This window comes from Puccinia triticina, chromosome 17A, assembly GCF_026914185.1.
Source record: "Puccinia triticina chromosome 17A, complete sequence".
NCBI lineage: Eukaryota > Fungi > Basidiomycota > Pucciniomycetes > Pucciniales > Pucciniaceae > Puccinia > Puccinia triticina.
Window position 1 is genome coordinate 2,388,260 of NC_070574.1, and position 143,478 is coordinate 2,531,737.

Genomic DNA, 143,478 nt, shown 5'->3' on the forward strand with positions numbered 1-143,478 from the left:
GGAAGCAATGATAAGTAGTTACATTACAGATAACAGTAACATAACGTTTTTTAGCCGTTATTGTTAAATTTACCTCTAACAGCAGTGCATTACGTTACTGCCGCAATGTCACAGAAAATTAGTGACATTCTTTAAGTTATCGGCGCCCGCAGAGCGCCATATAACTGATACATTTTGGGCTAGAAAGAGCCTATTTTGGCCCGTTAGCGCGTTATCCAGTGGATAACGCACCGTAACGACCTCAAAAAGAGAGGCAGATACGTTACGCGCGAGGCCAGAAAAGATTCCTTTACAATAACATAACGGGGTGCTGCAGGTAACAAGGTTAGTTACAAAACCCAAATTGCGCGGATAACACAACATAACATAACTACCCATTGTTGTTAGAAGTGACTGCCTCCTTAAGATTGATCAGATCAAGAAGGTTGATAACTCATTGCTTCCAATCAGTATAGTTTTACATAGAAAGGAGTGGGATTACCTCAATCAATGATTTGATCATGGCATCCTTTAATTTATCCATTACTGTCTAGTTTAGGTTGAACCAAAGAGTTGTCTTGCTCAAAATCAGGCATATGGAGGTAACATTTGTTTGAATTTTAATTTTAAAGAACCTAGGATTTATTGATTGCGAACTAAGACCAGAAAACTAAAGGACAGCATGAATCAGAAGAGTGAAGAAAATAACAAACACAATAAAAGTAGCATACCCAATGAGATGTTGGTTTAAGACTGACAGACAACTACATAAAGAAAGAGGACAGAACAAAAATAAAAATCACAGGACTGAAATAGACACATTAGCATAATGAAGAACAAAAGAGAGATGAATTCCAAGAGGAGTGACAAGGTTCACTTCTCACCAAGTTGAGAGTAGGACTCAACATCCACAGCAGATTAGAGATTGCCAAGTGGACCCAGGTACCCGCTGCGTGTCCGGGTACCCGCAGTGTTTTTTGTGATATTCAGACACCCGTAAAAGTACATGGCACCCGCAGGCAGGTAACAGCGGTACTTTTTGCGGGCACTGCGAGTACTTGTGCTTTTTTTTATCCAACACCCCCACTTGATGACAGCTACAGACTGCTCATTGGGAGTGATGGTTCCTCTTGATGACTGGGGTATGTCCCAGTCATTGGGAGGGTTTCTTCATCTCAATGACCAGGACAGATCCTGGTCATTGGGAGGAATCAACCCTCTCAATGACCGGGATAGACCCCGTTCATCAAGAGGCTTTTTTCCTCTTGATTACCGGGGTCTGTCCCAGTCATTGAGAGGAAACAACCATCTCAATGAGCGGGGACTATCCCAGTCATTGAGAGGAAACAACCATCTTAATGAGCGGGGACTATCCCAGTCATTGAGAGGGTTGTTTCTGAAATAATGCAAAAGACTAGGATGTTTATTGAACATGTTAGGCTTTGCTTGTAGCTCTACAATATTTTGTAATTAGATCAAAAAGTAGAGAAACTGTTAAGCAGCTACTTACCTAGGAGCAGAATTTTGACCACTCTCTACTTGAATGGTAATAAGATGAAAATATTTGAACAAAATTGAGACCGCGTAAGTCTTCCAGCTGATTCAATCTGCTTTGAGGATTCTAGAGATCCATGCATGTGATCCTTCCTGTCTTGCTTTGGACAAACGGCAAAGGAGGATTGTGATGTTATCTATGACAATGATGCAACTCCTCTTTAGCCTCTCGTTGTTCTTGAGCTTAGCTTGGTGGTACTACCATCTCAGCTCACCAATTTTCTTTCCTTCTTTATTAGAGGAATTGGCTTGTTTGGTCTTTTCTACTTTGACTTTGTCTAGAGAAATGAGAACGGCTTTTTTGGATTAACGATTTGGACCCGTTGCTAGGTACCCGGCACCGCAGGCACCCGCCGCGCACCCACTGGGCGGTGCCGGGTGCCTGTTTTTTTGTGAAAAGTGGGGGGGTACCCCGGTACCGCTTGAGGTACCCGCTCAAGTGCTTCCCAATGCAGCAGGGGCTGGAGCCCGTGCCTAATACATCGCACCCGGCGAGCCGGACTTTGACCATCTCGCCAAGAGAAATTCACACCTCTCCGCGAGATGGATTTGTACCAGCTCGCCGAGAGGAATGCATCCCTCACGGCAAGCTGGACTTTGACCAGCTCGCCAAGAGAAATCTACACCTCTCGGCGACAAATCCATCTTGCCAAGGGGTTTGTCTCTTGGCGAGCTGGTCAAAGTCCAGCTCGCCGAGAGGAATCACCTCCTGGCAAGCTGAATTTTTACACCAGCTCGCCGAGGGTGTTCTTCCCGGTGAGCTAGTCAAAGCCCAGTCCGCCGAGAGGTGTGCATTCATCTGGGTGAGCTGGACTTTGGGGAATTGGTGTCCCCAGTCCCGTACGCCAAGCAGGGCATAGCACAGTGGTATTTGACACGTTTTTTGGGCCCCTCAAATACTAATTTGTCAAATATTTGAGTATTCAGAGAGATTTGATGGAAAAACTTCCAAAATACATTAAAAACACCAGAAAATTGCATTTTTTGTGTTTTTGACTTATTCTGGCCCATTTATGGGCATATAACTTTGAGGGGGTCATCCATCAAAATTATCATGGTGCCAAAGGCGCTTATAATATTGCCGGAGGCATATCTCATAATGGCGGACGCACTTTTGATAGTGCCAAACGCACTTTTCATAGTGGCAGACACACTTTTCATAGTGGCAGACGCACTTTTGATAGTGCCGGACGCACTTTTGATAGTTCTGGACGCACTTTTGATAGTGCCAGACGCATATTTGATAGTGCTGGAGGCACTCTTCATAGTGGCAGACGCACTTTTCATAGTGACAGACGCACTTTTGATAGTGGCAAACTCACTATTCAGAGTGCTGGACACACTTTTGATAGTGGCGGACTCACTTTTCATAGTGGCAGACGCACTTTTCATAGTGGCAGACGCACTTTTTGTAGTGGCGGACGCCCTTTTCAAAGTGCCAGACGCAGATTTTTTTTATATTGCACCAAAAGGGCTGGTATAGGGCCTGTGCAAACTCATCTGGGGCCTTTTTGTCCCAGAGAAGCTTGCATTGGCCCTCTACGCGCCCCTTTGAGCCATTATTCAAAAAATTGTGAATATTTGAGCTTAAATTTGCCCAGGCATTATTTGACTCAAATCAAATTTGAATACAAATACTTGAATCAATTCAATTCAATGTGCTATTCCCTGACGCAAAGTATGTAAAAAAAAAGGCACAAAGTACCACTGGTACCCGCCCCAAGTACCGCTGGTACCTGCCAGGCGGTGCTGGGTGCGGTACTTGGTCCCTGCTTGGGGAAAAAAATGTACCCGGTACCTGGGTCCAAATCCTTATTCTCTACCACACGTCTAGTTATTCCACGGAGAAAGAAAGAAAAAGCTGCTCACCTTTGGTGCTGGCTGTGATTTGATCCCTAAGCGACTGGGGACTGGGATTTACCACTGATCTGAGCTTGCGTATTGCGGAGGAAGTGTCTGCATTCATCATAACAATTCAGTCAGTATTTTTCTTCCTTGCAGCGCAGCTTGGACTGCAGAACAGGATTTCTTTGCTCACCTGTTGCTCCAGCTGTTTTAGCTCCCAGCACCTTTCCCAATTTATGAGAAAGGTACTGTTCACCTAGGCATGAATTCTCACAGTTTCATCACAATGACTGGATTCTGTCCTGGTCATCAAGAGGGTTGTTTCCTCTTGATGACCAGGTTCTGTCCTGGTCATCGAGAGGGTTGTTTCCTCTTGATGACCAGGTTCTTTCCTGGTCATTGAGAGGGTTGTTTCCTCTTGATTACCAGGTTCTGTCCTGGTCATGGAGAGGGTTGTTTCCTCTTTATGACCAGGTTCCATCCCAGTCATTGAGAGGGCTGATTCCCCTTGATGACCTGGATCCGTCCCGGTCATCAAGAGGGCTGATTCCCCTTGCTGACTGGGATCTGTCCTGGTCACCTAGAGAGTTGAATTCCTCTGAATGACTGGGGTCTTTCCCAGTCATCAAGAGGGCTGATTCCCCTTGATTACCGGGATCCGTCCCGGTCATTGGGAGGGTTGATTGCTCCTGATGACCAGGATCTGTCCCGGTCATCAAGAGGTCATCAATAGGGCTGATTCCCCTTGATGATGACCAGGATCTGTCCAGGTCATCTCAAGGAATCAAACCCCTTGGTTACCGGCGTAACAGCAGGTACCTGGGTACCTGGAAGACCTGCCGCAGGTATTTTTGGCTGGTATCCAGGTACCTGGTGCTTTTTTGCCCAAAATCCTGCAACCAGACCCGTACACAGCAACCGCTGTGGTAAGCCAATCCTGATCTATCCAGAAAACCAGCAACCATCAATCACAAGGCTGTCACACCTCAAGACCAAATCCCATACCTCTGGCCCCCTTGTCAGCAAAGCCCAAGCCCCTCAACATCCCCACTCAATGGTCATACCCTGTATAATAGTATTCCCACTTCCCACACTCCCCTCTCTTGGATAAACCCTCTCCCTAGTCTCAAACATCTACCCAGATCACATGTTACCCCCTTCTTCAAGTGTTTCCTTAGAACCATGTGCTCAAAGATGTGTAAGCACCCTTGAAACCCTTCACCCTCCAAACCCAACATGATACACATTATACTAGACACAGCCCTAAACCCCACCTAGATTATTTCTTCCTGAAACACTTCATGAAACACGTACCTCCTCCTATCTTAGATCATAGAATATTCTACCCCTGTTATGTCTCACATATCCCCTCCTCCAACTAGGAAGATTGCACCATAGCCCCCAGAAGATGGCATCATCCCCACCCACTATTACACCATCATGTGACTCCTTGACCCACTACTCTGACCACATGGCTGTTTCATCCTATAGAAGTAGAATGTTCTATGCTTCCCTGCAGGTTATCCTTGTTTCCTCATGGCTCCTCTTTCTTGTGTATATAAACTGGGTTGTTTTCCTCTTCATTGGTTCCCTATCAGAAATTACAGAAATTACTGGTCAGCCTTCATTAGCCTAGTTTATGCCAATAAATCAGATTGGACAAACTTGTGACCTGTGAATTAAAGTCATTAGATTAGAGAAAATTCCCCCAGACATACCTCAAGAAATCTCCATTGCCACCCCTTTCCATAAGAGTCCACACTCTTATATCTTTTTCTTGTTCCCCTGAGAGGCAGCCCTTCAAGCACCAATTCCCTCTCAAGCTCTATTCATCCCAAGAGTAGTTCTACACCGCGCTCTGGTACCCGCCTGGGGGTCCACTTGGCAATCTCTACAGTAGATGAGCTAGTTTGATTGATGAGTTCAATCAATGAGTTGAAGAAGTCAAACAGAGTAGATTGGTTTGATATAGTTGAGAGGGAGTTGAATAAGAAGGGAATGTGTTGAGAAAGAATTTAATAGGAAGGGGAGTGTGACTTTTTGGCGGAAAAAGGAAGGAGTTGGAGATTCTTGGGCAAGGGCAACTGAGGATCTTGCAATTGGATTTGCACTGATTCTTCTGTTGAATGAACTAGTTTTGATTTGATGATGCCGGTACTTGTTCCACAGATTGAGATTTCACAGAAGATACACATATACAAGATACAAGGGATGCTGAGTTTCAACAACTTGGTCACGCAAGAGTTGGGTATGTGCCCAGAAAATCTTAATGCAACACCATACACTAAAACAAGTGGTTTGAGCAGCCCATACACGCCAAAACAAGTCATCAAGAGCTGGAAAAAAAGGCCTTTTTTCCGCTAAAAATGCTTTAGCACAGCGTAGCGTAGCTTAGCGACTGTAGCGGCGCGCTAACGCTAACAAAGAATTTGCGCGCTGTTAGCGCCGCTGAAAATTAGCGCATCGTAGCGGCGCTAACAGCGCGCTAACACTATTCAAAATTGGCGGGCACTTTTTGCCGCTACGGTAACGCGCAGCGCTTAAATAGTGTAGTTTAGCATAGCGGCCCATCGTTGCTTCTTAGTACAGCTAAAAAACAGAAAGGCCCAAAAAATTAAAAGATTAGGCCCCATTTGGCACCAATATAATTATAGGTGATATATAAATCACTGATTAATTCAATAAAAAATACAAATTTCAACATAAAGCTTCTGTTTTTTTTTAGGCAAACCACCGTGCTAGTTTCTTCAATTTTGAAATCAGATTCAACTGATTCAGCCATCTTCAGCACCATAATACCATTATATCACTTTGGACCAATATGAAGCAATATGATGGTATTATGGTGCTGAAGATGGCTGGATAAGTTGATTCTGAATTCACAGTTGAAGGAACCAGCACTGTAGGTTGCCTAAAAAAGAAATTGAAGGCTTTGTGTGGAATTTTGTATTTTTTATTGAATTAACCGGTGATTATATCACCTATATTTATATTGGTTCCAAATGATTCAAAGAAACACACAGTACTGCAAATACCACCAAATTCAAAAATAAACAAATTCAAGACCTCTAGATTGGTGATCCACACTCTGCTGGGTTTCAATGATCTAGAAAAGGTCTCAGCTAGGAACATAACAACAAAGATGAAATTGGCTCTAGCATCTGTTAACACAACACTGGGTCGCTACGCTAACCATAGCGGTTAGCGTAGCGTAGCGCAGCGCAAATGCGCTATTTTTTAGCGTAGCGTTAGCGCAATTGCACGCATATGCGCTAACGCTACGCGCACGCGGTGCGCAGCTATTTTAGCTGATAGCGTAGCGTTAGCGCAGATGCGCGCAATTGCGCTAACGCTACACATGCAGGGCGCAAAAGAGCGCGCGCTACAGCGCCTTTAGCGGGAAAAAAGGGCTTTTTTTCCGCTAAAAGCGCTGTAGCGCAGCGCAGCGTAGCGTAGCGACTGTAGCGGCGCGCTAACGCTAACAAAGAATTGGCGCGCTGTTAGCGCCGCTGAAAATTAGCGCAGCGTAGCGGCGCTAACAGCGCGCTAACGCTATGCAAAATAGATGGGCGCTTTTTGCCGCTACGCTAACGCGTAGCGCTGAAATAGCGTAGCGTAGCGTAGCGACCCAGTGTTGGTTAACAGCAACATTGACTCTGTTCCAGTTGATGTGACAGGTATTTTGGTCCTGTCATCAAAAGACTTGAAAATATACACATCCAACCAATCCAGAAAAACTGCCTTTGCCCCAGCCCCAGCACTTTCCCAAATAGATATCCTGTGCTCTTACATTCCATCCCAGTGCTTGGTCAGTCCCTCCCTGCCCCCTCTGTACTGGCAGAGGGTAGTGGCCTACAACTTCAGGCAGTAGCAAGGAAGGTAAAAAACTTGCTCTGGTTCAGAATATGAACTCAGTTTTTCCTTCAACCTGCTCCCAGACCATCTGCTGAGTGATGGTGGCTCTGGGTAATGGTGGCCACTAAACAGCCCTTGTGTGATTGTGTACTGCCTTTTGGCTTTGGCATCTGCAGCCATATATAGTGTTAGCGGTGTGGTGGCCCCTCTCGTGACCAGCTAGTCAGGAAATTACCGCCGCCAGGATCATCAAGACTCTGCCATCAAGATCTCATCATCAAAGCATCAAGAAACCAAACCTCAAGATCCCTCCTCATCACCTTCCTACCTCCAACTGGCTCCCCCTTCAAGATCTCCCCCCCTCCTTTTCCTTCTTTCCATCTTTCCATATTCCCTCCTTCTCAGTCCCCCAGCCCTCTTCAGCTTTCTTGGTCCTAACAGTACAGCACCTGCTGTGGGTTTATTCCCTGTTTTGTTTCTGATTTCTTTCTCTTCTGTTTGTTTTGCCTGTCTTGAGTGTTTTCTGTCTCTTCTTTCCTTTCTTCCTTTCTTCTCTCTGGCTCTTTCCTGTCTGTCTCATCACACTGTGCTTTCCTTTATTTTTTTTTTCCTTGAGTTGTTTTCTTTTCTCCTGCTTCTCTTGTTTGTTGTGAGTCTGCACGCGTGTAGTGCGCGGGGGATGTAATGAAATCTATGTGAAATGTGGCCTCCCGGAGTCCAAGTTTGCCAAACTTGGATGATGGGAGAGGCATGGCATTCTGATCCCCAGAATACGGTCCATCCAGAGTTTATAGATCAATCATCAGAGTTCCAACCTTTGAGCTCAGCTTGCCGATCACCTTCATCTAAAGTTTTCAGATCCTTCCTTTCCTTTTCCTTAAGATCACATCTCTCCAACTTTCTCAAAAACAAAACAACCACTGCCGAGGATCCAAAACCCTGGCAAACATTTCAAAACCACCAACACCACAAAGCTATCCCAGATCCCTTTTTCTGTGATCATCCTCACGTCTGTGATCATCCTCACGGACCTTCCAACCCCAAGGGCAGCTTGACCAGCACCCATCCCCTCACACAACTGCCACCGCCTAGTACGGACAGGAGTCCCTCAGCGGACTGTTAGCAGTGCTCCACTAACACAACACTGTATGTTATGCTGCTTTTAGCAGGAAACCCCACTAAAAAATTAGATAATGCAGCATAGCAGGCTTAGTTTTGGTGGTTAGCGCTAGCTTAACTCTGCTAACAGCTAAGGGGGAACCCCGTTAGTTTTAGCGGAATTAAGCTATGCTACACTGCAATATTGCTAATGATAGCATAGCTTATACGCAGTGCTGCTTGGGGATTAGTTTTGGGCTTGAGCCTCATTGCCTCTCTTACCTAATCACCCAGTGAGAAATGGTGCTGCTACAACAAGTTGAAATCACCATTTTGAAATCCTCTCAGGCCATCATGGGGTTGACTAAGCACCAAAAAAGTCCCTTTTTCGGAGGGCCCCTGCGGGACGGCGTCCCCCCTCCACATGGAGAGGGACTCGGGTCAACAAAACCAGAAATTTTGGCAAATCATCCAACCTTTCTTCAAAGACAAGACATAGAAGCTTAGGAAACAGATACACTTGTGGGTTGATTATCTCTATCAATTGTCCCTCCCTATCCCCCGCTCGCCGCCCACTAGCTTCTAAGGGTGCAGATAAAGTTATGTACATACAGAGACGCCGAATAAAAAAGGAACCAAGAGATGTTTATCACAGTCTGGCCTAGACAAAGAACCCGAAAAAAGCAGCAATTATTGGATATATATATATGTATGTATAAGCATTCGGGGATCCGTCTTGGCCATGCTGGTGCGGGTGCGTATCTGAAGTACATTCGCACCAGCCGCGTACCCTCACAAACCAATCCAAAGAAAATCGAGACCAAGTCTGAAGATATGTAAATCTGCATGTATTGACAAAACACACACAACAAAGAAAACAAAAGAGAAGAAAAAGCGGGGGAAGAAGCAAAAGAGGAGAGACTCCGTAAGATCCAGTGTGATTGAGTATATATATATATGTATGTATGATATATATATATGTGTGTGTGTACATATATAATTAAGCCAAGGAGATCGAGAAAGAGGCAAAGAAGAAGAATAGAAATATATATGTATTTGATTATGGATACTTTTTAGAGGCTTAGTGGAGATAGGGGAGGGGGCGATAGATGACGAGACAGAAGATAGAGAGGACGACGGAAAGGGGAGAAGAGGAGGAGGGAGATGGAGATGGAGGAGACGGTCAACAAGAGTCGAGGGGCATGACGTCGGTAAGCCATTCGTCGCCGACGCGAGACTTCATAGCTCTGAGGAAGAGTTCCTTATCGGTGCCCGCGGCATGATGGACCCAATTATCGAAAACGGAGGAGTCCTGGAATGGGAGATTAGTGGTCGCGGGGTGATGAAGGTTGAGAGGCGGGTTGGCAGGGAAGTCGTCCTGCCGCTGCTGCTGCTCCATCGTCGTTTCCGGGTCCTCGTCGGGATGCGTCTTGGGCTTGGTGACCAGGAAGCCGCCCGCGCCGTCAGTGGCGCCCCACACGGCGGCCCAATTAGCCGCCTCGATGAGCCCGGCCTCCTGGTCCTCCTCGGTCAATTCCTTGAGGCCCGGGCCACCACTCGTTGCCGTCGCACCCGGCGCGCCACTGCTCGTCGTCGCGCCCTGCTCGCCCGCCATGTCCTCCTCCGTGCCACTCGAGCCCTGCTCGTGTTCCGCCCGTAAGGGCAGCGCGGCCGAGATGAGTTCGGGCGAGATCCCCGTGCTGAACTGGCTCGTGAACTTGCTCGGGATCATCCCGTTCGGGTTGAGCGAGGACGGGAGCAGGCCTTGCTTGATCATCTCGTTGTGGCCCTCCTTCAGCACCGCACTCAGCTGCTCATCCGTTAGGCTTGCCAGATAGGTCTGATGGTCGATCGGGGACGAGCCCGGTTCAAATCCATCGCCGGTCGTCGTCCGCAGCGCTCGGAACCGTTCCATGTCCATCTCGCCGCCGAATTCCCCATGCACTGCCCCTCCTTCCATGATCGGCGGCGGAGTCGGATTCAGGTTCCCTGAACACATTCCCAGGTGATCACTCATCGGCATCGGTTGTGGGTATCGGTCAGATCCAAATAGCGGGCATTTTTCAGTGTGGGGGACTAAGGGATTATCCAGTGCTTCTATTGAAGACTGCAGGTGCTCCATGGTACATGTGCATCCAGCTTTGAAATAAGGCGAAAATAGACAATGTAAGCATGATGTGTGATTGTCGGTTATTGACAAACTATCTCTCTCACCTGAGTTGCCGTTTAGTTTCGATGAGGACTGGAAACCATTTGGACTCGTTGGATCTGGATAGTTTGGTCGAGAGATATCCATCCTGATAAACAAAACGAAAATGTAAGAAACCCGGCCTTTGTCGAACAGAGTCAAAAGAAGCTCGATGTGACTCACTTATCCAGATCGTCGAGTTGGCTGGCGTCGATCGATCCGTATAATGGGTTGGTTTGATTGATGGAAGAGGGCACGGGATTGGGATGAGATATCGAAGGCTGGTCAGCTGGGAGGTTGGGGTCAGAGCCGGAGCGGCCCTTCTGCTCCTGGGCAAGGCGTTGCATGAACTCGGTCGTCGGCGGCTTGCGGGCCTGGACCATCGCGCCGTTCTTGATCCACACGACTGGGGCCTTGTGGCCGCGGGGCTTGCGAAAACTGGAGTGCTCGGCCTTGAGCGAGCGGGAGAGATTCGTCCGCCAGCTTTTGGTCAGTAGAGGGAGTGTGTTCCGTGTGTTCGAAGAGAGGGGTAACTGGAATGATTCGGGACCCAAGACGAGACGCGCTCGGGCGCCAGAGCGGAAGGAGGATACCGAGGAGAGCGACTGCGCGTCGCTGTCCGTCTCATCATTGCTGTCACTATCGCTACAACTGCTATCACTGTCGGTATCGCTTGCCTGTGAGTCTAGTCGAGCGCCTTCGATGAGTTCCAGTCGTTTTCTTTTCTTCTTCCGTCGCTTGGGTAACGGAGGGAAAACAGGAAGGGGAGCCCAATGTTCAAGGCGTCCATGTTCGTCGTCATCATAGGCACCACGAATCGAAGCAACTTCCCTGCGGAATGCGGTTGAGGGTGCTTTCTTCTCGCTCGGCGGACGGGCTTCCTTCTTCTGCCGGGCTGCTTCTTGCTTCTCTTTCTTCCTCAATAGCGCCTGTTCTCGTTCCTCGGGCGTCAAGCCGTAGAAACCTTTCAGAGCACTACCTAGACCCCTGCGACATTGCTCCTTTTCACCTCGACGTCTTCGACAGGAAGCACAAGGACAGATATCTCGACATTTCACACACAACATCGTCCCACCCGGTACGAACTGAAATATTGGAGGTCGAAGTTCGGGCATATCGGCGTATACCGTCCGGACCATGAGACAGGTGTGGCAAACTCGGACAACGCAGTTGGGGTCTTGTGATTGGTCACAGATCATCTTTGGGCGGGTGGTCTTGACACGACATTGATGACAGGTTGAGGATTCGTATTGGCCGTATTCGTCGGGTTCAGTGGCTGGCAAAAGGGCTGCTATACGTCGCTTGACTTCAACCTTACAGCTTCCATCGGCTGGTGCTGCTGGGGTATCGGGTGCAGTTGGGGGATCGATGGGTGAAGGAGGTTTGGGACGCTTAACACGGGATGAGTTGGGATCTGACTTGGTTTTAGACTTTTTCACTGGCTTAATGTCAGGCGGACTCTCGTGGGAAGGTACACCGGGTTGTTCATCCTCGGGTTCACCGTGAGTTGAACTACTGGATCCACACAAGTTAGTCGGAGAAGCTGGGTCGCTGGGAGAGGGGCGACGCGCGGGAGGCAATCGGGGAGATGCGATAATTGCCGTCGAAGAGCTCGGGATGGGCTCGGATGGTTGCTCGCCACCGGACCACACTAGGCCGCTGGCACCGGTGTTCAGTAGTGCTCGCCTTGCCTGTCAAGCCAAAATAGAGAGAAGATTGTTAGCTTTCAACTCCAGATCGAATCATAAGCACATAAAAATCTAACCAGGTGATCACTTACGGTGGCCGCCCGCCCATTGCCGTTGGTGAGTAGCTTTGACTTGGGCTGAGGGAAAAGAAAGTATGGCCAGTCAGTACGTTGCTGTAGTGCTGTATGGAGAAGATAAAACTCATGACTCACAGCAACTGCCATCTCCACATCTTCGTCGTCATCTGATGGCTGCTTGAGAAGGTTACGTGAAGTGGATGCGGAAGGTTGAGTTGATCGAGTGTTGCTCCGGGATGGTTTGGGGGATTGGGCAAAAGTGACTGCTTGAGGTATGTTTGAAGAGATGGTTGGGTCGGAGATAGAGGATTGGCTGGCTGAGCAAGGCTTGGGGTTCTTCTGCCGATTGGATTTGTCGCCCTTGCGTCGGGGCCGTTTGAGGCTCGGAGCATCTTGCATCTCCATGTCAGAATCGTAGACGAACGAGCGGAGGACTTCATCTCCCGGACTATCGGGTTGGTTAGCGCCCGGGGTGGTAAATTTGGATTCGCAATGCTTGGGCTTGGAGCCACTGGCCTTCATTGCACGTGAGGCAGGTTGGGTTGCTGAGAGGACAATCACTTCAGCGTTGGGATGGTTCCGGAATCTATTTGAGGATAGATCGGAAGAGAGCATGGAAGAAGGGATGTTGATTGGTGAGTCTAATGGGACAATAGAATCTTCATCCGTGTCTGGCTCTTTAGATCCGAAGGGCTTGAACGGAGGTGAGAAACGCCTGGTCAGGCTACGGATAATGGTAGGGTGATGGATGCTAGGGGGATGAGATGAAGGGGGGTGAGCGGATCGAGAGTTAGGTTTAGATTGATGGGAAGGTGTCGATGAGGTTTCTGGGTTTACTGATTGGGCGCCTGGGAGCATAGATTTCGGTAAGGATTGAAAGGCAGTGGTGACGGCAGATGGACTGCCCGAGTTGTTCTGTTGTTTGTTTGTCGATGGGTCTACATTCCACATGATAAGGGGGTAACCTATTAAACGTGTATATAGTCAAAGCAAGTCAGAGAGCAAGTCCGGTTAGGTAGATCCAGTTTTGACGCCAGACTGACGCGATTACAGGGACGAAAGGCAAGAAAAGAGACTACTGACCTAGCAAAGATCTGTCAACGCATGAATAGGGCTGGTTGTTTGGGTTGATGGAGTTACAGACAGGTTGCAGGATTGATTTGTGAGGAATGGTGACTGGGTGGGGCGGGTTGGCTGAGTGGATGAGAGCTGATTGCAAGAGATGCGGTGGGGGATCAGGTAGTAGTCCTGGTGGTGTGTGCGAAGAGAGCGGTGGAGTGTGCTTGATCTGATTAGTTGTTTGGACAATGGGCATCCTGGAGGCGTCAAGGATCAAGCAGAAAGAAGAAAGGAGACCAAAAGGCACGGTAAGAAGGTGCGGGGAGAAGGGTGACGAAAGGTGCATATATGAGAGGAGAGGAAAACTGACCAGTGTGTCAAGATTCAAGCCTAGGCTGATCCAACGGGAAAAGATACGGATAGAGGGATACTGAGGGGGTCAGATGAGATGGGCTGAGGCTGAATCTGGACAACCATCCGATGGGTTTGATTCGATCTTTTGGTGTTGTTGATGATGTAGTTTCTCAGGCAGGGTCTGCAGTCTCGTGGGCTTTAATATCAATCAACAGAATCAGACGGTCAGCTGGAAGGATAAGTGGTTGTGTTTTGAAGAAGAATGAGGTCGAAGATAGGAGAGATAAGCTATCCACGATGCTGGTTGTGGCAGCCAATTGACAGACAGCTGAGTGGGTGAGTCCTTACCTCGAGAGACCGGTGGGTGCTGTTGGTGTTGGTTGCTCAGCCTGAGTTTCTGCTGATGAGTCTGGTGATGCTGTTTTCGTTGTTTCCGTTGTTGTTGTTGAGCTGATGGTGATGGTGGATGGTGGGGTGGTGGTGGGATGGATGTTGCAGGCTGGAGGAGAAGAAGAAGCCAGAGAAAAAACGGTAAAGTACGTCGAGTCCGAAACCAGTTTAGGCCGCGTCCAATACCCCCCAGTAAGCTATAGCCTCAGTCCGCCGGCGAGAAAAAAAGGAAAATCGTAACAATAACCGGCCACAGCTGTGTAACGGATTACGTAAACATCCGGCCCATATCCACCCAGCCTGGAACACTCCTTGATCAGCTTCAAGGCTTAATCCCGGAAAGCACAACATCCAAGATATATCATCACTTCAACACCCACCCTACGCCGGACCAACAGTCGCCGCTTCGCCAACCACATCGGTGCAATCCCTTCACCAGCTCTGACCAATCAAAACCCATATCCCACTGCGCCAGCTGAAATATCGTCCAAGCACAAGCACAAGCACAAAACCACAACATAAAATATCGTGTCATACTTGCCTGTGAGACTCACCAGAACAAATATTCACGGGCAAGCCGATGGATGAAGCCCAGAAGACGACCCAAAGACTGTTTGGATCTCTGACAAATGTCCAGGCCCCACTGGAAAAAAAAAGACATCTTGTGTACATCCATGGATGGCCTGCACCATTGAGAGCCATCGCGTCCTCCACTCCCATCCCAATTGGCCAGGCTTTTTTCCAAAGCCAAAACACAAAACCTTTCCCATATTGCAGCACAAATATGTATGTACAGCGGCTAGACAGAAGTTTCCACCACACTGTCTTGGACTCTACAAACTCAACCTGTGTCAATTTTTTGAGATGGTTCCAAATAGGCTCCAATAAAGATACAGACCTACTTGGTGTACTGTGAAAAACGCTTTGTGCACTGTGCAGTGCGCGCAGCTCCAAACACTTCACGTACTGCGGGTCAAAGAAGCAAATTTTTCAAGCTTTTTTTTTGATGGCTAATCAATACACAGGCATTTTACTGGCCTGTGTGAAATTTTTAGGAGTTTTTTGAAGCTTCCTTATGTGTTAAAAAACCCGTTAAGAAACAAGAACTGTGATTTGGGGGCCAGAGATTCATGTTCCCGCATGCCAAAAACTCCCGATCATTGGTTCTTTTCCAAGCCTTATTCTTGCCCAAAGTCACAGGAAAGTTCTGAGACAGTTGGATATAGATGTATTGTGATGACCTAAATTTATTGGAGTTGGTGGCACGCGAGAACATGAAACCAAGGTCCCCAAATCACTGTACTTGTTTTGCTTCTTGGGAAGTTTGTTTAGCATCCAAGAAAACTTCAAAAAAATTCGCCAAGGACAACAGAAAGCCCGCCATTTTTGTCTGCTTGCTTCACCCGCAGTGTGCCAAGTGGGTGGACCTGCACACACAGCACCGCGGGCAACGAGTGTATTGCAGTGTGCAACGTACGTCTGCCAAAATCCACAATAGACAGAAGATAAGTGAGGAACATGGGAAGAAATGGAATCCAAGAAAAGGCAAGCTTGGAGGGAGGAAAATGGGGCCCAAATCAGACGATTGCTGGGGCAGAAAGCCATGCTGATGAAGGCCTCCCTTCACGCATTTGTGGAACCACAAATAAGTATTTATGGAGCCCTTTTCCCAACATTGTCACGTCGGCCGTGTCTGGCGGTGTCATGTTCACAACACACGTCGCTTGCATCCTGTAGGTCACATTTCTTAGGATAACCTTTGGGGAGGAAGCAGTGACAAAGTTTGCCCGTCTGCTTGCCAATGATCAGGCCAAAAAAAGATGCTGTTTGTCCCGACGTAGAGGGACATGCAACGGTTATTTATCAACCATCACGCTGCCAAACACGGGTTCGCGCTCATTCCAGACCACATCATACCATGCCTGATCGTCCATCTTGCTTCCGCATGAAGAGCATACTTCAGGACGGCAGCCCCAGTGTGGCGGAGACCGGGCAGCCAGCTCGCCGCCGCACAGCCCCAAGCCCCTGCGAGTCCCAGCCATCCAGCCCGTCTCACATGCGCGGCGCCAACAAGGGCTCCGAGCAGAGGCGGCCCACCAGACGCCCTCTGCACAGAGCTGGAGATACGCCGACGGCGCTCACGCACAAGCAGCAAAGCGCACGACGCGCGGATAAATTACTAGACAAGGGCGCCCGGCGGGGGACAAGGGGGGAGAAAACGAAACGACAAGGAGGGTATGCGAACGGTACAACAGTGCGGATGGGGAGGCTGGAAGGGGAGGGGGGTTAGAGGGGCGCGGGGCGGGCGAGCAGCAGCGGGTGGGGCGCGCCGGCGGAGCGGTGGTACGACAGGCTGACGAGGCTGGCGCGGACGCGGACGTTGCGGGGCGGCGCGCCGGGTGGGCGGGCTGTTGCGGAGGAGCAGGAGGAGGGGACGGGGCGGTAGGCGAGGTGGGCGGGGACGGAGGCGCGGGTGCGGGCGACGGAGGCGGGCGGGGCGGGGGCGGCTTCCTCGGCGATCGGGGCGTGGAGGAGGGGGAAGGACAGGTGGCGGTCTTTGCGGGAGACGAGCATGAGCGGCTTGAGTCTGTAGGAGGCGCGGGGACGGTCGAGATGGTCGGACAGCTGGTCGGGGACGGCTTCGGAGGCCCCGTCGTCCTCGTCCCAAGCGCTGTGGACGGGGCCGGAGGAGGAGGACGGCTTAAAGGAGGGCCCGGGCAGGGAGGCAGAGCGGGGCTGGGCCGGCGCGTCGCGGGGCGCGAAGGCGCGCTGGAGCCAGAGACGACGGTCTGTGGCGCCTGGGAGGAGGGGCGAGGGGGGCGGATGGATGTGGAAGCCGAGGCCGAGGCAGGTCTTGGGGAGGGCGTCGGGGGGGAAGACGAGGGTGTCGGCGGGGGAGGAGAAGCGGGTCTGGTAGGAGGAGTGGGAGCTGGAGGGCGTGGTGGTGAAGGAGCCGAGGGTGCCGGCGGAGCCGACGGACGAGCGGCGCCACTCGGGCCCGCCTCGCCATGGCTCCTCGCCGTCGTGCTTCGTCGCCCGGTGGTCGTGGTCGAGCTTCAGGTCGAACTCCTCCTCGTCCGACGAGCTCGCCTCGGCGATCACCACCCGGTTCGTCCGGCTGCGCGACGGGGCCCGGTGGGCGGCCTGGGAGCGACACAGTCAGCACGCCTCTCAATGCAAGGGGGGGGGGGGGGGGGGGGAAGGACTCACGCGGAGCGAGCTGAGGGAGCGCACCTGGAAGAGGCCCTGCTGGCGGCTGGGCCCGCGCGAGAAGGGCACGGGCGCGGCGTCCAAGAGCGCGTCGTCGTCGTCAAGCTCCTCGGCGCGGCGCAGCGGCCGGCGGCCGGCGTCGTCCGAGTCCGAGTCCGAGCCGTCGGCGAGGTGGAGCTGGTAGCCGAGCCGGACGGCCATCATGTCCAGGGGCTCGTCGAGGTCGATCTCGCTGGCCGTCTCCTCCTCGCCCTCGGAGGCGGAGTCCAGCAGGGGCTGGATCTTGCTCAGCGACTGCCCCTGCTGGTCCCGGACAATGAGCGTCTCCTCGTCGTCCTTGGCGAGCTCTTCGCCGGGGCTGCTGAGGTGGTCCGGGCTGCTTGTCCGGCTGGGCAGGTCGACGTCCAGGAGGTTCGAGGACTCCATGGCCTTGAGGTCCAGCGCTTGCTTTGGGCCGTCGACGGCCGTGCTGGACGTGGGCCGGTCGGTGCGCTTGAACGAGTCTGGCGAGGTGTGCGTGTCGTAGAGATCGAGGAGGTCGTCGAGGTTGTAGGAGGTGCTGGAGATGTCGGGGGATTCGAAGGGGTTTGGGGAGGGAGCGGGCATGGCTTCAGTGGGCGGTTGGGTGGGGGTTTTGTCGGGAAAGGCGAGCGGGAACCAGCTGTGGAGCAGGCTCGGGGGCCGGAAGCCTCGGGTGGCGGGCAGGGGGGGCAGGGGTATCTGGGGCGGGAGGGAGGGGCTGTAGTCGAGTCTGCGGGGGAGGCCGGAGAGGAGGTCGACAGGCTCTGAATGGGGGCCGTGGGAGAGCAGGTCGAACGAGGGCGGCAGGAAGGCGTCGCGGGAGGGCGGCAGCGGGAAGTCGGAGAGCAGGTCCGCCGGTCTCCCCGCGGGCGAGGGCCGGAGGGCGGCGGTGGGGGTGGAGGGCAGCTGGATGGAGACGAGGTCGGAGAAGCGGAACTCGTCGTCGGAGCCGGTCGTGCAGGTCGAGGCGAGGGTCATCGTCGAGCTGCGACTGGCCAGCCGTGCCGGGCTGAACTGGGTGGTGGCAAAGGGGGATGTGGGCGAGGCGGCGGCGCGGGAAAAGGGGTGGAGAGAGGAGCCTCGGGGCCCGGGCTTGAGCACAGGGGCCGCAGGGGGATCGCGCACAGGGGCTGGGGCGGGGTCTGGCCTGAGGGCAGGGTTGTACTGGATGCCCAGACTCAGGAGGTTCATGGCTGGCCCGGGGCGGGGATGATGGCTGGGCAGGGTTTTGAGGGTGGTGGCTGGGCTTGGAGGGGCGTGTTTTTTCGGAGAAGGACTGAGGAGCTTTCTCTTGGGGCTCAGCAGCGTCCTGGGGGGCGAGTGGGCTTTTGGGCTGGATGGGGTATGGCTGGGGTCTTTGCCGCCGACGGGCGGGCTGTTGCTGGGCTTGCTGGCAGCATGGAGGGGCGGCGTGGGCCGCTGGGGCTCATGGTGGGCCGAGTTGCGGTTCTTGGGCGGCTTCTCCGGCTGCTCGCTGGTGAGCTTGGACTTGAGGAGACTGGCGCTGGACAGGCGCCGGGCGAACAGGCTGGAGGGCGTTCGCTTGCGGATGGAGTTGCGCAGCGGCTTGAGCGACTGCTTGGCGGCGGGCGGGGAAGGGATGGCGGCGTCGAGCAGCTCGACGGGGCTGCCGGTGCTGGGATGCGGCTGGGGCGGGGAGGGGCTGGTGCTCGGGAAGAGTGCCCTGGCTGGGGCGGGTCCGGCGAGTGAGGGGCTGGGCGGGGCGGGGTCGAACCAGTGCTTGATGGCGGCGAGCGAGCTGATGGGCGGCAGGCTGTAGGCGGCGGGCTCGGCGTCGGCCTGGGGGGAGAGGGGCGGCTGCTTGAGGGTGTGGGTGGAGGGCTTGAAGCGGGGCAGGCCGGAGGAGCGCGAAGACTTCCGGTCGAGCAGCATTCTCAGCAGCAGGCGGGGTCCTTGGGGGGCAGAGGCAGGCGGAGTGAGCGAGGAAGATGAGACGATGGCGACAGGGGGAGGGTGTGCACACACACTGGTATCTCATGGGTTCTTAACCAGGGGAAGCGGACTGGACCACGCTCGATCAACTGTGTCAGTCCGTTCAGCTTCCGGGCTGGGTCCAAGAGGAGGACAGTGGGGCGGCAGGGGCCGGCTGAGCCTGAGGGTATTGAGCGGGCGGAGGGAGCGGTCTCAAGGAGTATTATGTATATCAAGTAACAATCAGTCAATCAAGTATGTAAGGATTAAGGAAGGAGGGAAGGAGGGGGGAGCTGCAGGGAAAAGCGGTGCTGGGGGTGTGACTAAAGAGAGGGCGAGTATCACGCCAGGAGCAGTGCTCTAGAGTGGGAGAGCCATTGGGGAATAGCCGCGGGGAGGGGGCGCCTGGCTCGGCAGATGGCTGGGATGGCCTGGGAGGTGGCCTGGGATGGCCCGGCTTGGACGGGTCTTGCAAGAAAGGCAGCGTGCGAAGGCCACTGGATGAGAGCAAGCGGAAGCGAAAGCGAGCTAGAGAAGCGCCCGGGTCTTATAAAAAGCACAAGCTTGGTAAGGATGCCAGGATCGCCGGCTGAGGCTCAGAAGGGAAGAGGACGGCCCCTGGGAACTCCCACCGAACCTTAATGCAGATGCGGCGCACAATACATACATACATCTTCAGGGTTGGACTGGGCAAGTCATCATTCCATGCATCAGGGTGTACAAAAACAGTTCAATACACTAAATAATACACATCGCCCCGTAAAGCTCCTCAAGTTCTAGCGGCGCATTAGACCGCCAATAGACCACACAGACAGCTGCTGATTCGCGCACGAATCGAGCACATATTCCAAGTACAACGTCTGAATGGAGTGCTTGTATACACACAATCAACAGCTGTTGTCATATGCACGGTGGATGGCTTCAACCCAAAACCAGACGCACGCTGGCTGCGTGGAGCGCTGCCGGGAGAGAATGAAAGGCGAAGCAGCGCATGGCCCGGGTCTCTGGGAGAGAGTGGACATCTGGCCGATGACTGCCGTCCACACTCCTGCGATCGGCACACACACACACCCTGTCTTGCCGGGTGCTCGACACTCAGAGCTCTCCAGCCTCTTGGCACGCGCCAGGAAGCTGGGAACAGAAACGCGCCAGCTTTAATACCTCGTCTTGGGGCGACCGTCCACGGCCTTCCGGGTATCGACATTGTGGACAACCTTATTCGGCAAGGAAGCTTCCACACGAGAGCCGAGTGGAGCTTAAGCCATGTGAAAGACCACGAGGGCACAATAAACCCCAAGTCGCCTGTGCGTCTTCGTCCGTCTTCAGCTCTCCTCGACCTCGCCGCTCACCGACCACACCCCCCCATCTTCCAGGCGCTTCTGATCAACAGGCCTTCTCTGGTTGAGGGGGGTCTTGCGGGCCGACAAGGGTGTCCAGACACCATCACACACACCATCCGTCCGTCATCATGGACACTCGGGCTCGGGGAACACGGCGATGATGTGGCGGTCCTGATGGCGAGGCACAACGGGCCTGCAGCAGAGAGCCGCACCCAAGTGATCTATGCCCATCGCGGATGAACAGCTTGCCCAGCCCCTCATACACCACCCCCTTTGCGCGCCAGTGGCTGGTGCCAAGAGGCCGCAGCCTCGGGCAACCTGGGCGTCTGCGCCGGGCTATCCGCCGCCCGTTTCGGTCGCGAGGGCGGCGTGGCTTGGGCCCAGCCCACACACACGCGAGCGTGTCCTGGCTTCTGTCTCTGCACTACAGCATTGTCTGTTCGCATCGTCAGATTGCCCGTGATGCTGGGCAAGGATCGCATACAAGCATTCTTGAGCATCACCTCGCGCCCGTGTTTCCCATTGACGGAGCGCCAAAATGCTCACCTTGGATCCTTGCAGCGTGTCCGAGTTCTACAAAATTAAGGATATTGTTCGTCTGGAGCATGTGCACCTCTGAAAAGTCAATGAGGTCGATTTTGGCCATGCGAGCTCTGCGGCCAAATAAGAGTGGATTCGATCTGCGCGCAAGAATGCCCGATAAGTTATCAGTCCGGCCTCCTGCAAAGCCGCTGGCAAGGAGAGACTGGCTCCGCTCGATGTAGACTCCCAGAGAGGTCGATGAGGACAAGTCATGGAGCGGCATGAACTGAGCGGGCTAACAATCATTTCGAGACTTCCGAAGTTGTGGTTGTACATATTGTGTTTTGTAGAATGCTTGGACGGATGGTCCTGTTGCTGTGCACAAATCATGGCATTGTGTAATTCCATTTTTTTTGTTTTTGCCTCGCATCGTGAAATAAAGATCATCATGATCATTTTCACTTCGGTACAGGCGGGCTCCGTATGGCAGAATGATGGAGATTAAACTGGGGCTGTGCCAGACAACCCCATAACTATAGCACTCAACTTCACTCTTGAAGTCCAACCATTAAGCAAAACACAATATGTAGGTTCTGGTGAAGACAGAAATTCAAAGTTTGACAGACACATTTTATTTACAGGAAGAAAAACACCTTGAATCAAGCGCACAGAAACGCTTTCAAGGACTTCTGGAGTTCAGAATAACCTCTTGAATTGGTATCGAGCCATCACCTTGCCTCCCTACGGAAGCCCTAGAGGGACACACATCCGGCCACTGTTTTGAAAAATCAAAAAATGTGATTTTACAAAATACAGATGCATGAAACGTGTACCACATGTATCCACCTTCCAACTTCGGGATTCCATGAAACCAGAAGTTGGATTCTTGAATCAATGGCCGGTGGAGATTGGTCATTGATAGGAGTCCACACCTCCGTTGATGCCCGGCCCGTACCGGCCGTCAATATTCACTCGCCACATTCTTGATGACCGGTTTGTTCCGGTCATCGAGAAGAAGATGTACTTCTCGAGATGACCGGTTTGTTCCGGTCATCGAGAGGAGTTATGTACTTCCCAAAATCCGGAACGAACCGGTCATCAAGAGAAAGATGTACTTCCCAAAACAACCGGAATGAACCGGTCATCAAGAGAGTGATGTACTCCTCACAACGACCGGAACAAACCGGTCATCTTGAGGAGTAGATTGATGACTGGTTTGTTCCAATCATCAAGGGAGTATGCACTCCTCCCGTCCCAATGACCGGTTCATTCCGGCCATCTAGAGGAGTACATACTCCTCCCAATGACCGGTTTGTTCCGGTCATCCTGAGGAGTACATACTCCTCTCGATGACCGGTTTGTTCCAGTCATCCTGAGGAGTACATACTCCTCTTGATGACCGGTTCGTTCCGGTCATCTACAGGAGCGTATACTCATCTCGATGACCAAGAGGACAGCCCATTGAGGAGAGCCCTCAATGACCAAACGGACCTGCCATCAAGGGGAATATGTTCCTAATGGCCGGTGTGTACCGCTCTGGCTGACCAGTCAGTACCAGTGACCAAGGAGTTGTTGATGAATCCGCGGTCCGATGGTACGCCTTCTCAAGCTCTCACATGAAAACATGAGCTTTAAGATTCATGGAATCCCAAATTTGGAAGGTTTATACATGTGGTACATGTTTCATGCATCTGTATTTTGTGAAATAGCATTTTTTTGATTTTTCCAAACGGTGGCCGGATGCGTGTCCCTCTAGGGCTTCCGTACCTCCCCAAGTCTGGCATCATAGTGATCAAGGCAGAGAACATGGTGGTATTGAAAGGGTGGTGATGTGATTGATCTCAACGCCCGGGTTCTTGGCAATTCACATCTCCCAATCGGTTGCTGTAGGCAGTCAACTACATACAAAAGGATGCACATCAATGATCAACCGTTGCAGGACAGGCTCAGGCAGCAGATTTGAAAACATATTGTGTTTTGAAAAAAGCTTGGACACTTTTCCAAAATCAGTTCTGCACCGGAAAGTTTAAAAGCCACACTTTTGGGGTCTGGGAGGCACTGGTAGCTGGATATGAGTAGAATCTGTGAGTGAACCCCATTTTTGGTGTACATCAAGTGAAGTTGGTGTTTTTGTGATGGAGGGGGGGATTACCCATTAAATGTCCAAGAATTATTCAAAACACAATACATATTTGAGCTTGGGGTCTACTTTGTTTTCACAACACCATCTTGCTGTAATCGGCAGGCCTTGACTCGGAACGCCATTGCAGCCCCCCTCTGGAGGAGGGCACCGCAGGGCCTCTGGCTCACACCCTGCGGCCAGATGATGTCCATAGCAATGCTCCTCTGGAGGGGCCCGCAGGGTCTCTTCTAAGAGGAGAGATTGCCAGGGTTGGCCACCAAAAGGGTAAAAATTTTGTTTTACCCAGCCGGGCGACTTGGCCGGACAGGCGTCACTCTGAGGGTCATACAAGACAGGGGCGGGAAAGACACAGCGGCGCCGCCATGAGATGCATCGGGTCGCGATTACATATCTCATAGCGCCAGTATGTGCATTATGGTGACCGGGGCTGGGCTGTTGGCTAGCGCGCCAGACGGACACACCCGTGTTGGGTGCCACCACGACGGACTCTGGCCGGCATGGTGGTCGGGGCAACCGCAAATACTGCCCCACTGTCGCATCCCTCATGATGGCAACAAGGAATGCCGATGGGCCCGGCTGCGTCCCGTGGTCGACTCCATGCCTGCTACGGCGTTTATAAATCTGAGGTACCTTGAATTTTACCTTGGTTTTAGATTTCACAACTGGTTGCAGCAATCTACATTGGGTTAAATTGGTTGAGCGCAAAAAATTGATTCTTGTTGTGTCAAGTTTCTTAGGAGCGCAATTTGAAGGGTCCTTCCTCTGATTCTCACCTCATACATGCAGCCAAAGACTGGAGGACTTCCTGTCAGCCTTAGAGTCAACACAGTTGACCTAAAACTGCCTTTTATCTCCATTTTATACCTAAATGTGCTCATATCTTTTTGAACTGAATACATAAGGTTGTTTTGACTTCAGATTCTGATTTCCCATGCAATTTTGACCCTAGTGTTCACTGATCACTTTCCAATATCTCTACTCCTTTCTAGGGTTTGTGGTTTGTGACACACATGCGCAGCAGGGCCGTGTAGTCGCGCCCTGAGTGTGATTATGTCATCCAACTTTGAAATTTTTTGAATTCAGGATCACCCATGCAGCTGGAGGATCCACAGACTCCAGCACACTAGAACCACACCCCAGATAGCCCCAGGATCACCACCAAAGAGATTACCACGCTCCCAGTATACCTACCATCACAGGTGCCTAGGATATTGACAGTAAGTAACCTCTTTCACTGAACCTTGTTTATCTCAGAGGTACAACTCTGTGTCTGTTTGATCTGCTCTTCTTTGCTGGCCTTTGCCTTATCCTTGATCACAGGGCTGCCCCTGCTTAACATCATTCTTTTTCTGTGGTTTTTGTAAGAAAAAACCCACATAGGTTTCCCTTTAAAGTGTGAGATTACATGCCAAGGCAAACAACATTGACCTCATAAATTGAGGAAGATGCTGGGAGCTCAAACAGCTGCGGAGAAAGGTGAGCAAAGCAAACCATTTCCCCGCAGTCAAAGCCACACAGCGGGAGAAGTGCAGATACTGATGACAGCTCAATGCTGATTACAGTTTTGATATCCGCGAGCAGCAAGAACCAACACGTGGAACCATGCTGCCAAACGCCGTTAGAAAAAAGAATCACAGCAACAACCAAAGGTAAGTAGCATGATTCAGAACTAACGGTCAAAGGAGAAAGAACTAAAAAGCTATCTCTGAATCTGTTAGACATTGTCAAACAGGATCAAAAACAGACCAATAAAGCCGCAGTAGCTACTCAAAGAGAAGATACTAAAAGCAGTGAGTGATTGTGTCCAAAGCTTAGAAAAGAGAATACGGAAGCTGAAGTTGATCATTGATGTTCTCTGAAACAGACAACGTCAAGAGACTTTTGTGCCAATTCTCCGAAGCAAAGAAAACTGGACAATAAGAGCCAAAGGCCCTCGTTCAGTAAGAAACAAATGTTTCTCTCAGCAGTTCTGCAAAAGCCTAAACTGACTAATAACTTGTCAACAGCTGCAGTGAACTGGAGGAATAATTCCCAAGTTAAACTCAAAGCAGACTTGGTAGAGCAACCGAGCTCCTCGTCTTAAAAGATAGAGCGGCTAGTTGCTTGCTCTTAGGTACTATACCAGCTTCTCTATTTTTAATCTATAAATTGTATATAGATTATAAATAGAGTCTAACTAAGAAATAAACTCTTAGCTCTTTGAAATCTTTCATAAAGAAACTTGACTATCCAGAAGGAAGCTAAAAAATTGTGGCTGGATTAAACTTGTCTAATCCAGAAGCCCTCCACGTTTCTTTGGTGAGAGGAGGATGTTGCACTCTCTAGCACAGCTTGGCAGCATTCTTCTAAAGAGGTAGCATTGCCAGTGGATGTGCATTCCCACCAGAATAACCTTGAATATCTGCTTAATCTTGAATCTGCTCAGCCTCTTTCTCTCTCTTTCTCTCTCTCTCTCTCTTATATTTGTATTTTCTTTATTCAAAGAAATACAAATCTTGCCCCCCATTTTCTTGTGTCCTGTTGTCACTATAGAGACTCAGGCTCACACTTCCCATTGGCTAAAATGCTTAGCTTAGAGGGACAGGCTCCTTGGCTGGTGAAAAATTGGCCCGTGCAATCTGGGTCCCCCACAGATGTTGGTTTAGACCCAAAAAGTCTAGATTTTTGCAGGGAAATCTAGATTTTTGGGCTCTAGATCACTTCTGGGAGGGCCGCGGCTCTCAAAGGGAAGTCATCTACTCCTTGCCAATCTGCAGCCCCCTGCAGAACCAGATCTGCAGCCAAAAGGCCTCAATGGAGGACTTCCCGTTGCCCAAATGGCTTGATTTAGGGGGTTCTGTAAACCTTTTTTGCTGGTGAAAACTCAAGCTCAATCAACTTTCACCAGCCAGTAAAGTTTAGCCTGTCCCTCTAGATTAAGGGCCTGTACCGTAGCGGCTCAAAAAGCTGTTTTTTGGCCGCAAAACAACTTTCCTCATGGAAAACTGTTTCCCCTCAAAAACGTGTACCACAGCATCTGTTTTTGGGGGAAACCAGAACTTGTTTTTTGTTCAAAACAATCAATTTCCAGAAACAGGTCTGACCCTGTTTCTCATATATGGTTCCTTCTGCTGAGCCCCCTCCAACCACACCGGGGCCTCTCTACTTGGCCAATGCAACATGTGTATTGGTCTCTCTCTCATCTCGGACCAATGCAACATATGTACACGAAGGGAGCAATCAAGGACAATCCAGCCCGTCCAGCCAACGGGCGGGCTGGATTGACGCCAAAATAACCCCAGATGACGGCAAATTGCCTGATCAGGGCCCTGCATACAACACGCTGCCCCATCTCTGACGGCCAGGACGTGAGGTTGGACACAACCCCGGCAAAACCATGTCCGCTTTGCTAGAGACCAGCATCATGACCAAATATTATTGTTCATGATTCCAGACCTGTTGGGAGCTGCTCAACTTGGTCAGTTTCCCAGGCAGATGGCAGTTTGTCCTGTGCACAAGTCCTTGGGGCAACTTTGAACAGCAGGGGTGATGTCACCTGCTTCAGAAATTTGTGACTTTGAGAGCCTCACTGCTCCTGTCTTCTTGAGTCTCAAGTCCCCCATCTGCCTCCCTTCCTTGTTCTTCCCTCCATCACTCCTCCATCCAGCTCCCTTCCTTGCTCCTTCCTTGCTCCTTCCCTCACTCTTCCATCCTCCCTCCCTCCCTCCCTTGCTCCTTCCCCCTCCCTCTCCTGCTCCTTCCTTGTCTCTTGCTCCCTATTTTTTTTTCTTCTTGTTTGCCTTTTGGCCCGTTTATTGCGGATACTCAGCTCAAATCATTGTAATAGTAGTCTATGTGACATGTTTGTAGTTGTATCAGCTTGGCGTACATATATCTTGTTGCTTGTTTGATTCTTGTAACAAAACCATTCTGCTAATTTAAATATTGTTACTGTCTATCAATAATATTGCAAATTGGGCTGGCAGCCCGCCCGGATCTGAACGCCAGCATTCTGCCGCCTCAATGGCCAACCTGGTTGGGTCAGTGTACAAAGTTATGGCGTGGTGGGCTGGTTGCAATGCCACACATGTTGTTGTCTTCAACACAGCCCAGGTTGGATGGACAATCTGCTTGCTGTCATTGGCATTGCTATTAAACTGGCCATCTGACCAGTGTGCCTGCTGGCTCTTTGGCAGACATTGTGCACCCCCCCCCCCCCATGATGTTGTCAACCACTGGTGGGTCAAACAGAGTCCCAAGTACGGGAAATCTCTGTCCTCTTGACGGCAAGACGCGCCTGCCTTGTATTGGTCCATCCAACGGTGGGCCAGCTATGCTAACCGTAGCGTTAGCGTGGCGTAGCGTAGCGGAATTCCGCTAAATTTTAGCGTAGCGTTAGCGGAATTGCGCCTTTCTGCGCTAACGCTACACGCAAAGGGTGCACAGCTAATTTAGCTGTTAGCGTAGCGTTAGCGCAGATGCGCGCAATTGCGCTAACGCTACACACGCAGGGCGCAAAAGAGCGCGCGCTACAGTGCGCCACAGTGCTTTTAGCTGAAAAAAGGCCTTTTTTTCCGCTAAAAGCGCTTTAGCGCAGCGTAGCGTAGTGACTGTAGCGGCGCGCTAACACTAACAAACAATTGGCGCGCTGTTAGCGCCGCTGAAACGTAGCGCAGCGTAGCGGCGCTAACAGCGCGCTAACGCTACTCAAAATGGGCGGGCGCTTTTTGCCGCTACGCTAACGCTAAGTGGCCCTGTAGCGTAGTGTAGCGTAGTGGCCCACTGTTGGTCCATCTCTCACCTCAGACCAACCCAACATGTTGGTCCATCTATCCTCCCAGACTGATATTATCAGTCTGAGAGGAATTATCTCCTTCCTCTCCAACCAATACAACTAGCACTACAAACATTTATTATTTTGCCCAAAAATAAAATAAAAGTCAACATGAAAAAAATAAAACCAAAATTCCACTCAGGGGAACAAACTGAGCATGCTGAGCCAAAAAAATAAAATGTCCCAAACTGAGCAAAAAACATTGGACAATGTTTTGGGATGGTTTTTTTTTCACGGGCCTGGCGGGCCTGGAGCGGACTTGAGCAGGCCTGGAGTGGGCTTGAGCGGGCCTTGAGCGGGCCTGAGATGGGCCTGCCCCAAAAGCACATTGGCTCAGTATTAAAGAAGTTTTGCCTTGCCCTGGGAGCTTCTTGGGCTTTTGATGGGCCCAAATCTCAACATGGGCTTTTGGTGGTCTAGAAGTATCAACCCGGGCTACTGAATAGCCCATGGGCCTTTGAATTCCCAGAAAGCCCACCATGAGCCCCCACATAGCTAATGGACTCTTGGTGGCCCATGAAGATCCCTATGGGCCAACAGATACTTCCAATGGAAAAGTTCCATCATGGGATCCCATGGGCTTTTTGCTTCCTTTCTGGGCCACAAAAAGCCCATGGGGAGCTTTTTGGACCACCAAAAGCTCATGAGGATATCTGTTGGCCCATGGAGATCTTCATGGGCCACCAAAAGCCCATGAGGGTATCTGTTGGCCCATGGAGATCTTCATGGGCTACCAACAACCCATTAGCTATGTGGGGGCTCATGGTGGGCTTTCTGGGAATTCAAAGGCCCATGGGCTATTCATTGGCCTGGGTTGATACTTCTAGACCACCAAAAGCCCATGTTGAGATTTTGGGCCCATCAAAAGCCCAAGAAGCTCCCAGGGCAAGGCAAAACTTCTTCAATACTGAGCCAATGTGCTTTTGGGGCAGGCCCGTCTCAGGCCCACTCAAGGCCCGCTCAAGCCCGCTCCAGGCCCGCCAGGCCCGTGAAAAAAAACCATCCCAAAACATTGTCCAATGTTTTTTGCTCAGTTTGGGACATTTTATTTTTTTGGCTCAGCATGCTCAGTTTGTTCCCCTGAGTGAAATTTTGGTTTTATTTTTTTCATGTTGACTTTTATTTTATTTTTGGGCAAAATAATAAATGTTTGTAGTGTAGATTGGTTGGAGAGGAAGAGAGAGGGTTCTGCCATTGATGTTACGTATCAGTCTGAGAGTAGCTCTCTCCCCCTTCCTCTTGGACCACTCTATTGGATCGGCCCAAGAGGAATCCTCCCCTTCTTCCTCTCTGCCTGATATACAATTGGTCCAAGAGGAAGAAGGGGAGTGTTCCCCTCATATCAATACATTGTATTGGTCTGATGGGATCTGTCTCCCCTTTGCCCTTGGATGGACAGGTCTATTGCATTGGTTGGAGAAAATTTCCCTCATTCTTCCTCTCCAACCAATACAATTACTAGGGGGTTTCAAAGTTGGTCAGTTGCAACTTGCATGCACTTTTGCAAGTTGGTGTTCAAGTTCTTTCTTGAACACCAAGTTGCAAAAGTGCATGCAAGCCACACTGTACTACACCCTCTAAGCCTGCTTGAATGTTTTTTTGAAATTTGGTGTTCAATAAAAGCCTTGAACACCAACTTGCAAAAGTGCATGCAAGTCATGCATGGCTGACTTTGAATCCCCCTAGTAGACATAGATTGGTCAGAGAGGAAAGGAGAGGTTTGGGCCCACCTCCTCTCATCTTGGACCAATACACAATGAATGTATTGGTCTAGTGTTGAGGACCTTCCATCCCCCCCACCCCGGACCCATGTGTTATGTATTCATGTATGTACATACACATTTTGGTCCAGGAGAGCAGTGCAGGAAGCCTGCAGTTGTGGTACACAATTATGGGAGGCTGTTTCTGTCTCTTGATAAACTGAATATTGAAAAAAGAAAGCCGTTTTCCCTGCGCGGGAAAAACAGATTTTGTATGGTACAGGCCAAGCATTTCACATAGCCAACGGGAAGTCCTCCAATTTTTGAGGGTAAATGGAGGACTTCCCGTCAATCTGCAGCCCCCTGCTGAACCAGATCTGCAGCCAGAAAACCTTAATTTTTGTGGGGAAATGCTGTCCCAGGGGCTGTAGATCTGGTTCTGCAGGGTCTGTAGATCTCAACGGGAAGTCCTCCACAGATCTGGTTCTGCAGCGTCTGTAGATATCAACAGGAACTGCTTGTCATCCAATTGATGGATATCAAGTTTTCACCAGCAAACAAGGTTGAGTGGCCTCCTCTAAAACAACCCCTATGCGCTCTATTTAGGCAACAGGAAGTCGTCCAACTGGGCGCTTCATGCCCAGGAGGGGCTTAGTGGAGGACTTCCCATCAAGATCTACAGACCCTGCAGAACCAGATCTGGAGCCCCTGGGACAGCATTTCCCCTCAAAAATTAAGATTTTCTGGCTGCAGATCTGGTTCTGCAGGGGGCTGCAGATTGACGGGAAGTCCTCTGAAGTCCTCCAGTGGAGCTTCAGTTGACTTTGTGCAAGCCCCATGTGCTTATTTCAAATCATGAAAGGAACGGCGTGAGAGGGCAAAAGCCTTTCCAAATTCAAACTGAGCAAGCTCAGGGAGAGATCCAGCATTTTTTATGCCCGTCACGATGCTGCTCACCTGAGCCGGAAACATAAGCGGCCACCGAACCAAGCCGTTCTTGGGCGCTAGAGCCTTTCAAGTCCCTGCTTCCCCAAGCTCATCCCACTCATCCTCATCCCTTCAAGTACAATCTGAAGTCGATTAGACTTAAAAATCCTCAAGACGCGCGAAGGATCCACCGTTCAATCAGATTTGGCTGTCGGTGTGCCATCCTTTCTCCCTCTCAGTCTCGCATCAATGGGCGATGAAGTCCTCAGACAGTTTATCTTAGATTCCGATCAGGAGGTGCAAGATTCTCCGAACGCCCGGAGGTCCCAAGGAACCTTTGAAAGGTCAATCTGTAGAGACGCTGATTTCATCGACATCGCAAATGTAAGCCTTCTTTTTAGTCTTACCCTCAATCCTAGCAAAGCCACTGGAGCGGGGAATCCGGCGGACCCCGTGCGTAGCGCTCTCATTCGCCGCCAGAAATAAGCAAGCGATGAGTTGTATCATTGACAAAACATTCATTCAGTCCCAGCCAAAGGTTTTGAATAACAACAACCGAACTTGCAACAGGCAAGCGGCCACCGTGAGTAGTGCTCGGGGTACACAAACAGAGACATGGATGGAAGGCTGACGCCCTTCTTTTCTCGACGTTTGCCCGCTCTTCTCGAATTCACAGGCCAAGCGAGCAATGCTCAACAAAAGTCATCCCATTCCCAGTGTTTCCGCCGCTGGCGGTGTCCGCGGCCGAATGAATGTGCAATCGCACAAGAATCTGCAGACTGCGGAATCTTCACGAACCACTTCCGGCCCAAAATCATCCATTCCAAAGCACTGTCCTCAACCCCCGACATTCACAACCGTACCAGGTATCGCAGCCCCTCCGCCTCATGCTAAGAAAACTCAAGTCAAGCGACGTCCCCCGTTGCCGGCCACCGAACCTGATACAAGGGGCCATTACGAAGCCTCATCCTGTCACCAATGTCGTACCAAGACTACTCGACCGAAAATGATCTGCGATCAATCATTCAACCCAAACTGTGTTGTTCGAATATGTCGCCCCTGTTTAATGGATCGGCCTGCTTACGACGGCATGCCCAAGCTTCGGGGCCCACAATTCCAATTCCAACCCGGCGGGAAAATCCTTTGCATGAAATGCAGGAATATCTGTCCTTGCATTACGTGTCGGAAGGCGCGGGGTGAGAACCGAGAGATGGGTAACGGTCTGAACGAATTTTACGACTTACGGGATGAGGCAAAATTGGATGCGCTTTTGGGGAAAAATAAGAAGAAAGACAAAGCTGGGTTCAAGAAGTCGTCACGCCCCTGTCCGAGCCGCGTGGAGAAAGAGCCGATCGTTGGGAATCAAGATACAAGAACACCCGCGGAGGCCCAAAAGCGCAAGACTAGGCAGCAGGAAGCTGGCTTGGATGAAGTAATTTGCTTGGAAAAATCTTGGGCCGAGCTTTCCAGCAAACGGGAACGAATCACCTCTGCCGATCGATCCATACCAGGGAGCGGGAGCAGCAAGATCGACGTGAATTTGGATATCCTATCCAAACATACTGGCAAGAGGGCGTCCACGGTTCGAGATTCGTCCGATCTAGACCGGGAACCAGGATGCTCGCGGAAACGAAAGCTATGTGCCGAGCAGCTTACAGAGATTGATAGCAATTGCGGAGAGGACGACTCGCCGATCACGATGGATCGACCCATCAAGTCAGAGAAATCCATCAAGTCAGAGCGACCCATCAAGTCAGAGAGTGCTCCAGAAAGCCCTGCGTCGATGGCCTCGATCACACACATTAAGCTCCAACTGTGGGAGCTCGAACTCGAGAAAGCACGGGAAGAACATGCGCGAAAGATTGCTTCAGCTGACGCGGAGGCTAAAGCTAATATGATGCAGGAGTTCTTGCGCTGTGGGTTGACATTGGAAGATGCCGTGAAGGCCACGGAAATCTGCCTTTGCCCGGCAACTCGCCCCCAATCGTAGTGTCGATCATTCAAATAATTAGCTTGGAGTTTTACTTTTTTACTACATCTATCCTTTTTCATTCGGGTTTGCTTTGTCTAATTACTTCTCCATTTGCCCTACAAAATGTCAAATCTCTTTTGGGTTTTACCGCTCATGATTTCTTCTTCCTGTCAACAAACCACAACCACATCAATAAAAATTTCCCGCTGCATATGAATCACTTTCAATGTGCATTAATGGTTGACGAGATCTATCTGCAGATTCAAGTGCTGCACTCATGTTACAGAAGCAAATGTTTTGAATAGGGGGTTTCAAACATGGTGCAGGTCCCAGTTCAGGAACCCCAATTCAGGAAAACAAAGTTCCTGCAAAATGAATTTCCAAATTATTTCTGTATGTTTTTTGGGTAAAATTTGGTGTGTGTGTTGCAGGTGCCCTGATTTTGTGGATTGGGGGTTCCTGAAACAGGACCTGCACCATGTTTGAAACCCCCTAATGAAGAAGACAGGGATGGGGATGATACTGAAGCTTCAATCTGGATGTGTTCACGTTTCCACTACATCAGTCATAAGTTTTTGATGTTGCTTTGCCACGGCTTGTTCAACATTTCTTCTGCTTCCTGTTGTTGCCTTTCAATAGTGGCTTGATTCCCCGCTGATTCCTTTTCTCTTTCTTCTTCCTTGGCCTCCTGTTTTTGGAAATCTAGTTGTTCCAAGTAATCCAAATAAGAGACTTTCCCACTCACAGGCTAAACAATGCTTGTCTGACCAGAGTTGGTCCTACCAAGTGTGAAGGTGTCCTTGTAACGGACCAAGCTCATCACTGTTTCCATTTGGATTGGCTTCAATGGGTCCGAGTATTAGTATTGTGTTGTAGTCTTTGTATATGCATGATAAGCTCTTTGATGGAAATCTTTTTGAGTTCTTCCTGCAAGGTCAGGTTTGAAGCAGTGTTCTCTTTTTGGGACAGGCTAACAACTGCTACATGGGTTTTCTTCATTGTAGCTATATTTTCCATGGCCAATCCGTCTAGTCTTGCGAGCCGGGAAAATATGCTTCAATACTTGCTGGCTTGATTGATGTCGTTGTATCCTGTTAATTCCTTTTGTCTGTAAGCCTTTTAAAGTCTTATCAACAATGATGGATGCCTTTTGTAATGGTCTCAACATCTCTTCTCAGCTGTAGCCTGTGGGTAGCTTTGCGCGGATATCATCAATCATGTATGCCTGGATGAGGCTTGCTGGCTTCAATCAGTGATTCAGCTTCCCAAGATGGTTTGGTCAGTGCATGCACACATCAATTCCACAATGAAATTGTGCTTGTGGCATCACAGTTTTCATCTTTTTAAAGTGTCAAGTAACCGTGTTGCTCTGCCCGCTGGCCCAACTTGTTACAGTTGCTTAGAGCATTCCCACCGCGGGCCCTATCTTTGGGTTGCTAAATGTCACGGCTTGGGGCTGCGCAGCAAGATTTAGCGCCTGAAACTGCTGCGGCATACACCGCTAGCCTCCATATGAGCCTCTAAAAATTGATGAAAGACACATCCCCGGTCCCCCTGGTTCACTCCCCGCCAACAACTCTCCTACCCACCATTTGCTATCCAACCACCACTCATGGATTGACTGGCAATTATCCGGAACTTTATCAACACTCAAGACAACATAATCTCAAATACAATCAATTCAACACAACATATAGCAGTTGTTCTTCAAGGTGGCAGGGCAGCTTCTCAAGAAATCCTCCGACAAGAAAGAAAAAGACGTCAAAAAAAACCACCAAAACAAGGCGGATCTAGAAAAGGAAGAGCCCCTGACATCCGGCGAGACTTCGAAGCTGGCTACCAGCTCTTGTATAAGGACTACTTCTCCGAATCACCAAGGTACCCCAATTATAAGTTCCGCCGACGTTTCAGAATGCACAGAAGTCTATTTTTGAAGATTGTCAACAACATCAAGCAGCGCAATGTTTACTTTACTCACAGGGCCGATGCCTTAGGGAACTTTGGCTTGCGAGGAATTCAAAAGATCACAGCAGCCCTTCAAATCCTGGCCTACGGTGGATCATTTGACGCAACCAATGAATATGTCCGTATAGGAGAGTCTACGGCTATGAAGAGCCTCTATAAATTTTGTGAAGCTGTCATTGCGTTGTACGGCACCGAGTATCTCCGAGCTCCAAACAAGAACAATATTAAAAGATTGTTGGCTATCGGGAAGGAACGCGGCTTCCCTGGCATGCTGGGCTCAATCGACTGCATGCACTGGGAATGGAAAAATTTTCCCACCAAGTGGCGTGGTCAGTATCAAGGCAAAGATAAGGTCAGTTCATTCTCTTGCCTATTTTGCATGAGGTCTAATCATTCTACATGGAAGGTTCCAACCATTGTCTTGGAGGCTGTCGCTTCATACGACTTATGGATCTGGCATGCATTTTTTGGTATGCCCAGCGCCAACAACGACATAAACATCTTGGATTCATCTCCTGTATTCACCAATTTGATGAATGGTGTCACCCCTTGCTGCAAATATAAAGTCAACGGAACAACATATCACCAGGGATATTACCTTGCAGACGGAATTTATCCGGACTACTCAACCCTTATCAAGACAATCTCACAGCCACAAGGGCTGGAAAGGAAGGTATGCTGCTTTTTCATTCATCATACTCTGGTATACACAACACTGACAACCAAATACATCTAGCATTTTGCAAAGATGCAGGAGGCTGCGCGAAAGGATGTGGAACGAGCCTTTGGGGTACTTCAGGCCCGCTTTGCAATAGTCGCTCGGCCAGCATTGACATGGAGTCTTGAAAAGCTTCATTTAGTAATGAAAACTTGTATTATCCTCCACAATATGATTGTGGAGGATGAGAGAAACCTTAATATCAATAACATCTATGATCCGAACACAGCCAGAGGACGAAACACCCCAACTGACCCCATCAAACCAATCTCAGAGTGTCGGGCCGATTTTTCAACGTTCATTCAGAATCTTCAGCAAATAAGGAATGCTGATTTGCACTACGCTCTCCGCAGCAATCTCATTGCCCATCTGTGGGCTTGGAAGGGAAAAGAAACTCACTCGGACGACTCCAACTCTTGATAAATTTGTTTTTTTTCACTGTTTTTATGATGAGAATATATCATTTTATTGCTTTGCATATTTCATATATGTATATATAAAGAATTTTCTGGTTTTCAGCTTGGAAACAAACAATGCATTCATTTTTTGGAGAAATTGCAAGAGAGACAGTTTTGAGAAAGTAAAAATTTGACATGGTTATCCAAGGAAAAACAACCAGACAATATGAAGTGGAAAGAGATCAATCCGAGTATTTTTAAGTCAGGATAAAGTCTAAGACAACTATTGGTCCAGCTCTGGTGCAGGAGTAGGAGCAATAAAGACAACTATTGGTCCGGCTCTGGTGCAGGAGTAGGAGCTGAAGATGACAAGGTTGTTGGACCCTGAGCTGGAGCTGGTGTCGCGATTTCTTGCTCACTTTGGGCTAAGATCCACTTTCTTTTGAGAGAGTAGTACCGTTTAACATCCTCATCAGCGCCAGTGAGATCCTTATTCATGATTGCTTTGTCCGCAAGGTGATTGAGGGTCTTCTGTTGAGCAGACATGGCATTCTGCAACAATAGTTGTTGCTGCTTGACCACTTCAGCTATTTCAACATGTGCACCAGCCATCTTCTTGAGGTGCTCGTGGTTTGAAGCGTCCAGTTTCTCCTCTTGATATGCTAATTTAGCCTTCTTTCAACCAATTGGTTGAGTTGATCCAGTGCGAGCTGTCTCATCACCGGAGGCTTCTGAGGACGACTGGGCAGTTTCTGCGGGGGTTGAGCTGGGTAATGAGCCGGGCAATGGGCTGGAGACAGAGGTATTCACTTTTGAGGAGGGGCCCGACACCTTTTCTGGCTTTTTAAGCTCGGCTTTCTTGTTCATCGCTGTGTTGTAATCAATCCACTTAGGCGCTTTTGAGAGCAGGTTGTAGCAGGAAATGTATCAGAAGGGTTTTTCATAAAGTTTGGTGTAAAGTGTGAGAGCCATGCTGATCCAATTAGTTGCAGTAGTTCCGCTCGGATTTTGGTGGTTGATTTGGTTGAAACACCCGTGGAATTTGTTTACTGCATGCTGGATGATGCCAAAATGACTTTTGATGCTCTTTGAGGGTTGCAGGGGTTCAGAGATCTTCGATTGATAGTGGTTTGTTACGGTTTCCCAAAAAGCCGTTCCAGATTGATCAGTACCCTTCCAACCGTCTTCAGTTGTTTCAAGCCACGAGGTACAGAGCTGGAGATCCTTGTTCTCAAGATAGTTGGGCGCTTTCTTTTTTTTGGGGGGATTGTCTCTGTCAGACTCGGACTCGCTGCTGTCTCTGCTGTCGGGTTTGTTTGCTTCAACAGACGCTGGTGGGTGGTCCTCCTCAATCGGCAGCATCTTGTCCGGAGGCTCCGGAGGCTCTTGATTTTTCTTTTTGACGGCTTTCTTGGGTCTTGGTTTCACCTTTCTAGCATTCTTTGGGTTCGGACCGGCAACTACAAAAAGAAAAATAAGTAAAAGTTAAAAGAAGATCAAGTACTCGACTGACCATCTGGCAACGGGATGCTTCTCTTCCTCGATTCATTCTGTGGAGCGGAGAGTACATCTATTTCCATCAGGTCTGTGAGAAGCATAAAAAAACAAATAAAAACTTTGAACTCTGCCGAAGAAACTAGTCAAAATCTCACTGTCAGTGCTTGGCATGAGCGCTTCAAGCGCCGGGTCGAGAGGGATGATGTCCATGGTCGGATATTGATATCAAAGGATATCGGGGGTGAGATTGAATGGGTCGGGTTGGAGTTTCACTTTCTCTGGCATGTGACAGTAGGTTTTGACCAGGAGGGAAAGTCCCTAGGAGAGTCCCTACGAGTCCCTACATGTGGGGACTCGGGCACGAAATTTAGGGCCGGCCTTAAATTTAATTGGATGACTTCCCGTCATCATTTAGAGAGCTCTAGATGCCTCTCTAAATCCTAAATTAAGATACCTATCAAAAACTCAACCAGTGCACATGGAAGTAATGAACTGTAGGGCTAGGAAAACATTTCCCTTTTTGTCAAAAATTAAGAATTTGGATGTGTAAATTGAGATCTGGGAGGCTCCCAGACTCGACGGGAAGTCCTCCATTTAGCGCCCGCGGTGGGTCGCGTTGGGTCGGTAAATCCCAAATAGGGACCCAATTTAGGGCCCGCGGTGGGAATGCTCTTAGCTTTCTCATAAGACGGAGTTCAATGATCATTGAAGGCTCTCAGGAGGTAAACGCAGCCAGTCATCGATCCAACGGCTTGAGTTCGGGATGGCTTGAACAAAGACAATGGCGAGCTCGCTGCTCGGCGATAGAAATCAGTTGTAAGAAACCTTCAGAAGCTATTCGTATTACACATTTAATTGTAGAACATGACAGAAATCAGAAATGCAATAAATACGTACAGTTTGAACCTTAAGAGACCCACTTGACTGCCTGCAAAATGATGCAGATGAGCCGATCGAGCGCAAGCTTCCATCGCCGGGCCTTGAGCTGTTCATGAGCTTTGTGTTCAAGCGAGCGTTGCTGAGTGCTGCTGAGTGCTCTATCAATTATATTTATGTGCCTAAAAATACCCATTTAGCCACCCCATCGTTGAAACTTGAGTATTTGCCACTAGCTTGTTCATCTCTAGAACCGGATCGCGGTCAGGTTAGTCTATTCTTTTGATCTCTTCATCCTTTTGATTGGCAGTCATGTCTAACTAAAATGCGATGTTAACCTACCTAGAGGTGTTCGATTGGCCTCGTAATTTCAGCGCTGTGCGTAGCTTGACAAGACCTCCCTTTACCCGCTTTTAAGTCAATTGGATCCACAAAGCCTGTGTAGATTCACGTATCGCCATGCTACCCGGACCCTCCTCGAAACTCTGCTCTAACGAAAGCATTCTTGCCTCGCCTGAAACTGGCGTAACAGCAAATAGTTCGGGAGATGAAGCGCTGGAGCCTTACGCGTTGCACTCTGATGACTCTGATGACCAAGATGCTCCTCCAAACACGCCAGGTACTTCAATACATGCGCAAGCCCCCAAGCCCCCCCGAAGCAATATCCGACCGATCAATCCTCCAGAAACCAATTCGCCCGGCATAATCTTCATGCGAGAAACCCCAGATAACCACGGAGAGGTTGAGATCAGAGGCCCGGTCAACGTGGACAAAATCTTCGGCGACGGTAGTAGCCGAGCAGCCGCCGTAAGTGGCACCATGTCTTGATTGCTGTTTCTTATGGGAGCTCAGCTGACGAATTCTTGTGGTGCGTTTATTGCTTGATAGGCGAGGCGAATATTGCGTAACATATCATGGTCTGCCGATGAACAATTGTTGGAACCCGTCCCGATTTCTGCCACGGACAACGTCACGTCGCTCAGGTCACCTTCACCAACTCGAGCTTCTCCCAGCATCCCAGCAACTCCAGCTTGTGTGGGTGAACCCTCGGCTACCAGGGGCCATTGCCCAATAGGCCTATCATCACACACAAGCCCGACTGACCTCGAGCCCGCGGAACGATCGCAAACCAAGATGTGCCCCAGCTTACTTCGCTCAGAAAGCTCGTCCAGCTCTGATCTCTCAAGTCTACCCAGCACTCCACCACCTCCGCCTGATAGGAGTCGCAAAAACGATTTTCTAAAGAGGCAACAAAATCCAATCCCGCCAGTAGCCACCGAGCCCGATGAAACAGGACAATACGAATCATCAAGCTGCCATCAATGCCGTGCCAAGACTACCCGACCCAAGATGATTTGTGATCAATCCCAGAATCCTAACTGTATCATCCGAGTGTGCAATCGCTGCTTAATCACACGAGACTCTTACGACGGCGTACCTGAGCTTCGGCCTCCGATATTTGAATTCGTGCCGGGTGGTAAGATGCTGTGTGTGAAATGCAGGGGTATATGCCCTTGCGTTGCTTGTCGGAGGCAGCGGGGTGAACAAGTAGATGGATGACCCACGACCACGAAGACGGCCGGGCAGCGCTTTGAGTTCGTTTAACGGCTTGACGTCCCAGGGCAAGAAGAAGGAATTATTGAAAAAGAAACAAATACAAAAAAAGACCATCCTCAGTAAACCATCTGGCTACGGCACCGGCCTGTGTGATTCGGCACAAGCCAAACGCGAACGACCTTCAGCAGCCCCTCCAGCTGCCCGAAAGAGGATGAAAAAACATGAGGCAACCGCTTTGGACGATATCGTCTGCTTGGACCAACCTCCGCAAAATTCTGCCGGCAGCTCTAGTCGAATTGCGCCTGTCAAGCGGTATATCCTACCCGCTGGTGTGGACAGCTTTCAACTTCCAGCGAATATGTACAGCCACTCGAGCCAGAGGTCGACTGCAATCCAAGTAGGTCCCGCTACCTCAAGAGCGTCGATGGCTAGGGATTCCGCCGCACCAAAGCCGGGACGAGGCCGTCCTCGAAAGGCCAAGCCTTGCGGGAAGCAGCTTGTAAATCAAACTCTCCCCCCTCAGGCGCAAGCTAAGATCGAGCACGGCATGGACAACACGCTGATGAATCAACTCCTCCAGTCCAACAACCGATTAGCAGAAGCCGCATCCGGCATGGCTTCGATCCTGCAAAACCAAGAGAATCCCCCGGACTCGACGACATCCGAGGATGCACGTTTGGAGCGCTCCGAGAAACAACTCAAGCTCAAGATGCGCGAAATCGAGCTCAAGAACGCGGCCAATGAGGCCGAGCGACAGAAGGCCAAGGCGGAGGGCTTCGAAAAGGCAAAAATGATGCAAGACTTCTTGAAGTCCGGACTGAGCTATGAAAAGGCCATGGAAGCTACACTCATCTTTCTTGGGCCGCCACTTTGACCATCGCATCATCACTTTAGATTGGCATTTCATTTCTTGAAAATCCTGCTCAGTCGATTCAATTATTCCAGCTTGTATTAGTCCACCTTGCTTTTCCTATTTCCCTTCAAAGTGACTTCATATGTTTGAGAGCTGCGAATCAGATCTAGATAGTCACAACTCTCTAGGCTTTTGGCTTTATTCTCAACTTCTGTCTGATTGTTGCTCCCTTTCTGTTGTCAATTTAATCTGCTGCCTAGTGTGTCACACCATCACCATTTTTTATTTATTTTGCTGCTCCTCATTGTCACCCCTTTCATTTACTGGTGCCTATTAATTTATCAAAGACATTTACACAGCGGTTACACATCGCCGCCAATCCGGCCAAAGTTCGGCCGTCAATTTGACGGTTCCCCCCCAGCCAGCGTTGACCGTTCGCATGCCGGCCTCCCGTCAACCGTCAAGCGGACCGCCGAACTTGGCGGCACCCCCGCCAATGCGCAAGCGGACAACCCGCTGGCAAAAGTAAGGGCACATTGACCCGTCCGGCAACTCGCCGTCCAACCCAAGACCCCCTACAAAAACCGGTCAGGGCTTGTTGACCGCCCTTTGACAACAAATTGCCACCAATTTGCTGTTAATTTGCTGGCTGATCACATCACCCCGAGCCCAAAACCACGCTCGCTTCCAGATCCAGTGCTGCTCACAGTTCTCCAATCCCTTTTGGCAGACATTCTCGGGTCAACTCACAAGACACGCTCACTATGGTTTTACAACCACCTGGGGACTTTTTTTTTTTGTTTTTATTGCATTTTACAGTTTTTTTTTGGAACATGGTCGGACTTGAGCGCCGTGCCGAAGTTGACGACTTTGGTCCAGAGCTTGTTTGAGCTTGCTCGCCCATCCAGATGCGCCTCGATCACCGCCCCGTACGGCTTGAACGCCGTCCTTGTCAGGGGGAGAATCGGCACCCTTCTTACCATCTCTGCCGCTTTCTTCATCAGAACGCTCGCGGGCATCAGCACTCCATCTTTATCTTTGATCGGAACAAACGGCTCGGTGATTGACCCTATGGAACGACCGGCAAAAGTTCGCACCACTGGATCGGATTCAGGCAGGCTCTTGTCAGCTCGAGATTGGAGCGGATGTGGGCTGGTAATGTAAATATGTATATGCGGAGGGCACACCTGAGCATCATCCGGCAAGTCCGGGGCAGGGTTGAGTCTGTCGAGGCCATAGACCAAGCAGGCCGGCGCTTCATTGCCACTAAAGAGGGTCGTGCTGATGTCAAACCCAACAATCGTGCCCGAGGGAAGGCCGAGCTTGATGATCACCCTTTAAGAATCAGCCGGCTTTCAGGCGGAAGCACTTGTTTTGTAGGAAGACAAGGAGGAGCGATAGTCGGGGGAACGTGGCTCGGAAGGAGCCGATGGAGCTGAGCAAGGTGCGGAGCTCGCTGGAGGATGTGATGTGGATGGGGTGTGGGCCGGGCAAGCGAACTTAACACAAGTCCCTCCTTGTGCTTGCAGGGCGCGAGCACCCTCCCGCTTGCGGGAGGGACTTGTGCCTAATGTCCCAAATTTGGCTTGAGGCTGCCCAGCCATTTGTCCAAAATTCCCTTCAAACCCACCTATCACCGTATACCCTTCTGATTTCTTCACAGCCTTGAGTAACATTAGAATCAGCTTTCATTTCTACATAATATCATGTATTCAGCACAATACCTACCCCCATCCCCTCAAAGAGAAATTGATGTAAAAAACCCCACTTTAGAGCCTATCCAGCCTGGTGTAGACCGGATAGCGCGTCCGGCCTAAACACATGAAAATAAGGTTGCACATCTCTACCGCAAGCTGCCTGCATGGGATGGCACTCTTTGAGAGACCAGTCATTTTTAAGTTAATACCAAACAAACCCGTGAGAGCATGTCCAATGGCGACCTTCGGATGATCCAATGGCTTGTTCACATTGCTCAAGAAGAGCCCTTGCAAGAATGGCCGCTGAGCGGTCAGTGATGAATGGATTTACTTGAAAAAACTTGTACAATATAGCTAAGATCAAGGCCTACAAACTGGCACATGAGGCATGGAAATTGAAGCCGAAAGAGGGGAGTAAAAAGAGATGTAATTTCAAAAAACACGATTTTCTCTGTAAAACCCCGTCAGCCTCAGGCCAAGCATGGGACTTTAGTCATAAGCCTCTCCTTTGGAGACACTTTGCGCCTCCTTGGAGAGGCTTAGTTAAGCTTGCGGGCAAGGAGGAGGCAGGTGTAGAGGGACACATCTGAGGATGTGGGTTGGTGAGGGTGGGGGAGATGGAGGGTGGCGGTGATCTGATGAGCAGACTTGGAAAAAATGGGGCGGGTGGATGGGTGAGGGCCAAGGGTGACGTGTCCCTCTGATGGGCGGACTTTGTCTTGGCCCCCTCTGCCCTTTTTTGGGGGTGAGAGCATCTCCAACGGTCCCTGGATTGCGCAGACCCCTGCAGACCCTGGGTCGCGGCCCTGGACCACATGTAACGGGGTATCCCAGGCTTTGTTCACGGCGGACTCTCCAGAAATAGAGACACAACAAGAGGCTGGACCAACTTGTTGTCAGCAATACCACAACTTGCCCATCAAGCCACACAGACAGATGACCACCTTCTGGTCATCCTTCCAATTCTCAAACACCCACCGGTCATCCTTTCAATGACCGGCCATGTGCATCATGCCCGGTCATCAATAGGATATCCAGTCATGGTCATCATTCTCGATGCCTGGTCATCATTCTTGATGCCCGGTCATTGGTCTTGATGAACAGTCATCAGTCTTGATGCCCGGTCTCTGGTCTTAATGACCAGCCATCAGTCTTGATGACCAGGCATTGGTTTTGATGACCGGTCATCAGTCTTGATGCTTGGTCATTGGTCTTGATGACCAGTCATGAGTATTGATGACCGGTCATCAGTCTTGATGCCCGGGCATCGGTTTCTATGACTGGTCATCAGTCTTGATGCCCGGGCATCAGCTTTGATGACCGGTCATCAGTGTCAATGCCCGGTAATTGGTCTCAATGACCTGTCATCAGTCTTGATTCCCGGTGATCGGTCTCAATGACCGGTCATGGGTATCAATGCCCGGTCATCCTATTGATGACCGGTCATGGGCATTGATGCCCAGTCATCCTATTGATGATTGGTCATCAGCAGCGAGATCCAATTGAATGAAAAGAGGATTGGCCGGTAGGTGAGGTAGCGTGCGGTATAGTGTGCGTGGGGTGCAAGCTGGTGCAAGGTGCGGCCGACAAGGGCCGAGTATTGGGTTGGAGCAGACTTGCCACAAGTGGAGGGCTGTGGTGAGTTGAGGCGACTTGGGAGGTGTTTGGCGAGTCGGATAGCAAGTCTGTTGGACCCCAAAAACTCGCGCGACTTGCTAAATTGGGGTTGCAAGTCCTGCTTTAGCGAGTCCGTTGGAGATTCTCTTAGCCTGGAGGCCAGCATCTTGCCACTGTTCCCACCGGATGTTGTCAGTTCAAGCATGTTTGTCGGCAAACCGACCCCAGGCAAGTTATGTTAAACTTGCCTGAAGTCAAGTGCCGGCTGTTTGGCTGCCAATTCGGCTGACCGCAGGCCAACAGGTGTGCGGTCAATCAGGCGGGTGTTTTGTCTTTGACGGCAGTTTCAACGGGCAAAACCTAAATCTGCGCAACTGCCGTGTATGGTGTTCAAAATTGCATGTCACAGTTTACATAAAATCATAAAGCCAATTTTGGCTGGGAGATGTCAGTGTGCATAAAACTTAAAGTGACATCTCCCAGCCAAAATTGCAGTTTATGATTTTATGTAAAAAAATCTCATGCAATTTTGAACACCATAATTATATCCCATACAAATTTTGATTGGGTCTGGCTTATAACGCACTCCAAAGAATTACAGTCATGCACTCCCAAAAAGGAGTGAAAGTCCTCTCCAAAAAAAAGTGATCAAAATGGGAGTGTCAAGAGGTTCACTCCAATATGTATTGCAGTGAAAACTCATGCACTCAAATCACTCCAATAGGGGGGTTCGCTGTTCTCCTCCACGCTCCGCTTGTCAACCACATTGTTCTCCTCCACGCTACGCAAGACAGAATTAAAACATTTTATCTTTCACCTTAAACAAAAAGTTGCAGTACCATACTAAGCTAGCGTTGCTGGTAACGGTAACGATAACGATAATGATGAAGAATCGGCCCGTTTTCGTTGTGTTCCCCGTTATCGGTAACATAACTACCAACTGGTCCCTATCACAGGTTTCAAGTTTGCTGCATGCCTTTGTGACATGTGCTAGAGCGCGGGACTTCCTGGGTTTGCCGGGGGTATGAATTCTAGGTGGCATCGCAAATAGTTGCAAATTGATCCCAGCAGAGTTTCAACTTGAATATTCCATTCTACCTAACTTGTTTACTTTCCGAGTGGATCGCAGTCCAAGTCAGGTTAGTTTGGCTTTTTCCTTTCTTCCTCCTGTTCACCGGCTTTGTCTCCACCTGGAACAAGAGTTCATCTGACTAGATTTCTCCTGTTAATTGATCTAGCCTTCGCAAATCTACTCTTATAGCTTGAAGGCGGTTACTTCCTTTCGCCATGCCACGACGCTCCTCCAATCGCTCATCGAACCCAAGCATTCTTACCTCGCATGAAACTGGTGTAGCGGCTAGTACTTCAGGAGATGAAGCGCTGGAGTATTACGCCTTGCACTCCGATGGCCACCATACTTCTCCAAACACGCCAGATGCTTCCACATCTGCCCGAGCTCCTCTACCACCCCCGAACGATTTCCGACCAACCAATCCTCCCGGAAACAATTCACCCAACATTATGGGGCAAACCCCAGCTGACGACCAAGGTATTGAGATCACAGGCCCGGCCAACGTGGACGAACTATCCGGCGACAGTAGCAGCGTGAGTGATATCGGGTTTTGATTGCTTTATTCTATAGAAACTTACCTGATGACTTCTTGTGGTCATCCTTTTTTTGGGTTGAAAGGCGAGGCGAACATCGGATAACAAATTGCGGTCTGCCGATGAGCAGTTACTGGAACCCGTCTCTCGTTCTGCCCCAGACAATGTCACATCGTCCAGGTCACGTTCACCACATCAAGCTTCCCCAAGCAACCCAGCAGCTCCAACTCGGCCTACGGAGCCGTCGCAAACCGAACCACACTTCAACTCATTTCTGTCAGACACTTCCACCCTCTCTGATCTGACAAGTCTGCCTAGCAGCCCAGCGGCTCCACCTGATATGTGCCCCAAAGATGATTATCGATTCGTACTGGAGCATCCAATCCCGCCACCAGTCGCCGCAACCGATGAAATAGGACAATACGAATTCTCGACCTGCCACCAATGCCGCGCCAAGACCACCCGACCCAAGATGATTTGCGATCGATCGCAAGATTCCAGCTGTTTCAATCGAGTTTGTGACCGCTGCTTAACCGCACGAGCAGTATACGGCAGCGTGCCCGAGCTTCAGCCTCCGATATTTGAATTCGTACCAGGTGGCAGTATGCTGTGTGTGAAATGCAGAGGTGTCTGCCCTTGCGTTTATTGTCGCAGGAACCGGGGTGAAAATGAACAGAACCGACGAGGGCTGCATCAAGGCTTGACGTCCCAGGGCAGGGAGAAGGAACTGCTGAGGAATAAACGAATGCAAGAAAAGGCCAAGCTGAAAAAAGAATCAGGGCGCAGCGCGGGCCTTCGTGATTCAGCACCAGCCAAGCGCAAACGAGCTTCAACAGTTCCTCCAGCTGCTCGGAAGAAGGGGAAAAAAGAAGGGTCGGACCAATCTCCCGCGAATTTCGCCGGCAACTCTAATCGTCGAACTGCGTCTGTAAACCGGTCCATCTTATCCGCCGGGGGTGACAGCATTCCAGCGAATACGCATAACCAATTGAGCCAGAGGTCAAGTAGAACTCGAGCAGGCTCTACTAACTTGAGAACTTTGATTCCTCGGAGTTATACCATACCGCAACTCACACGAGACGGTCGTCCAAAAGCCAAACCTGGCCCAAAGAAGCGTGAAAGCCAAACTCTTCCCTCTCAGGTGCAAAACGAGATCGATCCCGACTTAGACAAGACACTGGTCGATCAACCCCTCCAGTCTGATAAACGATTAGAAGAAGCCGCACCCGCAATGACTTCCCTCCTACCCAGCGAGGACAGCCCTGGTGAAAACCAAACTTTTCCCTCTCAGGCGCAAAAGGAGACCAATCCCGACTTAGACAAGACACTGATCGATCAACCCCTCCAGTCTGATAAACGATTAGAAGAAGCCGCACCCGCAATGACTTCCCTCCTACCCAGCGAGGACAGCCCTGGTGAAAACCAAACTTTTCCCTCTCAGGCGCAAAAGGAGACCAATCCCGACTTAGACAAGACACTGATCGATCAACCCCTCCAGTCTGATAAACGATTAGAAGAAGCCGCACCCGCAATGACTTCCCTCCTACACAGCGAGGACAGCCCTTCGGACCCGGAGATGTCTGACCTTGAACGTTTGGAGCGTTCGGAGAAACAGCTCGAGCTCAAGTTGCGTGAAATCGAGCTTCAAAACGCGGCCGATGAGATCAAGAGACAGAAGGCTAAGGGAGAGGCCTTCGATAAGGCTAAGATGATGCAAGACTTCTTACAGTCGGGATTGAGCTACGAAAAGGCCATGGAAGCTACACTCACATTTCTGGGGCCGTCAACTTGATCATCGCATAATAAGCTTGGATCAACAATTAAGTTTCTTGGATATCATCCTCAGGTGATTGAAATATTTTTTCTATGATCTTGTTTTTCCTTCTTCCTCGTGCCTCAAAATGTTTGACATACTTGTTCTTTTCAAGCAGAGTAGTGAGGGCACACAAATCCTGTTGTAATCTTGATATCATTTCCTTTTCCCCTTTCCTTCCCCTATCTATTGTTTACTCCAATCCATGTTGAATCTGCATGCTTGGCCTTCTGTCCCACCATTTGCCCTACATCATCTTCACAGCTCATTAATAATTTAATTAGAAAACATATCAGGGGTAGAATGTTGTGATCAGCTTTAGGGAGTGTTTGCAGTGGTGTAGAAATAAAGGTTGGGTAGGGTGTAGAAATGACCACTTCTGCTTTCTTCAAGAATGTATGTCTGGGCTTGAGTGATTATCAATGTCTTGGCTCTGCGCTGCTATGTTCTACTAGCCTTCAGTGCTCCACAATGAGCCTAATCTATAGTGTAATAATCTGCAAATGATGAAGCTCCACACTCTGCAAGCACAAGTCCACAGTAGCAATGAAGCAAGTAAGCAAAATAAGGGTCCATAAAAATGTTCTAATACTCTAGTGCGTCTGTAAGTGTAGGTACAATGATGAGCAGTAAGTAAGATAATGAAAAGGAAAAGAGAAGAGAAACCATGAGCCTTCCCTCCTTCTCTGTTCCTCTCCGCCCAACTCCTGCACATCACATTCCCAGGCTCAGCTCCTCTCTGACGCTTGACCTCCCACGTCCTCTGTGTAGCCCCCGTCAGTCAGTCTCTCACCAGCACCTCCACCCCAGCTCCACCCACTTCAGCTGCCCTGGGTCACCCGCTGACACGCCACTGCTATCAGTCCCCGCATTTGGTCCACCGCAGTCCAGCTCTTGCCCTTTGCCCGCCACCCAATCCAAACTACGCGGTCCACAATCCGCGCTTTCCATAAGCTTTTCCTGTTGTGCTTTTCTGGCATCATCCTCAGTGCTTATGTTGCCAAATGCACTCTGAGCTCAGCCGCTTGTGCATTCCAGCCCGTGCTATTGTCAAGTGGACATTCTACCACACTTGTCAATGTAAAACTCTGGAGCAGTTGCTATGTAGTGTGGATTGTGGGTATGGCTATGTAGTAGCCTGTCAGAATGTGATGACAGCTACAGACCGTTGTGAGAATGAAAGCTGGTTGGTGGGTAGAAAAGTCCACTAGCCGCCTCTTTCAAGAATATATGTGTCTGGGCTGAGTGATTATCAGTGTCTTGGCTCCGCACTGCTACTTTCCACTAGCCTTCAGTGCTCCTCAATGAGCCTGATCTATAGCGTAATAATCTGCAAGTGAAGAAAGCTCCACACTCCGCAAGTAAAAGATAAGGTCACGTAAAAACTCTTCTAATACTCTAGTATGTCCGTAAGTGTAAGTACAATGATGAGTCCTCCGTAAGATGATGGAAAACAAGGAAAGAGAAGAGAAACCATGAACCTCCACCCCCTTCCTTCCCTCCATGCCATTTGCCGTTCCCACCCAATCCAACATTTTCCCGCACTAATCTGTCAGCTCCGCCTGCTTTCCCGCACATCACTATCCCAGACTCTGCTCCTCTCCAATGCTTGACCTCCCACGCCCGTCCGTCAGTCTCTTGCCACCGCCTCCGCCCCAGCTCCACCCGCTGGTGGAACCCACTTTGGCTACCTTGGCTCACCTGCTGACGCACCGCTTCTACCAGCCCACGAGTGTAGTCCGCCGCAGTCCAGCCCTGTCTTTTGGCTCCGGTCCAACTCTCCAATCCAAACTCCGTGATCCGTGATCTGTGCATTCTATCTGTGCGCAACTTTCCGTAAGCTTTCTTAGCGTGATTTCTGATGTCATCCTCAGTGCTTGTGTCACCGTAATGCACTCTGCGCTCAGCCTCTCTGTGCATTCCTGCCTGCGCTATCACCAAGTGGACATTCTACCATGCCTGCCTATATAAATCACCACACCGTTCATTGGGAGGGTTGGTTCCTCTTGATGACTAGGACAGACCCCGGTAAATACTCTTGATGATTGGTTCAGACCCTTCTGTCCCAGTCATCAAGAGGGCTGATTCAGGGTGTAAACGGGTCGGGTTTGGGTCAAAAAACAGCACCCAAACCCAACCCAACATTTAGCGCAGGTTGAGTTGGGTCAGGGCAGATTTTAAAATATGCTGCCCAAACCCAACCCGATGTCATACTATTTTGGGTTGGTTTGGGTCTCGGGTTGACCCGACCTCATAGGTGCCAAAAGCCCCCAATTTGACTGTTGGAGGCGTCATAGTTGGGTTGCAGGCTGACCCGATTAGGAAATAGGCTGCCCAAACCCAACCTGACAATTTTACAAGTCAGGTTGGGTTTGGGTCATGTCATTTTCTTCAAGAATGTGCCCAAACCCAACCCAAAACCCGACGGGTCTCGGGTCGGCTTTGGGTTGGCCCGCCCAATTATCATCCTGAATTGATATAATCAATGGCTGGGAGAATCCCCTCCCGGTCATCAATGAGCTTGCTGACTGGGAATCCCTCCCGGTCAGCGTGTGTATGTATTGCTGACCGGGAGAGATTTCTCACGGGCAGTGAGTATATCAGAGCAGGTACCTCACCCGGTACACGGTATCCCGCTGAGCACACGCCGGTGGGTACGGGTGTTGAGAATTTGCAAAATTTCCGGCCGGTAACCGCACCCGCAGTGGGTACCCGGGTGCAAGAGGCCATCTCTAAGAAAATTTACTCCTGCTTACTCCAAATTGTACTCCTAGGAGGAGTTTAGTCCAATTATATCGGACCCAATGCAGTTGCCAAGGAGGATTAGTTACCATAACTAATCCTCCCTTAATCCGCAACCAATGCGGATGCTCTAAGCAACAGAGTCATTAGCTATAAAAACAACAGGACAAGTTTGGGACAGAAGACAAAACATGCATATTCACTCTGGACTGAGAATAAACAACAAGGTAAGGAAAGGGGAAAAGAAAGGGACAAGAGAAAAATTACGACATAATTTGTGAGTAGTCCAAGTGTCTAGCACTACTCTGCTTGGAAAGAACGACAGTGTCAAAAATTTTAAGACGCTAGGAAGATAAATACAAGAAGCAAAGATGACTATTATAGAAAATAAGTTAATCCCTGAAGGATGATCTCCGAGAGGCTTGATTTTTGAAATGCGGTGATCAAGTCGACGGTCCAAGGAATGTGATAGTAGCTTCCATGGCTTTTTCGTAGCTCAATCCAGACTTTAAGAAGTCCTGCATCATCTTAGCCTTCTCGAAGGCCTCTGCCTTAGCCTTCTGTCGCGCGGCCTCATCGATCGCGTTCTGAAGCTCGATTTCGCGCATCTTGAGCTTGAGCTCCTTCTCCGATCGCTCCAAACGCGCATAGTCGGACATCTTCGGGTCCGAGGGGTTCTCTTTGCTTTTTATGAGCGAAGCCATGCCGGATGCGGCTTCTACTAATCGTTTATTGGACTGGATAAGATGGTCCACCATTGTGTTGTCCACCTCGCGATCGATCTCCTTCGGATTAGAGGGGAGAGTTTGGTTTCCAAGCGTCGTCGCACTAGGATTAGCTTTTAAATGACGGCCTCGTTTGGGTTTTGGTTCGGCGTAATCCCGAGCCATCAACCCTGTCATGGTAGTGGGATTGACAGACGCAGTTTGAGTAGAATTGCCGGTTGAATTTGCTGGAAATTGGTCCGAGAAGTTGATATCGCCCCACAAGGCACCCCCTTGTTTTTTTCTCCTTTTTCGAGTAACTGGAGAAACTGCTGAAGGTCTTTCGCGCTCGGCTGGTGCTGAATCACGAATGCCCGCGCCCCAGCTTGATGCTTTCTTCAGCTTGACCCTTTCTTGGATTTGCTTCTTCTTCAACAGCTCCTGCTCCCTGCTCTGTGATTTCAAGCCTTGAAGCGAACTCAGAGCGTTATCCGGTCGCCCTCGTCGGTTTTCTTCTTTTTCGCCTCGCTGCCTCCGACAAGTGGCGCAAGGGCAGATACCTCTGCATTTCACACACAGCATCTTGCCACCTGGTACGAATTCAAATATCGGAGGCTGAAGCTCAGGTACGCCGTCGTACACTGCTCGATTGACCAAGCAGTGGTCGCACACTCGACTGAAACAGTTCGGATCCTGTGATTGATCGCAAATCATCTTGGGTCGGGTGGTCTTGACACGGCATTGATGGCAAGTTGAGGATTCGTATTGTCCTGTTTCATCGGGTTCGGTGGCTGGTGGCTGGAGGTTTGCAATATTCCATCTGCATGACGTTCGCCGCGCCTTTCGATGCAAAAAAAGGATGACGAGAAGTCATCAGCTTGCCCCCATAAGATAAAGCAATCACAACCCGGAATCGCTTACGCTACTATCGATGCCGAATTTTTTTTCCCCGTTGACCGGAGCTGTGGTCTCAATACCTTGGTCGTCCCCTGGGGTTTGCCCCTTAATGTTGCGCGAGTTGTTTCCGGAAGGATCGGTTGGTCGGATATTGCTCAGGGGAAAATTCGGAGCTGGAGCAGAGGTGAAAGCTCCCGGCATGTTTGGAGGAGTATCTTGGTCATCAGAGTGCAAAGCGTAAGACTCCAGAGCTTCATCTCGAGCTGCTGCGGCAGTTTCATACAAGGCGAAAATGTTTGGACTAGAGGAGCGATTGGAGGAGCGTCGGGGTAGCATGGCGACAGGCGAATCTACTGAAGTAACCGCTTTTTCGTCCGCTTCTGGGTTCGTGGATACCAACGGCTTACTAGCAGGAATAAGACAGGTCTTGGCAAGCGACGGGTAACGCTAGATTTACGAAGGCTACAAAGAGGACAAATCTAATTAGATGGACTCTTGCGCCAGTGGGATAGGCCTGTCAATAAAACCAGGGAATTGGAGGAAGAGAGCGAAAAATGTCACTTACCTGACTAAGTACGATCCAGTGGGACAGATGAAAAACAGTTCGTCTGGAAAAAATATTTCGGTGTACATATGTAACTTGGCTGGTGTTAGAGCATCTCCAACGGACTCGCTAAACCGGGACTCGCGACACCAATTTAGCGAGTCGGGCGAGTTTTAATCGGGGTCCAACGGACTCGCTGTCCGACTCGCCAAACGCATCCCGAGTTGCCTCAACTCGCCACAGCCCACCACTTGTGGCATTAAGTCTGCTCCAATCCAACACTTGGTTCTCTTCATCCGTAACTTGCACCCCACGCACACCAAACTACGTGTTACAAGTCAGAACAAGATTGCATACTACATACCCATACTATGTACTTAGTCAGCCACCAAACCTAACCTTGTGATATCGCTTAGACCAAAACCTAACCTTGTATCTAGTCTATATCTATCCACCCGGCCCGGCTCCCTTCTCTCTCCTCATTGAGATTGGAGACCGGACCCTGTTGAGGGACACCAGGGACTGAAACTGAGAGGGCTACCGATACTCACAAAGGGGGCTTGGCAGTGAAGATATGGATTAGATTCAGTGAGGAAGAAGAAACTGAGTGAGGAACCGGTAGGCAGTAGTGATGGGCTACTTGGTAGAAGCATATCTGCATACAAGCATACAAGGACTACTAAACAGGCTTCACCATCTCAACAGACCCGGGAGTGTGGAGAGCTTACACACTGGACTGTTATCACATAGGTTAGTTAGTACATAGTTGCAATTTATTGAGATTGGAGACCGGACCCGGGAGTGTGGAGAGCTTACACACTGGACTGTTATCACATAGCCCCCTTGAGCTCTTTATAGGTTAAAAGCCGGCTCGTCTGCTTCACACAACCGTTATCCCGAATTCTCCAAGTGAGCGTTACGTTTGCTGGTGACAATACCGCGACAGCAAAAGAGAAAAATTACTTCAAGAGATAAATATATATAAGAGAATTTTTTAAATAAAGAGAAGAAATCTTACTGCTGTCCGGACAACACCCTCTTGAGATGGCACAACCAAACCCCGCTGCCAACCAGCAACAACCCAACGCTGGTAATCAAAATGCTTTAGCCGTGCTGCAAGAGCAAATCAACAACCTCAACGCTCAAATTGCAGGTATGCTTACTGCTTGTGGTACAATCCGCCCCAATGCGCAGACTAGACAAGACATCATATACTCAAAGTTCTTGAAGACTCCAGTTGCCATGCATAAAGAGCTGAACCCTTCACATCCAACCCTTGACTCTGATGGAGTTCGCTTCCAGCCCTGGAAGAAAGCCTTGGATTGCACTTTGATGCATGCCTTCAGTTGGGTCGTATCTTTTGTTGACGACCTCAATGTTTTTGACAGTCTGGAAATTGAAGAAGCTACAACTGTCGACAGTCTCATTTGGAACACGCTTGAGACCGATCTTCTTTCCATTGTCAGTTCCACGACCCACAAGTCAACTTGTGCGCTATATGAGTGCATCGTCGCGCAATGTCAACATTTGGATTGACAACACAAGATCGGCTTACTTGATCAAATATACGACTTGATGACGGACCCAAACCCCTCCAGTGATGCGACCTTGTCGAAGTGGTCACAACTTGGTGCTGACATCAAACAACTGAAGATGTCCGCCAATGAGCTACTTGGTATCCTGCTACAAAACACTTTCAAACCTCCAGCCGGGACGGATAATCTTACCTTTGAATTCAGTGTCACTCAGACGCTCGACGCAAAGAAATGTCCATCGCTCAAGGAGGTAGTGACGGTGATTCAGTACGCCATAAGCAAACATTGTCCTAAGGCTAGTGCTACCGATGCCAATGCAATGGATCTCGATCGCATCCATGCGTTCCAGAACCAAGGGTCGGGAAAATATGTCCACCCGCACCGGCGCCAAGAAGCGGATCTCCCGAGATTTTCAGTGTATCAGGCGAATCAATTCCGTGGTAAAGGCCAATCCCCTGAGCTCACCTCCAAGTACGGGACGGCCTGCGCCTATTGCTCAAAGAACGGCCATTGGTATGCCGACTGCCTTGATTACTGGCGCGCAGTGGCCACGGGTCAGCAAGAACAACCGCCAGCTGATTACAGGTCAAAGTTGAAATTTTTAGGAGAACTAGAAGCATGTTTTATTTCATTGAGTGTTGTTCTTAAACTTCTATTACAACCCTTCTACTTCTGTTTGGTCTGTACTTGATAAGTAGCTATAGAGAGAGAAACTTTATTTACCTAGAAGCAGGCCGCCTGGCCTTAATCTAGGTTTGGGGTTAAGAGGTTGAGCAAAGTGCCGGTCGCTATAGCTGTTGAGATTCTGCCTGTGAGCTTTGTCTCTGTCAGCGCTTCCTTTTTCTTCCTTTGTCTCTCAGGTAAGTCTTGCTTACTTGGCTGGAGGTTGTGCTCCTACTTTGTGGCCTAGTTGCGTCGTGGATAGGATTCGATTCTGCCGAGGTTGTCTGTTTGTTCAGTTTCAACTCGTCAGGCTTCATTCCTTTTTCTCCAGACTTTTGTTTAGAGGGACCGACACCTTACCTTTCGCGGCTCCTTTTGGTGTCGCGGTAATTGGTGCTCGGGTCTCGATCTCGTTGACTTTGTCTGCGAAGATCAGGGTAAGCTGGTTAGCTGTTGCCTGTCAATTAGCTGGTAGGAATTCGACTAACTCACCTTGAGTAGTTGTCAATATTCTTTCCAGTAATGACGACCGACAGGGTGATCCTGTTTTTTCGGTCTTGCTTTCCGCGGCGTCTGGCCCTGCTTTCATCGACACAATGCGCTCAGTTATCTCATTCGCGCGGTCAGCTTTGGCTGCAGAGAGAGGTTTGCTTTGCTTACCACTTTCCGCAGCTATTGCGGTTTGCGTCACTTTCCTCACTTTGTGAGTACGGTTCTGCTCCCCTGGGCTTGTATTCTTACAGCCTGAGGTTGCCTGCGATGCTTTGGCCTTCTTGGTGTCTTCCCTTTTCTTGCGAAGGAGCCCAGGGTGAAGGGTCCAGCATTCCTCGGGTGGGTGGTTTGATTCTGGGTTGTGGCCGCCTGTGCATTGAATTTTCACATACGGTTGCTTGTTCTTCTTTCCGCCATTTTGCCCTGTTTGCGCGTTGGTTGCAAGGGCAGTAGTTGCAGGTTGCGGGTCCGGTACTCTGGCCTTTGACGTCTTTTCAAATCTCCCAATCTCTCGCAGCTTAACCAGCAGCATCTTTTGTTTCCCGAGAGCGTTAATATCGCCGAAAAGATTTTGCATCAGCATTGGGCGTTTTTTGGTGATCCTGCTGATGATGCTGCAGCAAATAACAAAATCTGGAACGTCCATTCCGAGAGAGTCGAATTTTGCCATGCAATCTTCAATGCCTTTGATGTACTTCGACATGTCGTCGTTGTACTGAGTGTCTTCCCACTTAGCCCAGACCTCGTAGCTGGCTAGAATGGAGTCGGACGCGTACACCGACTTGAACATTTGCCATAGGGCATAGGGGTTTCCGGAGGTGTCCTTTTTTACAATAGTATTGAACACCCCATCCGTCAGATTCGTGCAGAGTATGTTCGCAGTCTTCACTAGCTTTCTCCGCATGCGTTTTGATGGGTTTGGCAGTGGTGGGTTGTCAATGAATTGAATTAGGTCGTGTTCATCAAGAGCCATTCGAACCTTCCTTTCCCATATTTCAAAGTTGTCTCCCGTGAACTTTGGCACTTTCATTGAGAATTTCCCATCATTGCTTGAGCTGCTTGCATCACTTTGGATGTTGGCCATTTTGCTAGACCTGCTTCCAGTTATTTCCTGTGACGTCGAGGTTTGAGCGTCGAGACTGTAAATCTGAAATTTTTAGGAGAACTAGAAGCAGGCCGCCTGGCCTTAATCTAGGTTTGGGGTTAAGAGGTTGAGCAAAGTGCCGGTCGCTATGGCTGTTGAGATTCTGCTTGGCCGGAGGTTGTGCTCCTACTTTGTGGCCTAGTTGCGTCGTGGATAGGATTCAATTCTGCCGAGGTTGTCTTTCGCGGCTCCTTTTGGTGTCGCAGTAATTGGTGCTCGGGTCTTGATCTCGTTGACTTTGTCTTGAGTGGTCAGGGCAAGCTGGTTAGCTGTTGCCTGTCAATTAGCTGGTAGGAATTCGACTAAATCACCTTGAGTGGTTGTCAATATCCTTTCCAGTAATGACGACCGACAGGGTGATCCTGTTTTTTCGGTCTTGCTTTCCGCAGCGTCTGGCCCTGCTTTCATCGACACGATGCGCTCAGTTATCTCATTCGCGCGGTCAGCTTTGGCTGCGGAGAGAGGTTCGCTTTGCTTACCACTTTCCGCAGCTATTACGGTTTGCGTCACTTTCCTCACTTTGTGAGTACGGTTCTGCTCCCCTGGGCTTGTATTCTTACAAAAGTTGTCCACCTACGTTCCGCCTCGCAAACCCAAACACCACGTGCGGAAGGTCAAGTTCCCGAATGTCAGCGAAGGTGTCCTACTTGACTCCGGCGCGTCAGCCCATGTGAGTGGCAACTCAACGCTTTTTGTTCCCGGATCAAAACTAACAAAGCCTTGCACCTTCTACCTGGCCGTTTCTGAATGTTATGTGACCGTTGATAGGATTGGGACGGTTCGGATTCCAACGCCCACGGGGACAATCATGATTCCTAATGTTTATCATGTCCCTGGGGTTGATGGGGTCATCTTGTTGACTGGGCGCCTGTTGTCTGAGGGTTGGAAATTGATTTACGATGGGACCAAGGCAACTTTGATAGATCCATGCTTAAACCATTACTCAACGTTGTTTCATAATTATTGTTGGACCCTGAATACTTCCATTGATGAGACCCTCAAGAAAGTCATCCAAGTTCCCTCTTTTGATCCGTATGTATGGCACGTGCGTTTAGGCCATGCGTCTGAAGAAATAGTCAAAGCGTACCTCAGAATAAATTTCCCTGAGTTGAAACTTAAGTGGTCATCCTTCTTTTGTGATTGTGTGCAAATTCCAAGAGTATAGATAAGAAGGCTATGGTCCTTGGCACCCAGATACCTCGGGACAAGCCCCTAGACTTCATGGTTTCTGATGTAGCCGGTCGTTTTGAACATGACATTAGCGGCCGACGTTATATTGTAACTTTACGGGATCATGCTAGTACCTACACGTATTGCACGTCGATGATCGCAAATTCAGACGTTTCATCGAAGATAATGAGCTGGATGCATCATCTGAAGAACAAATTTGGTTGTTACCCATCATATCTCCGCTGTGACAACACCCCCGAGTATGTAGATTTGCTCAAGCCTCTCCTTGACGATGTAGGGGTGACACTTGCGCCGGTTACGCCATACAGTCCCCAACAGAATGGAGAAGCCAAACGGCTGAAAAGAACTTTAGGCAACATGGCTCGCACTATGTTGCATGAAAGCGACTTGCCTCGGAAATTTTGGAGTTATGCATATTTGACCGCGGCGTATATGCACAATTGTATCCCTAACTCGAGGACGGGTGATCAATGCCCAATCCAACTGTTCTACGGGACAGATCCAGATCCAAATTCAATCTATCCTTTTGGGGCGAAAGCAATCGTTCACATCCCAAAAGAACACCATAAAAAGTTGGACAAACGTGCTCAAGAGGGTTTGCTGCTAGGTTATCCCGATGCTGGAGTGGGCTGGTTATTTTGGCTCCCCCATGAAGAAAGGATGGTCCATTCGTCTTCGGTTAAATTTCCCAATTTTCAGGCCCTGCCAATAAAGAAAGAGGTGAAAAAGTCCAATCTTGATTTCATTCTGAATCAAATTATTCTCCAGCTCGGCAAAGAAAAGAATGAAGAATTTGCGGCTGAAGAACGGCATCAATTGGCTCACTTACATGTTGGCCCCAAACACGAACTGCCTGTGACGATAAAGAAGGGATGTCACACGACGGTGATTGATGTGTTAGGTTTAGAGAACTCTGGTCGCGGATCCTCAAGCTTGTGTATCATACATTAGGTTTCGCTTCCTTTATGTATTGATACTCTACATTGTCGTTCCGCTTTTCTTTCTCTCTTCCTTACACACTCATCACTTGTGTCAACTCATCTCGTACCTCAATTAGGTACTTAGCTCATTCAGCTCTTGTTCGCTTCACTCGGAGTCCTTCTCTCCTTGCTTGCTCACGGCTGTCTAACTGGTGTTTCATAGGTTCAGTTTCTTTTCCTTCTCATGTTCTTTATCATTCTATTACTCAATAAGCATAACACACTCATCACTTGTGTCAACTCATCTCGTACCTCGATTACGTACTTAGCTCATTCAGCTCTTGTTTGCTTCACTTGGAGTCCTTCTCTCCTCGCTTGCTCACGGCTGTCTAACTGGTGTTTCATAGGTACTTAGCTCATTCAGCTCTTGTTCGCTTCACTCGGAGTCCTTCTCTCCTCGCTTGCTCACGGCTGTCTAACTGGTGTTTCATACTGCCGAAGACCATCAAATCAGCATTATCTGGGAACAAAGCTGAAGAATGGCGTTTGGCAGCGAAGTATGAGATGGGAAAGTTTGGTGAATTGGGTGTATGGGAACCAGTTGATCCGCACAAGGGCATCAAGGTGCTTGGGGCGCGATGGGTGTTCTCCATTAAACACAAATCAGATGGAACGATTGAAAAATTCAGGGCGCGGTATGTCGCGAAAGGTTTTAATCAGCGACTGGGAGAAGACTGCAACAAGACATACGCACCTACGGCATCACTTCATACCTTACAAATACTGATTTCAATCGCACTACGTCACAATTTCCCAACAGCCACATTTGATGTTAGTTCTGCTTATCTGTATAGTCCTATTGAGGAAGAGGTCTACGTATAGCCACCTGTTGAAATCTGTCCGGAGTTGAAAGGAAAAGTAATGCTGCTGAAGAAGGCGATGTACGGCACAAAACAAGCCGCGCGCTGCTGGTGGAAGTTTTTCAAGAAGACCGTTGAGAGCTTGGGATTCCTGGCAAGCGAAATAGAACCGTCACTTTACCTTTTCAAAACAAATGGTGGTTTTGTGGTAATCTGGCTTCATGTTGATGATGGATTCGCACTGGCCTCCGACCCGTCGCTGTTGGAGCAATTGCGAGTTGGAATGACGAAGGATCTAGAGATTAAGTGGTTGTCAAATGTTGAGCGATTGGTTGGAATCAATATCAAGAAGATTGGGAAAACCTTTGAGCTCAGTCAGAAGACGCTGGCGGACCAAATCATTCAAAATTACAAGCGGCAGGCATTCATGAAAGACTCTCCACTCACGGACGCGGATCTGGAAATCTCGTCGGGAGACCCAGTAGACTTGCCCGAATATCCCTCTATCATTGGTTCACTGATGTATCTGTCAGGTGGGACAAGACCTGATTTGTCTTTTCCAGTAAACCTGTTGGCAAGATTTAGCTCAAATCCTTCGGACAAGCATTGGTTGGCTTTGGACGGTGTGATTGGTTACTTCAGGAAAACGGCGGATTGGAAATTGGTATATAGGGCGGATGGTGATGGAACTGAGCTGTGGACCGATGCAAATTTGGGGGGGGGGGGAACATGAGCGTTCAACGACTGGTTATGTCATTACTCACTGTGGGGACGCGGTAGCTTGGGGATCAAGACACCAAACAGTAGTGGCATTGTCAACGTGTGCAGCTGAGTATGTTGCTCTGTCTGAAGGTTCTCAAATAATTTCACACATCATCAATATCTTTGAAGATCTAGATTATCACACGCCCAAGTCAATACATGTAGATAACCAAGCCGCAATTCTCATTGCGACAGACAATGCCTTGAAGAAAAAGACCAAGTACTTAAAGAGGGCGTTTTATTTTGTCATTGATTTGATTCGTGAAGAAAACATTCAGCTACTATGGACGAGTACACTTAATCAATTAGCCAATGTCTTTACAAAAGCAATGGGACCAAAGAAAATGATCGACGCGACCCGCAAACTCAATTTGACCGGGTGAAGTATGCAATCGTGGAGGGGGGTGTTACAATTCAGAACAAGATTGCATACTACATACCCATACTATGTACTTCGTCAGCCACCAAACCTAACCTTGTGATATCGCTTAGACCGAAACCTAACCTTGTATCTAGTCTATATCTATCCACCCAGCCCGGCTCCCTTCTCTCTCCTCATCGAGATTGGAGACCGGACCCGGGAGTGTGAAGAGCTTACACACTGGACTGTTATCACATAGGTTAGTTAGTACATAGTTGCAATTTATCGAGATTGGAGACCGGACCCGGGAGTGTGGAGAGCTTACACACTGGACTGTTATCACATATCCCCCTTGAGCTCTTTATACTACGGTGTGGAACTATTCTTGGGGTGAATAGAGCTTGAGAGGGATAGGTGCTTTAATGGGCTGCCTCTCTGGGACTAGATCCACCAGGAAAAATCAGTAGTCACTAGATGACAACTGACATGAAACCTGCTCCAGCTGGCTATCCAGCCTCTAGTGCAATTTTAACCAGCTGCTCCTCAGCTTTGTCCCAGGCACAGCTGCTTCTCAGCCTTGGCCCAGGCCCAGCTGCTTCTCAGCCTTGGCCCAGGCCCAGCTGCTTCTCAGCCTTGGCCCAGGCCCAGCTGCTTCTCAGCCTTGGCCCAGGCCCAGCTGCTTCTCAGCCTTGGCCCAGGCCCAGCTGCTTCTCAGCCTTGGCCCAGGCCCAGCTGCTTCTCAGCCTTGGCCCAGGCCCAGCTGCTTCTCAGCCTTGGCCCAGGCCCAGCTGCTTCTCAGCCTTGGCCCAGGCCCAGCTGCTTCTCAGCCTTGGCCCAGGCCCAGCTGCTTCTCAGCCTTGGCCCAGGCCCAGCTGCTTCTCAGCCTTGGCCCAGGCCCAGCTGCTTCTCAGCCTTGGCCCAGGCCCAGCTGCTTCTCAGCCTTGGCCCAGGCCCAGCTGCTTCTCAGCCTTGGCCCAGGCCCAGCTGCTTCTCAGCCTTGGCCCAGGCCCAGCTGCTTCTCAGCCTTGGCCCAGGCCCAGCTGCTTCTCAGCCTTGGCCCAGGCCCAGCTGCCCCTCAGTTTTGGTACAGGACAAGCCACTGCTCAGCCTTTGCCTGAGCAAGAAAGGGCGTTGATAAAGGCACACCCGTCCCCCAGGGGCACACCCACGCCCACACCCTTCAGAAAGGGCGTGTGGGACCGCACACCCTTTATCAAGGGTGTGCATGCTGTAAGACTCAAAAGTGGTTGTGAAACCCTTTTTCTGAATGGAGAAGGGTATGAAGGAGTTGCAAGCTCTGCCCTTCTATACTACCAGCTAGAAGACCCACCAAGCTCCGCTTGGCAATTTTTAATAAGGTGATAGGAGTGGTATGCTCAAGATGAGTTTGTTCGAGACACAGTATAAGGTTGTATTGCTATGTAAGGGTTGTTATGAGTGTAGTAGTAAGTTGTAAGTGTTGTGAGTATAGGTGGTGAGTAAATCACTGATCAGTAATAGACTGAGGAACAAAGATAGGGGGGGGGAGAGCTCCTTATATAGACAAATGTGAGGGATTTTTGCTTCAGGGGGGCTGTGCAAATACAGGAGTGGCTGTGTACAATTTATGCAAGGAGTGCGTGCATGAGTGAGGCTGTGCTTAATTTATGCAAGGAGGTGCATAAATGAGGCGGGGAACAATGGGGTTGCAGGGCACAGCCGCAGGGGCAGTGCTACATGATGTAATGCGGATGGCGAACAAATACAAACTAATATATGCAGTGGAGCTAGAGTGGAGCAGGGAAGGGTGTGTATGTGTATAGTGAGGGAAAGGTGACTTGAGATGCGTGACAGGGGTTTGATGGGATGCTACAGGTTGTCCAAAGGGCTAACTTCCAGTGTAGTGGGGCTCTGGTTACGCTTCCAGTGGGGACTAGGGGGTACTTTGGCCGTAGATTCCTTTTCTGGGGTCCATATGGTTGTACCGTGAGGCATTCTATGACCAATTACGCAAATGAGAGAAAAACTTTTGTTTTTTCCCATTTTGTATACCACAACGCCCCTGTATGGGCGTGCACACCCCTGTATGGGCGTGCACACCCCTGTATGGCCGTGCGAGGGCGTGCGCGCCCCCACATAGGCGTGCACTGTGCCTGCTCGCCGGGAGCCCCTTGGCGGGCAGGTACAGATCCCACCTCGCCACGAGCCTCTCAGAGAGCAGGTATACATGCACCTGCCCGCCAAGGGGCTCTCCGTGGATCCTAATTGTGATGCTTCCCTGGCAGTGGCAGCGGAAAGTCTGGGAGCTAAGCTTTCCAGCGGCTGAGGATTCTTAGGAGTTGGAGGGGGAAGATCTGTAGGTGGATCTGGTGCGGATCCCAATTGTGATGCTTCCCCGGCGGTGGCAGCGGAAATTCCGGGAGCTAAGTTTGCTGGATTGCTAAGAGGAGATTTGGCCACGTTGGGTTTGGATCAAGTTTTTTTCGGCGGACGGCCGGGAGGCCAGTGGGTTTTCTCTTTTCTGTTCCCATTGCCGGGTAGGTGGGTGTCTCAGGGGGGGAGGTGTTGGGATTGCTCCGGAGAACTCCGTGCAGGTTTGAGTGCAAACTTGACTAAGCCCCCTCCTCGCCGCAGCCCGGGTAGCTTTGGTGTGTCCAAGATGTGTGTGCCAGTTACCTCAACTTCCTATCAAAACCCTAGGTGCAAAAAGGAAATAAACGGTAAATGGGCAACAAGATTTGAAAGAGTTGTAAAAAACACAACCATGGATGAGCCATTACATAACCAGATAACCTTTCATAGCCGAGCAAGCACGCGCCAGAATTTCTCACTGGCATGCTGGAAAGGCATCACTTCCAGCTGCCCAGTGGCATCGCTGGGAAGCGGGCACACACGCAGTTTAACTGCTTGCAGGAGTCTTGCCCAGAATCACCGCCCGGCAAGCAAATAGGTACATGTACCCACACGCCGGAGATGATTCCTCCCTGGCAAGTACCTTGATGTTGTACCTGCTTGCCAAGGTACTTAGCAAGCAGGTACAAGATGCTCACCCAAGGGGAAACCTCCTGGACGCACAGAAGAGAATCCATTGTTGCCGAGTGGGTACCAGTCGGCTTGCTGAGGCCCTCAGCGATCAGGTACAAGGTACTTGTCCTGGAGGAATCTTCCGGGCAAGCCAAAGAAGTTCTATCCCCACCGGGTGGGTAAATAGAAAGAACCATGAGGTTGGTTATTCTCATTGACAAGAATGCAAAATGAAACTACCAAGGAGGAGGCTTTTGACTCTTGCTTGGATTCCGGAATCATCCCCGGCAACAAGGAAGCAACTACTACGCTAATTACATTAGCGGCGCTAATTCTGTAGCGTAGTAGTTGGCCGCTAATGATTTTGGCTGTTAGTTTTAGCTGTAATACAAAGCCGCTAAATCACGCTAACGCTAAATTACAGCTAAATTACAGCTAATTAGCTACCCATTACAGCTAAATTAGCTGTAATTTGCAGCTAAAATTACACTTTTTTCTCAAATACCTGTTAGCTTTAAATGTAATAGATTTTAAGCTACAATCTAGCGTAGCGTAGCGGCCTCAAAAACCGCTAAGTTAGCGCTAATTACGCTAAACGTAATTTAATAGTTGCATCCTTGCCGGCAAGCGGAAGAAGCTCCAAGGTCTGCACTCGCCCAGAGGATTCCTCCGGCGCAAACACTTCTGGAGGAGCTCAAGAACATTCATCTCCGCCGAGTACAAAGGCGCACCCGTTCGGAAAGCCTCGCCAGCAACATAGCAAGAGCTACTCTACGCGAAGCGGCAAGCATAGCAAAAGCGTAGCGATTTGGGTCCCACTTCACTGCGCTTTTAGTAGCGGACTGGGCGCTACGCTTTTTGCTTTTTTTTTCAAGCAGAAAAGATCCGCAAAAATAGCAAGCTATTTTCAGCGGTGCATAGCGGAATTCCGCTATGCTTATTGCTAAAGTAGCGGAAAAAACGCTACTTTAACGATTTTGCTGCGCTACTGTAGCGACATTCCAATATCAATCCCCAGCATCATAATTGATGGAGGATGGATGATTAATTTTAATCTAAGGCAGTTTCCACAGAAAGGCAGACTGGCCCGCTACAATTTTTCAAGAAAAGTTTCCCCATTTGCTACACTTTTGGCGCTACAAGGCGCTAATAGCGCCAAAAAGCGCCAATTTCGCCGCTACACTCAAATTTAGCAAAAGCAGAAAGAAATTTGCTGCGCTACGCGCTAATAATTTTTAAAGTAGTGGTACTCGCGCTTCACTACCGCTTTAAGTAGCGGCCTTCCGCTTGCGCTATTGCTAATTATCATTTGAAGAAGCGGTACCCCGTTTTGCTACACAAAAGCACCGCTTTTTATAGAAAAGCATAGCTCTTGCGGTGTTGTCCCCAGCAAGTACATGTATAATTATAGGTACATGTACCCGCTTGCCCGCCTGGAATGATTCCTGGACCATGGCAAGCAGGTCCTGGGTGCCCACCCAAGAGGAAGCTGCAGATAATTGTAAGCTCGTGACCGAGCTTCACTGATCTGAGCGTCTTGGGAGGTCTCAACGGGGCACGGTACAAGGTCAAACCTTGGAGGGAAACACTTCTGGAACCTAACTAGGGATGCATTTCAACTAGTCCAGGGGAAGTGTCAGTACTTCCCTCTATTTACAATTTTAAAGATGAAGAAGAGGAAATGCTCACCTAGTCCAGGGGAAGTGTCAGTACTTCCCTGCTGGACTAGGAGGGCGCGGGTCGACGGGGTCTAAGAACTCGGTTCGAGGTGATTTGGTGACATCCTCGTGACTCCTTTGGTGAGGTCGCGGGGCGTGAGCTCACATCCTCCCCTCCTATAAGACTGGTGGAGGGGCTCAACAGGGTGGGTAGTGGACTGGTAGGCGGGAGAGGTGGTTCGTTGTCGGGACTGGCTGAGGTGGTCGTGGGATTCTTTGGCGGGGTTTCAAGCGGTGACGGAGGTGAAGGTTGGCGTTCGACAAATTCTTTGACTTTTGAGATGTGGAAGACCGGGTGTCGTCGATCGCCCGGTGGCAGCTGTAATTCGATGTTTTGGCCATGGTTGGAAACATTAATTATACGGTATGGTCCCTCGAACCGCGGCTTCAGCTTGTCCGTTCCCGGTTGGTGTCTGTCGCGCCAGTCGGCCGAGTTGAGCCACGCCTTACATCCTTGTACGAGTGGCTCGCGGTCTTTGCGTCTTTTATTGTGGTGTGTTGCCTGTCTGATACGGCTAACCCACAGGGCGTCTCGGGCGTCGGCCCAGCTGCTCTCGCGCAATTTCAGCCAGTTGTCTAGAGCGGGGATTGGGTTGTCGTCTGGCGGTAAGGACGGAAAAAGACGTGGTCGTCGTCCGAAGACGAGTGCGAATGGGCTCATACCCGTTGCCCCATTCGTCGCGCTGTTTATTGCGAACTCAACCGCAGGTATGGCTTCTAACCACTTGCTGTGTTTTTTGATTGTTGTCGAGCGTAGGATTTGTCCGACCGTTTTGTTTGTGCGTTCGCTTCGACCGTCCGCCTGCGGGTGGAAAGATGAGGTCATGTGGAAGTTAATGTTCATCCTTGCCATCAGAGCCTTCCAGAACTTGGATGTCCAAGACTTGTCGCGGTCACTAATGATCGAACGCGGGGCACCGAAGGTGGCAGTCCAACCACTGAAGAACCGGGAGGCTACTTTCTCCGCTGAGTCCGTTTGTAGACAGGGGATGATTTTCGTGAATCCTGACAGGCGGCAGGTGACCGTCAGGATCATATCGTAATGGCTGGATTGTTTCAGCGGGCCTACGAAGTCGATGGCGAGGTCGGATAGTGGTTTTCTGGGAATCGGTGGGGTCAGCATTTTTCCTGTCGGTGCTGTAGTTGGTGCTTTCGTGCGTTGGCATACTTCGCACGAGGAGGTGAACTCTAGTACGTCTTTTGATAGTCGGGGCCAGAAAAAATCGGAGCGTAATTCATCCAGCGTTTTCTGGTGACCCAAGTGACCAAGGCGGTCGTGGGCTTCTTTGATCAACATTTGTCGTACGTTCCCTATCGAGGGAATTATCAAACGACCTTCCAGGAAGAGCAGTCCATCCACGTCCACGCAGTCGTCTCGAAGCGGCAGGGCATTGCGTGCATCCACGCAGAACTTGTCGGTGTCATAGCCTTCGATGATTTTGGCGCGCAGGTCTGCCGAGAGGGCGGTTCCTCCCTCTGTCAATGCTGCTACGCGCGCCACTTCCGCTGACAAAGGTCCTTCCTTGACGTCGGCCTGATCTTGCCTTGATAGGGCGTCCGCTATAGTGTTATCTTCGCCTTTTATGTAATTGAAGTTTAGGTCAAAGTCCGCCAGAAATTCGGTCCATCGAGCTTGTCGGCGGCTGAGATTACGTTGTCGGGGAAGGTGTGTTAGCGAGTGATGGTCGGTCATGACGTTGACTTTCATTCCCAGAAGTAGCATTTTCCACTTTTGCAGTGCGTGTACGACCGCAAGCAATTCTTGCTCATGGACCGGGTAGTTTTGCTCGGCCGATGTCATTTGTCGGGATTCGTAAGCTATAGGCGAGGCCAGTTTCCATTCGGCGCCTTGGAATAGCGCTGCTCCGAGGCCGGAACCACTTGCGTCCGTGAATAACCAGAGTGGATGTTCTGAGTCGAAATCGACGTTCTTCAGGGCGGGTAGGTTTGTCATGATGCGTTTGATGTTTTGAAAGGCTTTCTCTTCAGCCTCCCCCCAATTGAAGGACTCTTTGTCGATTTTTGAGCTTGTTAGAGGGGTGAGCGTGCCGACGTACTTTTCGAGGCCCCAAATGAACTTCTTCATCCATTGGACTGTCCCCAAGAAACGTTTCACACCCTTTGCGGAATGTGGAGACGGCCATTTCTGGATAGCTTCGACCTTGTCATTGTCCGGACGGATGCCTTCTTTCGAGATCCAGTGTCCCAAGAATTTGATCCTTCCTCGGAAGAGCTGGGTCTTCTTGGGGCTACAATACAGGTGCGCCTGCCTGAGGTGTTCGAGGACCGATCGCACATGTTGTTCGTGCTCTTGATGCGAGTTCGAGAAGACTACGATGTCGTCCAGATAGACAACGCAGACGTTGTTTATAAGATCGCCCAGTGCCTCTTCTAACCGGGCTTGGTGTGTCGCTGGTGCGTTCGTCAGTCCCATTGGCATCACGACCCACTCCATTAACCCCCAAGGTGTCTTCACCGCTGTCAGAGGGATGTCCTCCTCTCGCATTCGCGTTTGAAAGAAGGCATTGGTTTGGTCGAGAATGGAAAAGATTGTTCCCCCGGCGACCATGCGGACCAGCTCGTCTACATTGGGTAACGGTGAGCGATCACGAACCGTGAAACTGTTAAGCCGTCTATAATCGCATACCCACCTAGGCAGAGCTGTAGGGTCCTTTTTTGGAATGATCATGCTTGGCGAGGCGTACTGGCTGGTTGAGCGTCGTATTCGTCCGGCTTCGAGGTGCTGTTTGAGCAATGTCTGCCACGCCGCGAGGTGTTTCTTGGGATACGGGTACTGTTTTTCGTTCACTACTGCGTTTGGGTCAGTCAGAATGATTTTGTGTCGGGTTCTTGACGCTTCAGACTGGATCTGTGTTGGGAAGAAATTTTCCGGGAATTGTCCCGCCTCTTCCGTTTCGTCCGAGACCGCCGGAATGTCTAGGGGAAAAAGGTCTTTGAACTCGAGGAGAACCCGGCGTTCTGAAGACTCGCGGTCGGGTTCCTCCACTGCCGCGGTCACGTAGCTATTCTCTGACGTTCGGGGCGCGTTTCCATGAATCTTGATACCCGATGGTTCGTGTATCAGTGATGATCCGCGAATAGAAACTATGAGGTCGAAGTGAAATAGGAACGGTGTTCCCAGGATAGCGTCGTAGGATCCTAACACCGGGCCGATCCGAAATGAGACTGAGCGGAATTCGACCAGGGCGTCCTGGGTCGTTAGATCGCCAACGACGTATTCTTTCAATAATAGAGGTGTGGAAAGGGGTGTTTTCATTGCTAGGTGGACCCGTGTTGGCGTTGCGAGCGGTAATGAGGGTAGATTCGAGGCGTCTGCGGCCTCCCGAGAAATTAAATTGATTTCTGATCCCGTGTCAATTAGAATCCGGACGAGGGATTCCCTTAACTTCATCGTTAAGATCACGCGGGCCGGGGGTCGGGATTGATTGGATTGCGATGAGATACCAGTGTGTGATGGTGCGAGGACGAGGGGCGAGGGTGCGTGGGCGAGGGGCGAGGGTGCGTTGGCGAGGGGCGAGGGTGCGGTCATCTTGCGATGCCGTCGAAGTCAGGTTCAAGAAAAAAAAAGTGTAAGCTCGTGACCGAGCTTCACTGATCTGAGCGTCTTGGGAGGTCTCAACGGGGCACGGTACAAGGTCAAACCTTGGAGGGAAACACTTCTGGAACCTAACTAGGGATGCATTTCAACTAGTCCAGGGGAAGTGTCAGTACTTCCCTCTATTTACAATTTTAAAGATGAAGAAGAGGAAATGCTCACCTAGTCCAGGGGAAGTGTCAGTACTTCCCTGCTGGACTAGGAGGGCGCGGGTCGACGGGGTCTAAGAACTCGGTTCGAGGTGATTTGGTGACATCCTCGTGACTCCTTTGGTGAGGTCGCGGGGCGTGAGCTCACAATAATACGTAGTTAATCTAGTATGTACATATATCTTCTTTTTTTCAATCCAATAACCATGGGGATGTACCCAAAAGAGAATTGTTGAGGCTGGATTCATCCTCCCCATGGGACACCCTTTTGGAGATGTCCCTGGACATCTGGCTCTTGCAGGGCAGGAAACATCCGCAGGATGTTACTCTTCATGACAGATACAGATGTATCCCAAAAAAGAATCCACCGGATGGTCTTCGAGCATCTGCTGGATCTAACCCAATCATCCGCCGGATATCTCAAACCATCCTCAGATGGGAAAAATATTGGTCCAGGTACGCTGGCCAGCGCACTCCTGCAGCAAGCACCAGGCCTGGCAACGGATGCGCTATGTAGCTGGGGGGTGTTGGATGGAGAGCTCAAGAATCAATAGATTGCACACGGAAGAAAGGAAGAGAGACTAAGTATCCTATGTACAAATACTCGTGACAGGTGTCGCAGTCAAGATGTACCACAGTGTCACAACATCCCCCCCCCTCAAAAAGAAACCTACATATATATGGAAAAAGAAAAAAAAAACTATGTAGAGATCCATTGTGTAGTAGCGGAGATTATAGGAGAAAAGAAAGAAAAGAAATTCAAGAGAAAAAAAAGACTTAGCCCCTAGAAACCTTGGATGATGGCGCCACATTTCAAACGCGCAGATTTGCCCAGCGCTTTGGTGAGGACGTCGGCGATTTGTTCCAATCCCGGAATACATTTGATGGTTGTTTTCTTTTTGTAGAGCGCCTGGTTTGTGACATAGAACTCCCGTTCTATGTGGTGGGTTCTTTTGTTGGACGCATCCTCGCATCCAATCTTAACTGCCGATTGGTTATCGCAGAACAATGTTACCGGGAAATGAACGCCAATAATGTCAAACAGGAGGTTCCTGATTCACAGGGTGTGTCTCGTCGCATGGCCAAGGGCCATGCACTCAGCTCGGCACGTCGAGCTAGCAACCGTGACCAGACGACGCGATACCCACATTATGGGCGCTCCGTAAAGTCAAATAAGAACGCCGTACGTGGATCTAGAGTTGGCGCCTCCCCAGTTCGCATCGACATAGCATTCCACTGGTGTGCATTGCGACTTGTCCGGGTGAATCTGAAGAGGGGTTGTCTTGGTCTCAGCTAGGTATCCAAGCAGGTGTTTCAGACCTGTCCAATGGATTGCTGAGGGCTTGCTCAAAAACAGGGCTAGATAATTTACGCTGTAGGCTATGTCCGGGTGCGTCCCGACTGCAACATAACTAAGACCTCCTATTGTCTATAAGGAGTCTCTGCTGTTGGTACCTTGTCCTTCAGGGTTGGTGTTTGCGGTGTAGCCTTCAGGGAGCGGTGATGAGTGACGAGTAACGCCGTCCCACTGTTCTTTGAGGATCTTTTCTATCAGGTTTGGTTGTGTCAGCTGGAAACCTTCCGCGGCGCGGGAGATTTTGACACCAACCATACTCGTGAGGCCTTCATTCCACTTGATCTCTAGACTGCCTTTCAATTGAGATTTGAGTAGTTTGAGGGCCGCATCAGATGAACCGGTGTGGTCATTATTCCTGTGTTTGTAGAAGGAAAAATTCAAACTTTTATGTGTACTCACAAAACACCTCAAGATACGGCCAAATGGAAATCAGAAATGGAATCTAGGACCAAAATAACCCCTAGTCACCCACTGAAACCACTCTCATATCTCTACCGGATCAGAAGATACGCAAATCATCCCTTTCACGCACCAGTCCAAGCGGGTTCACACACAGACTCAACTCTCGGCTACCATACTTGGCATAATGCATACGGCACATGAATTACCTTTCTTCCTTCCTTTTATCAGTTCTCACCTCCTATTTTCATTTGCATATGTTTGTTTTCCAGTTGCATATCTTTGATCTTGGAAAATCCCTGTATGAATATATATGATCCTGTTTGCATATCAAAGGGACGCATTGTAAATAGTCTAGCTAAATTCCCTCAGTTGTACTTTCTCACCAGCCAAATTCCCTCATAGCTGCTCCCCTGGAGCTAAATTCCCTCATCATTGTCTATATAAGGAGGCCTCTGCCTGCCAGTTGTTCCCGGCCTCATGCCATCGGGGAGTCTATATTCTCTACTCACTTATCACTCATATTATCTATCCATATCACAGTTATCAGCTCACATCACCACTCACTTTCTCATACCTTTCACACTTTATTTGAAATTCATATCGCCGCTCAGTCACACACCTTTCACCAGTAACCAGTCCCCGGTTCCACTCCTGGTTGAGCTTAGCTCCCTCTCACCCTCATCACCCCTCACTTTCTGAACTTATATACCCCCAGGCCAAGGACCTAGGTTCAAGCCCCACTCAAGACATCAAGTCACCGTCACCTACTACATACATCAGTAACCCCATCAACCTCGGACATCGACAACAATCCTCTTATACATCTCATCTTCGAACATATCCTATCACAAAATAAATTGCCAAGCTTACCTTGGTGGTCTTGTTTTCTGATATACAGAAAGGCAGAGCTTGCTCCTCATCCATACCTTTCGCCATTCAGCAAAAGGGTCTCACGACACCTTTTGAGTCTTACACCGGTGACAATTATGTCGTCAATGTGGACCCAGATTATCGACTTGTTGTCCTTGTTACTCAGTGTATAGACACTCGAGTCGTAATAACTAGAGACATAGCCCAGATCGGCTAGTGTGTTACTGAGATGCTTCCACCAGCATCGTGCCGCTTGTTTTGTTCCATAAAGCGCTTGCTGTAGAAGGCACGCTTCATTGCCACCCACTTCTAAACCCTCAGGCGCCTGCATCCAAACCTCTTCGTCAATAGGGGCATTGAGGTAGGCCGCCACAAAGTCAAAATTGTAGATGGGCCAATTGTGCCTTGCAGCAATGGACAGGAGGACTCTCATCAACGTGAAGGTGGCAGTCGGTGCGAACGTGTGCGCAAAGTCCGTCCCTTCCCGCTGATTGAAACCTTTTGCGGCGTATCAGGCTTTATATTTGACCGAGCCATCTGGATTCGTCTTCTTGGCAAACACCCACCTTGCTCCCAGTTTCTGTTGATTGTTAGGCAAGCAACAGACAGTCCAAACTTTCTTTCTCCGTAGGTTTTCCAGCTCATTGTCAACAGCAGCCTTCCAATTAGCGGCCTCTGAGGATCGCATTGCCGCTTTGAATGTGGACGGGACATTGTCGGATTTGTCAGAACACTTGCGTAAGCATTTGTCTACCATTTTCTCTTGTTCTTGCACAAGCTTCTCTTGAGAGAAATTGTTGAGTTGAAGGCGTTTAAGGCTTGCTCCGGCGGTGGGTACTGGATCCGGAGGATTGTCTGGAGGCATGGACGTCACATCTGTTTTCTTAGGGGTGTCCGGTAGAGCGTTCCTGCCAAAGTCAGCCCAGGCTGATGATACGAGTTTCTTTGACTTAGGAATCCAAAATGTCCAGCCTTTTGACTTGGGAAGAGGTCCAACAACTAGACCCTGAATAGCGCGGTTGTCCAACTTCTTGCGCTTCTCCAGAGCTACCAGGATGTACGCGCTAGAACCAAAAACCCTTGTACAATCGAGTTGAGGTTTGTCACCAAAGAAGAATTCATAAGGCATCCGCTCTTTTGTTATGCGGTTTGGGATGCAATTGGGCGTCCAGGCCGCCCACATGAAAGCGTAGCCCCAGAATTCCTTCCCTAGTTTGCTATTGTAAAGAATGCTGCGTCCCATATCAGATACCGTTCTGTTATAGTGCTCAGCTGCCCCATTCTGAAAGTGATGGTAAGGTAGTGAGCACTCCGCTATGAAACCTTTCTCCTGTAGATACTTACCAAAAGCCTTGGAGTCAAATTCACCCCCATTGTCGGAGCGCAGTATCTTGACTTTGGTGCCGACCTGAGTTTCCCATTGAGTGATGGTTTGCATCAGAAGTTCAGCTGCCTTGCTCTTTGCCTTGAGAATCTTGACCTCACTATAAGATGTGAAGACATGGCGAATTGTGAGCGCATATTTCCCACCGGACAGAGTCGGGGTGTCAAAAGGTCCCATGAGATCTACAAATACAACTGAAAGTTTGTCTTTTTGGGTCCTAGCGCTGAGGTTCTGGTTGCTTTGCAGATTTAAAAAACTGGGCATTTAATGGACCCAGTAGGCATTTTCTCAGGTAGGCCATATCCTAGTTGTAGTTTCACCAGCCGTCTTATCTTTCTCAGACTGGCGTGGCCAAAGAGGCGGTGCCAGAAGAGGAGAGTCTTTTCATCAGCGGTCAATTCTTCAGGGTTCCACGTGAATTGACTGTGCTCAACTAGATTGGGTGATTTGAAAAAGGAATTGGTCTCAATTGCTGTGCATAGATTACTACAAATTTCATGAGAGGGAGTAACAGAAACCTGTGTGGAGGGAGCGCGCAAGGGACAGGGTAGAGGCCAAGTGTTGCGGTGAGGATTGAAAACACTACGCAAGAGGAGCCGACCGCTGTCGGAGACTAGATCAATTGAATCAAAATTGCCGTTTACTTTGAAGTTAGCTCCGGCGCTTTTGAAAGCTGCAATGGACGTCAAAGTGGACCGGGCCCGCTCACAGTAGTAATCACTCTTAACTACGATTACTGCCTTGTTTTTCCCGACAAATTGCAAGGTACCAATGCCTGTGATGTAATAGACAAGCTGAGTCAGTGGCAACTTTGACCGCAATTGATTGACTGAGTGTGGTGAAGTTGTGTAGTGCATACCTATCACCGGTTACGTTGTTGGAGGCGCCGGAGTCCATAGCACTTCTTGACCTCCGCGTTTGACGACTAGCTCACAGAGACTGAAATGGTGTCCTGATGGTTCCGCAGATAGATTTTCAGTCTCAAAGATGTATTCAGCTTCCTCCTCATCTTCTTCCGCAAACAGGTCCGGATTTATCTTTCTGGCCTCTACTTTTTTTGTCGGGGCTGGGGATCCGGCGGGCTTGTTGTTGTTGAATGTGGATGAGTGAGGAGGACCAGGAGGTTTAGGCTCTGGCTGGTTTGGTTTGATGTAGAGGATACGGTCAAAGTTGTAGGTGACTGAGCATGGCAGGAATTGGGGTTGGGACAAGTAGCTGTTGAACATTGATGAGGGTTATTTTTTCTGCTAGTTGGACAGTTGGTGGCATAATGTCCCGTTTGCTTGCATATGTAGCAGGTAGGCGGCTTGTTCAGCGTCATAGCATTGACTTGATGTTCCTTGTTGGTTGCTAGGTTTGTTCCTGAAACGCATCCTGAAACGCTAGTATTGTCGCGGCTGGCTAGAGTGACAGTAAGGGCTGAAGATTCCGACCGTCCTGACTCGGTGGCTAGACAATGTTCTGTGCGTGTGGCCTCCCAAAACCAAAGGATGTCGCCAGAGGTGGGCAACTCGAAGTCGTGGGTCTCCATGAAGAGGTCCACCTTTCAATCAACTACTGGTCCAAGGTGATCATTGAGGTTGCCCTGGAAAATGAAACTGATGATGGTGTACTCCCAGTTCAGCTCGACACCCTGTTCCCGGAATGATCTGGCACACTGGTAGACCTCTGCAATCGCCTCTGCCGAGCTGCTGTAGTCGCGCAAAGAGATTTTCTTCAGCACTTCCCACGTGTGAAGTTGTCTTGCGCGATTGATGACGCGGAACTTTGAAACTAAGTGCTCGTAGACTGCGGCCGAGTTATCAAAATTGACAAGATCGTACAATATATCACTGTGTATAGACAAGTGAATGATCCCTCGTGCGATTGCTTCATAGTAGGGATCAAACATTGTATCTTCATTAGGCGTAAAGAAGTGCTGGTGTGGAAGCGTTCAAAGGCTGTGAGTCAAAGAGCGTCCTCCCAGCGTCTGACGTTTGAACCATCCGGCTTAAGTATGTCCTCGGAATCCAGCTTGTTGATTGCCGCGTTGATGATGGCGGAGATTTTGGCTGATTCATCGAGTTCACAACATCGTTGATTGCGGTTCTCTTCAGCTTCACGACGGGCTCAATCTTCCTCGCTTCGGGCTTGGTCCTCATTTAGTCAAGCCTGGTCGAGCTCGCGTTGGAAGCGCATCTTGGCTATGAGGCTGTTGAGGTCCACTTGCCCAGTTTGTTGGGATTCTCTGGGTGGTTGGATGGGCGGATCAGGATTGAAATGGGGAGGTGGTTCTGTGCGCCTCCAGTTGGTGGAGGAAGAACCAATAACTCAACCAGTCAAGCGGGGCTGGAAGGTAGTTTCTTTGGGTACGTCGTCTGAGATCTTGCAGCCTTTGCCTTTCACCAGGAAAAATCAATTGTCACCAGACATCAGGTGACATCTGTCAGGTTCCAAAACAAGGAGCTGAACACTTTCTATCTTGTAAGTGTCCTCTTTGAGCGAGACAGCGCCGCTGTTGGACGCGAAGAACCAGCCTTGTTCTGAACTTGGCTTGTGTACTAATCATAAAACCCTACCGCAGCTTTGGCAGGCGAAGCTTTAGCCTTCAACCCTGACTCCTGGTCAGGTGTGGCGTCCAACCCAGACTCTCGGTCAGGTGTGGCGCTCATTTCTCCTGAACCCTGAGTTTCCTCAGCGAGAAAGGTTTTCCCGATTCGTCGGATCTCTAACCAGTCAGTAACCTGACTTGCGTCTATAAAATGGAGCTGCTCTGTCGCCAGAAGCTAACTCATCATCCTCTTTTCATTGTCATCCTCGAACACACTAGCATCAGCACCTAACCAACAAATCTCCTTAAAAACTTTTACAAAAAGAACCCTTAGTCTTTCCCATAATAACTCGCTTAAACTCGTTGCATTATTTGGCCTCTATCTTTCTTTTTCTTCTTTTTAATCCCAAGCTTCTTGCTGCCGAACTCGGCATAATCTTGAAATCCCCGTGTCCTGCACCTCTGTGCTTTCCTCACACTTCTCATCTACCATTGTCTCTTCAATAACACTTTCAATCTTTGTCTTGAATAATCTCCGCTTAAAAACTCTACCCTTGCTCTTAGGTAAGAGCACCAGCTTTTTTCTGCTTCCTATCTCTCGTTCACGACTCCTACTCTAATCTGAAATATAATTGCTATTAGTTCTCTTAATTTTCACAGATTTACAGTCTTGAAGCAGAAAACCGGTACGCCTCGAAACACCCAGAAATCACAAGAGCAAGGACGACCATGACTTCAAGCAAAGAAGAATTGTCAATCCTTCCAATGCTGATTGGCAACAGCAACTACCCAATGTGGTCGCAGCGACTAACGACATACCTTGGCCATAAGGACCTCCTCACCACGGTCAACACTGATCCTGGTCCAAACCCAAACCTGAGTACCACCAAGAAACTGAACAAGGCTGCTTTCATCATAAGCTCCAAAATAGGGGACCAAATCTATCACGGCATTGTCACTCAGCAGCGTGCGTCGAACGGGTATGCCATCTGGGCCAAAGTCAAAAGGATGTACGGCTCCAACACGATTCACAATTGGATCCGCGCAACCAACAAGTGGAATAACTTGTTTTTCAACGGTGATATTAATCAGTTCTTGGATCTTGTCGAATTATCTCTCGCCAAATTCGCCGCAATTGGAAAAATCACATCCAAAAGCAACATCTGCGGATTTATTATTGCTAAGATATTGTCAAAACGACCTGGCTTGACCAATCCACTTTTAACCAATGAGGTATTGCAAAGCGACTCAGAAGCCCTTATTGAAAAGCTCAGGGACCTAGCCAATCATGAAGAATTAAGTCACAAGCCCAATCACGCCGAAAGAACTGCCATTGCCTTGACAAGCAACTACCGCGTCAGGCCGCCGCCGCGATGCAAAAAGGTTCACAATCCGAATGCAACTCATCCTGAGTCAAAATGCTGGGCGCTGTATCCACACTTAAGACCAGTTCGCGATCTTCCAGCAGCCAGTAACAGCACCATGGCAGCGCCTGTTCCACCATCATCTCAAGCCACCGCCTATGAAACACCAGCTTTCGCCAATATCACCACATCTCAGTGTCTGCTTACCAAACCGCACCAGCTTGCTCCAGTTCTTGATTCAGGAGCCTCACACCATATGTTGAATGACCTGTCGTTCTTCACTGAAACCGAGGTTGTAAACATCCCAATCAGCACGGGTAAAGGTGCAAATGACTTAAAAGCAACCCAAGGAGGAACTGCAAAGATCTTTCAAGCAACAGGAAAGCTGGTGGTCCTTAGAAACGCCCTTTATGTCCCAGGCCTCACGCGCAACCTGATCTCGGGGGGGCAGCTTATGGAGAAAGACATCCGAATTCGTAAAGTAGCAGGCACCTATGAAGTTGTCATCGACGACTCCATCTTCTTTTCATGTAACTTAATCAACGGCATCTTCGAGTTCAACTCACCTATAGGTCCAGTCTCAGCTCTTGTCACCAATCTTGCTAGTACGACGCATTCTCTAACCACCTTGCCATTTCAAACCTGGCACAACCGCCTCGGACATGCCAGCGTAGGAAGAATCAGAGTCGCAGTCAACGACGCCTCTCTCAGCCCATCATCAGCCTGCGACTCATGCATGCTTGGAAAAACCTCAAAACTTCCGTTCAAGGGCAGCTTCAACACCACGAAAAATCCACTCGAAGTGATTCACGGTGATTTGGTCGGCCCCATTTCTCCCTCGACCAATTCAGGGGCTAAGTACTTTCTCACCTTGGTTGACCAACACACCGGGTATATCAGTGTCACTCTTCTCAAAGAAAAGTTGGCTGCATGCAAGGCAATCATCGACTTCAAAACCTTCTTTGAAACCCAGACTGGATTCCAAATGAAGAAGCTCATCACGGACGGAGGCGGCGAATTCGTCAACAAAGCACTCTCCGAGCAGCTCAAAGTCGCTGGTATTCAGCACAATGTTGCTCTGCCTTATACACCGCAACACAACGGTGTGGCTGAACGAGCCAACAAGACTATAATCAACATGGCGCGGTGCATGATGATTCACTCGAATTTAGCAAAAGAGTGGTGGGGAGAGTCCGTCAAGACCGCCATGATGACGGCCAATTGTCTTCCTTCTCTTAGCCGCAGCAAAACCTCCCCGCTTGAGCAACTGTTCAAGAAGATACCAAACCTCAAATTCTTCAAACCGTTTGGATGCAAGACGTGGATGATCAAGCCAAAGCAGCTACACACAGGCAAATTTGACCCAGTTTCCTGGGAAGGCATCTTCATCGGCTATAGTAACGACTACTCGGCTTATTGTGTCGTCCGACTCAGTGACAGAAAAATAATCGAGACTCGTCACGCTTACTTCGATGAATCTATTTTTCCTCTTCTTTCAGCTCTAAATCCCAGCCTAGATTCTTTCAGCAACTCGCCATTTGAAAAAATCATTTCCTCTCCTATCCTGCCATTTGAGTCTGCTGATCGCGCATCATCCTTGGACCCCGCTCTTGAAATCAACCAACAATTTGACTCCCAAGAAAATCTGGCTGATCAAAACCCTGTTTCCATGGATCTAGATCAAGAGGACGATGGTGTCAACAATGATGAAGATACCCCGGAACCGCCTCGTCGTAGACTCATTATTCATGGACCTCAACACCCAACTCTGATCCAAAGCGATGTTAATGAATCCAACATTCTCAAATACTCCAGACGCCGCCCGCAGGCCTTCCCAAAGACCACGGTGGATCCCAAGAACCATTGACAGGCCATGCAGAGCCCTGACAGTTCTCGGTGGAAGGAAGCCAAAGAAAGAGAGATCCAAAACATGGTTGATCACGACGTCTGAATCAAAATCCCCCATCAAGAAGGCTTGAATCCAATCCCCGGCCCAAGCAACGAGATCATTGAATACAAGGCCCGGGTCTGTGCCCAGGGATTTTGACAGACGTATGGTTTAAATTTTGATCTGAAATATGCTCCAACAGGGAAGCCGTGCTCTCTTCGATTTCTCCTCTCATTCGCAACTACCAATAATCTTCTTATCCACCAGCTAGACGCCAAATCCGCTTTTCTCACTTGCAACCTGAAGGAAACCGTCTATCTCACTCCTCCTCCCGGTTTCAAACCCGAGTGTTGACTCCTCCTCAAACTAAACAAAGCAATCTATGGGCTTAAGCAAGCATCACTCGCTTGGTACAACAGGCTTAGTGAATTTCTTGTTTCCATCGGCTTCAGCATCTCGGTTGCGGACCCGTGTGTTTTCTGGAAGGGACACAAGGTGCTGAGAGTTTGAACTCAGAAGACATGTGGACTCAGAGAGGGATCAATAAGATTAAGATTCTGGATGGATGATCTGAAAAGCCAAAAGAAAAGGGTTCAGACAAAGTCCATGCCGCCCCATCATCTGAGTTTGAGCTGAACTCAGACTCTGGGGACTGTGACATGTTGTGGACAGGTCATCATACACCTGCGCGCCTCTGCGCGTGCAACAACACAAAGGAAAAGAGAACAGAACACAACCAAAGAAAACACAAAACAACACACCAACCCACCACATACATCTCCATCCAAAAGCGCGCATATAAGAAAATAAGAAAAGACAAGACAAGAAAGAGAAGGAAGAGACAAAACAGACAAAAAGAAGGGAAAGAAGGGGGGAGAAGATCCTGAAACACCTTGAGGATCTTGAGGACTGAGTTCTTGAGACTGGGGGATGAAAGCTGACTATCTTAAGGACTGGATACACTCCGCGCGCTGCTGATTTGATCTGAATAACCGCCTGTACCATTCACTGTGAAAAAAACTCGAGAAATTGGTGTCAGTTGACATGCCAGATCCAGGCTGATACATTGCTGCATACTTGAGTTTGTCCAGCTTTATTCCAGGTTTAGTCCATGTATTCTTATGGATTAGCTCAGGCTAAGCAAGTATGTTGATACTCTGCTTAGCCACACTAACGTTTTGTGCAGTTATGTACTTATGAGATGCTCAGCTGGCACAGCAGTAGCACCTTATAAGTACATACCAGCACCCTTAGAGATGGGCGCACAGAACCCGTTGCGGGTATCCGCTATCCGCTGGCGGGTACCCGCTGGAGGCCCTCGGGTACCCGCCAGCGGATGCGGATGTCTGAGATTCCGGCAGAATCCAGAGGGTACCCGTGTATTCCGGCGGGTATCCGCTCTCCCAGCTAGGGTATGGGAGCTGCGGCGGTTGGCAGCCATAAAGCCGCTCTATGTTGCGACAGCAACATAAAGTAGTCGACCGGGATGAGTCCTTCCCGGTCGACAGGCATATGTATTGAGCAGTTGACCGGGAGAAATCCCTCCCGGTTGACAACTAGACATACCAGTCAACCGGGAGGAATCCCTCCCGGTCAATGACTATACACACCAGTCAACCGGGAGGAATCCCTCCCAGTCGACAGGTATGCTAGTTGTCAACTGGGATGAGTCCTTCCCAGTCAACAGGCATATGTATCGAGCAGTCGACCGGGAGAAATCCCTCACGGTTGACAACTAGACATACCAGTTGACCGGGAGGAATCCCTCCCGGTCGACGACTATACACACCAGTCAACCGGGAGGAATCCCTCCCGGTCAACAGTCATATATCAAGCAGTCGACCGGGAGGCGTTCCTCCCGGTTAACAGCCATATCAAGCAGCCAACCGGGAGGCGTCCCTCCCGGTCAACAGCCATATGGAGCAGTCGGCAGGGAGAAGTGCCTCCCGGTTGACTGACATATGCAGCAGTCAACCGGTAAGCACGTTTTGAGGGGCGGGTATCCAAAGATACCCGCGCGGGTATCCGCCCAGGCACGCGGGTACCCGCTGTTGGATGCGGATGCGGATGCGGATGCCAGGAAATGGCTAAAATTGGCCGCGGGTATCCGAAAACGCGCGGTGTGGTAGACGGAAAAGTGAAAAATCAAAAGTTTTTTCTCATACATATATTTACTCACCCTAGTCCTCAAGATACCACCAAATAGACCTCATAAATGGATTCCACGGCCAATTTTACCCCTAGTCACCACTGGAAGCATCACTGGAACCCCGCTGGATTGGAAGTTACACCCTTTTGGACCCTCATGGACACGGCCAGCCCCAGTCATCAACCTGTCACACCCCTCAAGTCACCTTTCCCAGGTATACACATACTCCGCCCCAGCCAAACACATACTCTTTTCTATCCTACTTATCTCCACTGCATATGCAGGGGACCAACCCCATTTCTTCTGTATTTGACATGTCCCCGCCTCATTTATGCACCCCTTGCAGCTGCATGCAGTCTTCTGACCCCATTTCTGCACTCCATGCATTAGTCTGACACCACTCATGCACCCCTTGCATGAAGTACCCCTGTGTTTGACATTTCCCCGCTTTGTTTATGCGGTCCTTGCATAGTATGACCTCATCTTTCATTTCTCACCCCACTTTTTTCCTGTATTTAGTATCTTCTGACACCACTTGTATGCAGCCCACCAGCTAAAATCCCTCATCCAGGGTCCCCCTTGTAGCTAAAATCCCTCACATTTGTCTATATAAGGAGCTCTCTCCCCCAGTTGTTTTTCCCTCAGTTCAGTACCCACCAGTTATACAGATATCACCCATTAGCCATTATCATCACCCTTACACTTTTATAACATACCATATCATCCCTCTTATCTGCAATAACCACTGATCTCACTCTCATATTCTCATACTCTCATATCACTGGTTGCATATCACGCACCTGTCACGAGTTACCAGGTTCCTGGTTCAACTCCCGACTAAGACATATACCCTTCTCAGTCCAGACACTCTTCTCAACTTCTTATATCACCCTCTCAAGGACCTGTGTTCAACTCCCACCGGAAACATCAAGTCAACTTTCACCCTTTCCATCATCATAAATCCTCTCAACTCTCACATACCTGTCATCAAACAACTTCATCTGGAACTAGACCAGACCTATCACTTGATTAAAACTTGCCAAGCTTAGCTTGGTGGGTCTTGTTATCTGATAGTATAGAAGGGCAGAGTTTGCACCTCCATCATCCCCTTCTCCATTCAGCAAAAGGGTTTCACAACCACTTTTGAGTCTTACAGCGGGTACCTGGATGCGAAGCGCCCATCTCTAAGCACCCTTGTCAAGTGGCTGGCAGACAAGGCCGCATAGACCCAACCAAGCGGACTAGGAGGAATCCCTCCCAGTCAACAACATGTGTAACACACTGGTCAACCAAAAGTCGTCCGGGAGGGAGGCCTCCCGGAGAACGGCCCCATACAACAGTCGCCCGGGAGGGATCCTCCCGGATGACCGCTTCATACACCAGTTGTCCAGGAGGAATCCCTCCCAGACAACAGATACATACAATAACCCTACATAACAGTCGTCCAGGAGGCAATTCCTCCCGGACGACTCCTTCATACACCAGTCGCCTGGGAGGGATCCCTCCTGGTAGGATCCCTCCCGGACGGCTACTTCATATATCAGTCGCCCGGGAGGGATACCTCCTGGACGACTGCTTCATGCACCGGTTGTCCAAGAGGAATCCCTCCTGGACAAGGGCCCTACATACATTGAAAGTCGCCGGAATTGAGTGGAATTAGACCCATTCGATGACCGGTGTGTTCAGTTCATCAAATGGGTCTAATACCACTCAATGTCCGACACACACCGGTCAATGAGTGGGTCTGATCCCACTCAATGGCCGGCACACACCGGTCATTGAGTGGGTCTGATCCCACTTGATGACCAGCACACACCAATCATCGAGTGGTTCTGATCCCACTCAATGACCGGCACACACCGGTCATCAAGTGGGTCTTATCACACTTGATGACCAGCAAACACCGGCCGGTCATCAAGTGGGATGTCATCGAGTGGGTCTGATCCCACTCGATGACTGGCACACACCGGTCATCAAGTGGGTCTTATCCCACTCAATGACCAGCAAACACAGGTCATTGAGTGGGTCTGATCCCACTCAATGAACGGCACACGCCAGTCATCGGGAGGGTCTTATCCCCCTTGATGACCGGCAAACGCGAGCCATCGAGCGGGTACACATACCCGCTCAATGAACAGCAGATGCCAGTCATCAAGCGGCACATACTCGCTTGATGACTGGCACAAGCAAGTCATTGAGAGGGTCTTATCCCTCTCAATGACCGGCAAACATGTGTGCCGGTCATTGAGTGTACCATCTCGAAGAACGGTTGGTGTGTGCCGGTCATCGAGTGGATAAGACCCACTCAATGACCGGTGTGTGCTGGTCATCGAGTGGGATCAGACTCACTTGATGACCGGTGTTTGCTGGTCATTGAGTGGGATTAGACCCACTCAATGACCAGTGTGTGCCGGTCGTTGAGCGGGTATGTGTATCCGCTCAATGACTGGCATGTGTCAGCCATCGAGCGGGTATGTTTACCCGCTTGGTGACCGAACTGTGCCGGTCATCGAGCGGGTTGTGTACCGGCTCAATGACTGGCGTGTGCCGGTCATCGAGTGAGTATGTGTACCCGCTTGATGACCGGACTGTGCCGGTCATTGAGCAGGGTGTTTACCCTTTCATCATGTTGACTGAGAGGGATCCCTCCCAGTCTACATAAAAGCTCTGTGGGATTGTTGACCAGGAAGGTTTCTTCCTGATATGTAATAAAGCTGAGCATTCAGCTCAGAGTAGGTTGTCTTATATATATATATATATACATATCATAGCTCAGAATCAGCTTGGTGTGCCTCAGTATTGTGCACTGCACCAGAGTTCAGTTGAGCAATGTGCAGGAATTCCAGGGTTTACCACCCTGGGATTCATTGGTATGAGCCTTGTATAAATGGGCATTTGACTCGAGTATGCTGCATGTCAACTGGCAGCAGTTTCTTGAGTTTTTTTCATAGTGATTTAGTGCACCACATCTCCACCACGCTTGCAGTCTGTCCCTAGACTGCTCATCCTCCATCTGGCGTCAAAGAAAGATCTGGAAAGGAAAGTCTTGAGGGGGAAGGGGGAAAACTAGAAGAAAGAAACATCCGGGCGCCAATGCAATGCTCACAAGTGTGGCTGAAGTAGGATTTTCAAAACTCGCCGGTAGTAGCTACCCAGGAAGTGCATACCAGGAGGGGGAACTTGCTTTTGGTTAGAAATGTCCCCATAAGAACAGCCACAACAAACCACAACTTCTCTGCCAACCAAATGGAAAGAGCCTAGTACGCCCCACTTAAGGATCGGAGATGAGGAGGATGATTGAGAGTTGCTAGTGAAAGTTGTTTGAACAGAAAGCGGAGAATTCAAAAGCTCAGAAGAGGTCAGATTATAAAGCTTGGACAAATTTTAGTTGGAGGATTGAGGCGGAAACGGGGTCTGGATGGGAAGATCAGGGAGTGTTGGAATGAGCGGCGATAAAAGATTGGGAGTTGAAGTGGGTGTTTGAGGCAAAGGAAAGATCAGAGAAGAGTCTGAGGTTGTTGACCAAAGAGGATCAAACCGCCGGGACGGGACGGTATCAACGAGCGCACGAGGCAGCTCCGCAATTCAGAATGGCAAAGGGGTCAAGTAATTTGTTTCTGGAAAGCTTGGAGGCAAAATCAGAGGCTCTGCCGTCTGGTAGAGTTGGCGACCGGAATGGACATCAGTAGTTGGATTCAAAGAAGAAATAGAGCATAGTTTAGCCTTGTCTCGGAGGGCAGGAGATGTGATCAACTGCTCAGCCATCCTGCGGGGCTGAGAGGAGAGATTGGGAACAGGAGTCAAATAGGAAGGGGATCGTAGTTTAACCTCGTCTCGGAGGTTAGGAAGCGGAATTGGATGCTCTGCTGCCTGGCGGAGTTGAGTACTAGAAGCAAGATTGGCGGTCGGAATTGGGGAAGGGCTGGGACATAGTTTTACCCTGTCTCGGAGGTTGGAAGGCGGCAGATCAGTAGATTTGTACAAGGATTGAGTAGAAGGGTTCAGGGAACAGGATTTGAGATCGGTAGACGCGGGCAAACGTTCCGCCTTCAGGCAGTGCTGCTGACTAGGAATGGTCTTGAGAACGGAATTCGGGGGAGATGGAACTGCTTGATCTTGAGAAAAATGTTCTGCATGGCGATGTCAAGACCACTTCTTCCTACCCATCACCACGGCAGGAGAAGTGGCAACAAGCTTAGATCCAGAAAGGCCAGGGACCAAGAGATTGGCAATCTTCCTAAGAACAGAGTCCATCGCCTGCACGGATTGAACACAACGGGGTGGAGATCTGGAATCCAAAAGAGCGGGCCTTGCTGCTCCACGGCTATAAAAACAATGATAAGACCAAGCAGGCGGAGTTCTTTGTGACTGCGGCGCCTTTCTCCTTTCTTTTGTGGGATTCCACACACAATTCCGGAAGGGTGGGGGAAGAGGTTCTGGAGAATGGATCTTGTTGAGTGAGATGTAACTTGCTTGAAGCGGAGTGCGGCAAAAACTGCTTGGGTCAGGCAATTGGAAACGGTGACAACACCGCGGATTGGTCGGCTTGAATCAAAGGGAATAAGAGCGCCACTTGGAAAGAAGAAGCTGCTCCCCTTCTGCTTGACAAGGGTGTCCGTCTTGTCTTTCTGAAGATTGGGACAGCGGCTAAATCCGTGACCTTCACCATGACAATAATAGGGTCTGCCTTTTTGCACACCAAAGAATTACTGCGCGCACACCAAAAAAGGTGTGCACTCCAAGGTTTTTTGGAGTGCACAGGTATGCACTCCAGCATTTCATGGAGTGAAAATAGTTCACTCCAAAAAGATGTTGTTTTAGGAGTGAACTATTTTCACTCCAGGAAATGCTGGGTGTGCAGAAGCTCACTCCAAAAAACTTTGGAGTGCACCCTGTCGCACTCCCGCCTTGACGGCTGCAGCAGACCGGCCATTGAGGGTAGACCGGTCATTGGGAGGAAACAACCCTGGGATGATTCCTCCCAATGACCAGCGCCAGGCATTGGGAGGACTCATCCCTCTCAATGACCAGCACCGGTCATTGAGAGGACTCACCCCTCTCAATGACCAATACAGATTGGTCATCAGGAGGAAAAAAGTTCAAACCTCTTGATGACTGGTCTATACCGGTCATTGAGGAGGTGAGTCCTCCCCATGACCAGCACCAGTCATCAATAGGACTTGTCAGCCTACGTGATGCCAAGGATATTATCCTTCTAGCTACACGTGATGCAAAGCAAAATATTAGAGTTGTAAAACTCTAAGACAAAGGTATAAGGGATAATTCCAACGTAAATGTTGGGAATTATGGCGTAAAAATAGGGCAATTTGGGCCAATTAGATGTAATAAAATTGATATAAGTAATTTTAAGAGGGGTTTGATAAATCAGGGTTGTTTAATCCCTCTAGAATAAAGAACTGGGGCCTTTAAACAGGGGTGTTTCAAATCCCAGAAAGAAATGGTGGAGAATCTCAAGAGAATGGGCTTAAACTTGCTAGTATAAGACCCTAGAGTCACTTGAGTATTGAGGCTGTTGAAGGCGGGTAAAATTCTAATAGCTAATGTAAAGCTGGGGAATCTCCTTTTGGGCGGAGAAATGGCCCTTTTTATAGCCTATGCAGGCCTCCAGGGGCGCCCAGGGGACAGGGGGAAACTTGTGGGCGCATTCTGAGGCAATTTGGTTACGCTAGAAGGCGCTGTGGGTCGTGGAACCTTGGGGCTTGGATACAAGGGTTGCCAAGGACCATTTACAGAGGTTCTGCGTGTTTTTACATGTGCCTTACACGTCATAGGGGCTGGTTTGGCAGTTCTGTGATGCTCATTTCCGTGGAAATGTGCCACAGAAGGTACTAGAACTAGCTTCTGTGCACTTACCCTAGGTTATTTTACCTGTAGAATCAGAATCTTCTATAATATTTTACTTATTGATTACACAAAGCTAAGTAATCAATTATTACATATGTATTAAATGTTTTTGCGTAGTTTTACATATGTAAGAGTAATAATGTCTCTTTCATATGTAAAACTACTTTTTATATTTTCATTTGTATCTTGTCACGGTGACTCTGCCATAGTAGCCAGCTGACAGGACTCATCCCTCTTGATGACCGGTACAGATTGGTCATTGGGGAGGAAGCAACCTGTAAGATTGCAGACAACTAAGATAGATTTTGATGTCAGAACAATTATCTAGTCAAGTATTTACATAGAATTTGTTTGTCATTTGAGAAGTGTTGATTCAAGAATGAAATGAGTATTCACCTAAGAGCAGGCAAAATTCCCGTGCCTCTGAGTTATGAGATGAAGAAAAAGATAATAGGGAAAGCTTGGACACAAATTCTAGAGAGAGAGAGAGAACAAATGGAAGTTATTGGCTGTGAACGCTAAGAGAGAGATTACTACAGAGACATTTGCATTGTGTTAGTTTTGTGCTCCTGCTTTCTAGTTTGTCACATGGGATTGAGTACCTCTTGTGTTCCGCACACTTGTGTCAACAGTGTTGAATTCCTTAGTGAAGCGGTTGACTAGTCCTGTTGAGGCTATCATGGGACAACATCTATGTTAGCTAAGTGCATCATTGCTACCAGTAGGAGCAAAGATCTCTGTGCTTACTCATTGGTCAAGAGACTTATTCAAGATGCCAGGTTATTGGGGCTGATTGATATTCTATGAGACATTGAACTTTGAGAGCGGGTGATTGTCAGTCTGCTGTTCCAGCTCTTGCTCAAAGCTGTCTCTTAATTACTCACAAGATCAAAGAATTGGAACTCGGAGCTGCCCTGATGTTGCTATCTTTTCTTTCTCTACCACGCGCCCTCGGGGAGTTGTTGCTCGTCTCATCTGTTGTAGAGATGGTGAGACAACAAGGTTAGCAACGATGGCTTGGGTTTGGAGGGATGAAACTTGAAACTTACGATGCACTGCATCAAAGTCAGTTTCTCCCCTGCGCCTTTTGGCGTCTAGAGTTTCAACCTCTGTATTCTGACACAAACCTCTTGATGACCGGTCTGTCCCGGTCATCGGGAGGAAGCAACCCTCTTGATGACCCGGACAGACCGGTCATCGAGAGGGATGATTGGGGTGAGTCCTCCCAATGACCAGTACTGGTCATTGAGAGGGTCCCAATGACCAGTACCGGTCATTGAGAGGGTCCCAATGACCAGTACCGGTCATTGAGAGGGTCCCAATGACCTGTACCGGTCATTGAGAGGGTCCCAATGACCAGTACCAGTCATTGAGAGGGTCCCGATGACCGGTCTGTCCCAGTCATTGGGAGGAAATCAGGAGGAAGCACCCCTCTTGATGACCGGTCTGTCCTGTTCATTGAGAGGGATGAGTGGGACAAGTCCTCCCAATGACCAGCAGCGGTTATCAAGAGGGATTTTTCCTCCCAATGACCAGCACTGGTCATTGAAAGAGTTGTTTCCTCTTGATGACCGGTCCATACCGGCCATTGAGAGGGATGAGTCCTCCCAATGACCAGCATCAACTGGTCATTGAGAACTACAGGGAAGCGTGGTCTTTGGAGTACCTGACCCGCACTTCATGGAACTTGGAGTGCACAGACATGCACACCAAGTAATGTGGTGTACACAGACTTGCACACCCTTTTGGTGTGCATGGGGTAATTTTTTGGGGTGCAAAAAAGGCAGACCCTAGACGAATTGTCTGTTGATTTTGATATAATTTTTGAGGGTTGGGGCTCCACCAACTTTGTTTGACCTCTTGATGATGGAGGCTCTGCTGATATTGCTCAATCTTGGGTTCGTGGGGTTTTTGGGCCACAGCAGTCTGGGTGGTTGGAGTGCTTTCAAGAGTTGCAACCGGTAGGAGTAGCTGATGGGTTGGGGCGGGTGGCAGAGGTTGGGTAACGGTGGATTGGAGTGCCTTGCAGGTCATAACGCCCTTGGTGGGGCTCCGGGGTGGTGGCTCAGGACTGGTTGGCCATCCTGATATGTTAATGTGACCGCAATGTGCGGCGGTGAAGTCCCACACATGGTGCAGGAATTTTTTCATGTGCCTGTCATGACCCCTTTTTAGGACTTTCAAGCAAGGGGCAACTTTCTTTGATGTTACACTAAACTCTGGATGGTGTTAGTGGGCCCGTCAGGAGTGCTTGATGCACCTGTACCACTCTTCAACAAGAATTCCTCAAAGGTCATGGTTTTATTCCAATGAAAAGGAAAAATACAACAAGACAGAAAAAGAGTAAAGATTGGTATAGCAACGGTGAAAAAAAGCATGAAGTAATGATCTGTAAAGAAAAGGAAAGAAAAAACTTATAGAAAAAAAATTATTCCATCAGAGGAGTTGCTTCAGAAGGTGGCTGAAGTTCAATTCCTTGTTGGTATGAAGGAACAAGAGGGGAATGCAAACTACAGAAAGAAAGAAAATCTCTCCGGATGGCATTGGCTAAATCAATTGTGCTGAGAACGTCACCCCTCTCAGTGATTGCTAGGATGATGAGGCGCTGGGTCTCGCGCCAGACGGGCTCTGGGGGAGGCGCATCTCTCAGCATCAGCAGCTTGGTGAAAAGACACACACCGGGAGGAAATGTTGTGCGGTTGTTGACCAGTGTCCCAAAAAGGCCGCGGGCACCTAAAGTGCAGATCCAAATTAGTGATGAGGGTAAGAACAAGTGAAGAAAAAAAATTACTTACCAAAAATCAAGAAAGAGAGAAGGATTTGATGTGGGTATTTCTCAGGATTCAAGTTACCAAGAATTTTAGTTTGAAGGTTGGGGTACCTGACTCAAAAGCTTCTTGAAAACGGCTGCAGACTTTCAAGCTCCCGCAAGCAAAGTTGATCTTCTTCTTGAGTGCATTGAGCCCAGGGTGAAAGATGTTGGGGTTGGTGCCAAGGAAAATCGCTTTGTTGACCGCGTAAGCCCACTTGTTCTTCTGTGTCATGTGGGGTTTGATCAGCAAGAGGAGGATTCCGCAAAATCTTTTGTAAGACTCGTTGGGTATCTGAGCTTCCGGTGCCCCTATTGCATCAAGATTGAGGGCCTTGGGGAAAAAGACCAAGGGTTCCTCCGGGAAAAAGATTGACTTGCAGACTGCATACGTTTGGCGGCGCATCAGTTGAGTTGCAAAAAGAACCTATCAAAAAAAGGATATGCATTGATGTACCATTCTCCACCATGACTATCTACTCCTTAATGTCGCTACTTGGCTCGGCACCCATTGTAATGCTCCCAATGCGCGAGGGGGCAGGTGGACTTCGAGAATTGCATCAATCAGGACCATGATACGAGGGGTGACCTTGCCAACCAACACGTTGGATACATGGAATGCCTTGTGTTTTGAAAATATCGCGGCGGTCTGGGCCCGACCTTCAATAGAAAGGAGGAAGGGCGAGTCCTTGCTGTTGGGTTGAGGTCCTAGCTTTGAGTGGATCTAGAAGGGCCGCCATTTTCAGCTTCAGAACTGAAAATTATGAATAAGTAGACATGGGCTTACCCTTTTGAGCACTTAATCAACAAAATTCTTCTCCGCTTCTGGCAAGGACAGAACAGAAAAAATTTATTCTGCTTGCTCCGCAGTCTCTGGAGTAGAAAGAACCGGCGGGACAAAGTCGCGCGGGGAGTAATCCGGAGGAGCAAGGCGGGTAGAAGGCCCAGCCGTACGGTGTGGTGATCCAGATCTGTTGCGTGCAACAAAACTGTCAAAACCTCAACTTACAGCCTACAATACTAGCATATGATAGAATATTATTAGAGAAATAGATTCTACATACAAACTTAACCCTAGTCACTCACTTCAACTACCCAGCTAGCTCTTTTAGTTTAGAAGTTAGTTACAATTATAGGTTTAGTACAGGCCATACTGTGAAGCCCCGCGTTCCTCTTGGGTTTCACAAGGTTACACTAGACTTTCCTTTGATTATATAAGCTCTCATCTATATAGTCTACTCTTCCCCACTCCCCACCTAGCTCAGTAGAGACCCCGGACTGATCCCTCTCTCACTGAGCTAGGTAAGCTTCTAATTTCCTTTTCTCCTCCTTCCTCTATGATCCATCTTGTATGCAGAGAGACCCCGGACTGATCCCTCTCTCACTGAGCTAGCTCTATGAAATAAAGCCCCAAGATTGTTTCTAGAACCGCTCCAAGGCCTCACTGCCTTGTCCCTCTGCCTCCAAACAGTGAAGGGTCTCCCGACCCTTACACATACCCAGGTGGAAAGTCATATAAATCATAAAAGGCATGCATATATAGAAGAGTATAGGTAGATTTACTAGTTAGGCAGGCCTCCACTATTAGCTACAGATCACCTGACGCAACCTGCGCGTGACAGAGTACGAGTTTTGTCCAGAGAAGCGAAGTGAGTAGAAGGCCCAGGGTTGGGGGAGTGCTGAGGTAGCAAGCCCACAAGAGAAGCCAAAGAGGCTGACGGTTGGTGCAGCCAAAGTTGGTCTGCAACCAAAATATTGGCCTTTGAGGGGACGGCCCCAAGGCCGAGGAGGGTCATTAGCTTTTTGCTTTTTTGCCATGATAGTGATTGAAGGATGAGGGAAGAGGATATGGAGTTGGGGGAAAGTGGATGGGGAGAGTAAGAAGTTGGGGCAGAATTGCTGGGAGGGGCAGTCGGTGCAAGACCACTGTGAAAAAATGCATGCCAACTGGCAGCAGTTTCTTGAGTTTTTTTCACAGTGGACGGTGTTTTATTTGTGGGAGTACAGTGCTGCTGGACAAGCAGGAGGTGGAAAGAAGAGCCTCAGCTGCTGGAGCTGAGCATTTCCCTTTGTCTGCTTTTCTTGCCTCAGGAGCGGGGGCTCAGCGTTTGCCTTTGTTTTCTTTCATCCTTTGTACTTTTGTAATTGTTACTTTGTTCAACTGTTCGGCTGCTTTGATCTGGCCATTTTCCAATTCAAGCTTGACGGTAGAATTTCCTGCCAGGCGCAAAGGATACGGTAGAAAGAGATCGACCACCTTTCTTCTGGAGCAAGAGTCTGTCGAAGTTTTCAAACAAAAGAGATTTAGGTTGATGGATTGTGCACAGAATTGCTTGTCTGGCTGAGGCTAGCTTCCTTAAAAATTGTATGACGTTGTAAGAACTCTGCCCATCCAAGCCAGAAGTTGGTTCATCAAGGAACAAGAGTAATTGGGGCTGGGCCAAAAGTTCAACAACAATTGTGACACGTTTGCAAGCTTCAACACCTAAACCAAATCCTGGAAAGCCAATCATTGCATTGGCCAAATCTTCCAGTTCTAAGAGCTGGATGACTTCCTTGACGTATGCGTTCTTCTCTTTGACCAACACATTTTCCGGTTGTCTCAGGTATGCCAAAAATCTGAATGCCTCTCAAACGGTGGTGGTCCATCCATGCACATCTTGCTGTTGGCATTAAGCTGCCCTTCTTTGGAATTCAGAGCCAGGGGCACATCCGGAAACCTTCACATCACCTCCAATCACACCAGTGGTCTTTCAATTGGCCAGGAAATCAAGAAGTGTGGTCTTTCCAGCTCCGGAGGAGCCCATTAAAGCTGTCAGAGTTCCGGGCTTGACATATCCATAGATATCATTCAGTAAACGGTGTTGGCCGCCTGGAACAGGAACATCGTACGTCAGGTCTTCCCAGGGCTTTCAAGCGTAAGTCAAGCCACTGAGATTTTCTTTGACGGTACCTTCGCAAAATTCTTCCTTCTGAGCTTGTAATGCGGCATTGAGTTTCTTCCTTGGCAAAAACGTTGATGGCAGGCATTCCAGATGCCAGGGCAAGGTTCTTGAGAATTTTCAGATTCAAGCTTGACGGCGGAAGTTCCTGTCAGGCGCAAAGGATATGGTAGCATCTACTGCCTTGGACATTGTGGTAGGCAGACCGCCGGTACAGGGCTCCACAGAAATTGAAAATCCTCAAAATAAACTCCGCCTCCGCCATATGAAACCACCCACCCCATCTTTTCTGTCCGCCTCCGCCGTCACAGGTTTCCCGTCTCCTTACATGATTTTTGCTAGTTCTTTCTCCAACATTGTTTTCTGTACTATCCTTTCCCACCCTTTGTCCTGTTTCATGTTTTTGATCTCTTTATTTTATTTTTGCGGAGCATCTAGTGTGTTGTTGTTGTTGTCATAGCGGGGGATGTGCGTCGGACACAAGGGTCAGGCGCACACCGCTCATCTTAGACTATAAGTTCAAGCTCCGCTGAGCTTGAACAAGTTCCACATGCAATTCCATCCTGATCCAAGGGGAATAAAATCACCTTTTTCTGATCTGCTATCAGTATCCCCAGCATCTTTTCTGATCCCTGGCCAAGTGGCCTGTATCCCTCTTTGAGTTTCATCACCGGCAGTATCCCCGGTCTTTGCCCTGTATATTTCCCTTACTCCTCCCGCATTACCTGATCTTCAAACCTTGTTTAGTACACTCCACTCTTTGTTGCGGACTCTACTCCGTACTCTTGATTCTTTCTCATTCCTCAGGTCCGCCAAGGGTATCCATCCCCCTTACTTTTCTCAACAGATTCCCCATCACTCCGCTATCCAGATTTGATCCCTGATTTCTGCTTGATTCGACGGACAGCCAAGAGGGCAGCTACCCAGCACTTTCCCCCTCACAGCGCTGCCTACGGTCTGACACCGTAGGAGCTCCATAACGTCTCAATTGCCAACTGAAAATACCCGGTGTTTGGGTTGATCTCGGAGAGGTCAAAAAATCGTTAAACCAGCTTGCAACCCGGCTCGCCCCTTAGATAGACATTGTTTGCGCACCGTTATTCCCAAGTGGGACGGTGATAATAAGGGGACGACGGGGATAGTCTGCTTTGTTGAGCTCAGTCCCCAGATATTGAAATTGCTCCGCCAGCACTGCCAAGCAGGGGTTACTGCTTACACTTCCCCTTGTTGGTCCAGAGAGCCAGGTATTGAGCCGAAGTAAATACCAGGAATGGCTCAACAGATTGGTCCTATATATGAAAGAGGCTGTCCAGGAAATTAGTTTCAAGATAAAGACAGTTTTGTTAAAATCAGGTACTCAGGCCAGTGGGCAGAAGACAAGGTGGGATGCTGCTTGTCAGTCCAGCCAATCCAAACAAGGCTTTGAGATGGCCAATTTAGGGCAAGAGAAACAACATCAATTGCAATAAACATTGAAAACAAAAAAACACCAATTGCAATAAAAATTGAAAAAGGGAGAAACATCTGTAATGGAATGGTAAAGAAACTTGTAACTCTACACTTCTACTTGTCTTCCTGGAAGTATTCCTCTTGAGAAAGCGCTTCAGTAGGTCGGCAAAGGTTAGCATCATTCTGCTGGTAAGAAGGGACAATGGTCATACAAAGGGTACAGAGAGAAAAAAAATCTCTTTGAATGGCATTGGCCAAATAAATTGTGCTCAGAACGTTGTCCTCATTGGTAATTGCTAGGATGATGAGGTGCTGGGTCTCGCGCCAGACGGGCTCTGGGGGAGACACATCTCTCAGCGTCAGCATCTTGGTAAAAAGACACAACCCGGGGGGAAACATTGTGCGGTTGCATCTCTCAGCGTCAGCCGCTTGGTAAAAAGACACAACCCGGGGGGAAACATGGTGCGGTTGTTGACCGGTGTCCCAAAAAGGCCGCAGGCACCTAAAGTGCAGATCCACATTAGTGATGAGGGCAAGAACAATTGAAGAAAAAAAAAACTTACCAAAGATCAAGAAAGAGAGAAGGATTTGATGTGGGTATTTCTTGGGATCCAAGTTACCAAGAATCTTAGTTTGAATGTTGGGGTCATCCTCGCCTGACTTAAAACCTTCTCAAAAATGGCTGAAGCCTTCCAAGCTTCCACAAGCAAAATTGATCTTCTTGAGTGCATTGAGCGCAGGGTGCAGATGTTGGGGTTGGTGCCAAGGAATATCGCTTTGTTGTCTGCGTGAGCCCACTTGTTCTTCCGTGTCACCTGAGGTTTGATCAGCGTGAGTAAGATTCCTTGAAATGTTTCAAAAGCGTTGTTTGGCATCTTGGCCTCCAGGTCCATTATTGCATAAGGGCCTTGGGAAAAAAATCTGGTGTCTCTGCTGGAAAAAACAGTGAATCACAGGCTGTCCGTGTGGCAAGTCAATCAAGAGTTGATAAGAAAATGATAATCAATAAAAAATAATCAACCTTCCTCCACCTCAACCATCCATGTTTTGATGTCTTTGATCTGCTGCCAATTTGCGTGGCAGAAAGAAAAACACACAGAAAACATCCCCTTGAGGAGATAATGGATGTTCTTTGAGACTTTGGCAAACATTGAATCTCCTAGAACGGAGTGTGCTTTGGCACACTCCCAGGACGGAGTGTGCTTTGAAACACTCCCAGGACGGAGTGTGCTTTGGCACACTCCTAGAATGTAGTGTGCTTTGGCACACTCCCAGGACGGAGTGTGCTTTGGCACACTCCTAGAATGTAGTGTGCTTTGGCACACTCCTAGAACGGAGTGTGCTTTGGCACACTCCCAGAACGGAGTGTGCTTTGGCACACTCCCAGAACGGAGTGTGCTTTGGCACACTCCCAGAACGGAGTGTGCTTTGGCACACTCCCAGAACGGAGTGTGCTTTGGCACACTCCTAGAACGGAGTGTGCTTTGGCACACTCCTAGAACGGAGTGTGCTTTGGCACACTCCTAGAACGGAGTGTGCTTTGGCACACTCCTAGAACATAGTGTGCTTTGGCACACTCCTAGAACGGAGTGTGCTTTGGCACACTCCTAGAAAGGAGTGTGCTTTGGCACACTCCTAGAACGGAGTGTGCTTTGGCACACTCCTAGAACGGAGTGTGCTTTGGCACACTCCTAGAACGGAGTGTGCTTTGGCACACTCCTAGAACGGAGTGTGCTTTGGCACACTCCTAGAACGGAGTGTGCTTTGGCACACTCCTAGAACGGAGTGTGCTTTGGCACACTCCTAGAACGGAGTGTGCTTTGGCACACTCCTAGAACGGAGTGTGCTTTGGCACACTCCTAGAACGGAGTGTGCTTTGGCACACTCCTAGAACGGAGTGTGCTTTGGCACACTCCTAGAACGGAGTGTGCTTTGGCACACTCCTAGAACGGAGTGTGCTTTGGCACACTCCTAGAACGGAGTGTGCTTTGGCACACTCCTAGAACGGAGTGTGCTTTGGCACACTCCTAGAACGGAGTGTGCTTTGGCACACTCCTAGAGCGGAGTGTGCTTTGGCACACTCCTAGAACGGAGTGTGCTTTGGCACACTCCTAGAACGGAGTGTGCTTTGGCACACTCCTACTACAGAGTGTGCTCTGGCAATTCCTAGAACGGAGTGTGCTTTGGCACACTCCTAGAACGGAGTGTGCTTTGGCACACTCCTAGAACGGAGTGTGCTTTGGCACACTCCTACTACGGAGTGTGCTTTGGCACACTCCTACTACAGAGTGTGCTCTGGCACATTCCTAGAACGGAGTGTGCTTTGGCACACTCCTAGAACGGAGTGTGCTTTGGCACACTCCTACTACGGAGTGTGCTTTGGCACACTCCTACTACGGAGTGTGCTTTGGCACACTCCTACTACAGAGTGTGCTTTGGCACACTCCTACTACAGAGTGTGCTTTGGCACACTCCTACTACAGAGTGTGCTCTGGCACACTTTTACTACAGAGTGTGCTCTGGCACACTTTTACTACGGAGTGTGCTTTGGCACACTCCTACTACGGAGTGTGCTTTGGCACACTCCTACTACGGAGTGTGCTTTGGCACACTCCTACTACGGAGTGTGCTTTGGCACACTCCTACTACGGAGTGTGCTTTGGCACACTCCTACTACGGAGTGTGCTTTGGCACACTCCTACTACGGAGTGTGCTTTGGCACACTCCTACTACGGAGTGTGCTTTGGCACACTCCTACTACGGAGTGTGCTTTGGCACACTCCTACTACGGAGTGTGCTTTGGCACACTCCTACTACGGAGTGTGCTTTGGCACACTCCTACTACGGAGTGTGCTTTGGCACACTCCTACTACGGAGTGTGCTTTGGCACACTCCTACTACGGAGTGTGCTTTGGCACACTCCTACTACGGAGTGTGCTTTGGCACACTCCTACTACGGAGTGTGCTTTGGCACACTCCTACTACGGAGTGTGCTTTGGCACACTCCTACTACGGAGTGTGCTTTGGCACACTCCTACTACAGAGTGTGCTTTGGCACACTCCTACTACGGAGTGCGCTTTGGCACACTACTACTACGGAGTGTGCTTTGGCACACTTCTAGGAATGGAGTGTGCTTTGGCAAAGCAAAGACCAACCACAATTAATCATTCCCCACCAACCATAATCAATCACCTCCGACTAATCAACATAACATACCCAGCAGAGCAATGTCAAGCCCCTCAAAAGAATCACCCTCAGCATCAGGAGACCTGACCCTCAACCCAATTTTGGCTCAGATCAATGACCCAATGCTCAAGGAGAAGAAAGAAGAAAATCCAACAACCACCCCAGCCAACTTCCCATTGCCAGAAAATCCCCAAACCAAACCACCTGAAATCAACTGCCCACACAATCTAGCCTTTGCAAATAAGGAGGAATTGGACAAGTCCTTCAAGGAATACAAAAGCAAACAGGGCTATCAAATCATTGTAGCCAACAGTGACAAGGAAAAAAGGTTTTTAAATGCTCAGTGTTGGTCACTTAGTTTTGGAAAACTAGGGTGTTTTCTCTGATTCCCCCATTTTTTTTTTGAATTAGGTGAGGCCAACCCACAAAGACCAAAGCAAATGAGGCCCAACCAACCAAACGATCTGGCCATACCTGTCCCTTCAAGGTGACTGCTAGACTCCACAAGAACCACACTTGGTCTCTCACTCAGAATGAAAGCAAGCACAACCATCCCCCTTCAGAGTTTTCACACCATAAGGACAAGATAGAAACTCAAATCAACAAACTCACAGCTACTGGACTCAAGCCTGCTGAAATTCTCAAACAACTCCAGCCAAACTTTCCAGATTTAAGTCTCAAATTTATCATTAACCACCGGTAAAAAGCCAACCAACAGGGGTATTGAGGGATCTCTAATGTAGTTGATCTGTTCATTGAATCTCTTAATACTTCTCTGTTTACCAAAATAGAAGATGATGGCAATCTTGGTGGTTCATTTTTCTATCACCCCACCTTGCCCAACCTTCTGCACCATTACCCTTCACTCATTTCTCTCAACTTGACCTCTCAAAAGAATCACTTTGGCATGCAGCTAGTCCATGTTTATGGCCATAACCCATTCTTTTCCATCACTTTTAGACTTATCCAGAAAGATTCAGTCAAATCCTGAGCCTTGCTCCTTCAAACCCTTGGTTCTCTTTTTGTACAACTTGATCTTCCTCCGCCTCCAACCTTTATCACTCCACAATATGTTCCTTTGATTGAAGCTGTCAAAACAGTTTTCTCTGCCAACACAACATGAAGGAGGAATTTTTGGAGAATCTTGTCAACAAAGAAGCTAGGCAAGAAATGTGGAAGAAGTGGACTCTTTGCATTGACCAGCGCACTCAATCCAACTTTTGATCATCCCATCTAACGTTCAAAAAAATTATTCCACTCTGGCTGATTTTCTGGAAAATTGGTCTCCTTATCACACCCAATTTTCTTGCCCCTGGACAAACAAAGTTCCCTCCTTTCATCAAAAAGCAACCCATCAAATTGAAAAATCACATCTTCCTCTCATAAAGCCCCTTTTTCACCATCCATCAATGTTTCCAGACATCATTCAAAAAATTGCTGGCACCATCAAAGATCAAGAAAACAAAATTTGGGACAAATTCAACCAGCAGCAATCCAAAACTCCTCAAGGCATCAACTGTATTTTCAAAAATTGTTTTGGAAAAATCTCCTCTTTTCTTCTTCGTAAGGCTCAGGATAATTTGCAGAATATCAAGGCTGCAGAGAGTCATAAGTGTTGCAAGGCCCACAGGATTCAAAGAGGGATTCCCTGTGTCCACAAGCTGGCAGAAGTATATGTGAGCCCCCCTCCTAGGGTGTCACACAAGAGTCACACTATGCAGAGCAGGACCCATAACTTGCCGACTCATCTGCCACCTATCTAGCTTGATAGAGATTATTCTCTCCTTGTAGGTATGTCCCCTCATCCCTCATTCTTATCATCCTTTCCTCTTCTCTCTTTGCTTCTCAAGCCTGATGTACTTACACAGAGATTATTCTCTCCTTGCTAGTTGTGCCCCTTTAGAAATACATGAAACTTGGGCCCTGTGTTAACTTTATGTTGTAAAAGTGTGTATGTATTTGGTAAGTTTAGTTTGTGAGTCTGTTTGAGCGAGGCTACCAGACAAATTTTGATAATGATGTGTATGTATAAAGATGATAAGATAATGAGATGATAATTGAGAATTGAGAATATATATTGTGAGTGGGTGTGAGTGAGTGTGAGTGAGTGTATATATGAGTGAGTATGGGTAAGTGTGTGTGGTACAAGAGGGGCAAAGAGAGCCCAGTATTTATAGTAAACAAATGCTGCTGAGGAATTACTCTTCAGCGTACTTTCTTATTGGAAAGTCCGCATCAAAAGGACAGGAGAGAAAAGTAGTTATACTTTTCTCCTCCTTGCAGGAATGCTCCACTCCTCTGGTGCATTTCTTTTCTTATTTCTTTCTGCACTGTGATGAGCAGCTGTAGCAAGGGACAGCTGAGCATGCTTATCAGCAGGAAGCTGAGCATACTTGGCAGCAGGAAGCTGAGCATACTTGGCATCAGGAAGCTGAGCATACTTGGCAGCAGGAAGCTGAACATACTTGGCAGCAGGAAGCTGAGAATACTTGGCAGTAGAAACTTCAGCAGTGAGAGCACTGATGATCCTTTTCCATTCTACAGGGATTACACCTTCAACACCCCCCCTTGATCCTGTAGGAGGTGATAAACTGAGACTAATACTAAGCTTTATATGTTTAACTCTGTCTAAAGCTTTAGTCATTATGTCAGCTGTCATTTCAGCTGTTGGAATATATTCCAACACTATTTCTTTGTATTTTACAGCTTCTCTAATATAGTTGTAGTGTACATCTATATGTTTTGTCCTTGAATTAAAAACTGGATTACTGGCTAATTTAATGGCTCCTTGATTATCCGAGAATAGTACCCCATATGTCTGTACTTTATAAGTATCTTCCAACATCTTTCTGATCCATTTTGATTCTTGTGCAGCGGATAAGTATGCTCTATATTCCGATTCTGTAGAGGATAGACTTATTGCTGATATCTTCTTGGATCTCCATGAGATAAGATTCTTTCCCAGAAAATAGGTAAAACCACTCGTGGATTGTTTCAAATCATTTTCAGCCCAACTGGCATCAGTATATCCTACAAGATTAAAATCTTCACTGTTAACATATTCAAGACCTAAGCTTTAAGTTCCTTTTAAATATATCAGGCATCTCTTGAAGGCATGCCAATGCTTCATCCCTGGCTTTTCTAAGAACTGAGATAATATTCCTACTGTATAGGTAATATCTGGTCTGGTACATTGTGATAAGTAATTTAAACATCCTATTTCTACTGAACCCTATTATCTCTTCTTCTGTTGCTTTTTCCAACTTGATATTGGATTGCATAGGAGTTCCAAAGGTAGAGATTTTAATCAGTGTGAAATCTGTAAGACCAAATTCAAAACAAGGTGGAGTCAAATAATGATAAGAAAAGATTCTTTCTTTTAGTTTGTTATATGTATTTTTTTGTTTCTTTGTTCAAGGTGATCAGCCTTTTGAAGTTTTCTGAAAAGCAGTCTAGAAGTATGGGTTCAAAGGAAAATTTCCCGATGAGGCCCCCAATTGTGAGCCTGTGTCTCTTATGTGACAGCAGGACACAATAAAAAGAGGGGGGAATAGTTTGAATTTCTTGGGATAAAGAAATACAAACAATGAGAGAGAAAGAAAGAAAGAAAAAGAGAAGATCAGGCCTAGACTTTAAGTCTTTATTAATTGATCTGGGCTATTCTCAACCCGGAAAAGTTGGATGCCAGCTCTGCCAGGCCAAAAAGAGTGCAACAGCCTCCACTCACAACAAGGAAACGTTGATGGGATTCAGAAGTAGGGTTACTACTCTGCTCTGATTTTATAGGTCTTAATCAGAGACAACCTTTTGATCTTTGATGAATGAAAGAGTTAAAGAAAAAAAGAAACAATCAAGAGCAACAGAGTTTCACTCTGGATAAGCAAGGTTCAGTGAGAGAGTTTACTTACTGTCAATATCCTAGGCGCCTGTGACAGTAGGTATACTGGGAGCGTGGTAATCTCTTTGGTGGTGATCCTGGGTTATCTGGGGTGTGGTTCTGGTGTGCTGAAGTCTGTGTATCCTCCAGCTGCATGGGGGATCCTGACTTCGAAAATTCTCAAAGTTGGATGACATAATCACACATGTACATGTGGTTTGGAGCGCTCAGGTGCGACTACACAGCGCTGCTGCGCATGCGTGTCACAAACCACAAACTCTATGAAGGAGTAGAGATATTGGAAAGTGATCAGTGAACACTAGGGTCAAAATTGCATGGGAAATCAGAATATGAAGTCAAAACAACCTTATGTCTTAAGGTTAAAAAGATATGAACACATTTAGGTATAATGAAGTAGAAAAAGGCAGACTTTAGGCCAGCTGCACTGGCTCTAAGGCTGAAAAACTCACTGAACCGTGAGAGGGTGCGTGAAAAAATGATCCAACCAATGGTGAAACTGATCCTTTACAAGTATCAGTATCGTGCGTGTATTGTATTGGTATAGATGTATTTTGGATGTATTGGTTATCAGATACAATACATGGTTTTCCAAAACTGTGTATTTGGGTGCCCAATAAAATACAATACAGCATGTATCAGGGGAAATACATGCTGTATTGTATTGAAATACATGTATTTGTGATGTATCTGATATCAGATACAATACACACTTTTCCAAAACTATGTATTGCCAATACAGATACAAATACATGTATTGTATCAGTTTCACCATTGATCCAACCGGTTTGCCAGCTGTCAATCTCTACAGGGCAAAATACTGGGACATGGCTGACTAGCAATCACAAGCAACTGCTTATTTCAAGCCAAATCACCCCCAAAAAGTATGAAACAATGCCTGAGAAGCAAGGCTACAGACTGTTCTCCTCAGAATATCATGAAAGGCGGTTGTTTGTGTTTAACAAGGTGTTTATTCCAAAAAAGAAGAAATTCATGTAAATTTCTCAAAGTGCTCAGGCCATGCGGCCGACTTTGGGCGTAAGCCTCTCCTACGGAGAGTCCCTGCGGGACACCCGTTTCAGAGGCTTTGTTAAACTTGCACACCAATGTGGATGCTTAAGGTGTTGTGACTCTATACGCCATGCATCAGATGACTTAGCTCAGCGGTAGGGCAGGTCTGTACCATGACTAGGACATGGGTTTGACTCCCATAGTTGTCACTATCTTTTCCTGTCTCTTTAGGTTATGAGCCCAGCGCTAGATCCTAGCACAAGCTTTAGTCCCCCCGCTAGCCACAGGGGAGGAGCTGCATGCTTAGATTATGGACTGATAGGGGGTCCTCCTAGCTCAGGGGCTCTGATGCTTGGTGTACACCACGGAGCGCCCCCAACCGCGGTTTGACGTTGGATGTGATGTGGAGACAACCCCCGCGACCCCACCCTGAAGTTTTGGTGTCACCCGTAGCAGGAGTGATTGCCACCCGCGGTCAGCGCAACCTCCCACGTGATTCCTAAGTGTGGGGCTCGTGGTCGGCAGATTTCCTCACGTTGGCCCGCTGTTGGCGCCGCGGTTGGGGTCCGGTGAGCGGTTCACAAAAATACTGGTTGCCACCGGGGTCAAACCCAGCACATCACTGTACTCCGAGGAGGGAGAAACTGCAACTCACTAATCTTCTGTGTGGCAGGAAGATCAGGCTTGCCGACTAGGGCATTGCACATTTCAATATTTGCCCCGCGGTTTAGTGTGTGATAACAACCATTTTTCCAAATTTTGTCAGACAGAGTCTGCCGATTTGGACCAAGACTCATCCTTTTTTTTTTTTTGTAATTTCTGACTTATGACGTAGCCTTTTTCCAAACATGGAAAGAGGCTCAGAAAATATTTTTTTTTTTTTAAAAAAAAAAAAAAAAAATCTTGGTTGGCCCAACGCAGGCTCAACCAGAGTGCGACGTTTGTGCGCTGCTCAGCACCAGCCATGATTGGCTTGGCCCACCTGCTGAGCGAAGCTGGTTGGTCTCTTGTCATGCCCAACCAGCTTCCCCCGTGGGCACGCTGATCAGAGCCGGGATGGGTTGGCTGGGTTGGCCACGGCCAACCCATCCAACCGCCCGCGGTGCTGGATGGGTTGGGTCAAGGGGGGCCTGACCAATCTTTGACACAATCCAATCCCGCGGTTGAAATCTGGGCGGGCAGGTTGGCGCCCACCCAGCCCAACCTTTTCCCAACCGCCACATTGGGCCATCGTCAACCCAAGCCCAAATTTGAGTGGTGGTGTAGGCAGGGGTGTTGTGACTCTATATGCCATGCATTAGATGACTTAGAGCATCACCAGCAGTCCAGGGGTGGATCGCGCTGCTTTTGGCAGGCAGAGATTCACTTTTTTCAAATCTCTCAGAGATAACCTGGTCTCTTACCTACCGCTGGCTTCCACAGGCTGCTATAGACATGGGAATGTAGCAAGCCAGAGGCAAAAATGATATATTTTTCATGCTTCAATCAAAAGCACCTTCTGGCACAAAGGCCACCCAACATGGAATGCTGGTTGTATTGTGAAGGATGAGGTTTGCTGGACCTTCAAAAGCACATCGGACCAGCACAAGTAAGCAAAAATTGGCAGACCCAAGCCACAGCCTGTTGATGTCAGCGCAATCCACCCCTCACCTGCAGCAAACAGCTGACGTAAACCGGATTTTGTCGCGCTGGCAAAATCCTCAAACTCGCTCCCCGGCTGTGTTGTCACCTGTTGTGGATTTCTTCACCTGCCATTCTCAGTGGCAATTGCAAGAGAGCACGACTCCCTCAATGGCCGGTGCTAACTGGTCATTGAGGGGACATAAACACCTAGCTCTCTTGATGGCCCGTCTGTACTGGCCATCAAGAGGAACACCCCCCTACACCCTCTCAACAACGGTGGGCCGCTACGCTAAACTATCCGTAGCGTGCGCTATCCGCTAGTTTAGCGTGGTGTAGTTCCTGACACAGTGCCGTTAGCTGTAGCGCCCGCTACGGGCCGCTACGCTACACTAACGGGCGCTAACAGCGCTATCAGCTTTTTTAGCGGTTGAATAGCACTGCTAGCGCTGATAGCGGCGATAGAGGCCCTGTAGTTTCAAGGGGGGCCTGTTAGCGGTAGCGGGCAATCACTGCCCGCTAACAGAAAACCCCGTCATTGGTAGTTTAGATCCGCTACGCTGCGCTGAACTACTGACTAAATGTAGCGTAGCGGCCCACCGTTGCTCTCAATGGCTGGTGTGGTAAACCTGTTGTGAAGCCCCCGCGCACCGCGAGGTTTCACAATGAGATGTCACAAGACACAGGCTACTTCAACCCGAGCTCCCTTCCACGTCCTAGCCGGCAGAGATCCCTGCTCCCACATCTCTCCCGGCTAGGTAAGAGGACCCCTTTCACTTCCTCTCCGTGTTTCCTTTCTTTTCCCTCTTCTTGTGTTCCAGTTGTACTGATCAGAGATCCCTGCTCCCACATCTCTCCCGGCTAGTCATCTTTTGCAATCCAAACCCCGTGAAATAGAGTTGCCTCGAGAGGCATCAGCGCGCCTTCTGTGCCTTCTCCCTCGATCCAGTGAAGGACTCACTCTGAGTCCTTACACTTTTTTTTTCTAGTTCACCCCAAATCAATACAAACACAATTCAACCAAAGCCCAGAATTTTTTCTTAGCGATTGTTGCATACTCGCTCCACCCTTGAAAGCTCTTCGCGACCGTACCGTCCAAACGACTCCCTTGAAAGTTCTTAACGTCTTTGCCTTCCGGACGCCTCCCTTGAAAACTTCCTTTTTTTTTTTTTCTTCCCCAAGTCTTCTCCCTTTGCCATTGGCTCTTCTTCTTAATATCCCACTTGGGATAACACGATCGTATGAGCACCCGTAAATCCAACACAGACCCCCTCATCCTGATCACAAACCCCGAAAAGCTCGCCCGTGATATCCGTCGTAAAGCCCGTCTAGCAGCCACACTAGCTGTAGCACAAACGATTCCAGTCCCTATAACTCCATCCCCTCTAGTTGACGACATCGGACCATCGGCCCCAGCTCTCCCTTCCCTCGACGAACCACCTCTGTTCCGTTCAAAGATGCAAAGCGGACAAGGTTCCTCTGGAAACACTGAAGACCCAGCCGACATTTCGCACTCCGATCTGATCAACGCCATCATGGTCATCCAGCAGAACACGGCGAAACAACTCTTGGCAACCCAACAACAAGTCCAGGATGCCCAGAGAGCTGCTCAAGATGCCCAAGCCCAGGCGACTGCAAACATGCTTGCGGTCCAGAAACAAGCCCGAGCGGACGTTAAAGCAGCGCAAGACCAAGAAGCTACCGCCGCCCGCTTTGCTGCACTCGAGCCCATCAATTCGGAAGCCAGCTCGACTGCCCGACTAGCGTCAGGCCGCATTGATCTTCAACGATTCCGCGTCTCAGACGGACCCTCGTGCAGAGGGCCCTTCCAAGAGGTGGAGCCTTTTCTTAAGTGGATCCAAGGCGTACAGTTCTTCTACGCAATGAAGGACGTCACGCACTCAGATGACAAATGTCTCATTCTTGGCGGGCTCATTGCCGAGACCAATTTACTCTCCTTTTACGCAAATGAATCCCCGAAATTCGCCGACAAACCTTGGGATGAATTCAAATCCCGCCTCTTCGAATTCTCCTTGCCAACCGAGTGGCGTACCGACCTCAAACGTAGCGTCAACCAGCTCAAGATGGCGGATACCAAGACCTTTTTGGAATTCAGCACACAAGCAAGAACAATCCAAAGCCTTCTCAATTTTGAGAAAGAGACGCTCGACAACTTTGCCCTCGCGGAGGCTGTCACCTTTGGTCTGCCGGATTTGCTCCAGGTAAAAGTCAGCGACTACCGTGCCCTTCAGTCTGCCAATTTCAAATATGGCGAATTCAAGAGCCGCACGAGTGGTTTCTACATCAGCCTCATCAAAGAATTGGCACTTTGGTTACGAACAGCTCCTAACCCCCATAATCGACCCGTTGGCCAAGGGATCAATGAAGACCACCTCTGGCGCATCAACTCCTATCTTGATAGCATCGGCAAGTGCCATTTCTGCAAAAAGCACTGCGGCAGCCTGGTCGGCGCGTGCCCCGGACCAATTGACCGAACCCGAGTAGAAGTGCCCCCCTCTTTTATCACCCCTCACAAACCGGCCAACTACATCGGGCCCAACGCGTGGACAAGAGGCCAAGCGGCCAATCGAAGTGGCGCGGGCAAACCAACCGGTTGCCCGGCTGGAGTGGCAGCACTATCTGAAGAGGCCCCTGACTTGGACAAACTTTCGGCCTCTTGCGTGGCGCAAATCAACGGCCAGGCAGAGGCCTCCCTTTTAGGTTATGACAACCCCCTTGACAAAATCAATACCAAACATGAGTTGGCGGCATTGGCCGGCGACCCCAACACGGTGACCACCACGGAAGGTTCCAACCTACTTGGCGACAACAAACTTGTCCCAGAAGACCAGATCACATTCCGCTGCGGGTCCCTTCTTGAGGACCTTTTCTCCAATGACCCAACCGAGGATGAGTATGTCCCTGTCCCCCCCCGCACCCTGCATCGCTTCCATGCTGGACGCTGCTTACGCAACCCGCCCTTCACAGCACTCCGGGCTCTTAAATCAACCTTCAGGTGCCCTTTGAGTCCATCAATTCCGTGTCACATTTCGCCACCAACCCTGCCGTCCCCGATCCCCATTCGCCTACACACCCCTTCCCCGATTTTTTTCCTTCCGCCTGATTCTCTCCCCAATTCACCAGTACTCGACCATCTCCAAAATTTTCCACCCATCATCAACAACTGTCGACCTATACCCCCCTTATTTCTTTTAGGGGGGGAGACTGTGAAGCCCCCGCGCACCGCAAGGTTTCACAATGAGATGTCACAAGACACAGGCTACTTCAACCCGAGCTCCCTTCCACGTCCTAGCCGGCAGAGATCCCTGCTCCCACATCTCTCCCGGCTAGGTAAGAGGACCCCTTTCACTTCCTCTCTGTGTTTCCTTTCTTTTCCCTCTTCTTGTGTTCCAGTTGTACTGAGAGATCCCTGCTCCCACATCTCTCCCGGCTAGTCATCTTTTGCAATCCAAACCCCGTGAACTAGAGTTGCCTTGAGAGGCATCAGCGCCCCTTCTATGCCTCCTCCCTTGATCCAGTGAAGGACTCACTCTGAGTCCTTACACCTGTTCCTGTTCATACTATCACCCTCATATCACCTAAACCTCTCATAATTACTTCATTATTACTTCATATTCAGATTCTACATCCCATTTTACCCCTAGTCACCCACTCATTTCACCTAGGATTTCCAAATGGATCAGCAGTTATTGGCATGTATAGTTTTGGCAGGTATTTTCTTCATATATATCCTTAGCTTTATTACATACATCATTCATTAGTATCATAGCTACATAGGACTGCACATCTTACATAACTTCATTACTCATTTTTCTCTTCGTATGTATCAGCAGTACATTCCTTCATAGCTCTTGTAGTTATTACCAAATGCTCATCATTATTTCATCTTCCACATATTTACCTTTCATGTACACTCATTGGTCATTGCACCTTCATCATTACTGCTCATCTTCAGATATTGTTACTATGTGCTCATCATGTACCACCCCCCTGTAGTACTTCTCACATATATAAACACCCCTCTAGATGTTGTATCCCCATCATGCACTTTCTACTACATCCCTTCTGTGTCACCTTTTACACTACCCTTATATGCCCTTTCACCCACTGCACTCTGTATGCACCTTCCCCCACATACACTCTGTAGCACCTTTACACACCTCACTTAGATAACATTTCACCCCTCAGAAATATATCCCCCAGCATATATCTCATTACCCATCTCAGAGTGACTCCCCAAGAGCTTCTGCTTTTCTCTCCATCTCACTTCTCCTCTCTCCCTCAGTAGGATTGATACACCTCAAACTCATAAAGTGTCAGGTCGGGTCTCTAAAGTGACACCGCTGTGAATGTAAACCTAGAGATATCTAAGGTTTGAGCTGTTCTCAGCTGTCACAGCTGAAAGCTGGTGCTTGACTTGGCCGTGCAGGCGCAAGGAGAAAAGCCGCGCCTTCTTCAGAAGGGGCTGGTTGAGAGAATACAACCGGAGTCCACGGACTCGTCGAGAAGTGTCCTTTCTAGGACTTAGAGAGATAAAAGGAAAAGGGTCTACTTACCGAGACGAAGCGCGGAAAGTTGAGGGATAAGTTGGAAAAAGAGGAAAGGTGGATCAATGGGCCCCAATCGTTGTAAGTCGGTGTTGGTAGTCAAATACAACAATATTGGTGGGCTTGGTAACTGATCTGGGGGATCCTTCCTGGTAGGAAGGTTCCCCAGTACTTATACCCGGATGCAGCACCCTGGAATTCAGACAAATTTTGCACAAATCAGCCAACTTCTTTCTCTCAAATGGAGTATTACACAGGATCAAAAAACCTTTCTCCCAAATAGTGGTCACTTCCCCTTCAGCACAGAAATCCATCCTCAGCTCTCTCCATGAAACCCTGGGGCACAGAGGAATTTCAGAAACCTACAGAAGGACTAAACTCAGATTTTGGTGGCCAGGACTTAAAAGAGGAGTTACCAAATGGGTCCAATCTTGTGAAGCTTGACAGAAGAGGAAATCAGTACTACCCATGGAACCAAAGAGGCCTACTGGATCATCAAAAATCTTTGGTAGAGTCAGTCTGGACACAGTACATATCAAAGCAGGTAAATGGAAATACTTGGTAATTGCTAGAGATTACCTTTCTGGATGGATAGAAGCTGTTGGACTAGAGAAAATACAGGCAAAGAAAATCTCTCACTGGGGTCAGTAACAGTGGATGGAGGCTCAGAATTTGGACAACAATTTCAGAACTCACTTCTAGAAGCAGGTATCAAAGTAAAAATCACAACACCTTATTATCCTGAAGCTAATGGAATGGTAGAAAGAGGTCATCAGGCAATCAAGGAAACTTTGGTCAAACTTTGTGGAACAGAAGGCAAGAAATGGAGGTCTCATTTACGCTTAGTATTGTTTGCAGACAGAATATCCACCAAAAGATCAACTGGCTACTCTCCTTATGAATTGGTTCTTGGACAATCACCCATCTTACCCATAGACTTGAAACTGGAAACCTTTTTTGGAATAGACTGGACCAAAGTGGAATCAACTCAGGACCTTCTTTTGGCCAGGACTCAACAACTGGAAAACAGGGACACTATTCTTCAGCAGGCACATTTGCACCTCATGGAAACCAGGAAAAGCTCTGTGGATTACTGGAACAACAAAAATACAGCAAGAAAACCACTACAAACTGGAGAACTTGTATTAGTATACAATAAATCTTTGGACTCCCAATTTGGAAAACTTTTTGAAAATAAATGGAATGGACCTTACAGAATAAAAACTCGAAATCCTGGAGGCTCTTACACCTTGGAAGAACTGGATGGGACTGAACTCGCCAGAAGATATGCATCAACACATGTCAAAAAGTATCATTCTAGGACTTCACCACCTGAAAACTCACCATAACAAATATATATATTTCCCTAAATAAATCTTCCCTCCTCTCTTCTAAATCTGGCCCACTCCACAGGATCTCAGGCTAAAGATTTAAGTAAAAGAAAAATAAAAAAAAGAAGAACAATTAGTAAACAAAATAAAAGTAAAAAAAATCTCTTAGTATCATTCACAAGCATCAATTCTCTCTCTAGCTCTTTCTCTGTCTCTCCTGTTTCTTTCCTCTTCATCTCTTTCCCTATTCATATCCCTCCTATTCCTAGCAGCTTCTTCTCTCTCCCTCTCACGGCGTATGCGGCGGTTAGCGCGGTTCCTTTGGCGGGGCAGGCATAAATTGTTGGCACGGCGCACTTGGCGCTCGAAATAGGACCTCGCAATGGCATCCCGGTCACCAGGTTGCAGATTGGACAAATCTATCATCTATAAAATATCAAATAAATAAAAAGAAAAGAACGAGTTCCCCTTTAGTATTAAAATAATTACCTCTAGTATCCAAGTTTATTAAAGACACAGTTTTGCCAAAATTAAAAAAATCAAGATCAAGGGTTTCCCCTTACAATTACACAAAATGAAGAAAAAAAAATCATGGGTTTCCCCATTAACAAAATTTCAAAAAAAAGGGGCGGGGTTCCCCTTCACAATAAAAACACAAGCAACTTCTCAACCCAGCCTTCCAACAGCGACAAAGCCGTGCCCACAGGCTCAACACCCAGCCCGTGTCAAACGCACGGGTCAAAAGTGATGGACATGAAGGCCCCCGGCCCGCAGCAAAGGCTGCAGACCCGTGGGGGGCCCACTCTTTGCCCCTCAGACTGCGCACGTGCAACAGCGGAGGGGTTGAGTACAACAGATAGCTGGAAGTGCAGCATCTCCAATTGCCTGGGGAAACAACTACACCTATGAGTTATCCCTAGCCTAACACAATCCCCTCGTTCCAGGGGCCGAAGGACCGGCGCGCCGGGGGCGCCTCGCGAAGCGAGCCTCTGGAAGAGGGGCTTGCAACTTAAGTGCCCGTCCTGGGGTGAGAGATTTCCCATTTTCGCTGTATTTTGGGTAATATTCACTTCAACCGTGGATGGCGTCTTCATCTGAGCTCCCCCTCGGATGAGATGCACATTTCCCAGCAGGCGGGCATCTTGCCTTCCTGCTGGTATTTTTTTTATTAAACATTCTTTAGAAAAATATCACTTTCCTGAGACTTGAAAGCTCTTGAAAGCTGGAGCTCAGCTCGGAGCAGGAAGGAATGGGAATCCACATGGAGCTGTACTCTAGAAGATACAGCCCATCAGTTTTTTTTTTCAGATCATTGACGGCCGCAATTCATGCAAGGATGGAATGCATCCGACTGGCGGGCTTCATACAGTGCAAGCCCTGAACAATCTGCCGGTCACTCGTCTCAAAAATGTAAAACTTCAAAGGGCCATGGCCACCGGATGGTTTGCTGGATTTTATCCATGCTTGGGCATGGGAAGGGCCGGATGTAGGCCTTTCAATTGGTGTAACAGGCCTCGGGAAATTCCCTCTGCAAGATAGGGAACAAGCGGAGGCAAATTCCTCCCACCTAAATTTGAAAACCGCTCACGCCAAAAGTCAGGGATACCCCACAAGCCCCTCTTTCAGAGGCTCGCTCCGCGAGAGGCGCCCGGCGGTGTTTCACCCGCCTCCCTCTGAAACGAGGGGCTTGTGTTAAGCTAGGAGTTATCCGCCTTTTAAGCTCTCCCTGGACTCAAATCTCAACCTTAATACTAGCTCCCCCCACGCAAACGCCACGCCGTGGCCGTTGTAACTGTAATTGATTTCACGGCAACCGCACCAGCCATTCGGAATTCCAAGATGCCTGTATACTCTATTTCCCATATTTGGCCTCGCCCTGCCTCGCCCAGACCGCGGCCCTCGCAACCATACACAATTACTTTGATCCCATCACAATTGGTTTTTTGAGCTACGTCAATTTTCCTCTTCCCACCTGAAACCATCCTGGCCATTGGCCGCCACCATCCAGATCAGCTCCCTCGACCCCAACTCCATCCTCAAGACTATCTCCTGCTAGGCACCCAATGCTGTCCCCACCTCCATCTGGATCGCCAATCCCGGTCACCCCCCACAATGTCAGTTTACAGAACCAGAGCGGTGAGTTGTATCTACCTCGGCCTGCTGTCTGTTCTGTGGTATCAGCTTGATGCCCTCCCCCCATCACTTCTCTAACTGACAGTCTTGCGTGCCTGCTAGCCAGACCCCTGGACAAGACTATCGAACCCTTGGCCTTGCTCGCTTCATCACTCAAAGTCGTCAACTCTGAGTTCAAGCAGGACGCAAGCGACCCCACCGAGTCTCCCTCTCCCCAGCCAAACAGCACCTGTACCCCTCAGCCTGAGCACCTTCCTCGGCCAACCCATCACCCTCCTCTACCCGCAGGCGCCGCTTCCGTGTCATCATCTTCGTCTATCGAGCCCACCAACTCAACTGGCACCCACGCTGGTACTGATATGGCGCGGCCTTTGCATCGCATACCGTGCCCTTCCCCTTCAGCAGCATCTGAGCCCGGCTCGCCCGACTGACCAACCAATCACCTTTGAACAAGCGCACTGAGCACGCGCACCCGACTGCGGACATCATAGACGCCACAGGGAGTCTGAGCATCACGCCAGACCACGCCCTCAGCCTCACCAGTATCTCTCCTGGTGCTGCTCCCCTCCTCGTGATGGCCAACGATATCTCTTCGCAACCCTTCAGGTATCACCTTCTGTGTGTCCAACAGATTCAGCTATCAACCCCCTCACCCCCAACCTTCCACCACCCGAACCTTCAGACAACCCTCCCTTACCAATCCCAATGCACCCAACTAGCAAAAGCAAAGCTGATCCCTTGCCTCCAGTCATCCCACCTACAGGTCCTGATGAAGCCTCGACCAGCTTGCTTGACCCACGCCCAGAACTCACAACTCATGATCAATCATCAGCCTCTCATCCCAAAGAGGTAGCAGCCGCCACTGGTCAATGTGAAAAACAGTCTGTTTAATGCAAAATGCAAATGCATTGTGATACTAATGAAGTGAGGTGAGTTAAGGGTGGTGATGAATATTGCATATTACTTACTGGTGGAGGGAAAAGCAGTGAGAGGCATATAATGTAACAGTTGGATAGTATGAGTGACTGATGTTGAGTCAAATATGTCATTTTGATTGACTCCTACTTTCAGTTTTGCTATTTTTGTTTTTGTGCTGCAGGGATGAACTGTCATCATCCTGTTTTCTTGCCTATTCTATGGCTTAGCTTGGGTCAAAGCTTCCTTGAAGTACTTTATAAAATCTCTCCTGGGAAATGAGAAACATTTTTGTAACTCAACTTCACCATGAGCTCTTATGATCCACAAGAATTGGATTATCATGCATACTTTGTTCATTTTTTGTGGATGAAGTTTGAGTAATAAATAAATTCAGCACATCATCAAACTTTAATTGCAGGGATTTCAACAAGAAAAAATCCCTTCACTGGCAAAGAGAGATAAAAACCAAAGATTTGGCTACCAAAGGCAGGAGGCCATCTGAGCAGAGGACTATGCTTCCAGCGGCGAAGCCGCCTTGGCCTCTAGTAAATTCAGGATGCAAGTGGGTCGGGTCAACCCAACACTGACCCAAGACCCGACGGGTCTCGGGGCGGGTTTGTGTAGCCTATTTTTGATTTTGACCCAACCCGCCCCAACCTTGAAGAGGTCCAGAGATTGGGCGTTAAGCCAATCTGATAGATTTCAGAAAGCTTGACTGCTAGCTTTTCTTTCATGGAGTTGTACAGCGCCATGATGTCGGTCTTGAGGGTTGTACAAGAAAATAATTTGAACTGGGGTTGCAAAGACGCAACAAATGCTTGGAAAAGTGGTTGTTCAACAAAAACAAACGGCTGCTTGTACGCGATGATGAGTTTGGACCCAACTGCGCACCTCACTTACAAAACCATGAAGAAGATTGATAAGAAGCTCAAATCCTTGCTACGCAGCGGCTCGCCTCACATATCCGAGATGATCAAGCCGATGCAGGATAAGTTTGACAAATATTGGATACCAATGGAAGACTTTGCGGCAATCAGCCAAGTGTTTGATCCGCAATGCAAGTTCCAGCGTGTGGAATTTATTCTGTCTGAAGAACTTGGTGACTGTTATGAGCTGCGCCCGGGCGCCAGGCTCATCCCTGGACATGTCTTGTAGTTACACCTACATGTCACGCTCCTCACCATAAGGAGGAGCCAGGGGAGATCCATTCTCTTCCCTCATCTAGCAATTTACTAATTGAGCTAGAACACCAGAAGAACCCAGAACCCATCCCTTCTCTCCAACAGACCGGACCTAACATATTGCTAGATTGCATTTAGGAGACGAGGGACAAACAGAAAAAGAAGAACCCAAAAAGAAGAACCAGAACAGAAAACACAGAAGAAACCCCGAACCCACCAGAACACCAGGGCCAATTCCAAACATGGCCGCGGATATGGAGGCCTTCAAGCACCAATTCGACGAGCTCATAGCGTCAAACCAAGAAGAACGCCGACTCCGCCAGTTAGCTGAAACCAAGTTAGCGACGGCAAGGACTGGGACGGCAAACCAAGGAGTACCGGCAGCACTGAACCCTGTCATACCGACCACAACAGCCGGCCCCATCAATTCAACCCTCAAAGGCCCCAAGATGGCGGTACCTTGACGGCACTAGAGGGGCTAAAGCGGAAGCCTACGTTACGCAAGTGGGCCTATATGTCATCTCAAACCCCCGCATGTTTCCCAACGATTGCACCCGGATCATATTTTCGATCTCGTATCTGACTGGTGTGGAAGTGAAAAATCGAAAGTTTTTTCTTTGTCAACAGATTTACTCATACTGGGCCTCAAGATACCACCAAATGGACCCCAGAAATGGATTCTACGACCAATTTTACCCCTATTCACCACTGGAGGTGTCACTGGAGCCCCTCTGGATTGGAACCTACACTTCCTTGGACACTGGACACCCATCACACGTTCAACATACCCAGTCACCAGCCTGTCACGAGCCTCAAGTCAAGGATCACAGTATTATGCTTATACACATCACAGGATACGAGCATACATCTCCCCATCAGACTATAGTCATCACATAGTATCAAGTACTCTTCTATTTCCATATTATGATGTCATCACACACTGACTCTGCAGCCTCAGACTTCATTTATGCACCCCCTGCATCCACCTGTCAACTCATGCAGTCTACTGTCACTTTACGCAGCCTTCATGCGGCCCTACTGCATTCTTATGACATCATTTACGTACCCCTGACACATTATGACACCATTTGTATCTACTCCCACCAGCTAGAATCCCTCACACTGTTGTCTAGATTATCTGAAACCCTAACCCACAAGCCCTCTGGGGCTCCACTTTTGTCTATATAAGGGGCTCTCTCCTCCCCAGTTGTCAGCTCCTTAGCTCAGTACTCCCCAGTTATTTACATACCACCTTCACACTTACCATCACATCTATACCTCACCACAACCCTCATATTTGCAAATAACTGCTGAACTCACTCTCAACTCTCACATACCTGTTGTCGAACAACTTCATCTGGAACTAGACCAGACCCTATCACTTGATTAAAACTTGCCAAGCATAGCTTGGTGGGTCTTGTTGACTGATAGCATAGAAGGGCAGAGTTTGCACCCCCATCATCCCCTTCTCCATTCAGCAAAAGGTTCTCAGGAACACTTTTGAGTCTTACACCGGGCAGGCAAGCAGCTGGGCGCAACCGTATACCTCTAAGCTTTTTGCGGGGGTCCCAGTTACGTATCAGGAGTTTTTGACCGCATTCCAGATGATGTATTTTGACACAGAGAAGAAAGCCCGAGCCGAGAAAGCAATCCGCCAGCTCAAGCAGACAAAATCCGTGGTGCACTACACGTCGATCTTCAACCAACACGCAACCAACATGGGGTGGGAGGCCTCTACGCTGATTAGCCAGTATCATCAGGGACCCCACAAGGACGTACGACTCGCACTGGTCCTGGCGAGGGCGCATTTCATGGAACTATCGGACTTGACCAACCTCGCGCTCAAGATTGATAACAAGATCAACGGGACGGACGCAACAACCATTGACCAAGCGCCCACGGTCAACCCAAAAGCAATGGATCTATCTGCGGCGCAGGGGTACCTGTCAGGAACGGAAAAGGCGCACATGATGAAGGAGGGGATGTGCTTTTGTTGTGGGGAGAAAGGACACATCGCGAGAGACTGCCCAGACAAACCCAAGAAGAAGAAGGGCAAGGACGCTATCCGGATTGCTGAACTCGAGGAACAGGTCCGCCGGCTTACATTAGATCCGGGAAATCAAGCAGAAGCGGGTCGGGCGGAGCAATCAAAAAATGGCAATGCTCGGGTGTGAGGGTTGTGCCTCACCCAAGCAGGGGGATTGTAGTAGCAAGTATTGGGGCATGTAATATTGTTAGATTAAATGAAATCAATAATTGGCTGTTTCTCAGTGCCCCTATTTCTTCCTCCTACCATCCCCGCGCCACAACCAGCACCCCCATTGCCACGTTCCTCATTGACTTGGGGGCGACCCACGACGTCATTAGTGAGGCTTACGCGGCTAGAGAGAGATTAAGCATGATATGATCGCCTACTGTGAGGACAATCTCGGGCTTTGACGGATCTAAGAACACATTCTCAGCAGAGGCAAGGCTTTTCCTGGACAACGACACCAAACCGACCACTTTCATTGTCACACGCCTGAAGGACACCTACGACGGAATTTTGGGCATGCCGTGGGTCCAAGCCCACGGACACCTCATTGATTGGAGGAAGCGCCGATTCAAGCCCGGCATTCAGGATATCGCCACTGTTGAAACAGTGTCGTCAGATCCGAAAAAAACCTCAACGGACGGGGAGGAGCCCGGGTTGAGGCAAGCGAGGACAACTGACGAGGGGATGCGCGCTTCGTGCCAACTAGCACCCCCGCGATGTGAGTCTAGTTCTCCCTCTCACCAGTCCTTCCCAGCAGAGTGCGTAGGAACATCTGGCAAGCGGACATCTCTCTTAGAATTTGCGCCACAGGTCCAGCCAAGCCCCAACAGCCTGAATGTCACGACTGTGAGGACACCGTTGAACAATCCCGAAGAGATCGCCACTGCTAACGCGGTGTCGTCAGGTCCAAAAAAAACCTCAACAGACGGGGAGGAGCCCGGGTTGAGGCACGCGAGTACAACTGACGAGGGGGTGCGTGCTTTATGCCGACTAACACCCCCGCGATGTGAGTACAATTCTGTATCCTCAATCACCAACGCCTCAGAGTGCATGAGAACCACTGGCAAGCGGATACACTGTTTAAAAAACCTTTCACAGCAGCCCCAAGTGTCTACAAATCTGTGCGCGGCGAAGGTGTCATGGTCGACGTCAGCAAAGCTAGCGGCTGATGCTAAGAAGACAGAGCTGCAGAAGACGCCTGAAGAACTGGTTCCGCGGGCGTATCACCAATACCTACAAATGTTCCGCAAATTGGAGGCCCAACGCCTACCCCCTTGGAGGAAGTATGACTTCCGGGTCGGCTTACTTCCTGGAATGCTCCCACAAGCCAGCCGCATCATCCCATTGTCGCCGGCGGAAAACAAAGCGCTAGACACGCTAATCCAAGAGGGCCTAGATCATGGCACTATAAGGCGGACGACGTCACCCTGGGCAGCACCAGTGTTGTTTACGGGAAAGAAGGACGGCAACTTAAGACCGTGCTTCAATTACCGTAAACTGAATGCCATCATGGTGAAGAATAAATACCCACTTCTGTTGACAATGGATTTAGTGGACAGCTTGCTCGACGCGGACCAATTTACAAAGTTGGACCTGCAGAACGCCTATGGTAACCTACAAGTAGCTGAGGGAGACGAGGAAAAACTAGCCTTTGTGTGCCGCGCGGGGCAATTTGCACCACTGACAATGCTGTTTGGGCCTACGGGGGCTCCGGGATTCTTTCAATTTTTTATGCAAGACATTCTGTTGGGAAGAATTGGGAAGGACTTCACAGCATACCTCAATGATATCATGATCTATACGCAACGGGGATCCAACAATGAGGAAGCAGTAATGTCCGTCCTTGACACACTGAGTAAACAACAGCTCTGGCTGAAACCAGAAAAATGCGAGTTTTCACGAGCGGAGGTGGAATACCTGGGACTTCTGATATCCTGCAACCGCGTGAGAATGGACCCGGCGAAAGTGACAGCGGTAACCAACTGGCCAGCCCCAAAGACGGTCACAGAGGTGCAAAGGTTCATAGGGTTTGCAAACTTTTATCGGCGGTTCATCGGCAATTTCTCCAGGATTACCCAACCATTGCACAACCTCACCAGGGCCAACATCAAGTACACGTGGGACAAGCACTGCCAGAGGGCTTTTGACCAATCAAAGACGGCTTTCACAACCGCACCAATCCTGAAGATAGCGGACCCCTAAAAACCGTTTCTCTTGGAATGTGATTGTTCCGATTTTGCCCTAGGGGCCGTATTGTCGCAAATATGCAGTAAGGATGGGGAATTACACCCGGTGGCGCATCTTTCGCAATCCTTAATTCAAGCTGAAAGAAATTATGAAATTTTTGACAAAGAATTACTGGCAATTGTTGCAGCGTTTAAGGAGTGGCGCCACTACCTCAAAGGAAATCCTAACCGGCTGAAAGCAATTGTGTATACCGACCACCAAAACCCTGAGAGCTTCATGACAACAAAGCAGCTCACGCGGTGGCAAGTAAGATGGGCTGAGACGCTGGGCAGCTTTGACTTCAAAATTGTCTTCCGCCCAGGACGCCAGGCCACCAAGCCGGATGCTCTGTCTCGACGTCCGGACCTAGCTCCGCGGGGGGAAGACAAGATAACGTTTGGATGGTTGCTCCGCCCGGAGAACATCGCCCCCGATACATTCAGCGCGATTACAGAAGTCGACAAGTGCTTAGTTGACAGATTCGCGGACATCGACGTATTCTTTGTTGACGAGTCCGTGGATATACCGGATGCGGACTACTGGTTCGAAGTGGACGTTATGGGGGCGGAAGAGACCAAAGACGGGGCTGAGTTGATATTCTCCGATGAGGAGCTGATAAGTCTAATCAGGAAAGCCTCCATGAAAGACAAAATGCTTACCAGTTTGATTACTGACTGTGAAAAGGGGGGCGACAACAAGGACGGGTGGAGCTGTACGGACGGGGTGCTATACCGCCACGGACGGGTGGAAGTACCGACGGACGAGGACATCAAGACATCCATCCTGAGAAGCCGTCACAACTGCCGCGCGGCGGGACACCCGGGGAGAGCAAAAACCCTATCTCTAGTCAGAAGATGCTTCAACTGGCCGTCCTTAAAGAAATTTGTCAACCGGTACGTCGACGGCTGCAAGTCTTGCCAGAGGGTGAAGTCAAAAACCCAGAAACCTTTTGGGGCTCTGGAACCTCTGCCGGTGCCAGCAGGCCCGTGGACAGATATATCTTACGATTTGATCACCAACCTGCCCGAATCTAACGGAAAAGATAGCATCCTCACAGTCGTGGATTGTTTTTCAAAAATGGCACACTTTATAGCGTGTCGTAAGGATTCAACGTCTGACGAATTGGCCGATCTGATGCTCCGACACGTGTGGAAATTATACGGAACACCGAAAACAATTGTGTCGGACAGGGGGAGTATCTTCATTTCCAAGATCACAAAAGTGCTGAGTGGGCGATTAGGCATCAGACTTTGCCCATCGACGGCATACCACCCACGGATGGACGGCCAATCGGAAATCACTAATAAGGCCGTGGAGCAATACCTCCAACACTTCATTGGTTACCAACAGGGGGATTGGGAGCCCCTGCTCGCGATGGCCAAGCTCTCACACAACAACGGGACGCACACGTCGACGGGCATATCGCCATTCAAAGCAAATTACGGCTTTGACTTAACATTTGGGGGGATACCGTCGTCGGCGCAATGCCTCCCTACGGTGGAGGAAAGGCTCAGGACGCTATTAGCGGTGCAGGAAGAACTGGCAGCGGCTCTGGAGGAATCTCAAGGCGAAATGAAGAGGCAATTCGACAAGCATGTGAGGCCGACACCGGACTGGAAGATAGGCGATGAGGTTTGGCTCATTAGCAGGAATATATCAACGACCAAACCTAGCGCCAAGCTAGGTCACAAATGGCTAGGTGTAACGACTCGTTTTTCGTTATTAACTTATTATGCTGAGTTATCTTGTCTTGGTTAATTAAGCTTTAGTCAGCTTGATCGGCAATCGGAACTCCGGGGCAATGATGACGCATTCACTTGAGTTGGAAAAACAATGTCGTATTTTCCTTATCATGATGTCATTGAGTTTGTTACGGTTTTTACTTATGTTGTGTTCATCGAATCTCATTCTTCCTCCCCTTTTCTCTTTCTTTCTCATTGGGATATTATTTGTCATAGTTTTCTCATCATCTATATTGTTATTTATCCGAGTAATTCACTCTCGGAAACCAAAGCTATCAAAATCTTATCAATAAGAACTTTATAACACTCGAAACTATTGAATCTTATATCTACTATTCAAGCATTCGGCGAACTACCCTCTTGGGTAAGTTTCATAGCCTCATAGCGAACTGGGTAGTAGGTGGATCCTCACACTAGGGCCCTTTCCAATTTGCGCTAAAATTTCACGGTCTGTATACAAGCTGACACTTCCCCTTTCAATGAAAGGGGTGCATCCGGTGTTTCATGTCTCAATCCTTAGGAAGCGCGAACTAGATACAATCAGCGGACGCCGGGCAGAAGCAGTGGAGCCAATTACGGTCAAAGGGGAGGAGGAATGGGAGGTGGCGGAGATTTTGGATTGCAGGAAGAGAAAAAAGAAGAAGGAATACCTCATTTTGTGGCAGGGATTCGGGCCGGAAGAAGATTCATGGGAACCCGCCAAAAATTTGGACAACTGTCAGGAACTCGTCAACATTTTCAACTCAAAATTCCCCGACGCGGAGAAGAGGCACACCAGGAGGAGGAGATTTCAATGAGGGTTAAGCTTTTTCCCCAAGGGGTTTTTTAATGCTGCCCGTGGAGAGGACGCAGAGCCGGGGGCTTGGGCGTTAAAGGCGGGATGATGTTATGAGCTGCGCCCGCGCGCCAGGCTCATCCCTGGACATGTCTTGTAGTTATACCTACATGTCACGCTCCTCACCATAAGGAGGAGCCGGGGAAGATCCATTCTCTTCCCTCATCTAGCAATTTACTAATTGAGCTAGAACACCAGAAGAACCCAGAACCCATCCCTTCTCTCCGACAGACCGGACCTAACAGTGACAAGCACGCAACAATCAGCATCAATAGATTCAAGAAGACCCTTTCCACCTGGTTTGCCGAAGTGATTTGTAACAAAAACAAATCACTCTCAAATGATTGCCCGAGCCCAGATCCCAAACAAAACAACCCAACCGTTGCGAAGAAAGTGGTTAATTTTGAAAAAGATGAGCGGCTATTCAAGCAATTTTTCAAGCAGAAGAACGTTTCCCAATCAGTCTTGACCACCGCCGAACTTGATCTGTATCTCCAGGAACCCCCAATCATCACTGAATCAACAAACCTTTCAGTCCTCTCCTGGTGGAGCACCCACAGCAAACAATTACCAACCCTAGCAATACTAGCGCAATCAATCTTTATGACTTGGATGACTTCTATTGCATCGGAGTCGGCATTCTCCACAGGTGGACAAGTGCTCAGCAGTTATCAAACCCAAATGAAACCAAGCACTCTCGAGGCGCTTGTATGCGCACAAAACTGGATCCGCACAGACAAGGGGATAATTATGGATGATGTCAATGACGAGTTGGATAACACATCCAATATTTAGTTTAATTTGGTTGTTAACTTTTTTCCTTCTCTATCATACATGAAAATCAGCAACAAATTTTGTTTTTTGTCTATTTCTTTTCAAATTGTTACTCTCTCATGTTCTATCACTCAAAATTAACTGTTCAAGATTGACTCAACCCAGACCTGACCCGACCCATCTGCTCCTTAGTCGGGTTTGGCTTCGGGCAGTCTTTTGGAAATTCTGCCCCGACCCAACCCAACCCAACACTTAATTGGGTTTGGGTTTGGGCACTGTTTTCCGACCCGAACCCGACCCGTTTGCATCCTGAGTATAAATAAATGAATAAATAAAAAAGCAGAAGAACTTACTCGGCTTTAGTGCTCCTTGAATTGAGCAAAGAAACGTTCCTTGGCGGCCCGAACGGCGGCCTCGTCTCTATGAGTAGCGGTCACGAATTTGACGAATTCTTGTTCCATGGCATGGTGGAAATTCTGCGCCCCACGAAGTGGAATATTTTCGGCGAGAAACGCGGCTTGAGCAGGCATGGCGGGATGAGTTCAAGAGTGTGTACTCCATTATAATTGATTTTGTTGTCAGAATACTCGGCTTGGTTGTCGGCATTGTCAATACTGTGATTGGAATTATCTACTGGGACCCCGGTGGCGTCTTCTTCGGAATTAGGAGTTGGGGGACGAAAAAGATCTTCTTCAAGAGTGCTATCCTCAATTATAATAGGATTGAGATACGACATATCTTTGTTTTCGAGTTATGGAAAAGTAGCGGACAGTTCTGGCGTGTTCTGCTAGGAATAAGGGCTCAAGAAGCTATAGATGACGCTGGTGTAAGACCCAGGCCCTAAACTCTTTCTCATTAACTCTCATTTCGACTCTGGTGCACGATCCAGGCGGGTTCTCCTATTGTTTCTACTTCCGGACGCGCTCGGACTGGATTTTCATTTACTCTTTTAGGAAAGGTATCGGCGCTCGTTTCCCAAAGCCGCCGTATGGCTCATTTTTTTCCTGGGATCTTGCCTTCCATTTGGCGGTTCACCTTCCAGATTCCATCGAGTGGTTCAGAAGATACAGGCGTTCAAAGTCGAGGATTGATTTTTTTTAGCCCTGCGGACTTTCGGACTTAACCTTTTCAAAACATATCCGGCACTCGACAAATCAGGCCAATACCTAGCTCAAAATTTTCCTTTCCTTCTTCCCTTTCATTTTTTTCTAACTTTGATGAGATTCTATTGAATGGTTTTGATTTTATGAGCAGTCAAAGCTCGACTTTCATTATCGACGCCGGTGCGCGACCCGGATTGGTTTCCTTTTCACTCTCTTTTCAACTCCGGTGCACGACCCGGTTTAATCTTTTCTTTCTTTTCGTCTTCCCTTTTCTTTCCTTTCTCTTTATCCCCTTACCGCATGAGTTTCGGACGTCTGAAACGAAGAATTGTGATATCTACTCGTCGTGCCTAGGAACGGACTCGCTGCAGCAGGCGCTCAATCAAGTAAACAGGATCAGTGTTGTTAAGGAGCATCAGCATCATCCTGAAGAGTAAAAATAGTATAAATAAGGACCTCTGGTCACCTCATAAAAATGAATGGAATCATGGATCTATCATAAAATCAAGGGATCAAGAGACATGAGAAACCATGGAATTGACCTCCCCTTTTCTTTTCTGAATATTACTCTCCTTCAACTCCCTTCAGACCCTTTATTTCTATTAATCTGAAAATTACTCTCCTTCAAACCCCTTCAGAATTTTTTTTCTCTGTTATTATCATCTGGAAATTACACTCCTTCCCCAATCCTTCTTCAGATTTTTTTTCTTTTTTTACCTTCATGAGCACTACCTCAGATAAAAAATTCCTCACTCCTCTTCTTGCCACTGGAATTATTCTTCCTTCATAAAAATTTTCAAAATATATACTTCACCTCTCTGGCCACTTTGGATTTGTCAGCCGGGCTACCATTCTAGAATAGAGCCCCGCCTGCAGCTCCGGTAGCGCAGCCAAGAGCACCGTAAACCGGGTGCAGAGCAGACCGCAGCGCGGATCTCTGCGCAGCATAGATTTGTTTTAAATTGTTTTAAATATTACAAATAGCTTCCTAGAGAAGCTAGACACCAACGGGACCGCCGCGCGGTCCAGAATCTCTTCTGTACAATATATCCCAACTAGGTACAAGTAACAAAAACAAGGGAGCATGTATAAAAAGACCCACTCAGAAGACCCACGTAATACTCAGCAGACAGCCACTGGTTGCGCGAAAACTACGTGGGCTTGTTAGCGGCTAAATCACTCAGCCACGCGATACAGAGTACTGTAGTACCTGGTCGCATGGAAACAACAGCCGCCAGTAGGCGGCTAAACAATCAAGCCACGCGACTCAGAGAACTACAGTACCTGGTCGCGTGGTAGCAATCTTCTTCCGAGCTCCGTCGCAGCAACAGTAGCGGAAAGACTCGGACACGAATCGCCGAAGAGCTCCGCATAGGAACCGACTCCTAGTGATCCTCCACTCGAGAGCAGAGGATCTCTAGCGTGTCATTTCGAGTAGAACTCTTTAAACGAGTTCCGAGAAGAAAGAATCTTCCTTGTGACCGGTATCCAAGAGATACGGGTCTTACGAGTAGCAAGACCAGTAAAGAGGCTGTGCCTTCCAACAAAATGTATTGGAAGGCCATCCAGGAGAATAGCGAGCCGACGAGCCTCCCAGAAACAGCATAAAAGCCGGTGTTGGGAGGACTCTGGCTCCCCAGAATCATCAATCACTTTAACCGCCCAGCAGCGCACTACTTCGCCGAACATATTCGTTGATCAGTTCGCTCTCAGCTTGTGTTAGATTGTTTTTAGATTCATTGCTCGTCGCTGGACTCCTGCTCCAACAGTAAGTCCAGCTCATTTTCTCTTTATCATCTCGGGAGTAATCCCCATCAATTATATACTTGGGAACTTGTCGAACAACCCCCGCTTGTCGGACCCCAGACAACACAGGACATACTACCCCTGCTTGTCAGGCCCTGTAAGAACCGCCCCGGAGGGCACCTTAACCATTCCGCTGCTCTCGCGGCCCCTCCGTTACATCCCATCAGGGATATAAATCTTTATAAACCATCATCTTACCGCGTCTACAGACGCGACCACTCGCCGCAGTCACTCGTGTAGCTAGAGGACTTCGTGTCTTGGCATCACCGAGCCTGACAATTGGGGGTCTGGCCGGGAACTTATCCCAAAAAACCAGAAAAAATCCTACTATTTCGTCTATCTGACGATTAACCAAACCAAACCTACCTCTAAAATTCTTTTAGCTTACATCACCGTTAGATTGTGTCTAGAAAACTCTGCAGTTTGAGCACGGCGCGCTATATCGCACCATTAGATTGACCTTTTAGTCTAGTAAAGCTCAAAAACCGCGCTCTTTCGCGCGCAACTTACCCCTGAACAATTCTGAAGCTACTAATCCTTCAGAATTATCTCCTATCATCTCTTTACTCGCTTTTGAACCTCCCTAACTTGCTTTTTGCGTTCTTATTTTTCCACATCAGTGGCTCATTTACAACGGAACGCCGAGCTGATTCAATATTACCTCCGCTATCTTAAACTCAGAAACGAAGAGTTTATTAAAAACTACCAGCCGGACGACTTTGAAAAGTTAACCTGCGAAGAAAGAATCCAACTCGGCACGATCCTAGTTGAAAAGAGCAAGAAAAAAGATTTAGAGGCTCGAATCACTCTGAACTTTCTACTCAACGAACACCGGTTGAATAGAATTCAAAGAAAAAAGGAAAGAAGTAAATCGCTTTTTTTTTGCGTACTTAAAAATTTACTTTGAAAAATTCTAACAAATTATTGATTCTTCCGCTTAGTGGCCGAACAAAACAAGGAAAAAACAAGCTCCTTTACTGCAAAAGAAGCCGAGAAGTTTGAGAATCCCGTATTAAGCGATTCTGAAGCGGACGAACTTGGTTAGTCCAAGTTTCTCTTGCAAATAATCCGTATAAAAACACTAAAACATAAATAAATAAATAAAAAAACATAAACTAACATGTCCACCTGATTGAGCAGACCCGATCTCGAAGGACCTCTGTCCACCCCCAAGAGGCATCCTAGACAAGCCACCGGCGGCGGAAGCCGAGGAAGTGGCGGAAGAGGAGGAAGCCGCGGAGGAGGAGGAAGCCGCGGAGGTAGCCGTCGAGCCTCCCAAGGAGAAGACTCCGAAGCTGAGCTCCCTGAAGTTCAAGAAGAAGAACCCAGCTCCGGTTCCGAGTACCTCGACGACCACCTCGACCAATCCGGCGAGGACTATCCTCAAGACGAAAGAACAGCTAATCAAGCTGGACAAGACCAAGGACTTAGTCCGCGACCACGTCCTGAACTGGCAGGAGTGTGTAGCTCTCCAAGCGAAAGGAGGAGCGACAGAAGAGCTGCGAACAGCTCTCCGCAGAGCTCAAGAGAGCCAGAAAATGGCGCAGAAGTTGATGGCTCAAAAACAGCTAGAGTCTTACGTCGAGGGTTGGAATCCTTGGACGGTGATGAAGCAACTCTACCCAGCCAGAAACACCGGGAAAAAGCGCAAAGCACCCCCAACTCAAGCAGCCAGAGACAACGTCATCCGATGGAAGCGTCTGATGAAGGTGGCGGACACACTAGACAAAGCTTACAATCACCTACAATAGACAGAGACTTTATTTTTTCTTTGTTTGAGAATGTATACAGTAATCTAGACAAATTACATTACAACTCAAATAATTACCATAAAACTACTGTCTCCAAAATTATTGATTGTTATAAAGCCACGAGTAACATGATTGAGACCGGCGTAAAAAAATCGCTGGAATTGTCCCAAGAACCTTTTGTTAAGATCCCAGAACTGAGAGAAATAGTTCAGAAAACTGAGAGAGAACTCCGTGACATAGTTAAAACTGTTGCTGCAGTAAGAGACTCCAATCTCACAGCGCAGGACAAATTAACTGATCTTGACATCAGCCTGGCGGACTTCAAAAATGAAGTAATCACCATGATTAAATCTGAGATAATGGTAGCTCAGCGTGAGCGTGAGGAGCACCAATCTGCTCAGTTACGAATTCTAATTGACCTTGTCAGTAACCAGGATGACACAATCAAAGAAGTTGCCAAACAAATCACTCAGTCTGTTTCGGAACAAATTAGCACTTTGAAACTTGAGATTAAGTCCCTTAAACAGGCAGCCTCTGGGATTCAAACTCCGCCCCACATGACCAATAAGGCGGAATCCATTGTTCAAGAAGAATTACAATTTAATAACCCTTTCTTGAACACAAAAGAGAGAGTCTTTCAAAATAAAGAAAGATCAATGCCTCCCAAAAAAGAGGAACCTGTTGAACAAACCCCTCCTTACCAAAACCAAGCAAGACAGACCTCATCACATTTGAGCAACTTTGATATGTTTGCAATGAACAAACTCTTGCCACCCATCAAAGAATGGCCCAAATTCACCGGCGAAGGAGAATATGATCACATATACTTTATGAATTACATAGATCATCTCCTTGAGTCCTACGAAGCGTCAGATGAAATAGTGACATCCAGATTACCCCAATTGTTTGAAGGCATGGCCTTAGATTGGTTTGTAGGAAAAAAGAAATCAGTTGGCAAAATCAGCTGGAAGGAATGGAAGAAACTGATCCACTTACAATACGGCACTGACGTCTGGGAAGATAAAATGCTTGCCGCATATGAAACCGATTTCTTTGACCCTATGAAACATGTGCCTTACAAATGGTGCTTGACACAAAAGAAGAGAATTGACTGCATATATGATCAACCTTCTCAAAAATTTGTCACCAAGAAAATCTTGAAAAAGTGTCGGGGTGACTTAGAGCATGATGTAATGTGTCGCCTGCGAGATCCTGACGTAGACTTAGCAGAGTTAGTCTCAGTTATAGAATTGGTGATTGCTGCAAAAGGTTTAGATAAGAAGCCCAAATCTTATGAAGAAAGAAAGAGTGCTGTGTATAGAGATAATGCGCCCACCGGCACAAAACCTGCTGAAACTGCGCCAAAAAGGGCTAATATTCCTGAGTGTTATAATTGCGGGGAAAAGGGCCATAAGAGACCTGAGTGCCCCAAACCCCGCAGAAGGATTAACAACATTGAGGTGTTTACAGATGACGAAGGCGACTCTGACACTGGATCCCAGTTTGATATAGTACATTTTGAAAATGACCGGGAGAGTGTCACCGGGGATTGTGGATCCGAACCAATAGCCCGCTGCAACGTGATTCAAGCAGACTTGGGTGACCCCCTTCACATTACAGTAATCCAAGGTGATTCAAACTTGCCACAAAAATGGAACCCTTCCTCTGGAGTTGGACATGTATCTGATGCCAAATTGATGACTAATAAGCCAGAAGAAGGTATGAGTTATACCCTAGGCAAAACAAGTTACACTACTGTGCTCTATGATGGTAAAGAAGTTAAAGCTCTCCTAGATATTGGAGCCTTCTGTTCATGTACCAGTACCAACTTGTTGAGCCGGTACTATCCAGGATGGCGGGAGAAATTACTCCCAACCCCGCGTGCCAAGTTTAGTAGTTGTAATTCTGCACTTAAGCCTATAGGAGTTGTAAAGATGCCACTAATTTTCCCGCACACCAAGGGTTCACTTAGACTACATATAGAATTTGTAGTGTTAGAAGATGCTGTGTGTGATTACCTAATCTTGGGAAATGATGCATTCTGTCTTTACGGGATAGATGTTTTCCAAAGTAAAGACAGGTTCTACACTATAGGTGGAGATTGGAAAAGGAAGTTTGAGATATGTAACATCAATTTCCAGAGCCCTGTAAAAGGAAACCAAGACGAGAAAGAGCTGAACCGTTTCCGTCAAGATTACATGTCTCAAGCTGCCGTCAGTGACACACTGAGCAAAGACCAACATCTAGATGTGTTAAAAATTTGCTTTGAACATGAAGAAGCTTTCTGCACAAAAGAGGAGCCCATAGGTAATATCTCCGGACATGACATTGAGATAGAACTTACTTGCAAACCTCCTTATCCCCCCGCGCTGAGGAGAGCGGCGTATCCCTCAAGCCCTAAGTCCCGTGAAGCACTAGAAATTCACATTAAGGAACTTCTAGAACTTAAAGTATTGAGGAAAGTAGGCCATAATGAGCAAGTGGAAATAACTACACCAGTAATAATAGCATGGCATAATGAGAAGTCCCGCATGGTAGGAGACTTTCGAGCGCTTAACAATTATACGAAAGCGGATAATTACCCTATCCCCCGTATAGACCACTCGTTACATAACTTGGCTAACGCGAAGTTTATCACGACAATGGACGTGCTTAAAGGTTTCCACCAAATTCCTATTAAGGAAGAGAGTAGGCAATTTATGAGAATTATCTGCCACTTAGGTGTTTACGAATATTTGCGCATGCCTTTTGGTATTAAAAATGCGCCGTCCCACTTTCAGCGTATGATGGATACCATATTCGGATCTTTTATCCGACAAAGCTGGATGATGGTGTATATAGATGACATCATCATATATTCTACGGACTGGGAGGAACATCTTGAGAAAATAAGATTAGTACTCAAAACGGCAATAAAATCCGGTTTGAAAATGTCCATTAAGAAATGCAACTTTGGATTCAAAGAACTTAAAGCCTTAGGCCATATTGTCTCAGGTTTATCACTAGCTATAGATCAAAATAGAGTGGCGGCAGTACTACTCAAACCTATGCCACAGACTATTACGGAAATGCAGTCATTTCTTGGATTCTGTAGCTATTACCGTCAACACATCCCTAGGTTTGCAAACATAACCAAAAGTTTGTATGAACTATGTAGCAAGGATGTATTTTTTGAGATGACCTACGGGAGAGTAGAAGACTATGAGCAGCTAAAGAGACTCATAACCACTGCCCCTGTCTTAGCTCAACCAGATTACGCTCTACCATTCATCCTGTACATAGATGCTTGTTTTGAGGGAATAGGCGCCGCGTTACACCAAGAATTCATTATAGATGGAGTACCGGTAGAAAAACCAATCTTGTTCATATCAAGACAAGTCCGTAAAACAGAGATGAGATACGGCGCTAGTCAGATGGAATGTCTCTGCCTCGTTTGGGCATTAGAAAAATTACACTACTATCTGGAAGGTTGTAAAATCATAGTAGTCACCGACTGTACTGCTGTGAAAACTCTCATGAATATGAAAACACCTAACCGTCACATGCTCAGATGGCAAATCGCAATTCAGCAATATAGAGGCCACATGACTATAATTCATAGAGCGGGAGCTAAGCATACTAATGCCGACGGACTAAGTAGATGGGCTCTACCCAATACTCCAGATAACCCAGCGTACGACCCAGAAGATGAGGATGTATTTCCAATCTTAGGCATTCATGTATGTGACATTGATGATGTATTCTTCGAAGAGGTCAGAGTTAGTTACAGTGAAGATATGGAGCTAGTTAAATTAATCAATATATTGGACAATGAAAACAGCGCGCCAGAATTGATTGCTAGTCTACCGGAGAAATGGCTTACTCCTTACAAAGCCGGACAATTCACACTCTTAGACGGCATAATTTATTTTCGCCATAGACATTCTAGCGTAATTGTGCTAAGCAAAGAGAGTCACATAAAAAATATGTTACAAGAATGCCATGACAATGTTGGTTCCGGTCACTTCTCCGAAGAGCGTACTGTTGAAAGAGTCAAACAAACCGCCTGGTGGATTGACTGGAAAACCCAGGTTAAAGAATATGTTAAGTCATGTGAAATTTGCCAGAAGTCTAACAAGCAAACCGGCAAGAGATTTGGATTATTACAAACCATTGCGGAACCAAAAACGCGGTGGGAAATAATCAACATGGATTTTGTAACTGGCCTACCCCCTGGAGGACCTTTCTCCTACAACTCTGTTCTAGTAGTAGTAGACAGGTTCTCAAAAAGAGCCAGGTTTATCCCGCATCATAAAGATGATACAGCTATGGAAGTAGCCATATTATTTTGGAATAGAATAATGGCTGACGTAGGTATCCCAAAAATTATTATAAGTGACAGGGACCCTAAATTTACATCAGAATTTTGGCGAAACTTGCATGATATGCTGGGTACTAAACTAGCTTTTTCCACTGCATACCATCCGCAGACAGATGGCCTAGCAGAACGCATGATACAAACATTAGAAGACCTACTCAGAAGGTTCTGTGCGTTTGGATTAGAGTTTAAAAACAGTGACGGGTACACGCATGATTGGGTCAACCTGTTGCCAGCATTAGAGATGGCATATAATAGCAGCAAACATTCTACTACAAAAGAAACGCCCTACATCTTAGAAAGAGGATGGATACCGCGGTTACCTAAGGATACTATTAATGATAAATTACCTGTAGCCCACCCAACCGCCGCGGACTTCAAAAAGATGTTAGACGCAACAAATTCTCACGCAGCCAGATGTGTCCAAGAAGCAGCAGAGTATAGTAAAACTCGCTGGGACAAAAGTCACAAAGAACCTGAATTCCAAATAGGAGATCCAGTGCTTCTGTCCACAGTGAACTTTAATAATCTGGGAGGTAGCAGAAAACTGAAACCCGCGTTTGTGGGACCTTTTGTCATTAAGAACCTACACGGTAAAAATGCAGTAGAAGTAATTTTGACAGAAGAATTCAGTAGGAAACACCCTGTGTTTCCCGTAAGCCTTATCAAGAAATATGTTGCAAGAGCAAATGAAGTGGTCCCCAAACCGTTACCGGTACCCATAGAAGAACCTTCAAAGAAAGAACAACTTAAGGTACATAAGATCCTCAAAGATAAAAAGGAGAGGATTTCAGGAAAAGATACAAGGTTATACCTTGTAAGATACAGAAACCAATCTGCAGATAAAGATGAATGGCTGCCAGAAGACAACATCCCGGACGGTGCAATTCACCTACGTAGCTACAGAGCTTCTAAACGTAAATAATTTTAGAAAGTCAGCTAAGTTAAGAGTAACTTATCTTGGTGGTGGGGAATGTCAGCCGGGCTACCATTCTAGAATAGAGCCCCGCCTGCAGCTCCGGTAGCGCAGCCAAGAGCACCGTAAACCGGGTGCAGAGCAGACCGCAGCGCGGATCTCTGCGCAGCATAGATTTGTTTTAAATTGTTTTAAATATTACAAATAGCTTCCTAGAGAAGCTAGACACCAACGGGACCGCCGCGCGGTCCAGAATCTCTTCTGTACAATATATCCCAACTAGGTACAAGTAACAAAAACAAGGGAGCATGTATAAAAAGACCCACTCAGAAGACCCACGTAATACTCAGCAGACAGCCACTGGTTGCGCGAAAACTACGTGGGCTTGTTAGCGGCTAAATCACTCAGCCACGCGATACAGAGTACTGTAGTACCTGGTCGCATGGAAACAACAGCCGCCAGTAGGCGGCTAAACAATCAAGCCACGCGACTCAGAGAACTACAGTACCTGGTCGCGTGGTAGCAATCTTCTTCCGAGCTCCGTCGCAGCAACAGTAGCGGAAAGACTCGGACACGAATCGCCGAAGAGCTCCGCATAGGAACCGACTCCTAGTGATCCTCCACTCGAGAGCAGAGGATCTCTAGCGTGTCATTTCGAGTAGAACTCTTTAAACGAGTTCCGAGAAGAAAGAATCTTCCTTGTGACCGGTATCCAAGAGATACGGGTCTTACGAGTAGCAAGACCAGTAAAGAGGCTGTGCCTTCCAACAAAATGTATTGGAAGGCCATCCAGGAGAATAGCGAGCCGACGAGCCTCCCAGAAACAGCATAAAAGCCGGTGTTGGGAGGACTCTGGCTCCCCAGAATCATCAATCACTTTAACCGCCCAGCAGCGCACTACTTCGCCGAACATATTCGTTGATCAGTTCGCTCTCAGCTTGTGTTAGATTGTTTTTAGATTCATTGCTCGTCGCTGGACTCCTGCTCCAACAGTAAGTCCAGCTCATTTTCTCTTTATCATCTCGGGAGTAATCCCCATCAATTATATACTTGGGAACTTGTCGAACAACCCCCGCTTGTCGGACCCCAGACAACACAGGACATACTACCCCTGCTTGTCAGGCCCTGTAAGAACCGCCCCGGAGGGCACCTTAACCATTCCGCTGCTCTCGCGGCCCCTCCGTTACATCCCATCAGGGATATAAATCTTTATAAACCATCATCTTACCGCGTCTACAGACGCGACCACTCGCCGCAGTCACTCGTGTAGCTAGAGGACTTCGTGTCTTGGCATCACCGAGCCTGACAGGATTACTTTTACTTCAGATACTCCAGCTATTCCTTTCCTACATATAAAACTCACCTCATACATATGAATTCTGGTCACCTTTCCCCTGCTTTGGACTCTGGACCCCTTGTACTCTGGACCCCATATAAAATCTTCTTCTTCTAGGAATTCTGGACTTTCTCCTCAAGTATTCAACCCTCTTCAAGTCACATGGCCACATTGGATTTCTGGACTTCTTTGGACAGCAGTAGATATTCTTTCTGTTAAATATATAAATACCTCAACTCTTCATTCTGGATTATCATTAGCTTCATCATATATCTTCATACTTACCTATCCTCTGGTCTAAGCTTCCATCCCTTGCTCCCCTCTTACTAGTTCAGTGATGCCCACTGAATTTTAGTCTTACTAGTCTATGGATATTACATTAGATTTTAGTCTTCTTTTTTACTAGTCTATGGATATGCCATTAGATTTTAGTCTTCATAATTGGTCTACTACACTTAGTTAGTATATTGTCCACTCCCCCCTGTCTCAACTCTCTTCTTCATAAGCTTATATTTTCAGTAGTTCAGTTCTAGTATTATGTTATATAGTGAATCTTCTAGTTTTTCATAGTGTTTGAGATATTCAGTTTTATATAGTTAATTAGTTTAGAACTATCTTCTTCTGGACTTGGACTTTTGGACTTCTTTTATGGACTCTATGGACTTCTTGTGGACATTGGACCCTTGGATTGGACTCTCAGGACTCCTTTTTGGACACTGGATTTTGGACTTCCTTGGTTGGATAACTACTTCCCTCTTTGCTTGGACCTCTCTCAGGAATTGGCCTCTTTGGTTGGATAACTACTTCCCTCCTTGGATTGGACTAACTCCCTTTTCTTATTTCTTTTTTTCCCCAAATTTCTCTTCTTCACTTTTTTCTTTTTTTTCCTCTCAGTGTCTGGGGACAGACAATAAGTTGGGGGAGCTTGTGGTAACCCTGTTCCTGTTCATACTTTCACCCTCATATCACCTAAACCCTTCATAAATACTTCATAATTACTTCATATTCAGATTCTACACCCCATTTTACCCCTAGTCACCCACTCATTTCACCTAGGATTTCCAAATGGATCAGCAGTTATTGGCATGTATAGTTTTGGCAGGTATTTTTTTCATACATATCCTTAGCTTTATTGCATACATCATTCATTAGTATCATAGCTACATAGGACTGCACATCTTACATAACTTCATTACTCATTTTTCTCTTCATATGCATCAGCAGTACATTCCTTCATAGCTCTTGTAGTTATTACCAAATGCTCATCATTATTTCATCTTCCACATATTTACCTTTCATGTACACTCATTGGTCATTGCACCTTCATCAATACTGCTCATCTTCAGCTATTGTCACTATGTGCTCATCATGTACCACCCCCCTGGTACTTCTCACATATATAAAAACCCCTCTAGATGTTGTATCCCCATCATGCACTTTCTACTACATCCCCTCTGTAGCACCTTTTACACTACCCTTATACATATATAAACACCCCTCTAGATGTTGTATCCCAATCATGCACTTTCTACTACATCCCCTCTGTAGCACCTTTTACACTACCCTTATATGCACTTTCACCCACTGCACTCTGTATGCACCTTCCCCTACATACACTCTGTAGCACCTTTACATACCTCACTTAGATAACATTTCACCCCTCAGAAATATATCCCCAGCATATATCTCATTACCCATCTCAGAGTGACTCCCTGAGAGCTTCTGCTTTTCTCTCCATCTCACTTCTCCTCTCTCCCTCAGTAGGATTGATACACCTCAAACTCATAAAGTGTTAAAGTCATCTAAGTCAAAGAAAATCATCAGCCACACCCTTTTCTTTTTCTTGGTGTAACCCTCTCTCCATCAGCATTAGTCAAGAGGGCAGCCTCACCAGCACCTGTAGCCTCTTCTACATTATCAGTAGTGTAGTTGACTATTTCCCCTCACAGCTCTTTCCTGATTGTTTACGAGTTCCACACCGGTTAGTACCGGCCAGCAAGAGTAAAGCACTATTTATACTCTTGATGGCCGCTACTGACCGGCCATCAAGAGGTTATACACATACTCCTCAATGGCCTGTCAGTACACCGGCCATTGAGACAAAAACACTAAACTCTCAAAGGCCCGTACTGGCCGGTCATCAAGAGAAAAACTCTCTTGGTGATGTGCCCTTGATGACCAGTCAGTACCAGCCATTGAGAGGAACATAATACACTCTTGATGGCCTGGACTGATTGGCCATCAAGAGGACATGCGCATCTTGCACAGTGACCCAACTGGTCATTGAGAGCAAAGCGCTTCACTCTTGATGTCCAGTCAGCGCAGGCCATCAAGAGTGTAGTATATTCCTCTTGATGGCCGGTACTGACGGGCCATTGAGTGGTGTGTGTATTTCCTCTTGATGGCCAATCAGTCCAGGCCATCAAGAGTGTATTATGTTCCTCTCAATGGCTGGTAATGACTGGTCATCAAGGGTGATGTGTATACACATCACCAAGAGAGTTTTGCTCTTGATGACCGGCCAGTACGGGCCTTCAAGAGTTTATTGTTTTTGTCTTGATGGCCGGTGTACTGACAGGCCATTGAGGGGTATGTGTATCACCTCTTGATGGCCGGTCAGTAGCAGCCATTGATAGTATAAATAGTGCTTTACTCCCGCTGGCCGGTACTGACTGGCCATTGAGACGGTGCAGGGTGTTCCTCTTGATGGACGGTACAGACGGGCCATCAAGGGAGCTAGGTGTGTATGTCCCCTCAATGACCGGTTAGCACCGGCCATTGAGGGAGGCGTGCTCTCTTGCACCTGCCACTGAGAATGGCAGGTGACGACACACCCGGGGCGCGAGTTTGAATTTGAGTTTGGATTTTGTCAGCGCGACACAATCCGGTTTACGTCAGCTGTTTGCTGGCGGTGGGCCTGGACTGCTGGAGATGCTCTTAGCTCAGCAGTAGAGCAGGTCTAGTGTACCATGACTATGACATGGGTTCAACTCCGAACTTAACCCAAGTCCCTCGCTGCTGCGGTTGTCTGGTCTTGCAAAGCAAGCCTCTGATAGCCCTTGGCAGGAGGGACTTGCGCGCTATCACCCCCTTTTGCAGAGCCTAGAAACTCCATTTGGCTGGGTTTTTTTTTCAAACCATCACAGTTCCTTGCCCTCAATACTTCAAACCTTGAAAATTTGCTTGGCGCAGAGCCTTGCTTCTTGCCTGTCAATTGATACAATCTTAGTTATTTTACACAACTCCTTCAAATAGATAAATTTTCAAAGTTGACCAAACCTTGGAATTTACTGAAGTCAAGTCACAGAAGAGATCCGTGCTCAATTTGTTTGTTTTTTTGACTTACAGTCAAGCCTCTGAGCCCTTGATCGCCGCACAGACCCGCCATCAAGACCGTATAACCCTCTGGATGACTGGTAAAGACCAGTCATCGAGAGAGATATATACAACGCCCTGGATGACCGGTACAGACAGGTCATCAAAGGGATATGTAAAAAATCTTGATGACCGGTCTGTGCTGTCAGGATTCAGGGTCAATCCCGAATCAAAGGAAGCGCAAGGCTATTAAACCTAACCCTACCAGGGACCAAGGTAAGCCGGCGCGACTCTCAGGCGCATGCAATATGCATGTAGCTCCCAGGTGGATGGAACAAGCAAAAGCTAATTCCTCTGCCCCTTTCCGTTTAGCCACGTCATCACCCAACGCAGAGCCCAAGCAACCCAAATACGCCAAGCAACCTACAAGGTAAGCTTGCTGATTGGGATAGCCATAGCTAGGAGGAGTTTAGCTGACTAGACTTTCTGTCTAATGTTACAGCACACTTCCACCCAACGCCCAACCAGACTGTTTAGGTTCCAGCCTTCGTGATAGGATCTCTAACTCCGCAAACGGAGGTAAGTCCATCACTGTTGTGCCCTTAGCCGCAAAGGTACTAAACTGATAAGTCGAATATGCTACCAGCAATTGACATTAGCAGCTTCGGTACTCTTGCGGCACGTATCGGCGATACTATTGCTTCAGGCTCATCAAGCTAAAGTAAGAGAAATCTTACCTTGCTCTCCGCTATAAGGGAGAGCTTTCACTGATGATGACTACAGTCCTCATCAGCAGATCTTTCGATTCCACAGCTGCACAGCAGCCAGCTTCTTCATTCACTAGTACCCAAGCGAATCTGCTCTTAGGTACATTAATTATCCTTGTTTTCTTATTTCCTTTATCTTTGTTATGCAATCCGCATTAGTTCTAACAAAAGAAATAAATATCTTAGTTGTGTCAAACCTAACATGTGCCGGTCATCAAGGGGAATCAACACTCAATGGCTAGTACAGACTGGCCATCAAGAGTATACAAACCTCTCAATGACTGGTCTGTGCCGGCCATCAAGGGGACTTGACACTCCTGATGACCGGTGTTGACCGGTCATCGAGGGGACTCGACCCTCTCAATGACCGGTACTGTGCCGTTCTTTGAGAGGGCTTTATCCTCTCGATGACTGGAGCATACCGGTCATTGAGAGTGTCAAGTCCCCTCAATGACCGGTTGATCCGAGTCAGTAGCACTCTTAAACATATTTTATATTGTATAATTTTTCAGGATTGCCATGAGTCCGTAAATAGAGAACAAAAAATACAAGCCTCAGTGCTTGCATGTTGGGCTGGTCTGGAGCAAAAAAAAATACTAGTTCTTGCGGAATTACAGAGATACACAAGGAAAAGTGAAAACAGGGGTGAAAATCCCATTCTCCATGCGCCAGGGGGGGGGGGGGGGGGAGGTACAGTATAAGTCCCTCCTGCCAAAGGCTGTTGGAGGCTCGCTTCGCGAGTCACACACCCCTAACTTAACACAAGACCCTCTTCGGAGGGCCTGGTGCAGCCTGGCTGGCGCGGAGCACCCCTTGCAAAGCAAGCCTCCCTCCGAAGGAGGGACTTGCGCCGTATACCCCCTACCCGCCCTACTCTTTTTGGCATTTGGCAGGGCATTATTTTAGAAACACTATCAAATTTGATCCACTCAACTTTTTTTTTCTTGTTCAGTGTGCCATGACCGCCTGCTTCTTCTCTAAAAGCATGCCCAAAATCAAGTGTCCCACTCACTTCAAAATTGGTCTTTTTCCTTGTTTTCCATGGGCAATACATCCGCAGGCTGCTTATGTAATGTAAAGCCACCAGTCAGAGTACAAGGAGTGGTGCCATCAAACCTGAGCACTTTGAAAGTCTTATTATGACAGTAAAAAATGGTGAGAAGGTCCAAAAATAATGCTACATATCCTACAAGATGCAGGAGAAGAAAGGGGTCAAGTGGCTCAGCGGAACCTTCATGCTATTCCTCACAACTGAGGAGGTACAAGCAATAGAATGGAAAACAGCAAAAAAAACAAGAAAGAGTAGGGCAAGCACTGGCGCATAGTGTATAAGTCCCTCCTTTGGAGGGTCCCTGCGGGACGGCGTCCCCCCTCCACAAAGAGAGGGTCTTAGTTAAGTTAGCACACGCCCGCAGCAGTGAGGGACTTTGTTAAGGCCCCGTTTGGCAGCAGTGATGTTATGTAATAACCACTGCTTTTCTATAACCGGGCCTCACCAAGGCCCATATTGTATCACTCGCATGTTTGGCAGTTTCAAGAAGTTATGAGGGTCATCACGAGTTTCCTCATCACTCCTCATCATCCCTACCATTTCCAATATAGTACCCCTGGGGGTGTATTTGGGGTGATATCGGCACCCTTACACGACACACCCCCAACTCTACCTCTGTTACTCACCTCAATGGCCGGTACAGACTTTGTACCGGTCACCAAGCGGAGTACACACTCCAATTGATGGGCCAACACAACCGGTCATTGAGATTGATGACCAATCCAACACAATCGGCCATTGATGACCAATGGACATCAAAATTTAGCGGAATTCCGCTACGCTACGCCACGCTAACGCTACGGTTAGCGTAGCTGGCCCACCATTGCTGCTACTGATGAATCATTTGGATGTCACCTTTCTACATTTTTTCCTTTGATGTTGCGCTGCTGCGCGGCGGAGGACAAAGATGGGAACATATCAAGGGAATTGTCATTCATTTCAACATAACTTTGGCCGTTTTCAGCAGTCAAAGAGGTTAACTTATCACTAAACTTATTCATGTTATTCTTGTTATCTTCTAACCTATCAAATACCAGCACAGAAACGGCTTTCTTGGAAAAGTATTCTTCTTTATTGACTTCAGACAAAGTATTTCACATTGAATCAATGTCTTTGACAGAAGCACTTTGATTTATTACTTTATAAATTTTAACAGACAATTCTTTAGAGCTTTTCGCTATATCAATTAACTAGGACAGGAGTTTGTTTGTACAAAAAATAAACATGAGGAACAATCTTAACAACATTTTGTAACATTGAGATAGAATTCTTGGAGGAGAAAAGTAACAATTAGAACTTCTGATTGGACAAATCTGAATGTTTACTTACAAGGTTACTTCAACCCACCGTTACATCAGTGTGAACCTGTTTTGATAGCAGAGAACAGTTAGAATTGACTATCTTTTCTATACTGGAAAAGAGATTCCTCAATATTGGGATCAACTCACCAGAGGTTAATCCTTTTGCATCAGCTTTTCCTCTTGGTGTCGACAAGGATTGTTGTACTTTGCGTTCTGATTGCTCATTGACACCAGAGCTTTATATTGCGCCTGGGTTGCTCTGCTGAGTTTCATCATCTAGATGGTACTCTCGGCGCTTCTCCCTTGCGTAGTTGTTGTGTGAGTGCCGAGGAGGATAAGAAATCTTCGAGGGGACAAACAGAGACTACTGATGGGTCTGAAGCCATTAGTCCACCGCTATTGGTTGGTAACGCAGGCCAATCCAGCAAGAAGGGACCGGAGGGTTGTTTGGAAGAAGGGACCGGAGGGTTGTTTGGAAGAAGGGACCGGAGGGTTGTTTGGCGGCTCTCCAGAGTCCAGATGAAAAGGCATCTTGGGAGGAATCAATGACCATTGGTCATTGAAGGGCCCATGTATCCCCCCGATGGCCATTGGTCATCAATGAGAATATGTACACAGTCCCTTCGATGACCATTGGTCATCAAGGGGAATCTCCCCAATGACCATTGGTCATCAAAGGGACTATGTATTCTCCTCAATGACCATCAGTCATTGAAGGGACTGTGTACATATTCTCCTCAATGACCATTGGTCATTCAAGGGACCATGTATTCCCTTCAATGACCAATGGTCATTGATGGGACTATGTGTTCCCCAAAAGGAACTCTGTATTCCCTTTGATGACCATGTACCCGCCATCGTCGAGAGGAGTTAAACACTCAATTAGCCTTGCCGGTATGTACGCTCGATGGCCGGTATTTACCGGCCATGGAGCTTGTTATGTAGGCAAGCTGTATGACGCGAGTCAAGTGGCAGCCAAACACTTGTGTTATCTTGAAATATATGAAATTCAAGAGTGATGTGCATCACATTAGGTAAGTGTGCAATATCACATAACATGATTGCTGCCAAACGGGGCCTAAGAGCATTTCCACCGCGGGTGGTATTTTTGGGGCGCTAAAATATGATCTCTGGCAGTGCGCAGCCAGTTTTAGCGCCCCAAACTGCTGCGGCATACACCGCGAGAGTCTGTAAAAAGTCATGAAAGGCATGTGTCGCCCCCGGTCCACTCCCCCGTCAAATCCACCCGGTTATCGAAGGGAGTTCTCTTGTTGATGATCGGAACAAAGCGGGTTGTTGCGGTCATCGTGGGGAGTATATACCCCTCTCGATAACTGGAACAAACCAGCCATCGAGGGGAGTAAATATGTACCTCCCTCGATGAGGTCGGAACAATCCGGGTTGTTCCGGTCATCGTGGGGAGTATATACTCCCCTCGATAATTGGAACCCAACTCCCCTCGATGATCAGAACAGACCAGTTTGTTCCGGTCATCATGGGGAGTATCCTCTTGATGACCAAAAGGAACCGGACATCAAGGGGAGTATGTACTCCTCTCAATGACCGGATGTCAGCCACTGAGACAATTGTCCATGTGTCTACAATGATAGTTACAAGTCATGCAACCCAATGGCTAAAGGCTGCCCTAATGGTGACCTAGATCTTGTGTAAGATCCTGTGTTCAAGTCCTCATGTTGTCTTATAATATTACTTTTGTTGCAATCATTAGTTTATATGTACTAAACTACATGATTTCACACTTATTATGTATTTACCTTGATTGAGAATAATACTGTACTAATGGAGTATATCTCCCTATGGATTTACCATACATAGAGAGATTACATAATTATTCATGTAATTCCTCCTCTGAATTCCGTGGACCTCTTCCCCCTCCTTGGAGTTAAGGATCCCTCTGGGGCCTTGACTCGAAGGAGGATCAGGTCCCTGTAATATAAAAGGGGGGGATCTTTCCTCTGGAGAGATCTTTCCCCCCAAGATTATTACACATACAAACCCGCCAACCTTACTATAAAACAATAGTGAGTGGGGTTTTCAATAATCAACTAACCCTATCTTTTCCTTTACAGCTCCTTCGACCTCAACTCGTGTAATTTCTAGGTACAGGTGATTGTTATCACACCTGTAACCTAGAAAATAACCTCTCTTTTGTTTGAAGCTACGGCGCCTGGCTTGAGTCATCGCTGCGTCCCCTTACTTTTGTAAGGGAGCTAGCCCCTCCGCTATTCAGCGTCGAGGTGTGGTTTATTCCCACTGGCTGTAATAGCTATAGTGCGGCCCTGTTTTCGCTGGCCGCTGCCCAAGCCGCTACAGCACGTAATCCAAAACCCATCAGCCCCTCGTCACATAAGAGACGGGAGCTGACACCGGAGGAACCAGCCATCAAAGGGAGTATGTACTCCTCTCAATGACCGGACGGAACCGGCCATCGAGGGCAGAATGCACTCCTCTCGATGACCGGAAGGAACCGGCCATCGAGGGCAGAATGTACTCCTCTTGATGACCGGAACAAACGGGCCATCGAGGGGAGTACCTCTTGATGGCCGGCCTGACTTGGCCATCATGTGAAGGGATTGTACATTCGGGGCTGTGAGCTGTAGTTTCACAAGGAGTTTGGTGTGTGAAAGGGAGTTGAGGTGGGGGTGAATGAGTCCCTAGTGAGTCCCTACATGTAGGGACTCGAGGTTGATATTTAGGGACGGCCGTAAATTTTCAACGCAAATAGCGCCCGCGGTGGATCGGGTTGAGGCGGTAAAATCCTAAAATTTCCAACTAGGGCCCCGATTTAGGGCCCGCGGTGGAAATGCTCTAAGTTTGGTTAGACTCCCATAGTTGTCACTATACATTTTTTTTCCAGCTCATGTCACAGACTGTGACATCTCAGAGTGTATGTAGATTAGGGCAGCGGGCCAGACACGGAAGCCCCTTTCTTCATCGGTTCCGCGTTCTGTCCCACCTGTGACCTGACCTAGGTTTGTAGTTGTTTCTCTTTTCTTTAGTATGCAATGAACTGACATCCTTTCCGCAATCTGTCCCACCTGACCTAGTTCATTGCAACACTGTTAGCCTTCATAAATCTAGTGTGACCCGTTGCTTGACAAGGCCTCTTGATACTGCTTGTGAGCCACTGGGATTTACGAACCCAGAAGCCGGCGAGAAGGCTGTTGCTTAACAGATTCACCTGTCACCACTCGCCATGCCACGTCGACGCTCCTCCAACCGTTGCTCTACTCAAAGCATTGCTACATCGCATGAAACTGGCGTGGCAGCTAATACCTCAAGCGATGAAGCGCTCGAGTGTTACGCTCTTCGCTCCGATAACCAGGAGACTCCTGCAAACACTTGGGGCACTTTCACCTCTGATCGGCCTCCGAAGCCACCCCCGAACGGAATCCGACCAACCAATTCACCCAGCATCATGGGGCAAACCCCAGGTGACAATAAGGGCATTGAGACCATAGGCTCGGTCACCCTGGACAGACTCTTCGGCGGCGATAGTAGCGTAAGTGATACCAAGTTTTGATTGCTTAAGCTTATGAGAAGTTAGCTGTTGACTTCTTGTGGTCATCCTCATTTGCTTGAAAGGCGAGGCGAACATCACGTAAACGGAAGATTTCAACCCTCCCGCCGCCAGCCACCGAACCCGATGAAAGAGGACGATACGAAGCCTCAACCTGTCATCAATGTCGTACCAACACCACCCGACCCAAGATGATTTGCGATCAATCACAGGACCCCTACTGTTTCATTCGAGTGTGTGACCGCTGCCTAACCGGACGAGCAGTACATGAGGGCATACCTGAGCTTCAGCCTCCGCTGTTTGAATTCGTACCAGGTGGCAGGATGCTGTGTCTGAAATGCAGAGGTATCTGCCCTTGCGCTAGCTGCCGGAGAAATCGTAGTGAAAATGAAGAGATCCGAAGAGGACGAAATTCGTTTCAAGGCTTGAAATCCCAGGGCAGGAAGCCGGGACCGAAGAAGAAACAAAGTCGAACCGCACCTGTCAAGCGGTACATCTTATCCGCTGGAGGTGACAAAGTTCCAGCGAATATGCATGGCCAATTGATTCAAGCAGGTCCGACTACCTTGAGAGCGTTGACGGCTCGGGATTACGCCGAACCAAAATCCATACCAGACCGTCCTGCAAAAGCCAAACCGGGCGCGAAGAAGCTTGTAAACCAATGTCTTTCCTCTCAGGCGCGAAAGGAGATCGGTCGCGACGTGGACACCACGCTGATGAATCAACTCATCCAGTCGAATAAACGATTAACAGAAGCCGCATCCGACATGTCTTCGGTTTTACAAAGAAAGGATAGCCCCTCGGACTCGAAGACGTCCGACCATGCACGTTTGGAGCGATCGGAGAAGCAGCTCAAGCTCAAGATGCGCGAAATCGAGCTCAAGAACGCGATCGATGAGGCCGCGCGACAGAAGGCTAAGGCAGAGGCCTTCGAGAAGGCTAAAATGATGCAAGACTTCCTAAAGTCTGGATTGAGCTATGAAAAAGCCATGGAAGCTACGATCACATTCCTGGGGCCGTCAACTTAATTACCGGATAAGTCTAGATCAACAATCAAGTCTCTTGGAGATCATCCTCAAGCGATTAAATCATTTTCTATCTTTGCTTTTCGTATTTATCTTACTAGTACCTTAAGATATACAACACATCGTTCTTTTTAAGCAGAGTAGTGGTGATAAACAACACAAATGCTGTTCTAATTCTTC

The 143,478-nt window shown here is 48.4% G+C and overlaps 11 protein-coding genes across 11 annotated transcripts; 6 read left to right on the plus strand and 5 right to left on the minus strand.

The window, feature by feature from the left end:
* Window positions 1-9,514: 9,514 nt before the first annotated feature.
* PtA15_17A203 (uncharacterized protein) lies at window positions 9,515-13,599 on the minus strand (the record flags this gene model as incomplete). The annotated part of the gene is made up of 6 exons (XM_053164295.1): window positions 9,515-10,470; window positions 10,546-10,628; window positions 10,703-12,210; window positions 12,300-12,344; window positions 12,420-13,249; window positions 13,368-13,599. 6 exons carry the CDS (start codon window positions 13,597-13,599, stop codon window positions 9,515-9,517), a joined length of 3,654 nt encoding a protein of 1,217 aa, XP_053028276.1.
* A 183-nt stretch (window positions 13,600-13,782) lies between these two features.
* PtA15_17A204 (uncharacterized protein) lies at window positions 13,783-19,211 on the minus strand (the record flags this gene model as incomplete). The annotated part of the gene is made up of 3 exons (XM_053164296.1): window positions 13,783-13,893; window positions 16,446-17,231; window positions 17,298-19,211. 3 exons carry the CDS (start codon window positions 19,209-19,211, stop codon window positions 13,783-13,785), a joined length of 2,811 nt encoding a protein of 936 aa, XP_053028277.1.
* Window positions 19,212-20,716: 1,505 nt separating this feature from the next.
* Window positions 20,717-21,395, minus strand: PtA15_17A205 (uncharacterized protein; the record flags this gene model as incomplete). Its single annotated transcript, XM_053164297.1, has 3 exons — window positions 20,717-20,761; window positions 20,854-21,014; window positions 21,137-21,395. 3 exons carry the CDS (start codon window positions 21,393-21,395, stop codon window positions 20,717-20,719), a joined length of 465 nt encoding a protein of 154 aa, XP_053028278.1.
* Window positions 21,396-30,944: 9,549 nt separating this feature from the next.
* PtA15_17A206 (uncharacterized protein) lies at window positions 30,945-38,512 on the plus strand (the record flags this gene model as incomplete). The annotated part of the gene is made up of 5 exons (XM_053164298.1): window positions 30,945-31,079; window positions 31,222-31,278; window positions 31,372-32,611; window positions 38,190-38,389; window positions 38,468-38,512. The coding sequence occupies 5 exons, from the start codon at window positions 30,945-30,947 to the stop codon at window positions 38,510-38,512; spliced, it is 1,677 nt and encodes a 558-aa protein (XP_053028279.1).
* Window positions 38,513-38,580: 68 nt separating this feature from the next.
* Window positions 38,581-43,168, plus strand: PtA15_17A207 (uncharacterized protein; the record flags this gene model as incomplete). Its single annotated transcript, XM_053164299.1, has 5 exons — window positions 38,581-38,928; window positions 39,010-39,588; window positions 39,743-40,348; window positions 41,411-41,655; window positions 43,165-43,168. 5 exons carry the CDS (start codon window positions 38,581-38,583, stop codon window positions 43,166-43,168), a joined length of 1,782 nt encoding a protein of 593 aa, XP_053028280.1.
* Window positions 43,169-45,132: 1,964 nt separating this feature from the next.
* Window positions 45,133-47,300, plus strand: PtA15_17A208 (uncharacterized protein; the record flags this gene model as incomplete). The annotated part of the gene is made up of 3 exons (XM_053164300.1): window positions 45,133-45,450; window positions 45,536-47,028; window positions 47,258-47,300. The coding sequence occupies 3 exons, from the start codon at window positions 45,133-45,135 to the stop codon at window positions 47,298-47,300; spliced, it is 1,854 nt and encodes a 617-aa protein (XP_053028281.1).
* Window positions 47,301-50,341: 3,041 nt separating this feature from the next.
* On the minus strand, window positions 50,342-89,588 carry PtA15_17A209 (uncharacterized protein; the record flags this gene model as incomplete). The annotated part of the gene is made up of 5 exons (XM_053164301.1): window positions 50,342-50,349; window positions 50,649-51,549; window positions 51,631-52,053; window positions 89,053-89,106; window positions 89,226-89,588. The coding sequence occupies 5 exons, from the start codon at window positions 89,586-89,588 to the stop codon at window positions 50,342-50,344; spliced, it is 1,749 nt and encodes a 582-aa protein (XP_053028282.1).
* A 4,099-nt stretch (window positions 89,589-93,687) lies between these two features.
* Window positions 93,688-93,939, minus strand: PtA15_17A210 (uncharacterized protein; the record flags this gene model as incomplete). The annotated part of the gene is made up of 2 exons (XM_053164303.1): window positions 93,688-93,759; window positions 93,850-93,939. The coding sequence occupies 2 exons, from the start codon at window positions 93,937-93,939 to the stop codon at window positions 93,688-93,690; spliced, it is 162 nt and encodes a 53-aa protein (XP_053028283.1).
* Window positions 93,940-96,801: 2,862 nt separating this feature from the next.
* Window positions 96,802-97,463, plus strand: PtA15_17A211 (uncharacterized protein; the record flags this gene model as incomplete). The annotated part of the gene is made up of 2 exons (XM_053164304.1): window positions 96,802-97,105; window positions 97,177-97,463. The coding sequence occupies 2 exons, from the start codon at window positions 96,802-96,804 to the stop codon at window positions 97,461-97,463; spliced, it is 591 nt and encodes a 196-aa protein (XP_053028284.1).
* A 13,785-nt stretch (window positions 97,464-111,248) lies between these two features.
* Window positions 111,249-111,749, plus strand: PtA15_17A212 (uncharacterized protein; the record flags this gene model as incomplete). Its single annotated transcript, XM_053164305.1, has 2 exons — window positions 111,249-111,321; window positions 111,421-111,749. 2 exons carry the CDS (start codon window positions 111,249-111,251, stop codon window positions 111,747-111,749), a joined length of 402 nt encoding a protein of 133 aa, XP_053028285.1.
* Window positions 111,750-141,949: 30,200 nt separating this feature from the next.
* On the plus strand, window positions 141,950-143,407 carry PtA15_17A213 (uncharacterized protein; the record flags this gene model as incomplete). Its single annotated transcript, XM_053164306.1, has 3 exons — window positions 141,950-142,255; window positions 142,339-143,101; window positions 143,400-143,407. 3 exons carry the CDS (start codon window positions 141,950-141,952, stop codon window positions 143,405-143,407), a joined length of 1,077 nt encoding a protein of 358 aa, XP_053028286.1.
* Window positions 143,408-143,478: the final 71 nt, after the last annotated feature.